Raw genomic sequence first — 144,179 nt, forward strand, 5'->3', positions numbered from 1 at the left:
AATAAAGTTATACATACATACATACAATTTGGCAGCACTGTATTCATGAGAGTGGATTCTAGATGTCCGCTAACTTGCATGTTATTTAGACAACTTAGGGAGCGGCTGTAGACACAGACAACAGGGCCCTGAACTTACCACCAGCTCCATGGCACTCTGTCACCCATTAGTGTGCTTGCATTTCTGCCCAGGGTAATAGTAATGTATGTGTGATATGGTATGGGAAATAGTTAAAATGAATAAACCTTTCCCTGCTATTTCTTACAATAAGCAATATCTTCCAACATAACCAAAAATTCATTTTTAGCTTAAATGGGTTTCAAAGTAATAACTGAGAAAGGCTCAGGTTTTCTGCAGAAGAATAATACCACCCCCGCCCCATATAACTCCCAGCAATATGAAATCCTGGCTCCTACTGCTTGTGGAAAAAATAAAGAAATAAGATTAGTTTGTAACTGTTGTATGCTTAATATTAATGCCACATCTTATCTTGTTAAAGGAAGAAATACATTAGATTTGAGATTTTGGGTGTCTCATAACAAAGTCTGTGGGGTTAAAAATGTCACGTGATCCTACAGACAAGTATACTATTAAATGGTTAATGACCTAAGAATTCTTTAATACTTTACTAATGATATCCTTATTTTGTTCTCTGTAACTTATAACATGCCTGGATCCATGGCTGTCTGTTCTGCACAGGGACCCCATATGATTTGATCTTACTGGTCTGAAGAGCAAATGTTTTAATTCATTGCCCCGTTCATTACCCATTTGGTGGACGAAATGCTAATTTGGCAACCTAGGCAAACAAAAAAGACTTTGACTTTATATGTAAAAAAAAGTATTTCTATTGAAGGGCAAATTGTGAAAATAGTCAAACATTTAAGGGGTTAAAAAAAACCTTTGCACTATTTTTTTTTTTTTTTTTTTAAAAAGCAGCTTTTTTTAACTGAAATCATCTTTCATTTTCATTTAAAGGAACAGTAACACCAAAAAATGAAATTGTATAAAAATAATTAATATATTATGTACTATTGCCCTGCACTGGTAAAAGTTGTGTCTTTGCTTCATAAACATTACTACAGTTTATATAAATACCCTGCTGTGTAGCCATGGGGGCAGCCATTTAAATTGAAAAAAGGAGAAAAGGCACAGGTTACTAAACAGATAACAGATAAGCAGCAGATTCCCATTGTATTCTACACAATTTATCTGTTATCTTCTTATGTAACCTGTGCCTTTTCTCCTTTTTTCAATTTAAATGGCTGCCCCCATGGCTACACAACAACTATTTCTATTAACTACAGTAGTGTTTCTGAAGCAAACACACAACTTTTACCAATGCAGGGCAACAGTACATTATATTTTAATTATTTTAAAACATTTTTATTTTTTAGTGTTACTGTTCCTTTAACTTAAGAAAGGGCTTTAAGAATTCCTTATAGCCTATTTGATGCTACTCAGTTAATAGGGCACTCATTAATAAGAAATCCAAATCTGGCTTGGGAATCCTTGAATTACATGGGAGTAGGAAAGCAGTTCTAATGTGTAGCGCTGGCTCCTTCTGAAAGCTCAGGCACAATGCACTGAGATGGTGCCTACACACCAATATTACAGCTAAAAAGATACTTTTGGTGGCTTAAGAATACATTTTTATATGGTAGAGTTAATTATTTTCTATGTTAACAGTGTAATTTAGTAATAAAATGAACTTCATAAAAATCATGACAGAATCCCATTAACCTTCCCTGCTATCAAGTCTGCTGGATAAACACCGCCAGGGGCTTTATTTGTGGACACATTTCCTACTGGACTTTAATCTCTGATGTCACAGATATAAGCCCATCCCATTTTAGGGAGGGCTAAGTTGAACACTTAAGATTTAAGAAAACCTAAAATATAGGAAATCATAAAATATTGCATTCATTCCAATACAGTTAAACATGATAATAACATATAAAATAAGGAGAAAGCATAAATAAATATTCGGTGGTTTCAAAAATCCAGCGCAACTTTGAAAATGGTAGCCAAAAGCTGCATGGTATGTGCTAGCCCAAACACTTGCAGTTGCAATGATATAAATACACCTGGAGCAATTGTGTCAGACCCAACTCCCCGTGTGGCCGCCCTTATGCTGGAATTATGGGGGAAATGCTGCATTAAGAGCAAAAAACATAGTGATTTGATTCCAAAATCACCCTTATGTTGTTGCCCAAGGCACCCACAGCCCTTTAGCAGGGAAGATGCCAGTGTGCATATCCTAGTACTAAGCACACTTCTGCTGGAAATCTGACAATGGTGGTTTAAGGCATGACATCAACAACCTAATATCTGAGTCATAAGAATATTGGTCTCAGTAGAGAAAGCAATTGGGACATGCTGCCTCCTTAATATTTGCTATTATTTGACATTGAAAGTTGTTTAAAAAAAAAGGTGGCAAAGTCTTGGTGGCCAGGGGCAGTTCTGGACTGAGACCCTTCTGTATTAAAGGAAAAGGAAAGGTGGAATCACTAGGGGGGTTCCAAAATGTAAGGAACCCCCAAGTGATTAAGATCGCTTACCTGATACCCCAGGCTGGTGCTCCAATTAACAGAAAATCACACTGGCCCCAGGTACATGCAGGCAAGTGATCCTCCTCCTTTTTTCTCCCTTTGCTGCGATCCCGGGGCCCATGTATTTGCAGTAGATTCAAAAAGAGTATCAGGTAAGTGAATGCAATCATTGCGGGGTGCCTAATATTTTGGCACCCCCCCAGCGATTCCACGTTTCCTTCTTCTTTAAAGTGCATTGTACAAAGTGCAGGTTTTGGATACAATCTTTTCCCCCTCCAATTCATCAGAGGAGTCTGGGTGGGTGCACTGATGCTCAGCACAACTATAGGGAGGAGCAAGGGGTGTGTCTGCATGCAGGTACTATTTTTTTTTAATTCACATGTGAATTTGTGTCCATTCTTGTGCACCGCACTTGCTATTGTTATCATAATTGATCTAATGTTATGATTTACTTACTGTCAAGAATGCACGAATCCACTATTTTGGGATTCGACCGAATTGGCTGAATGTCGAACCGAATCCTAATTTGCATATGCAAATAAATGTACTGAGGGGTTCAACTTCCGTATTCATGTGCCAAAAAGTCACATGATTTATAAGGATTCGGCCACTATTCGGATTTGGCCAAATCCATGCCTCTGGCCAAACCAAATCCGAATCTGAACTGAATCCTGATTCGGTGCATCCCTACTTACTGTAGTGTGCAAGTTGCAAACATGTCCCTTTTGGCTGACTTATAGCTAAGTTTTAGTTTGAATGTACTAAAAATACAGCAGCTGTTATTTATTCACCGTACCCTCCCCTCGCCTCCTTTGATCACTGCTTGGTCATGCTGTGCATTGGGTTAGATGAAACTTTCCTGGCGTGCATCATGATTAATAATATCTGGATGAGGATTTGTAATAAGGTCTTGTGTGGGCTCAGCTGCTCTGTGTCTTGGGTGCTCCATATCTCGGCAACAACAGGAACTTTTTTATGAGTGTTTAATTTAATGTTCTCTTATTGTACATTGTTACAGTCCCTATTTGTCACTGTCACATAGTAGTTGCTTTTGGCTGGGATTTTCTCATTTTGGTTTGGCTTTAGCTTTAGCTGTCCTTTGGAGCATCTCTCTAGTTTATTTGATCATTTCTCTTTCAAGTCTTTTTTTGCTTTTCTCTACCACTGTTCAAGCTCTAGACATATTTTTTCTTTATTTTACTCCATATCCTTAGTGTCATCCTCAGTTGCAAATTCTTTTACAGAACCTTCATTGGGATTTACACCAAATGTTTTCTTTAGCATTTCCAGCTGGGTTTCCTGTACTCATCAGCTGTAACAAAGGTGAGTGTAACAGAATATACAGATATTGTGTGTACCATAGCTCCAGCTCCGATGTATGTTTTCTGTGTGTGGCTGCTACTTGCCCTTTACCACTGTACCACTGTTAGTTAGACCAATTGCCTTGGGATTAGAAAGTGTGTGAAGCATGTGAAAGAAATGAGTTAGGTGCATGCCAGTGCCATTGAACTGATGGCAGCACAAGGAAATGGCTCCTATTGACCCATATGTATCCAATGCACAACTCAATATTATCCTTGAATGCAGGAATAATAGGTTTTGGCCAATCATTACCGAATTGGACACTGGTGTTCATCTTTGTTGTAGATACAAGGTGTACATTTCCAGCATGTATACCCTGGGACAGAGCATGCACAATACAGGAGTTCTTGTCCCAAAACATTATTTATTTTGGCATAATGAAATTGAACAGTTCTGTTTGTACCAGTAATATTCTGTCTTTTGGAAAACAATCTGATTAGGTGTGCCATAATATTGGCTGTATAACAAATATACAAATGGGAGTCATTGGTGACAATCCATTGAGTGTTGTGTTTTAAGAGAAAAATAGTGGGTAATAAACATCTATTAGAATAGTAACACAATAGGATTGCTATGGAAGGTGATAGAAAAGGTTGTGGCCAGAGAGCTAGTGAGCAATGTAAGCATGCTATAGTCTGAAACTGCCAGTATGGACTGAACTAACAATACATTCACATTGTAATATTTCCAGCAAGTAAGTACAAAGCTGAAGGCTGAGGCATAAATGTCACTGAGCATCATCACAAAATCTGTGTCTTTGTTGTTACTACCATAAGAACAGGTACTGTGGTCCTTTAAATAAAAGAGCAAATGAAAGATATGCTTTGTGTCAGGATTAATTGTGAATTTTTTCTTGCTTACTAATTTGGAACTACTAAGTTGTACTGAAGGGTTAGCTGCTCTACAGGTATCCATGTTCAGCTGAATGTCTGTCTAATGTGTTTAGTATGACAGGACATGGAAACCAGGAGACCACTCAGTTCTTCAGCCTCCTCTGAAGCACTTGATTTATGGAACCATAGCTCTGAATACAACTATTTTATCTACGAAGGAGAGGGACCAGAAACAGGTGGAAAAGTGCTTTTCATGGCCAGGCTCTTCATTGGCGTGACCCTGGCATGTGTAATGCTCATCTGTGGGTTTGGAAATCTTATCTTCATCCTGACCTTGGCCATGAAGAAGAAGCTACGCAGCGTCACTAACATTCTCATTGCCAATCTGGCCGTGTCTGACCTGCTCGTGGCTGTAGTTTGCTGCCCTTTTGAAATGGATTATTATGTGGTACGTGAACAGTCATGGACTTTTGGCCATGTGATTTGCTCGTCTGTCAGCTATTTGAGGATGGTGTCTCTCTATGTCTCCACCAATGCCCTCTTGGCTATCGCTGTAGATAGGTAGGTGAAAGCTAGGGGTTATGAACACAATAAATATGATATGAATTGGACTGCTTTACTGAATACTGCATGCCTTTTTGTAAATGATAAGTATATTTTAACTTGGCCTACTGTTATGTGACTATGTATTAGAAATCATAGGAATTCTCTGACCACAAATAAAGTGACTTACCCACGCAAAATAAAAAAGATTGTTCTCCACATTGCATGACCATTGATATCCCCATAGCATCCCATTCTCTCTGTTACTAATATTCCCACCCTCAATCTATTTAGCCTCAAGTCTCCTACTGCCCATCATTCTCCCACCCTCAGTCTCTCTTTCTCAGTCATGTCTCTGTGTCCTTCTACACACCAGTGTCTTACTCCCACTGTTTTTTTCTTAGTTCCCTTCTTTTTACCAAAGTTACAGTCTTTCAGTTGCCAATAGTGGGACATTATATCAGCCTCTCTCATTCCCATTACCCAACATTCCCCTACAGTTCCTAAAGGCTCCCCCCCACCCATGCCATTTCCCATTACTCTTTGTCTCTGCCAAACTCTGGTCATGTGAAACTGCTCACAAGGCTCCATACTAATAGTAGACACAACCCCAGTTTCCTGTTGGCTTCAATTCCTAAACCTGTTTAGCTCCACTTCATGGCCACAGCACAGTGGCTGACGGTGCAGAGATCATTGGGTGAACATATTACAGGCTGTGGTGATTATGGGTCCTTGTAATTCCTCTGCGTACCACCCTTACACCTGGGGCTGCACTGAAAGTGTAATTATACACCATTAAGAGCCCACAAGCTGAGAAACAACAGGGGGTGCAAGGTGCTCGGACCCCTGTCAAGAGCAGCCTTGTAGGTAAATGGGTTGAAATATGCACATAAAAAAACTGATTTGTAACTGCTGTGGGGTAATCCCAGCCTTGCCCAAAAATAATGTCCATTAGACATATTTAGCCACAGAAAACCCAGTCAGCCTTCTGTGAGATATGCCAGTAGTATTCCCCTTCAGATCTAAAGTAGATATCGAGCATTGTATAAAAACTCTTGGTTATGTCAAAATATGACTGAATGTAGACTAATGGTCATTTATGCAGCTGTGTCTCTGCAACTTTTCCTGTACCGATACTGCTAGAGCTGCAGTTCCCAAATGTCTAGGCACAGGTTAAAATCCTGCAAAAATCCTGACTTTTAAGTGTAAGGCTGATGCCACACCAGGCGTAGGGCTGATTTTTTCGGCAAGCGGAAAAACGCTTGCCGAAAATTCAGCCCTACGCCTGCTACTTGTGCCTGCACCGGAATGAATGGGATACGCTCGGGTGCAGGCACATGTAGCCGATATACGCATGAAAACGCGAGACTTTGCATTCTCTCGCGTTTTCATGCGTATATCGGCTACATGTGCCTGCACCCGAGAGTATTCCATTCATTCGGGTGCAGGCACAAGTAGCAGGCGTTTTTCCGCTTGCCGAAAATATCAGCCCTACGCCTGGTGCGGCATCAGCCTAAATGCTGCTCCTTCACCTCTGGGAATATGCATTGCAAGAACTAAACAAGTCATTTACATGCTTATGCATATTAAACCCGGGTGAAAATGAACCAATAAGATACCATCCAAAAGACCAAACAGCTCCTATGGATTTATTACGTTTATGTTCCAGCTTTTTACACTATAATAATTATCATTATCATTACTCCCAATACATTGGTCCTTGTGGTTTGTTCACTCTCCTGCAGAGGAAGACAGCAGATCTGGATCAGAACACTGAAGTCAGTACCATAATAACTTGGTAGCTGAGGGCCCCTCCCCTGACACAAACACTAGCTGTAAACTGGTTAGGAACTGGGATTGTGGGACACAAGCATTGGAACCCGTGCAGATAACTAACATCCCCCTCTCTGAGGATGTGTGGAAAGAGGGGTCTGCTTCACTTATATTATAATATATTATATCTACTAAATTTGCAGAGAAACTGTGATGTGTGCCATAGGCTGAAAGGTGGCCATGCACTGGTTATCCAATAGTGTATTCTGTCAGATCAATATGTATTGGTCCATACATTCAGGACAGCCACCCAAGCAATCAGAACAGAAGTGAAAAGTAGAGCACTGCGACTTCTCTTCACTTCCCAAGATCACAGGATCTAAAATGGATGGACTCCATTTTAATGAATTAATGTAAATTTTTAAAAATGATTTCCTTTTTCTCCATAATATTAAATCATTACCTTGTACTTTATCCTTCCTAAGATTAATGCTTATTGGAGGCAATACAATCCTTTTATTTAATGTTTACATTTTAGACATAAGTTATGGAGATCCAATTTACAGAAAGACCCCTTTATCCGGAAATACCCAGGTCCCAAGCCTTCTGGATAACAGGTCCCATACCTGTACAACCATTGTTACTACTAATGTTAATGGATTTTACTTCCCAAATGTAGAAAAGTTAAAGGAGAAGGAAAGCCTAAGTCACTTGGGGGTGCCAAAATGTTAGGCACCCCCAAGTGACTTTAATCGCCTACCTTGTACCCCGGGCTGGTTACATAGTTACATAGTTACATAGGGTTGAAAAAAGACCAGTGTCCATCAAGTTCAACCCATCCAAGTAAACCCAGCACACCTAACCCACACCTACCAATCTATACACTCACATACATAAACTATAAATACAACCACTAGTACTAACTGTAGATATTAGTATCACAATAGCCTTGGATATTCTGATTGATCAAGAACTCATCCAGGCCCCTCTTAAAGGCATTAACAGAATCTGCCATTACCACATCACTAGGAAGGGCATTCCACAACCTCACTGCCCTCACCGTGAAAAATGGAAGCTCTGTTCCTCTAATCTAAAGGGGTGACCTCTGGTGCGTTGATTGTTTTTATGGGAAAAAAGAACATCCCCCAACTGCCTATAATCCCCTCTAATGTACTTGTACAGAGTAATCATGTCCCCTCGCAAGCGCCTCTTTTCCAGAGAAAACAACCCCAACCTCGACAGTCTAACCTCATAGTTTAAATCTTCCCTCCCCTTTACCAGTTTAGTTGCACGTCTCTGCACTCTCTCCAGCTCATTAATATCCTTCTTAAGGACTGGAGCCCAAAACTGCACTGCATACTCAAGGTGAGGCCTTACCAGGGACCTATAAAGGGGCAAAATTATGTTCTCATCCCTTGAGTCAATGCCCTTTTTTATACAAGACAGCACTTTATTTGCTTTAGTAGCCACAGAATGACACTGCCTGGCATTACACAACTTGTTATCAACAAAAACCCCTAGATCCTTCTCCATTAAGGATACCCCCAACACACTACCATTCAGTAGATAGTTTGCGTTTATATTATTTCTACCAAAGTGCATAACTTTGCACTTATCAACATTGAACCTCATTCTCCAGTTTGCTGCCCAGTTTTCCAATTTTGTCAAATCGCTCTGCAAAGCGGCAGCATCCTGCATGGAACTTATAGTTTTGCACAATTTTGTGTCATCAGCAAAAATAGAAACAGTACTCTCTATGCCCACCTCCAGGTCATTAATAAACAAGTTAAAAAGCAAAGGACCAAGGACTGACCCCTGCGGTACTCCACTAACCACACTGGTCCAATTAGAAAATGTTCCATTTACAACCACTCTTTGTACTCTATCCTTCAGCCAGTTCTCTATCCAATTACAAATATTATGTTCTAGGCCAATATTCCTTAATTTGATCATTAACCTTCTGTGAGGTACTGTATCAAACGCTTTAGCAAAGTCCAAGTAGATGACATCAACTGCCATTCCAGCATCAAGGTTCCTACTCACCTCCTCATAAAAGGCGACTAAATTAGTCTGGCAAGATCTGTTACGCATAAAACCATGCTGGCACAAACTAATAGTATTGTGAACTGCAATGTATTCAAGTACCCTATCCCTTATTACCCCTTCCAAAAGTTTTCCTACTACTGATGTCAGACTAACAGGCCTATAGTTTTCAGGCTGAGAACGGGAACCCTTTTTTAATAACGGCACCACATTAGCAATCCGCCAGTCTCTCGGCACCATGCCAGACCTCAATGAATCCTGAAAAATTAAGTGAAGAGGTTTGGCAATCACAGCGCTCAGCTCATTTAATACCCTGGGATGAATCCCATCCGGCCCTGGACCTTTGTTTACCTTTACATGTTCAAGTCTCTTTTGAATTTCCTCCCGAGTGACCCACGCGTCAGTAGCTAAATTACTAGAACTGGGCATATTACAAGGGAAGCCTTCATTATCTGGCTCCTCAGATGTATAGACAGATGAAAAATAAGAGTTCAAAATTTCAGCTTTTTCCCCGTTCTCATCAACCAACGTTCCCCCCGTGATAATAAAGTTCCCACCCCTTCTTGCTTCATTTTTTTACTATTCACATAATTAAAAAATAATTTTGGATTCTTTTTACTCCTAGCTGCAATATCCCTTTCCATTTCTATTTTAGCTTGCCTGATAGCTTTTTTGCATGCTTTATTTGCTTCCTTGTACCTGATGAAAGTTTCTGCTGTCCCAGCTAACTTGAATGCTTTAAAAGCACGTTTTTTCTTACCAACCTCGACCCTAACACTTTTATTCAGCCATAAAGGTTTTGCTTTGCGATGCCTCTCCTTGCTTACAAGGGGGATATACTGTTGTGTATACCTACAAAGCAATGTTTTAAAGATGTTCCATTTTCCTTCTGTGTCTAACCCCATGAAAAGCCTTTCCCAGTTGACACATTGCAGAGATGCCCTTATACTGGCAAAGTCTGCACGTCTAAAATTGAGCGTTTTAGTTACTCCCTTATAGCGCTGTCTCTGCAGCATTATCTCAAAGGAGACCATGTTGTGATCACTGTTCCCCAAATGCTCACCCACACAAATGTTAGAGATGAGTTCATTATTATTAGATATCACCAGGTCCAAAATAGAGTCATTCCTAGTAGGTTCTTGAACCACCTGAAATAAAAAGTTGTCATTTGGCATATTTACAAACCTACTAGCTTTTTCTGACTTAGCCACCCCATTACTCCAGTCAATGTCCGGATAATTAAAGTCCCCCATAATAACAACTTGACCTAGTTTTGAAGCCTCCTCCATTTGCAACAATAGCTGGGCCTCATCCCCCTCATCTATACGGGGTGGTTTATAGCATACACCAATGATCATTTTCTTTGTGACCTTCAGCCCTACTGAAATTTCTACCCAAAGAGATTCGACGTTTTCATTGGTAATGTCTTTATTACATGGCTTTAAATCTGACTTTACGTAAAGACAAACCCCTCCACCCTTTTTAATCTCTCTGTCCCTCCTAAAAAGTGTATAACCATTTAAATTCGCAGCCCAGTCGCATTTATCATCCCACCAGGTCTCAGTGATACCTATTGAATCATAATTTTCAATACATGCAATAGCTTGCAGCTCCCCTAATTTACCCGACAAGCTACACGCATTAGCCAGCATGCAGCGGAGATTATTACTTCTCCCTCTGATGTTTACATTAGCTAAGGGAGAATTAGAGCTAAGGCAATTATGAGACTGCTTTCTTTGTAACGGAAGCTCCTTATCTGATAAACTATATGCCCCCCTCACTCCTCCCCCACAACCCTTTGCTAGTCCCCCTACCCTGTCTACACTAATTTTCCCATAGTATTCTAGCTCACCCACCCCCCCCCCCCTTGTCTAGTTTAAACACTCCTCCAACCTCTTAACCATTCTCTCCCCTAGCACAGCAGACCCCCTTCCATTGAGGTGCAATCCGTCAGGGCTGTATAGATTGTACCCCAAGGAAAAGTCAGCCCAGTGCTCTAGGAACCCAAACCCTTCCTTCCTACACCAAGACTTTAGCCACGCATTTAGCTCCCTAAGCTCCCGCTGTCTCCCTAAACTTGCACGTGGCACCGGCAAAATTTCCGAAAAAATGACATTGGAGGACCTTTGCCTAATCTTAGAGCCTAGATCCCTGAACTCACTCTTTAAAGTCCCCCACCTACCGTTCATTTTGTCGTTAGTACCGATATGTACCAAGACAGTCGGGTCATGCCCAGCCCCTCCTAATAATGTGTCAACCCGATCAACCACATGCCGAACCCTGGCACCAGGAAGACAGCAAACTGTCCGGTTGAAGCGATCCGCTTGACAGATTACCCTGTCCACTTTCCTAATGATCGAATCCCCTATAACCACCATCTGTTTAGGCCTAGCTCTGCTCTCCTCCCCACCACTACTAGTGAAACTGGTCTCCCGGCTGTTAGAGAGATCAGCCTCACCTAGAACCGCCAATCCAGAGTTCACACTCCCATCTTCTTCACACAATCTGGCAAATCTGTTGGGATGCGCAAACCCTGGAGCAGCCTCCCTTTTCCTTTTCCCCACACTAGATTTTCTAACTGTCACCCAGCTTACTGCCCTATCATCCTTTCCTTGCTCCCCTCCCCCCATACTATCTGACCCCACTAGTTCTTGTTCAGTTAGCAAGAGACCCCTCTCAAGATTGTTGATTGAACGCAGTGTTGCAACGTGTTCCTCTAGGGCTCTAACGCGAGCCTCTAAAGTGGCAATTCGCTCACATCCACAATAGAGGTATGCACTTTGGAACTGTTGTTCCACAACTGCATACATGTGGCAGGCTGTGCACTGTGTCAGACCTTCAATGTTGCTACAACTCATTCTCCCAGTTACAAGAACAGTTAAACAAAAATAGGTGTAAGGACTTGTAGTAAATACCTTGTTTTACCTTGTTTTTAACTCCCTTAGTGTTTAACTCCCTGAGTTTATAACTCCACTTACAGAGCCCCCACTAACTCCTGAGTTTATAACTCCACTTACAGAGCCCCCACTAACTCCTGAGTTTATAACTCCACTTACAGAGCCCCCACTTAAAGAGCAATCATTTACAGAGCACCTACCACCAGAGCAAGCTCCACTGCAGTGCCTGTGGTTCTATTTATGCAGTCTGTAAAGGTGAACTAATCAAACCCCACCCTCCTCAAGCTGAGGGTAATTACAAGGGAATGTAACCTGCTGTAAGCCTATGGATCCCACAAACTTTGTAAATTAGCTCCAAAAACAACAATTACTTATGAAAAAAAAATAAAACCCAACAGTTAAAGGAACAGTAACACCAAAAAATGTATATATTTTAAAGAAATTAAACTATAATGTACTGCTGCCCTGCACTGGTAAAAATTGTGTGTTTGCTTCAGAAACATTACTAGAGTTTATATAAACCCTGGTGTGTAGCCATGGGGGCAGCCATTCAAAAGAAGAAAAGGCACTGGTTATATAGCAGCTAACAGATAAACCCTGTAGCATACAATGGTTTCTTATCTGTTATCTGCTATGTAACCTGTGCCTTTTCTCCTTTTTTCCAGCTTGAATGGCTGCCCCTATGGCTACTCAGCAGCTTATTTATATAAATTATAGTAGTGTTCCTGAAGCAAACACACAAGTTTTACCAGTGCAGGGCAACAGTACATTATATTTCAATTACTTTAAAACACTTTCATTTTTTGGTGTTACTGTTCCTTTAAAAAAACACAATGGTTTTGATAAAGTTAGTAAAGAATACTTATCCCTTTTTAGTTGAAATGAAAGCAAGTTGATTCAACCAGCCACCAGCCTGTTAGTAAGCCTGTTGGTGCCCCTGTTAGGAGAAAACAGCACCAGCCCGGGGTAGCTGTAGCAAGCGTTTCCACCTTCCTTGTTGGCGCGCTTGCGCAGTAGAACGAAAAGCTGGACTTTAACAAGAAAGTCAGCTTTTCACTCTACTGCGCATGTGCTGGCCCAGGGATTTCACCGGCAGAAGAAAGAGAAAGGAGGAAGCGCTCGCTACAGGTACCCCGGGCTGGTGCTGTTTTCTCCTAACAGGGGCACCAGCCCGGGGTACAAGGTAAGCAATTAAAGTCACTGGGGGTGCCTAACATTTTGGCACCCCCAAGTGACTTAGACTTTGCTTGTCCTTTAAGGGCAAAAGGAAAGAGTGCCCCATAGTTAGATCCATCCAAGGCCATAAATATTGCCCCACGGGTATCTCTCCTAGGAAACATTTTCCGTTGCATCATTTTTACTATTTCAATACAAAATAAGAAACAAGCATACATATTTGTTTTTCTCTTTGGATTTTCCAGGTACCTTGTTATTATACACCCCCTGCAGCCTCGTGTAACGTTGCGGACAGCTTGCGGAGTTCTTCTCACCATTTGGCTCACCTCTATCTTTGTTGCAGCTCCCACAGCTTACTTTGCCACAGAAACAGATTTTGATGCTCCACGTGAGCCTGGCGGGAAGGTCTTCTGTGGTCAAATCTGGCCAGCTGATAGGGCGCTGCTCTATAAGTCATACTCCCTCTTTCTGCTGGCTGTCGAGTTCTTAGCTCCAGTGATAATCATGAGTCTGTGCTACATTCGGATATGCCACGAGCTTTGGTTCAAAAACCTACCTGGCGTCCAAACAAAGCAGCTGCGAGAGCGCCTGCAGTCACGGAGAAAGACTGTGTTGGTGCTTGTGGCTGTGCTTTTGGCCTATGTTTTCTGTTGGTCGCCATTTTATGGCTATGCCATTGTTAGGGATTTTTACCCAGGTCTGTTGTTGAAGGAAAGGCATGCTATTGCGCTCTACTACATAGTGGAATGCATTGCCATCAGCAACAGTATTATTAACACTCTTTTCTTTGTCACAGTAAAAAATTGGCCCTGGTTTTGTTTAAAAGGAAAATGTGAAAGATATATTATATTCCAGGGATGTACAACAGCTGTCCAACCTACCGCTGTGTAACAGTCAGCCATTAATATATGTTTATGGCATAAGCCAAAGGCCTGTTCTATACAGTAAATTGCCTGTGTACCCATAATGTAACCCAGGTTCCGCCACCAAATCCTTTCATCTTTAGTTCTTGCTTTGTGCAGGGCACTATTGTAAATTAAAGGTGTGGTTGACATTTAACACAGGTTTAAAAAAAATAAGGATATTTACATGATATTTGCAATTTGGTTAAATTAAAAAAAAAAAAATTTATAATTTTTTTAAAAATATCTACCTGCAAAGGTAGTTCTAAATAGATAGGTCTTTCCTCTCTACCCAGGCCAGCAGGATCACAGCACCCTGGCTTACTAAAATCCTGTCTATATCATTCTGATGTTCCCAGCAGCCTGGAGGAAGCACATCCATGATCTGATTGGCTGACGTGATTCAGCCAATCGGATCAATAAAGGGGCGTTCACAGTAACAATCGTTGCCTGTGCCTCCCTAAAATGTGAGTCCCCTGGCTTGCACAGCCACTTCATGCAGAGCTACAAGTGAATATATAAAAACTTTTTTTTCTAGTTAAAGTAGCCTTTATCCTAATGTAGTGCATTGTGTGAAAGTTATGATTATTAGATTGTAAGCTCTACAGGGCAGGGACCTCCATCCTCTTTTCTCTTAGCTCTGTAGAATCTTTAGTTTAATTGTACTTTTTATTTATTTGTATTGACTATTGTACTCTGTCTTTATCTATTATTGGAATGCACCTTTACTTGTTTATTGCTCTGCTGTACAGCAAAGTGTACATTAGCAGTGCCATATAAATAAAAATGTACATACAAGTCGTGTTGGCAATAAAAAGCAACACAGCGACTGAAATGCATTGTTTCTAATTTATTCCCATTGCAGAAACTGGATTTTTGCCATTACAAAATAGCAGTAAAAAACAAAAAAATGAAGGCGGAGTGGCCCCTCACTATGCCTCTTTGGTGTTGGAGCAGGACATGGAGGAGCCGCATCACTAGTACCGAGAGAATTAAAAAAAAAAAGACAAATGAATTTCTTAAATTATCAGAGGCTTTTTTTGCTGCCCCTGGCTGCTCACTGCCGGCTGAAGCAAAGTTAACTCTTTTGAACTACTTATAATCTCATGTATGTGCTGGTCAGGTGATCCACCATAAAGTTATTTAGTTGGCACAGTTCTGCTATTTCTAGTAGCCCCTGCTTTCTTAAAAAAGAAGGAAAGGCTAATAAAGAGTTAATCCCAAGCTGCAGGCATACCTTCAGTTGTCTCAATAGTGCCCTTAAGTCTCCCCATACTTCACCCGTTCAGAAGATCAGAAGCCAAACAGAAAAAAAACCGCTGAGCTGGGTAAAGAAGATTCCCATAATGCATCGCTCCTTCAAGACTTGGCGACTTGTTACTGCAGGCGGCGCATGTGCACAGGGCAGGAGCATCTGGTTGCCATGGCGACGCAGCGTCGCCGAACTCTGTGACAAGCAGGTGGGGGAAGCGGGGGGGCAGGTACTGCGAGCGGCGGAGGGTTTGTGGCAGGAGCGGGGGGGGTTTGTGGCAGGAGTGGGGGGGTTTGTGGCAGGAGTGGGGGGGTTTGTGGAGCTTGGGGGGGTTTGTGGCAGGAGCAGGGAGCTGCAGAATCTTTGTGACAGGAGCGGGGAGCTGACTTGTGCTTTTCAGCCCATACAGACATGCTGGACAAGATGGCGGCGCCATTCACTGAAACAAGTATGTAGGTTCTAGTATGTGTATCTCTGTAAATCTTTCATTAGGCAAGCCAGGAATATAGTGTTTTTACACAGCAATAGTAGTACTATTTAAAAGTGTGCTTAATAGATTTTGACTTTCCTTCTCCTTTAAGCTTGGCTGTGAACCCAGATGCCCTCTTGGATAAGATCCCTAATCTGGCAGCTCTGGCCTAATTTTCAAGCCCATAATGGGGCGGGGCTTACCCAAATATGTATCTGGCTTCAGAGAAACCAGGGCAGTGTCTGGGTGTAAATTGACACAGGGAGGGGCAAGATGTGTCCTAAATCATCTTTAATTTTCATTTTGAAATCCTGGGAAATAAGACCACATGGCCTGCAGTGAGGTGGCAAAAATTATTGTCCAAAAATGATGTCCAAATTTAGATTTTTATTTGCCTGCTGTCTTCAGCAGAACTGCATATCATCTCAGTGTGCCCTGCAATAAAATAAACATGTTCTCTGAAGAGAATTGGCCGTGTGTGGTTACTGGCAGAATTGTGTATCTGTATCGAATTATACATAATTAGGTTTCAAAATGTGTTCTCTGTGTCTGCTTATAAAAAATCCAGTTATTCGCCCATTTCTCTTATTTTGTTCTGGTTTTGTTACAGAGCCAGGCCAACACAATATGGCACCCAAGACAAACCTCTGCAATCATTTCCCTGCTCCCTTAAGGCTGCAACTCTAGGCACAGGCGCTTAGATGCCTATATATTAATACAGCCCTGGTCCTGAGTGTTCTGGATAAAAGATCCTATATCTACTGTAAATTGGTAGAGAAAATATTCTAAAAAAAATCCACATTCCCACTGCTCTTTTGTTAACGTTTTTATTTATTATATGTACATTTGCATTAGAATTAACAGGAATGAATGTGGAACCAATATATGTATGCAAACTTTTAAAGTTATCTTAATTTAAAGCAGTTTTCAAGAAATCATTTATATTATTATGACAATTAAATCAATATTCCGAACCTATTTTATTAAATATAAAAATTCTTACAACAGAAACAAAACTGATCACAATGTATTGTTCAATAAGGCAGTACCAGTTATCCTATTATAGTTCCAGGAAGTGCACAAATGTGTGTTCAGTCTGAACAATACAAATTCACTGTACTAAGAGCACAGTTTGGGAACCAATGATCAAAGATCATTGATAGAAATTTAATATAAAGTTGTAGTCAATTTTTAAATCAAGATCAGCTCTTTCTTTGTGAATGTAAAACATCACAGCTGAATTTCAGATTTTAGCAAGACGATCATCGTAACGTAATAAAAAAATCTTAGGTCTGCCCACATCTAGTAACCCATAGCAATCGATCGTCAGCTGACTAGCAAATACTAACTGCTGAATGGTTGCTATGGGTTACTGTGGGTTAAAAACTTAAGACCAATTATTTTACTAACCCAAAATCTTATCTGAATTGTTCAAAATATTTATATAGAATGACAAAAGAAACAAAATTAGGAAATTGACTCCACTGAGCACTGTCAGAAAATTCTCTTTGGCCATGAGTGTTGAGTTAAATTGCCTGCGATTGAATCTGCTCTACTGTGGGTGTCAAGTCTCCAGAAAATGCTCATGAATGCTTATGAAGCAATGCATATGATTTCCTAAAGGCGATTAAAATTATTGCTGGTGGGAAAGCATTTTTAGGAGATTGGTTGTCAGCGGTTGCACATCTATAATCACAGGCGTCAATTTCCCCCGTGTGTACCATCACCCACACAGGAATTTTTTCCTGGAGGAAAGTCACTGAGACCAATGTCCATAGCAACAGTCCATGTACAACAGTAAAATACAACCCTTTTGCAAATTCAAATGAATAGCAACAAGTCTGTTTCACAAAAAGCCTTGTGTGCCATTCTTTAAGTAATATAAAAAGGCAATGAAAGACCTAAACATTCTAGGTTTAATATATAATTAGCTGTAGATCGGACTGGTGTACCTGGGCTGATATACAGATTTCCAAGGACAGCAGTCCTAATAAGTAGTACTGCTTCCCTCTGATGTGTCCCCACCTTTTTTTTTTACCTGTGAGCCACTTTCAAATGTATAAAGAATTGGGGAGCATAACAAGCAAAGAAAAGTTCCTGGGGGAGTCAAATAAGGGCTGTGATTGGATATTTGGTAGTCCCTATATGAACTGGCAGCATACAGGAGGTTCTGTTTGTCATTACATCTTATTGTTATGCAACCAAAACTTGCCTTCAAGTCAGGAATTCAAAAATAAGCACCTGCTTTGAGGCCACGGGGAGCAACATCCAAGGAGTTGATGAGCAACATATGTTGCTTGCAAGTCACTGGTTGGGGATCACTGCTCTAAACATTGGATCAACATGGTCCCTTCTCCTGAAAAAATCATGCCTAAAATGGTACAACAAGCACACTGGTGCAACTGTAGCGTGTGCAACTGTAGCGTGTGCATGTGTTTTGCACTGGGAAAAAGCAGGAAAAGAAGGTGCTAGAACCCAGAAGATGAGTTTTGGGAGTTTAGAGAGCCATTATTTATTTGCATAGGGTTATATAAGGAAATACAGCAACCTTGTGCCTTACCAACTCCATTTACATATTACCTATAGTGTGTCAGGGTTTCATTTGGCCTTTTATTCCAACATTATGTTGCTGAACAGATTTCCTTGTAGGTAAGGTAGCACTGAAGGTGATCAAAGGTTAGCAGGGGGGCTTTGCAGCTGGGTGCTGCGCCCTGGCCCCGCTATAGGGTAATTTCTTTCCTCCCATATAGTTATTCCATCACAGGTACACAGTTGCTTGTCATTTTCAAAAAGACCAGCAGAGCGGGCAATGATACCACTGGCTAATCTGGAAAGGAAAGAGAGCAAATAAGAAGGTATAAAACAAAGACAAGAATTACTTCAAAAGGCTACAGTATAATTTATCATCAGTCTATGTACAGACATTGTACTGATCTTGCAAGCAAAATAAGAGCAGACCACTGCAAATGTGAACTTACTTAGTGCTTTAAGGACTTAATTCAGGCGCTCAAATAAAAAAAATATTTATAAATCAGCCTTGTACTTCCTTCCTCACCAACCCAGAGTGCAGCAACTGACTAATGTTGCTGATCTTTATATCAGTCAATTCTATATAAAAGCAAATTAATACACAAAATTTTCATTTACCAGTGTTACCAGCACAATCAGCTCCTAATACTCCTCAGAAGAAGATTAAAATCAAAGTTCTTAATAATTTAATTTAGTAATTTCAATGAGATAAACTGGGAGTCCTGAGTAATATAAAAGTACTAAGACTATTAAATATATTCATGCACACACAGAAACAATGCAAACAAAACAAACTTAATAATGAGCCATTAACAGCAATACAAGATGAAGTTGGGATGCACCAAAGCCAGGATTTGGTTTGGGATTCGGCAATAATTTCAGCAGGATTTGGCTGAAACCAAGTGTTTGGCCGAACCAAATCCGAATCCTTAAAATCACACGACTTTTGGTTACATGAACACGGAAGTAAAGGAATTTTTAATCAAGAGCGTCTTTTTAACCCTTTCTGCAGCCTGATTTCCATATGCAAATTAGGATTCCGATTCGGTTCAGTATTTGGTTGAATCTTTCACAAAGGATTCAGGGTTCAGCCAAACCCAAAATGGATTCAGTGCATCCCAAATATGAAGCACTAAGATGAAAAAGTGAGTCTAAGGGTAGGAACTGACGGAGCGACTTAGTCGCCCACGATAGATCCTGCAGTTTCCTCCTGCAGCCAAATTTGTGTTACTTCGGAAAACAAAGTGATGCAAAGGGCTTTCCACTGGCGACTTCTATCCTTGCAGGCGGAAAGCCTTTTCAGAGCAGTTAGTCGCCCATGATAGCAGAGATCTATCACGGGTAACTAACTCGCTCCGTGGGCACATACCCTTTAGAACAGAGATGAGCAAATAAAAAAGAAACAAATCTGGATTAGATTAAATTGAATTCATTATTCAATATTTACGTTACCTCCTGCCTGAGTTGCCAGTTATCTTAGAAAGTGGGTGGCACCCATGGCCAAGGTCGTCTTCTCCTTCATCAACCACTAAGGAGCGACCAATGATATCATACACCTGCACAGTGATGAAGTTTGTTCATTAGCTTAGGTCACAGCTGAAGCTGTCTGAGCCAAAGAGACACAGTCACAGGGTCATATTTACCAAAACATGAAACCAGAGCTCGCCACATTTAACCAATTTTGCAGTTCTTTAATCACTTGTATTAGATTTTTAGAAACATAATTATCAAAGGGTTACAACAGAAAACTCTCTTTTCATCCTCTGATAAATTAGCCCATGAAAATGTTATTAACCTGAAAACAAAACTGAGAAATTCAGTCTTATATTTGGCCCAAACTGACAGAAACAGGGCACAAAAATAAGCATGTATGTTATTTAAATACAGAGAAGAAATGAGGACAGTGCCCCTGGCTTGTGTGAGAGCGCAGCACCTCTTATAGAACATAGTGCTTAAAATGGCAGTTTTTCAATTTGAGATTATCTAAAAATTAGTAGAAAGGAATGTTTTTTTATGAAAAGCTATTATTTATATGAAACTGTTTTACATATGAGGGACCTGTAATGTTTAGGGGTATAGTTTTCCTTTAAGTAATCCTTCCTGGAAACACCTTTCACTTGCTTACAGCATTTCTATATTTAAACCTATTCTCTGACTGGGTCATCAATTTTAGTTGTCATGTTGTTCCAATATATCTTGCTATTTATTTCCCCCCTATCTTGAACAAAGCCCCAGTCACAAGCCATATCACAATAGTTGGGGGGGGGGGGTACACCTAGGGCAGACGCATGTGCAGTAGTGAAAAACATGAGGTTTTTTTGTTAACAGAGAAGGAGAGGTAAAAACTAAGTAAGCTTTATCAGAAAGATCTATGTAAATACAGCCATAAGCACTCACAGAAACGCTGCACTCTATCAAAAGAAACAAAGAATTTCTTGTCTCCTTTTTTGTAAACATCGTCAGACTTATTGCTCTCAGAAAAATCCTTCAGGGCATGGGCACGAGTCTGCACAACTCTCTCCTCTCTCTTTGTCCCTCTCCCATCAGAATTTGCTCCCCCTCCTATCAGAATTTGCTCCCCCTCCTATCAGAATTCTTTGCTCCCCCTCCTATCAGAATTCTTCGCTTCCCCTCCTATCAGAATTCTTCGCTCCCACTCCTATCAGAATTCTTCGCTCCCACTCCTATCAGAATTCTTCGCTCCCACTCCTATCAGAATTCTTCGCTCCCACTCCTATCAGAATTCTTCGCTCCCACTCCTATCAGAATTCTTCGCTCCCACTCCTATCAGAAGTCGCTCCCACTCCCACTTCGCTGCAGCACAGAAGCTGCTGAGACCAAGCTAAAATGATAGCTGCTATCTTAAACAAAGAGGGAGCTTCTAGGGCTGTTTACTCGGGCATGGTAAAGCTTTCTGCAGAATAAATATTAGCTTACACTAATGTAGGTAATCTCTTGGCAGTAAAATGCCAAAATGCCTTTCCTTCTCCTTTAAAATTCTGCTTTTCATTCTACTACGTATGCGTACTCGTGCAAAAAAAAAAATGAAAACCAGAAAGAGGATCACTCTGTGGTGCTTGCTGAAAGAACCCCCGGGCCAGTGTAGGTTACTGCTAACAGGAGCCCCAGGTATCAAGTAGGTTAAAACAATCACTGGGTGATACCTAACATTTGGCGCCCCCCTTACATTAAGTTAGTTGTAGACCAATGTACATTATGTACAGAGAAGAGCATTTCTTCACTGCCTGTCTTATTGCATTGAGGTTCATGTGCTTGAGGTCTGTTCTATCACAAATGTGTTGGGGAAATGGGGGCCCACCAATGAAACGTTGCCTAGGCCTGCTGGTACCATAAAGCGGCCCTGGTCACATAACCTAGCAACCAGATAGCTGTTTAAACAGTATAATAAAATGGATTGGGGAGTGCATCAATAGTAAGATAAGCATTATTTAATCACTGAGAGGGTGGCAATTTGTTAGGCACCCTCCAGTGTATGAACACTAACCCTATGCCGTATGCTTGGGCACCTCTGATACAAAAAATGCACTGGGCTGGGATACCTGGATGTGGGGCCCTAGTAATTCTGTAAAACCTAGTGTTCTGCAAAAGTTACTGGGAATCAAAAAATATGATGGTAGAGTTTTTAAAAACTGGTGGTGCCTAAAAAAATAAATAGTTTCCCCAAGTGATTTTAGGTTTCCTTTAAAAAATGCAAATTCAGCTCTAGTTTTAACCTGTAGTTAACCAGAAAAGGATTTTAAAGTTGAATCTGGGGAGAGTGCTGCATTCTATTTCATGAAATAAAGGCCTATCACCACAGCTACAGTGGTTTGGGGCTGAGTGCAAGCAAAATTCTGCAAAATATTAATATGGTACCTTTAAACGTTCATCCATCAGCCTAAAGGAAGCACGTCCATTATCTGCTGCAAATATATTTCCCAGATCTCCAACATGCTATTAAATAAAAATTGAAAAGATGAGCATGCTTGTTTCAAACGCTTTCTCAGAATTTACAATATATATTGAAGGTGTCAATTTAATGTTAAGCATAGGGGTAGCCTGAGTGGAGAATGGTCTTACTGCCTTTTGTATTAACACCAATGAGAAACCAGTGAAATAGACTTCCCTTTGAAGGAAACCCAGGTTAGGTGAATGGCTCAAAAGGAAGTTAAAATAGTATAGATCAATTGAATGTAAACATTCCGGCAGGTCCAGACTGGGATTCAACATAGACCCTGGCATTTCGAGTACACAGAGGCCTAATCAACCCCCACCAGCCCAATAAGTAATAGCTACCTATTGCATCTTACAGCAGCCCCTGTGACATTTTCCAGAATCTGCAAATTGAAGGTCTGTGTGATGGTAATAATTGAATTATAATAAATTTCCAGACAACAGTGGTTCTTTGCTATCTATTTTGTACCAAGAGAAGGGTGAATCACTAATATAATACAATTCAAAAAGTCATACTGCTCTCGGACAAGAAGCTACAGGCCTGAGATAGAAAAGCTTCCAGAAAGCATATTACAAGATAAAATATGGGAATCTATGTTAAACTTATGCACAACACATTAGGGCACATGGTCTGCAAGTGCACTAAGCAAAGTGCAATTTTGAGCGCAATCGTCAAGTTTCTTTTTTCTTTGGTTGCAATACTCTTGACGAAACTGTGTTGCACCTACCGCATTTGCACAACTGGCGTCATTTTTTGTGTTCAGTGTGCAAGTGACCTGTGCACCCTATTCTTTTGGTGCAACTGAACTGCAGAGATTGACGCAGTGTGCTGAAGGGACCCTAGAACTACTGTTTACTCCAGAGGTGATGGTAGCCCCAGGGTTCCCCTGCGTCAATATTCGCTTGCAGCACTAAATTCGAAATGGAAGGAAGGACTGGGCGGTGATAAGCCCATCTTCAGATAAGTGCAAAGAGAGCATTTTGACATAGAAGAACCTTTATGAAAGTTGTGCAACTGAGTGTGGGGAAAGTTTGGGGACCATAACTGCGCTTGCAGATGTACATAATCCCTTTTGAGTATGCATCCCTTAGGGCTCATGCACAAACCATTTCTAGGGACAATATAATAGAAGCCAAACAAGCTTCCTTAGTAATATGTAGTGTATTCTGGAGGCAATATACAAAAGATCAGGTACGTATTGCAGTAGTTAGGTTCCCTAATTAAGATAATATTGAAGCACTTACTCTGTCGTCTTCTCCTGGCCCCCCGTGTGAATTCCTATGTGGATTATAATGCTCACCACAGCTGTACAGAAAATGGAAACATGAAAAACATTCATCTTTGTGTAAACCTATCACCTTAACTTTTGGTATGATGTAGACAGCTATATTACAATCGGCAGTAATTATTCATGGTTTTTGAATTTCTTTTGTATTTTCGTTCTGTCTAGCATTTATGCGGTTGCTAGGGTTTATCTTTCAGAATGGAAGATCAGTAATAAAGGACCAGAAAAAGAAAACAAGCAACTGAAACCCTTTAAGTTGATTCATTTATGGATGCCAGGAACAGTGACCCTGGCAACCAGATAGCATTTTCAGAAAATAAATAGGAATACCAATGGTTCAAAACCTTGACAAAAAATAATAAAAAACAGTTTACAAGTTGCTTATCATAGGCCCATCTAACTATAGTGGATATTACAAGATAATATAAAGGTAAGCATGCCTTATAAGTTCATACAATTCTATTTTAAATATCCTTAACTGTCACTTTTCTACTGGTATAAAATATTACATGAATTACTTAGGTCCAGACTTGGCATTTCAAGTACACAGAGACTCAAACAACCCCCACAGGCCCAATAACTGTCTATGACATCTTATAACATCCGCTCTATCATTTGCCAGAATCTACAAATTGAGTCTGGACTGAAAGTACTACCTATCATTTTTAAAAATGCTAGACCAATCGCTGACTGAACCTAAAAGTAAATAAAGCTTTTATTGACAACCCCAGACTTTCGCATTCCTGCAATTAAACTGCATCCTTCTGCTTTAGACTTAGCAATGAGGTCTTATGAGGAAAAGAAAAAAGAGAAAAAAATATATATATAGTGTAATTCTGTTATTACTTCACAATGTGCACTCTCATGTGCTTTTTAACACCAGTGATGACTTTTACTTATATCACCCTTTTGTGCCCAGTTGTGATATCCCTTTCCGATTGCCAATCTACTTACAGACCCCCTTGGGTTTATATGGCATCCAATTGGTTCGCTTGTAGCTCACGACTCTCTGCTTTCCCACCTCTTAATTTCAGGCAGTATTAGGAACCACTTTACATAGGTAAATTTCCAACTTTAGCAACTTTAGGTTAATTCCACGACTTTTCCGTTTCCCTTTCCCTTCTGTGCACTTACTGTGGGATAAATGCATACGCCAAGCAATAACAGTATTACACTATATTTTTTTTCCCCTTTTTTCTTTTCTTTTCCTCATAAGACCTCATCGCTAAGTCTTGCATCGTCTTGAGTAACGTGTTCTACTTGCGACGATCCAAAGGTTAGACAAGGGGAGATTTGTCATATGCAGTTGTGGAGATTAACAGTGATAGACAAGTACCCTAAGGGCCGTGACAGACAGGGAGATTAGTAGCCCACAACAAATCTCCCTTGTCGGCGACTAATCTCCCCGAAATTCCATCGCACCGGCGAAAATGTAAATCGCCGGTACCGTGATCGCCAAAGTTGCCTCGCGAGGCAACGTCGCCGATTTCAGGAAATTGCCCGCGCAGCGTATGTCATCCCACCGGCGATTTACATTTTCGCTGGTGGGATGGCATTTCGGGGAGATCTCCCAGTCTGTCACATCTGCCCGTCTGTCACGGCCCTAAGCCTCAAAGCAGATAACAAATCTAGATAGCAAAACCAATGTGAGGGGTCAGAGGAACAATTTTATTAGTATTTTATGCCCAAAGCAACTGCTTTCTGTGACATTTTTTTCTCACAAATTTATTTTAAAAATTACCTTTCGCAGCCATTAGAGATGTCACCAAATTCATGAACATGAATTCCATGGAGCCCTGGACTCAGCCCATCTAATGTTCCTTCAATGATACATGTGTTCTCAGATGTTTGGATAAATCGAACAACTCCTTGTATTGAACCTTCCCCTGACATCATGGCTACAGCAGCCCCTAGGTTTTCTGAAATGATTTATAAGACATTGTAAATGAATGCAAAATGTTATACATACATAGATCTGCATGTAAAATGTTTTTATAGGATATTCCAAACCACATTTAGATGACTGTATATTTCTTATGGTGGAAGCATTTTATGATGTAAGTATCCAGTGCCAGTGGCACAATTAAAAGTTACGGGGCCCCACAGAAAAATAGTTTTACACCCCATCCCTTTAGGAGTAACATATTTTTTAAAAACGTGCAAAGAAACTGTGTATACCAGTCAATGCCCCAGTGGGCCCCAGCATTCTCAGGGTCACTGCTCACTTAATAGTATCCACAACAAATTCTGTATTGATACAGAAGCTTGGAACCTTTGGGAAGACCTGATGCGCAAAGCTAACCCACTGTATAAATAGACATATATATATATATATATATATAGATAAACGGAGAGGAACGGCACTCACAGGGAATTTTCACACCAAGGACATCAACAAGTTTGTAGAAAAGTGAGGTTCTTTATTAGTCCGACGTTTCAGTTCCTGCAGGAACTGAAACGTCGGACTAATAAAGAACCTCACTTTTCTACAAACTTGTTGATGTCCTTGGTGTGAAAATTCCCTGTGAGTGCCGTTCCTCTCCGTTTATCTACAGATTACTACACTGTCCTGGCACCCAGGTAGCGTCTCTCACTTTTGGTGTGCAGCTTATGAACTGTTTATATATATATATATATATATATATATATATATATATATATATATATATATATATATATATATATATATATATATATATATATATATATATATATATATATATTATGTCTGGTCTAACCCCAAACCACAAAGTCTATATGGGACAAACTTACTTTATAGACATAACAACATACTGCTGGATACAGCCACCATCAGGAATTACTGGGCCTATACAACTAAGTTAGAGCCCCACTGCCAAGCAGGCCCTAAATATGTACCAACTGATCAGCTGGGCCTCTGGGTGGAGATCTCTGCCAACAAGCAGAATGCAGCCTTAAATGAAAAAAATACCATGTATGTATGGCCACATTGCCCTGCCCCTGATCCACTCCAGCCATGTCCATTATACCAATACCCCGCCCATGATCTGCTTAAACCAATTCCACCCCAATTGCAACCTACAAATCATGCTTTTACATCTCTTGGGAAGCTCTCTGTACTGTACCCCACCCCAGATGCTGGCTCCACTGCTGGATACTTACTGGATTGAACAGTTCCCATTCCCATAAGCACTGCCTTTCGCCCTGTGGTCTCCAATAATTTGTGCACTTCCTCTGCCAACAGGGTAGTCTCCACCAAAACTGATTTTGACTCCATATTGATGCTGAATTCCTTCACACCTAAAGGCAGGAAATCTGATTAGCAATAGTAAGCATATTGCTTAGTCCAACATCTGTATATCATATCTACTCATGCTTTTATTTAAGCATTATTTTAACTACCATAATAAAAAAGAAACACTAATATTCTTTATGATAGGATATAATTTTTTTTTAGCTATGTTAACCATCTCACTTATGCAAGTTTATGCAAAATTAAAATACTAAACATCTTTTATAAGAATCTAAGGAAAAAAAGGGAAAAAAATGTCAGTGACAACCTCCTCCCACCTCTAGCTAATTGTATCCTCAAGGAGAGCTGTATACAAAAGTAACAAATTGTGAATAGAATCAACCGTTCAACGTCTAATTGGAATAAAACACACACAAATGTATATTTGTTTGTGGCAAAAGCACGCAATCTAGGATTCTCAGTTTGTTTTTAATTGATTGTGCAAGAATCAGGCCTGATTTATTTCTTCAAAAACACTACTAGCCCCGCCCATCTGTCCCACTTCCTGCTGGCTGCTTTCCCAGGTTGTACAACAGCCATTCTCAACCTGTGGGTCACGACCCCTTTGGGGGTTGAATAACCCTTTCAAAGGGGTCACCTGAAAAAGTTTCCGATGGTCTTAGGAATAATTTTATGGTTGGGGGTCATCACAACATGAGGAACTGTATTAAAGGGTCAAGGCATTAGGAAGGTTGAGAACCACTGTTGTACAGGGAGGCCAGAGGTACTAAGCACACTGCACTGTAGGATAGGTGGATCTGACAGGTAACTAAAGCCTGTCTTTTACCCTCTTATTGTGCTTCTAGCAGAGACTGTTAGAACACACCCCTCATCTAAAACAGGGACAGGGGCCTCAGCAGATCTACAGGAAGCTCCAATAATAGGGCCAATTTTAAAGATTATGATAATTTCTGTAGCCCAGAGTGAAGCCAGTACCATCTATAATTTATTTTTGCCTACAAAAATGGAGGCGGGGATTACAGTTATGCTGTATGTCTCCTTTAATGAATAGAAATCTGGCTCTTCACTATCCAAGTATGATCAACAACACAGGTTTGTGGAAATATTTTGTTATGCCTCGAACAAAGGTGATTTCTGATGACCTCCAAAAAACAGCTTTGATGCCCACCATGCTGAAATTGTTACAAAACTATTTTTAAAGGGTTTGGACTCCACCATTCCTCTGTTAGGCAGATTGTGTACAAATGGAGAAAACACCATGTAAAAAACTCTAAAACAGTTTTAATATTATGATATAACCATGCCCCTTTAACTTTAAAAAAAAAAACACATTGCCAATACACTTAAAACTCGAAGGATGAATCTATAACCTCCCACCAAAAGGACATCATTTAGTATTGCTTTACAGTAAACACAAATAACCTGTGGTATGTCTATGATACCACTATTAGGGGGCATTTTATCCAGCTTTCATCCAGAATCAGGAAAGAAAAAAAAATATAAAAAAAAAAATAAAATAAATAAGCATCAAACCATCAAATCTATCACACATAAATAAATGAAGTCCTAAACTTACTATAAACTATCCCTACATAAAACAGAACACAATCTAAGTAAACAAACACTCCTAACTAAGGCCTTCCCTGCCTCTATGTGAGTGGAATCACTTACGGTTTCCATTCTGCATTTCCCAAGCATCACTGACAATGACAGTTTGTGTGTCTAAGGCCCCATTTTAATCTCCCAGATCTTTTTACTAAAGCAGATGAAATCCTTTTTATGTATTCGGCTTTGTATGGTTTCCCCATGTGTGTATGAGATTCCTCTGGGGGGGGGGGGGTTCAGTTTCTACCACAATCCAAAAACACAGATTAATCAGCTCTTGATAAAATTGACCCTACTACCCACTCAATTTGGCATTACTAAAGAAGCCTTTAGCATAAATATTAAGCCTAAAAATAGGTCAGAATGATCTTTTTGTAAATAATGTGATACCAATATGGAATCTCAAGCAAGCCTTTCAAGACCTGCAAACCATTCTACATCAATACATATATATGCTACATATAATACATAAATAGGAATTTTAATTGGTCCTCACCTTTAACATCTTGTAATGCTTTCTTTAAAGCACGAACACAACTTTCGCAGGTTATCTGCACTGCAAACTCAAACTATAACAGAAGAAAGTATGGTTACTATTTACAGTAATTACAAAAAGAAATGTAATCGTGTTCAATCAAATTCAGGATTGGGTTTGGGATTCACATGAATGCCAGGACTTTTTTACTAAAAAAACCCTCTAGTTTATTTTTTAAAAATGTGAACTTGAATACTGATAAAGGCCTCACAAAGCTTTGTATGGCTAACCCAGGAAATGATTTACTCATAGATGATGCAATTTTTGGTTTATTTGAATGCGCAAAAAACAAATGTGTATGGACAGCACAATGGGAAAAAAATCCAGTTCTGACTTATGGGAAGGCAATGTACCACAGACTCCATTATATGCAAATAATTCACTCTACCATTTAAAATGTTATTCTTAAACCAACAAATGTATTTTTTTAGTTGTAGTATTGGCGTGTAGGTGCCATCTCAGTGCATTGTGCCTGACTCTGAGCTTTCAGAAGGACTACACATTAGAACTGCTTTCAGATAACGTATTGTTTCTCCTACTCCCATGTAACTGGAGGAGTCCCAAGCCAGACATGGATTTCTTACTATTGAGTGCTATTCTAAAGCTGGGCATACACGCACTGATAATATCGTACGAAACGAGGTATTTGGTGCGTGTATAGCAGGAGGCTGCTGATATCGGTCGACTCGACGATCCGCCAGGTTAAAAGATTTTGATCGGGCGCCATAGAAGGCGCCTGATCAAAATCTGCCGTCAGGACTGAATCGGCAGAAGGAGGTAGAAATCTTATTGTTTCTACCTCCTTATCTGTCGTTTCAGCCCTGAAGGTTAGTGGCGGATTTACCGATAATTAGTGCTGGGCGGTATACCGGTAAAAACCGATCACCGGTTTTTTTTTTGAAACCGATATGAATTTTCTACATACCCCCATTCCGGTGTGCGTGAATACTTCCGGGTGCGCGCGTGACGTCAGCGCGCACGTGACGTCAGCGCGCACACTCTACAAAAGCGCCATCGCTAGGACGCATTCAGAGTCGGATACCAATGTGAGCTGTCGGGGGGTGCCTGGCAAGTAATTATATTTTATGTGAAGGGGATGGGGGGGTGTTATTTATGTGAAGGGGATGGGGGGGTGGGTGGGTTATACTTATGTGAAGGGGATGGGGTTGTGTTTGGGGTGTTATACTTATGTGAAGGGGATGGGGTTGTGTTTGGGGGGTTATATTTATGTGAAGGGGATGGGGGGGTGTTTGGGGTGGGGGGGGGTGTTTGGGGTGGGGTGGGGGGGGTGTGTGTGCGGATGGGGGTGTGTGTGCGGATGGGGGGTGTTTGGGGTGGGGGTGTGTGTGCGGATGGGGGGGTGTTTGGGGTGGGGGTGGGTGCGTGCGGATGGGGGGTGGGGGGGTGCGTGCGGATGGGGGGGTGTTTGGGGTGGGGTGGGATGGGGTGGGGTGGGGGGGTGCGTGCGGATGGGGGGGTGGGGGGTCTGCGTGCGGATGGGGGGGTGTTTGGGGTGGCGGGGGGGTGCGGGTGGCGGGTGTTTGGGGTGGTCACCTAATCATGCATGGGGAAAAAAAAATACCGTCAAATACCGTGATACCGATATAATTTTGAAAAATACCGTGATATAAATTTTTGGTCATACCGCCCAGCACTACCGATAATCGCACGAAAGATCGCAAATTGCCACGTGTGTGGCCACCTTAATATCTACTGGGAGCTGTTATCTTGCTACCTTCCCATTGTTTTGTTGATTGGCTGCTGGGGGGGGAAAGGGAGGGGGGTGATATCACTCCAACTTGCAGCACAGCGGTAAAGTGTGACTGAAGTTTATCAGAGCACAAATGACATGGCTGTGGCACACTCGGAAATGAAGACCATGGCTAGCCCCATGTGAAATTTCTAAATTAAATATAAAAAAAACCTGTTTACGTTTTTGAAAACTGGATTTCAATACAGGATTCTGCTGGAGAAGCTCTATTAACTGATGGGTTTTGAAAAAAAACATGTTTTTCCATGATTGTACCATACCTGCTCCACAAAAAAATTCCTATGTACCTATACTACATAGAAATAGCTAACTGTAGATACTTGTGAAGATATAGCATATCATGTAGGATGAAAGCTATGCAGGACAGTAAGCTATAGCTGTCTTAAATACAGTCATAATTTAGCTAACTAGTCTTTGGGCAGGGCTTGCAGGTAACTGGCTTATAGGAACAGTAACACCAAAATATAATGTGCTGCTGCCCTGCACTGGTAAAAGTTGTGTGTTTACTTCAGAAAGTCTACTATAATTTATATAAATAAGCTGCTATGTAGCCATTCAAAGGAGAAAAGGCACAGGCACATAGCAGATAACAGATAAAACACTATTGTCTTCCACAGAGCTTGTCTGTTATCTGCTATGTAACCTGTGCCTTTTCTCCTTTTTTCCAGCTTGAATGGCTGCCCCCATGACTACACAGCAGCTTATTATATAAATTATAGTAGTGTTACTGTAGCAAACACACCATTTTTACCAGTGCAGGGCAACAGTGCATTATATTTTTATTACGTTAAAGCTCTTTCATTTTTTAGTGTTACTGTTCCTTTAATGTGTGAACTAAAATTTGTGATAAAACAGAAATCAATTGTTAGGGCTCTGGCACACGGGAGATTAGTCGCCCGCGGCAAAACTCCCTGTTCGCGGGCGACTAATCTCCCCGAGTTGCCTACCCCTGCCATCCCACCGGCGAACATGTAAGTCGCCGGCGGGATGGCAGACGCGGCGGCGCGATTTCGCGCAAATCGTCGAGAAAGACTCGCGAGTCTTTTTCGGCGATTTCCTGAAATCGCCCCGCCGCGTGTGCCATCCCGCCTCTCCCCGTGTGCCAGAGCCCTAACAGTCTTTTTAGAACATGATCAAGTCACAGCATGTCCTAATTACTAAGTATCATAGTGACAAAATAGAGTTAATGTAAGAGTCTGTTTATAACATAGTCAAGTCCCAGCAAGCCCTGATTACTAGGTATGGTAATGACAAAATTGCACTGATTTGGCTTTACAGGGTAGATTTTATTTTCCTTTGATTTATGAGATCTACACATCATGCTTTGTACAAAGCTATGCAGACTACAGTTAAACCTTAGTTTTGCATACCCTGATTTTAATCTTCCCCTCATTTTACACTGTTTTTTGTGGTCCCAGCTATATATAATGTATAATTCAACTGTAATTAATTCCATCCAGGATGTGGCACCCTTGCAACAGGATCTGGACAAACTGGCACTCTAGGCAGCTAAGTGGCAGATGAGATAAGATTCAATGATGATAAGCAAAAGGATACATTTTTTATTTGGAATACAAAAATATGCAAGCCACTTATAACCTTAATAGTATATGCTTTATGGAGAAGAACCTGAGGGTATATTTAGTTAAAAAACTTGGGTAATGAGCACAAACTGTTATACTGGTTCTCTTTCCCACCTTTCGTTTTTCCCCTTCCCTGTCCCATTCTCCTTCCTTCCATCTCTCCTTTTTTGTTATATATAATAACTTTGAATAATCACAAGAATATTAAGCCTGATCATGTGCCTAATATACAAAATGTTATGCATGTAAAATTTGAAAACAAATGTAATAATGAAACATGTAAAAAATCAATAAAAACAAAAGTTTACAAAAAAAAACTTGGATAAGCAGAATATTGTCCTGCATTAAAAAAGGAAATAGATTTACTGGAGAAGGGGGTAATTGTCCCTCCTAACAAAGCACTATTAAAGCCCCATCAAGAATATGCCATACGTTTTGGTTTCCAATCCTTAAAAAAAAGACATAATTTAAATAAAAAAGGCCAGTAAGCTGATAACGAGGGGATATAATAACTATAAATAAACAAAGGGACCAAACAATAAACTCACCGGTGCAGCACCAGACTGGGGTGTGTGGGGCCCAATGGGGCTGCCACCCCAGGGGTCCCTGACTACGGCCCGCCCAACCCCCTTCCCGAGCACGCAACCTAATACTTAACTTTGCAGTGATCAGGAGAGGGAAGTCTGTGAGGGGCGCCAATGCTTTGGCCATCCCAGTCCGACCCTGCTCTGATGCTTTATTCACCACTAGATCTTTCCAGTGGACATCAAATTAAAATACAGGAGGTTTCATCTTAAAGGATTACAGTTAACAGAGCTTCTCCAGCAGAATCCTGCATTGAAATCCATTTTTAAAAAATGCAAAAGATTTTTTTAAATTGTACTTGAAAATTTCACAGGAAGCTAGCCATATTCTTAATTTCCTATGGTGCCACAATCATGTGATAAACTTCAGTCACACTTTACTGCTGTGCTGCAAGTTGTAGTGATATCGCCCCCCAGAAGCTGATCAGCAAAACAATGGGAAGGCAGAAAGATAGCGGCTCCCAGTAGATATTAGAATTGCACTCAATAGTAAGAAATCCAAGTCCGGCTTGGGACTCCTCTAGTTACATGGGAGTAGGAGAAACAATAGGTTACCTGAAAGCAGTTCTAATGTGTAGCGCTGGCTCCTTCTGAAAGCTCAGAATTAGGCACAGTCCACTGAGATGGCGCCTACACAACAATATTACAACTGAAAAATGCATTTGGTGTACTGGCGGTACACTTCCTCAGGAGCACAATTGACATTTGATTTACTGTCACTTGTGCTCCTGAGGAAGTGTACCGCCAGTACACGAAACGCGTTGGGCTATTTAAGAACCTGTATTTCTTCTACATCCTGTAAGTTATATTGTTTTTAGCAGTTTCCTATAATAAATAATATTGCACCATTTGTTGCTCTTTTTCCTTTGTGCCTTATTGAAGATACAGCTGCAATCTGCATCAGGATACATTTTATTCATTTGGTTACTATCTGCACTTGGATACATCTCATTCATCTGGCCTGGTAACCTTGCCATCTGGATGCAGTTGCAATCTGCACCAGGATACTTTTTATTCATTTGGCCATAATCTGCACTTGGATAAATCTCATTCATTTGGCCTGCTAACACTGCCATCTGGTAAACAGTTTACACTACTGCACTTGGGTGTTTATATACATTTGCTGAGTACATGTTTATCTATATTGGGAGAAGGTCTCACTTCATGTAAACGTTTTTGCACTATTATATATTTTTTGTTTTCCACATATGCGCTCCGGCTATCTATATCTGTGAACGTCTTGGGACCCAGTCAAAGGGGTTGATCAAAGGTGGAGCTGCAAGCTTAAATGCACACGTGTTGTTATACTGACTGCACACTGTATGAAATCTCACCATATCTAGAGCGCTGAGGATTTGGTATTGTATATACCCCACTACAGATTAATTCCTTGAAAAATGCATTTGTTGGCTCAAGAATAAAATTTTAATTGAAATATATTAAAGTTAATTATTTACTATGTAAACAGTGCAATTTAGAAATAAAACGTATACCATAAAAATCTTAAAAAGTATCACTTTAAGATGCAGAGATAATACAAAGTGCTAAAATTAACACTTAGTACAAAGTTTTTTTCTTTGCTCTGTGTCATCCAGCAGTTAGGCATGTTTCATAATAGAAACACTACATGGAAAATTACATTTAGTTTGATTAAAAAACACAACTACAAAAACAGCTAACTAGGTGAGTGGAAATAGGCTGGTTCATCTTCCAAAAACCTTTTTTTTATTTTGCCATCCTCCAGTTAAATAGATCCCTTAGTTTTTCCTTTGGCTGGTGCTGCTGTTAGCTGAAAACTGCACAGTGGCGTTTGGCATTCACGCATGCGCAGTAAAGTAAATATACTCTACTGCATATGTGAGAATAGAAATTGTGCAAGGGATGCCTGGAACGCCAGCAGAAAGGTAAGCAAAAAAGGGTTTATTTTAGATTTCTTTTACTTATTGTAAAATTAAGGATCCCAGACCTGTTCATAGTTACAGTAATCGGAGTATTTTTCAGGTAGTTTGCACTGCCAGACATGAAAAATATATAGTAATATAGTGAGTTAGGTTGACACTCGTCCATCAAGTTCAACCATTTCCACCTATATAAAACCAGCCTAGCTGCTAGTTGATCCAGAGGAAAAGCAAAAGAAACACTTCTGAAGCCTCTCTAATTTGCTGCAGAGGGGGAAAATAATCCTTCCTGACTCCAAGATGGCAATTGGACCAGTACCTTGATCAATTTGTACTGAAAGCTATCTCCTATAACCCAGTATTTCTTCCATTTGCTAAAAAGCCATCCAACCCTTTCTTAATGCTATCTAATGTATCAGCCAGTAAGATTCAGGTAGAAAATTCTCAGCTCACTGTAAAAAATATTTAGATCAGTGTTCCCCAACCAGTGGCTCGTGAGCAACATGTTGCCCCCCAACCCCTTGGATATTGCTCCCCGTGGCCTCAAAACAGGTGCTTAATTTTGAAGGCTGCCAGTCCACATAGGGGCTATTAAGAACCCAATTATAGCTCTTATTGGCACCTCCAGGAACCTTTTTCATGCTTGTGTTGCTCCCCAACACTCTTTCATTTAATTGTTGCTCACAGGTATAAAAGATTGGGGATCCCTGATTTAGATGGAACCTCCTTTCTTCTAATCGGAATGGGTGCCCTCGTATCTGCTGGAAGGAACTACTGGTAAATAAAGCATTAGAGAGTTTATTATCCCCTTATATATTTTTACATAGTTATCATATCCCCTATTAAGCATAAATAACCCCAACTTGGCCAGTCTTTCTTCATAACTGAGGCTTTCCATACCTTTTACCAGCTTAGTTGCTCTTTTCTGGACCCTTTCTAATTCAATAATATCCTTTTGAGCACTGGAGACCAAAACTGAACAGCATATTCTAGATGGGGCCTTACCAGCGCTCTGTAAAGGGGTAGAATAATCCCCTCCAACTGCGAATCTATGCCCCTTTTAATATGGCTCAAAACCTTGTTTATGCTTTCAGTAGCTGCCTGGCATTGCCTGCTACAAGCCAAGTTTATTATCTACAAGGACTCCAAGGTCCTTCTCCATTATGGATTTGCCTAGTGCAGTCCCATTAAGGGTATAAGTGGCTTGCATGTTTTTACATCCTAGCTGCATGAACTTACATTTATCCAAATGAATTCTCATCTGCCCAAATTACCAGTTTGCCGAGATTCTACTGCAAGGATGCCACATCCTTGATGGAATTAATTGGGCTGCAGTTTTGTGTGATCTGCAAACATTAATACATTACTAACCATACCTTCCCATAACTCATTAATGAACAAGTTAAATAAAGTGGACCCAATACCCTGTGGGACCATGCTAAGAAACTTACTCAAAGTAGAGAATGTACCATTAACAACTACCCTCTGTACCCGATCCTGTAGCCAGTTTTCAAACCATTTGCAGAAGTGTTTCTTGCCCGAGGCGGCTCCCCTGATGCCGCCCCATACCTTTACAGCGCCTGGGGGGGGGGGTACATCACTAGTGTAGAGAGCACATGGCGCTCTCTGAACTAGCGGAGCTGAATTTCCATTTTAAAGAATGGAAATTTAGCTCTTAAAGTTACCAGGAGCGACTATTTGCCGCCCCTGGTAACATTGGGGGCGCTGCTGCCTGAGGCAAGTTTCTCAACTCACCTCATGGTAGCAGCGCCCCCGTCTATGTGCAAACGACTCATATAGCCTCAAGCTTCCAAAGAGAGCCCATTGCCACATAAGTTTCTTGGCTGGGCTTGGCACTTAGGGCATACATCCAGATGGTAAGGAACTGGGGAATATGTCTGTTGCTCCAAAGAGACAACAATGGGGTCCAGATCTCCAGTGGGTCCTGGTTTGAGAGCTTTCTGAAAAGCCAAGAACGACACCTTAAAAGGAGCTACCTACAACCCAAGGCCCCCTCCAAAATCCTCCCTCCCCTCACCTCCCATTAGACTCACAACTGGTCCTTACTGTGTAATGGGCAATTTGGGAGTGGGTGTGAGTTTGAGTTTTCAAAGCAAAATGAAGCAAGTAACAGATTTCCAAAGAGGCCAAATTGTCAAGCTCATCAGTCTCCAATCTGAAGACTATTTAACATTCCAATTGTAAGAAAAATCACAACAACAAATGCTAATCACAACAAGAAGCACTGGCAAACAAATGTAGTCAAAAGTCAAAGCTTACTAATAAGAACAGACAGACATATAATATGACACTACCCAAATGTTGCTGGACAACAAATCTCAACACACTACAACCTACTATTTATTGTCCTGTAAGTTTTGTCACCAATGCTAAATCTGCTCCAGTCTGGGTGACAATACATCCTAATACACTTTATTCGTTGGCATTATCGTTATGAATTGCTGGTGTTAAAACATCTCTATTGCGTAACTGATGAAAATACGCCATACGTTTTGCCACCAGCAATTCACTCTGACACCAATAAAAAGGCATCTTTAGTTGTTTTGTCACCCATACTGGAGGAGATACAAGTGTAATATCTGTAAGACTGGCTACTCTATGATGTATGATATTTCAGTGAGTGCACTGTTCAGTGTGGGTGAAGGGAAATTAACTAATTTTGCCATGAAATATTGTTTGCAAACCAAATAATTTTTGTCTTTTTCTAGTTGCATTATATTACAAACTGTACCATCTTTAGATTGTACATTAGTTTTTTTAAGTTTATGGTAAAGTCAAAAACCATGCAAAAATCAAAGTGAATACTACTAGAACATGCCGATTTGAGCATAGCGGACATAGACGTTTCTGCGTGAGGAAAATGCTACCTTCACCTACTCATGAGAGTAATATTAGTAAGTGTACACACACATTTATGTAAGACGATATAATAAACAGCAAACCCACTTATCTACAGTGAACTGATCACCTTGCTAAGGGCTCTCCTACTTCCCGGTTCCTCCATGCTGCCGATCGCTTATCTTTGGAGCCTGGGTAAACTTCTGCCTGTCTGCCGCCCGTTTCCGGCACTTCTCCATTAATTTTTATTTAACAGTAAAGCGATTGTATCGCATCGCGCAAAGGACATTGGGATTTGTAGTTTCATATATATCAGTCCGGTCATTGCTCAAATGATTTACAGAAACACTATACCACCCCCGAACCCAAATGCACCTACAACTTCGCGATCTAAAAACAACCAGGAACAACTGTTTGAATGGCAATGGCTGTGGGTTGGACACATTGTGCATCTAAAAGCTGTGTAAACACTGCATCATGCACTAGAATTCTCTATCCAGTTCCATAATGTATGTAGGGTACGAAACATCTACTTTTTGCCCGCAGCAGAAATGGCGCTAATTGGTTATTACGGGCGCCATTTTACAGGACGCCTTTCTTTAGCGTTTATGGAGACGCTAACTTCCTGTTCGGTTTATTCTTGATGACGTTTCTGTTGACAACTCTGTAGTCCAATAGCCACGCAGATATTTTTGCTCTTCGTCCAATCAGGTTGATCGGTGCAGTTCGGAGGCTTGTGCGTCGCAAATGGCAAGCTTCCATTTTGTCGGCTTTTTGAGGCTGGAGAGTTGGGTGTGCCGGACTGGCTGACTGGCGACTGTCTGTGGCTAAGGGTGGCCCAGCCGAAGAACCGTCCTTTGAGAAACAACAGGTTAAATCACCGTGATAAGTATATTAATGTAGTAGTGATCTCCTATTGTGCATTGCAGAACCGCTGTCTTCTAGGAATCATTTTCCTGAAGACAGCGTCCTTCCCTTTTTCTGTTTTATTTTTTAATGTAACTGCATGAAGTAGAAATGCACAGCTTTTAGCAGCTCCCTGCAGTTGATTGAACAATAGACCTTTGGGTTCTATTCTTACGTTTTTGAAGGGTTGTAGATAAAATGAAAGCCATATGTAAAAATGTATTGAGGACTTTTTATCACTGTATGCCTTGCCATTTCACCAAATATTATATAAGCCCTTTTAGGGTAGTGGCACACGGTACGGGAGATTAGTCTCCCCGCGACAAATCTTTGTTACTGCAGGCGGCTAATCTCCCCACAATGCCATCCTACTGGTAAAATATAAATCGCAGGTTGGATGGCATACATGTTGCTCCGTTTTCCTGAAGTTGCCTCTCAAAGAGGGGGGAGGGGGCATTGGAGGCGGGCTGTGATGATGTGGGCGGGAAGTCCTGGATGGTTTTCCTACATTGGGAAACCGGGCAGGAGGTTTTGACCTAGACAGCCCTTCCAAAAACTAGGCTATATTGGGTCAAAATCAGACCGGTGGCAAGAGCTACTTGTCTGTACTACTAAAATAGAATGTGCTGATCATTTACTGATAAATGTCTATGTTTTAGCAGAGGAAATTCTTACTATTGTCTATGGCAGTGTATTTTGTTTCATTTAGTAGCCATGACAAGTAGCTCCGTGTGTCTTCACCCTTAAGCTATCTGTTGTAATTTAGATGAATTCATCTATAGCTATCATAAGCCAATAGGCCATCCTGACAGCTGCTAGAGAGCAGATAGATACGCCCAATTTACTTGACTAACAAGAGAGCAGATTATTGGACAATTTGGTTAAACATTAGTGGCCCTTTTGGGTAACTGAGTTGCCTAAACCAATGCTGTCCAACTGGCGACCCCCCTCTGTGTGGCCCCCCACCTGTCTGGCTGCTTTGATGGTTTACTCTTGTGTAAACTTTAAATGGTATCAGTACTGTGATTAACTGCCCCCCCCCCCCCTGCATGGTTCTCACCTCAGATTCAGGCTGTAATCAGGCTGTATTGTTTAAATATGTAATCCCCTGTGTTGTTCACACCTTTTAATCTCTGCATTGTTCACCCCCTGCAGTGTTCACACCTCAGGCTGTTATCACCCCCATTGTTCCACTGTTCACACCTCTGGAGCAGTAGAAACCCACAAATAATCCCTGCATACCACAAAAAGAACATATACTGAGGTGGTACTGCAATTAAAAAGTTTTTTAATATATAGTTATTGTGCAGACTGTAGGAGCAGTGCCAGCATTGTGTCACTGTAGGCTGCCTGTGTGTTCCATACAGGCAGCATAGGGCAAGCAGAGTATGGCACACACAGGCAGGGTAGGGAAGGCAGAGTATGGCACACACAGGCAGTGTAGGGCAGGCAGAGTATGGCACACACAGGCCAAGTTTGGCACAAACCAGCCAAGAATGGCACACACAGTGAAAGTATGGCACACGCAGGCAGGGTAGGGAAGGCAGAGTATGGCACACACAGGCAGAGTAGGGCAAGCAGAGTATGGCATACACAGGCCAAGTTTGGCACAAACCAGCCAAGAATGGCACAGACAGTGAAAGTATGGCACACACAGGCAGGGTAGGGAAGGCAGAGTATGGCACACACAGGCAGGGTATGGCAGGCAGAGTATGGCACACATAGGCCAAGTATGGCACAAACCAGCCAAGAATGGCACACACAGTGAAAGTATGGCACACAGGCAGGGTAGGGCAGGCAGAGTATGGCACACACAGGCAGGGTAGGGAAGGCAGAGTATGGCACACACAAAGGCAGGGTAGGACAGGCAGAGTATGGCACACAGGCAGGGTAGGGCAGGAAGAGTATGGCAGGTTTTTGCTGTACTACAACCATTAATATGGGTATGGTCATGTGATAACATGGGTGTGGTTTCAAGTGGGTGCAGTTTCAAAAAGGGGAGTGGTCAAACTGTCTTCCATTATTGGCCCTCCACCACGTAGGTCGGAAAAATTCTGGCCCTCGGTACAACAGAAGTTGGACAGCACTGGCCTAAACCATCACATAAAGACAAGTCGTTATCTACCTGGCCAAATAAACCCATCAACATGTTTAAAATGTTTTTTTGTAAACATTATTGCAATTGAAAACTATATATTTGTTTTAATCCCTTTCTGCTGTCATATTCTATCTTTCAAAAGAGTGCAGGAGGATTCATTTTTTCTTAACTTTTGGTTATCACATAGCGTCCTCTACATAAAGGGTCAAAACCAGCAGTGCAAAGAATAGAAGGAGACAGACACACTTGGCTTTCGGATGCAAATCCATTAAGATATAACTTTATAGAACCACTAATATATCTGAAAAAATGTATATGGGAAATTAGTCTTTTAAATGTAAGTCTAAGCAAAGAGATATTTTACGTGGACATCTGCTTTAAATGAAAACTGTCACTAAAACATTCCTCTATGGGTAAGAAGGCTTTTTCTAAATATAATGAATTAAATATAATTAGTGTTGTAATAAGATTAGTTGCTATGGGTTACTGCACTTTGGCAATTTGGCAAGAGTTGCAAAATGAGCCCCTGTGAGAATTATTTGTTGCTTTGATGACATCTGAAATCTGTTTTATTTATTTTCAGATTGTGAAGTTATGGTCAAGTTATTTGTTGGCAATCTGCCTCCTGAGGCCACGCAGTCAGAGCTGAAGTCATTGTTTGAGCAATTTGGCCGTGTGACAGAGTGTGATATCATTAAGAATTATGGCTTTGTCCATATGGAGGACAGAAAGGCAGCAGATGAAGCTGTGCATAATTTAAACCATTACAAGCTACATAGCGTTCCTATCAATGTGGAACACAGTAGAGGCAAGCCTAAGGCCTCGACTAAGCTACATGTAAGCAACCTCAGCACCAGTTGCACCAGTGAGGAGCTGCGTGCCAAATTTGAAGAGTATGGTGCTGTGCTGGAGTGTGATATTGTTAAGGATTATGCCTTTGTCCACATGGAGAGGTCGGCTGAAGCACTGGATGCCATAAAGAACCTAGACAACACTGAATTCAAAGGTGAAACCCACCACAGTTTTGGAAAGAGGACTAGAATGTTCATAGAGCAGGATGTGTAAAATTGTTTAAAATATCCCTTTCTGTGAGAACAATGTTTTTCAGTTTTAGAAAGCGATAAAGTATAGAAAACAGAAAAAACTTCCTTCTGTAAAGGTAAACTAATCCTTTTAATTTGCAGATGACATACAGATATAAGTATGTGTCACACACTGTTTGAGCATTTTGATTACTTAAAAATGCCAAGTCTTCTGCTACAAGCTCCAGTTCAAGTTTGTAAAATCATTAGTACTGTTTTTTTCATTCATACAGAAGAAGGGGGTAGTAGCACAATGGCTAGTTATTGTAATAGAGTGCCCTTTTCTCTGGCACACAGCAAGTACAACTGTGACCCCTTACTGCTGTAGCTGGGATCCTTTGAAGATGACAATTTTAATTACTAGCTCTGATAGTTCAGTGGGTAGGGTACACAGACAGCTGGCTTTACACAGCAATTTTTTATTTTTTTTAGAAATTAAATTAATTGAAAGAATAGTGATTAAAAAACAGATAATGAAAGGTGATGCCTGGTAAAAAGGTAAGTGCTGACCCTAATGTACATTTCATCCAATTTATTTGTTTATTGGGTTTTTAATGAATTAAGATCCCAACATATGGCAAGCTTTGGGTTTTTTTGTTTTTTTTTTGGGCCTGGTTTTACCTGCCAATACTGGCTGTTATAATATGTTATAATATGCAGACGAGGCGGAGTAAGCCCTTGGTGAGAGGACAGTGTCACACAGCATGATGATGTCCTCAAACATGTATTGCTATAAATGCCGAAAATACGCTGGTGTTAAATTTTCTGGGTTGACCTAGAGAGCTTTTGGTATCAAGTGAAATGGCCTATGTGACTGCACTTCTGCCTTGCCAGTGAAATGTAGATAAGAAGTTAATTATACAGTGGAGCAAGTTTCATGCCATACACTGACTTAAATGTCAGGCTGCGGAACCAAGTGTCAAATGAAAACAATCTCTACCTCTTTTGCTCTATTCAGTATAAGTAAACTTTTTACTCAAGCATGTGAAATAGAGTATATTTTCTAAATCTTCTCGATTTATTATGCTGATATTAAATGCTAGTTTCAAGTACCCTGTAAACATCTGTAGTGCTGAAAACATGTTTGCATTTTTTTTTTTTTAATTGCTAAAAAAGCTTTAGCATTATCGACAATTATGAGTCCTATGGTTGCTATGATTTAAAATTCTAGAAGTAATGAATGTTGCCATCTACAGTGTTTATTTCCTATGCTGCAGCTTGACATCTGCAACCTCTGTCTGTTAATGGGATGGTACATATTCTTTTAATTTACAGTGAATAGCTAAGTCTTAGATATTTTATAGTGAGAAAGGGGCAAAGTGCCCTTAAATCTCACCACCAACCTTTGTCGCGTGTGCTTTCTTGAAGGCAAACGGATGCATGTGCAGCTCTCAACAAGCCGTCTGCGAGTCACCCCGGGGATGGGAGAGAGGACTCGATGCTATCGTTGCGGAAAAGAGGGCCACTGGTCCAAAGAGTGCCCCCTAGACCAAATGACCAAGGAGCTGGAACAGGCGCCGGGCTACCCCCCTGAATCATTTCCAGATCCTTATGGCCCCATGCGCAGCGCAGCTGCTGCGTACAGAACGGCCTATGCTCACCGTGTTTTCTATGATGAGCGAGAACGGTTTAGCATCGTTGACTACTACCAACGCTACCGTGTGCGGCCCTCCTCCTATGATGCCTTAATTGAAAGACGGCTGACTGCTCTTCCTTCTGCAGCCACCACAGTATCATACCGGGAACGGATTGAATCTTTCCCATATGAGAGGCATTTACTACCCCCTCCACCCGAACTCCCCAGCTCCTATTACCCGCGTGAGCGTAGCCCTTTACGTCGCTCCTCCTCTGCTTCCTCCAGCATGGAGATATACCGAACCGAGCGCCGACTCTCCCCCATTATGCGAAGTCCCTTCGTTGATGACCCTCGATGCAGCAGAGAGTCCTACTATGAGCGGGTGCAATATTTGTAATCTGTGAAGGTGAGCAGTTTCCTGTTGTAGAGGTTTTTGGCTTCTATAATTATTAGCACTTCCTTTTCACATGCTTTTATGGTTTTTCGGATTCTAGGCCTTTTCCCCTCCCCTAGTATTCTTGCGTCTTCCATGATGCCCACAATGCTTATGCTGTGAGTAGATGCAGTTTGGATTCTTCAGACATTCCAGACATTTAAAAATCTTCTTTCTTTTTTTTTTTTAATTTCTACCCCCGTTTTCCATTTCAGTAACAGCGCAATGCATCTCCCTAGAACATATTAGGGAAAATAAAAGCAAGACAAAAGACTAAGCTACAAATGAGCTATAGTACTTTTTATAGGGCTGTCTGCCAACCGAGTTGACCCTTACATTTTTATTATTTCCTACTGACCATTGGCATTGCACATGATCAGCATAGTCTGGTCTGCTGTAAGTGATTAACAGCACTCTCTTTTCATGAAGAGGTGGTGATGCAATTCTCCTTATGGATTCAAAGCTTCGTGGAACACGTTTCAAGGTATATCTTTACTCTGAGTACCCTTCACCTCCGGGTGTTCACTTGCCTTTAAATCTTTTATGTTGCAGAAGCCTTTAAGTTTGAATAAAGGTTTTCTTGTTGGAGGAGCCTGATATGTTGCACTGTAAACAAAGTACAGTTTTACTACTGGGGTGCACAATAAAGCATTATTACCCTGTGTGGTATATATTTGCGTTTTTTAGAATGGTTTCTTAACATAATCTTAATTTTACAAAGGCATGACTTCTTTTACAATACTATACAAGGTAATTAGAAGGTTTATATTAGTGATTAAAGGTAAGTGATGTTTCTAATGACTGAATTATGGGAAGGAAAGATTTGAAGCTTTAAATCAAGCATTTAACATACGGATGGTGGGAGGAAATTTAAAGAAGGTTCTTTTTCTGCAGTTCACAGGTTCACTAGGCTAATAGGGCACATACAGCTTGAGGTGAGCTCTAAATTAATAAGCTTTGGGCTTTTTGCCAACGTTTTCTCCTAGTTTCTTTTTCACTGTGTGCAAAAAGAGTGTAGTAACACAAAATTCTTTGTGTACCCCATAGTTTGTTGTGTGTGCTGGCCTTAAAATTTGTGTGCACATTGTTTCTGGCTATGGGAAGTGACCCAGCATTCCCATAGCTTAAATATCACACTGCAAAAATATTTGGCATTCAGTGAGACTTTGGGGCTGATTTATTATTCGAATTCAGAGTTAAAACTCTCAAATTATAGTTCCTACATTTAAATGTTCGGAAGCGCAAAAATTGTAACTATTCTAATGTAAAACTTCAGCATCCAAAAGTTTGTAAGTTCATGTAGAAGTCAATGCGAGTTGTCCAAAATGTAAGCAATATTTTTCAGTTTGAGATTTTGTAATAAATACAATGTGAAATTGTTGCATTTGTCGGATGGGTGAGATTGATGTTTTTAAAGGGATTCTGTCATGATTTTTGGGTGTACATTTTTTTTTTTTTTTTTAAATTACACTGTTTACATAGCAAATAATTCACTGTACCATTTAACATTCTATTCTTGAACCAACACTCTACTATATAAAAATTTGTTTTTTAGTTGTAATATTGGTGTCTAGGCGCCATCTCAGTGCATGTATTGTACAGCGATACGGAATATGTTGGCACTTTATAAATAAATGTCAATAACGATAATTGTGCCTGAGTCTGAGCTTTCAGAAGGAGCCAGCGCTCCACATTAGAATTTCTTTCAGATAACCTATTGTTTTTCCTACTCTCATGTAACTGGAGGAGTCCCAAGCTGGACTTGGATTTCTTACTATTGAGTGCTATTCTGATATCTACTGGGAGCTGCTATATTGTTCCCTTCCCATTGTTCTGCTGATTGGCTGCTGGGGGGCGGTTTGACTGAAGTTTATCAGAGCACAGGTCACATGGTTGTGGCAGCGTAATATATATATAATAGCCGTATTGTTTCTAAGATCTTCCAACTTGTCCTTATTATTTCTACCGGCTTTTGGGTCTGTGGTTTTATAAGATATTTAGCCTTCTTATCTCAGTAATAGGGAAAAGAAAGTGTTGAGGCTGCAGCCCTTGGATGTCTATCTTTTCCCGCTCGGGTATCCCTTGGGTCGGGATAGCAATAAGTTTGAATTCAAGGGCACAATTTGGAAATATTTAAGGCAATGGTCACTTTTTTTTCTTAAATCAATAATTTTGAATACTTGATTTGATAATTTATAGCACTTGCACTTTACTAGAAAACCACTATGACAGGCGTATCTATTTCCTTAATCCTTAAGCAAAAAATTATTCACTCCAATGTGACTTTCAAGCTTGGCTTTCAGGTGTATCTTGGAGATGAAATGACTACTCCCCCAAATTCTTACCCTGACTGGCCTGCAGGCTGAGCCCTTTGGCACTGTGCTAAGCCCCCGCTACTTGGGAAACACTGTTCTAACTTGACCCAGCATAAGTTAGTAATTCGCAATACACCGCTGGCACGCCAATCAACATGGCTGTGCTCTTTGCAGGAATCACAATAACAAATTATTTATATTGGACATTATTTAGACAGAAATAACACTTGTTTTAGTAAAAGTATATTGTAAAAAAAAAACATTTGTATGTTTTCTGAAAACCCATATGGAAGTTAGAAGTTAGTATCGTGTTTCCCGCTTTGTATGTGTAGTGCTTTCTAAGGCTACTGGCGCACAGAGCATTTTGATCACCGTCGTCTTCTCAGAGAGAATCAGAAAAGCAGTTAGTGACTGTCCACTAGTTTGTCTGACCAGTGACTGCCAGCAGGAAAGGGCTGCAGCAGTCAAAATGCCCCGTGTGCCATGCGCCCATATTTGAATGTACATGTGTAGCTATTGGTTATATCTTGCTGATGTTCTCTTTTGTGTTCCAGGTAAGATATTTTCGGGCTCCGACGCGGTCTGCAGTTCGTTGCGTTTGCATTAAATTCTTACCTCGGTTCTTCGAAATTTGCCAACCCTCAACTAATGTTTCGCTTTTTATTTTTTTTTTTAAGGTAGAATATGAGCTGTGGGTTTTTTTTTTTAGTTTTTCTTTCCGCAACCCAGTTTTTTAACATTTATTTAGCCGGCTGTCTTTCAATTCTAGAAGGGTAGTAGGTAAAGGCTAAAGTTCATTTTGACTGAAAACTAATGGCAGTGCTGTCCATTTCTCCATAGAGGGGCGTAAAGTGTCTTTTAACTTTCTTTTTTTTTTTTTATCGATAAAATGAGTTTAACTTAAGCTGCAGTGTACTTTAAAACATTGCTGAGCCAAATATTAGAATTTTGTGTAGTAATATTTAAGTTGACAAAAGGATTTCACTGCAATTTACTTAAGTAGACAATTTACCTCTTTATTTACTTTGCAGCAGAAAAGTGGTTGTGATATTTTCCCCTTATATAATGATATATAATGATAACACGCATCCAAAAATTGCAGTTGCGTTGTTCCTCTTTGTATTGTCTAACTTTGTGGAGCATATGTTAACGTTGAACATCTATTTCCATGAATAAAGCATTGCTCTAAAAAGACTGAAGTGGGTTTTTTTTTGTTTTTTATACAAGAATTCCAGCCTTTTGAGTTTACAAGGTCTGCAGATGCCCGGACCCTTTAGATGCAGAAGAACCAATGCACAATAATGGTAGCTTTATAGAGTTGAAGCATATATTAGTAAAGGAGATCTATTGTGAAAATGAAAATTTAATATAAGGTTCATCATATTGAAATAAAAAAAATTTAGAAGGTGGAGTTGGATTTTGATTGTAATTAGGTTTAATAAATCCTTTGGGGTTTGCATATTTTGCTTAGAAGATGCATCAGAGTTCACTCTTTCAAAATAACCAGCTCTGATGGAAATCCTGTTTCTCTACATGCAGCATGTGTGCCGGAGTCAATTATCTTGTTTGTGCTTGAGTCGTATATTTGTATTAGCTGTAATACATCTGTTAGAAAGGGAGCATCCCATAAAAGGATGTGTTAGACCTAAATGTCAATCAAAACCTGATCCTGACTTCTGCATGAAGAGAGAATGAAGTGAGACAGGTTGCTGAGATGGAGATAGTGACAAATAACTTGATTATTTCAGAAACAACAGCATTTTTATTTGATTATATTTAATACATTTAATATTTCCATGAGATTAAGCTTATATTACAATTTAATTTTCGTCATTGTTCCCCTTTAAAGGGACAGCATATACCTATATCAGGGATCCCCAACCTTTCCTACTTGTGAGCTGCAATCAAATCTAAAAAGACTTGGAGAGCAACACAAGCATCATAAAAGTTTATGGAGGTGCCAAATAAGGGATGTGACTACTAGGTAGCCTGTATGCACACTATTAGCTTACAGGGGCTTTATTTGGTAGTAAATCTTGTTTTTATTCAACCAAAACTTGCCCCCAAGTCAGGAATTCAAAAATAATTACCTGGTTTGGGGGCACTGGGAGCAGCATCCAAGGGGTTGGTTAGCAACATGTTGTCCCCGAGCCACTGGTTGGGGATCACTGTCCTATATAAACCTTTTTTCAATGAGCAAAAAAAATCAGAACAAATTCTATCCTTTTAAGTAGAAGAGTTTACAAAAAAGGGATAAATGTCTTAGAAGAAATGCAGCAGCCTAGCCCTTAAAGGGGATATAAACATATTTAAAATGTTAAACTTTCTCAGATTGCTTTTCTAAGTGTATTTGAAGGGCCAAAGACTACTATTTAGAGCTGTATCTCACTGGGCCACAGCATCTATACCACAGTACTACTGAGCTGAAAGCATATGGGGTTTTTTTTTCACTAATATAGTACCCACATTCTGCAGTGCTTTACAAGATTACACATGATTGGCTTACAATCTACAGATGCCCATACATGAGCAGATCTGAGCTGCCGATTTGGGTCCTGAAGACCAACTCGGCAGCTTATCTGTCCATGCATGGGGCCCTCAGACAGGCCTCCTCAACTGATATCTGACCAAAATATGGCCAGATGTCGAGGGACAGGCTTGACTTTTCATTGGATCGGGGGCCATATCAGCTCATTGATGCGATCCTCACTGCGACTTTCCCAAGGGCCAAACACATTAGCATATCAGAGTAAAGATTTGCTCGTTTGTAGATGTAGTTAAGAAAAATTAAATTGTATTGGCCTACCAGTAAATCCTTCCAGCAGACATAAGGGCATCCATTCCAAGTAGAAAAAAAGAAGGCTCCATCTAAATATTTGCAAAGGGGTTTTTTACAGTGAAAAAGTTATGGAATTCCCTTCCTGAATCAGTCATGCTGGCTGTTGCATTAGATAGCTTCAAAAAGGGGTTGGATGGCTTTTTAACAAGTGAGAAAAAACAGCTCTTTCCATCTTAAGTCAGGAAGTGGTTTTTCCTCCTCTAAAGCTGATTGGAGAACAGTTTATTTTGCCTTCCTCTGAATCAAATAGCAGTTAGGCAGGTGTCCTATTGACATAAAAGGTTGAACTTAATGGATGTGTGTTTGTTTAAAAACTTAAAACATTTATTTGAATTAAATGGCCTTTTGAGTAGGATGCTGCTATCCATAATAAATACATTTGAGTGCCTCATCTGGTCAAGGGGCCTTCCTTCAGCTGGACAGCCATCATCTTAAACTAACATTCTGGGCTTTGCTCTGTAAAACAGCTAAACACAAACAAGCTTAGTAAACACATTGCAAATAAAGAAAAACTTTTGCTTCTAAGATATATAAATATGTACAGCACAGAACAGTAATTTAAGACAAATTATTGTTATTGGTGTTGCTGGTCTTATGTGCTTTTTCACTTTTGGGGCTTTACCTGGGGGAACATGGTTTAGGTATTTAGTCATATACTAAAGGGAAAAAATAAAAATGCATATAGAAAAATATACTGGAAACATTTTATTATATGAGCAAAACTGCTTTGGAAAGGCCCATGCCTCCCAATCAGGCTAATACTAAATAGGTAAAGTCTGAACGTTTGAGACTTGTATAAATCAAACAATTCAATACAGTACAGTACTGATGTTTAAAGTTAAATAAAACTAAAAGTCAAAATAGTGTATACAAACTTTTATCACTGACTCGCTTATTGCAAAGAAGACGACTTGTCGACACACTGGGCAATGACACAGGACGTTTTGTCGGCCATGATAAAGCTTGGCTACCGCAGGCTACAAAAAGTCCCTTGTTTCCTTCCCACTGGCTAAAATGCACACCGTGTATGTTTTTGTAAGCATGGAACAGAGATTAGCTGCCTGCAGTAGATTCACAAATCTCCTGTTTGTGTCATTGCCCGTTAGGTGTGGTAAGAGACCCTAACTGTAAGTTGACCTCCAACAACCAAATATTTTTGGTAAGTACGCATTCTGATTAAAGGGGTTAATTACGTATTTCTATCCAAGATACAAAGCTTAAATGTGCTTAAGGTGGACCTGTCATCCAGGCATAAAAAGCTGTATAATAATAGCCCATTTCAAATTAAATATGAACCCCAAACACATTTTTTTATTAACACATCCATACCCATTATAAAAGAATTTGAAAATCCCAACTGTCAATCACATATTGCCTGCCCTGCCTCTATGCCTTAGGCCAGCAGTTACTTTCACTTTCAATTCAGAACTTCATAGATGTTGCTGCATTCCTCACATTCCCCTTCCCTTCTCACAATCTAATTTTGTAACCAGTGCATGGCCATGGGCATCAGGTCCCCCCATACTGGCACAGAAATAAGATTTTGACAGGATACACAGCTTGCCTTAATAACAGTGTCCACAAAATGGTGCCTGCCTGCTTGCTGCAACTGTGAATTCCAAGGCGGAAGAAAATAAGATTAAACTAATTTATATGGTGCAAGTAAAGTTTATTTTGCTTGACAAACACAATTGAAAACAATCTGGAATTATTGCTTAGGGTGATAGGTCCCCTTTAAATGCAAGGATTAAACAAATATCTTAACTATCAAAATATGTGGCAGGTAGAGACAAAATGAGAAAAGAAAATATTTTGCTTTCTATCTTTATACTTTAAGCCAGTGTAATGATGGATTAAGACCTACAGCTGTAAACTATTGCATTTTCAGCATACTTTATATTGCAAAGCAAAATACGTTGTGTAGGTTAGTTAGCAATGGAGCAAATCCTACAGAATTTCTAAAGTATAAAAAAATCTGAATCTTAAAGAAATGCAAATCTGGACTGTTAATAGCTTATGTTCCAGCTTTGGAGCTAAGGAGCAGTGCTGGAAAGAAAGGAAAGGGCACACATCACAATAAATCCCCATGCTTGCTAGTGCCAGGCCTAAGGTTGCGGGTACCTAAAGCAAGCCCTTGCCACAAACTCCACCCCCCACCAACTTGTCTCATTGGCTGGACTTGGAACACCCCCCTTCCTGTGTTTGACTCACACACCAGAGCCCCCAGACTTAAAGGCAGGCCAAAACTAGGGGAAGGCAGGCAGTAGTGGTATGTGCTAGTGCCCTCCCATCATTGCACCTTAAGCATGTGAAGTTACAGAAGGGTCGGAATTAGGGGTAGGTAGCCAGAGGAAGTATGTGCCTAGTATCTTCTCACTGGTGTGCACTAGGCATGTACCTCCTCTGCATATCTCTAATTCTAGCTCTGGAACCATGGATGGCTTAGATTCCATTTCTGGAGCTAGTCCTGTAAATGGCTTATGTTCCAGAACTGATCAGTGTTGTCCATGCTCTAGAACAGGATTCCCCAAGAGCCACACGCAGATGTAAAATGTGTTGGTGAGCCACACAAGCATGAACAAGTTCCCTGAGGATGTAAAATAAGGGCTGTAATTGGCTATTTAATAGCCCCATGTGGACTGCTAGCCTGCAGGAAGCCATACTGTGTCTCTCAGCTTCCAAAACTTGTTGCAACATGTTGCTTACCAGGCACAGGTTGGGCATCACTGCTCTAAAGTTTACAAAAGAATATCATAATGATGCAAAGCTTGAGTGCAGATGGGGCTTGAAATTTATTCTTAGTTGTAGAGCTGCTCTTCTTTCTGCTACAATGACATTTTCTCATTTTTTTAACTTACAGTTAACATTTAGGGGCACATTTACTAATCCACGAACGTCCGAAAAGCGTCCGATGTGATTTTTTCGTAAATTGTCGCAACTTTTCGTAGCCGTTATGACTTTTTCGTAAATTGTCGCGACTTTTTCGTAGCCATTACGACTTGCGCGAATTGTCGCGACTTTTTCGTAGCCGTTGCGCCGAGTACTAAAAGTTTCGGATTCATTCAAGCTTCAGTATCGTGACTTTCCTTGGGCCAGGTTGGAGCTGCAGAGTGCCATTGAGTCCTATGGGAGGCTTCCAAAATCATGCAAAATCTGAAAGGTTTGCCCGCCGTTTACGAGCGCTCAATACGAAAAAGTCGTGACAATATACGAGCAAGTTGTAGCGGCTACGAAAAAGTCGCGACAATTCGTGCAAGTCATAACGGCTACGAAAAAGTCGCAACAATTTCCGAAAAAGTCGTGACGGCGACGAAAAAAATCGCAAAAAATACGAAAAAGTCGCAAAATGTTCGTTTCCAATCCGATTTTTTTCCCATTCGTGATTCGGATTTGTGGATTAGTAAATGTGTCCCTTAGTATGATAGAGAGTAATATTCTGGGACAATTTGCAAAAGGTCTTCATTTTTATCTGTATTTTTTAGTTATTTAATTTTTTGTTTAGCAGCTCTTTAGTTTGGAGTTTCAGCGGCTATTTGGTTGCTAGGGTCCAAATTACCTTAGTAACCAGGGAGTGGCTGGTATATGAATAGTAGAGGGCCTGACTAAAAAAAACAAGTTATTAAAAGTAACAATAACAATAAAGCTATAACTTTACAGAGCAATAGCTCTGTAAAGTTAAAGACCAAATGAAAAGTTGCTTATAATTGGCCATTCTATAACATACTAAGAAGTTTATTTAAAATTGAACCACCCCTTCAACTTAAAATAAATGCTTACACACAAAAAACTATTGTATTCATAATAAAAGAAAATGTATTTCTAAGTTACTTCCCAGTATACATTAAACATGTTAGTTATTTGTAAATGTAATTCTTACTGAAAGCTGTATTTATCCATTCCTTTCTCTCTTCATTTCTGTTATTCATCTGGCTTCTACATTGTAGTGGAACTGCAGAGACTATGAAAACATTTCAGTTGCTCAGAATTATGTTATTTTAGAGAGGTTTCTAGTTTTAGTTTAAAATTGATATCTAAGAAAAAAATAGTTCCAGAACCTGTGTAACGTACCTGTGGAGTTGAGATTCCTTAATACAACAGCTAAACTGCGAATCAGTTAAACGTCTGTATACAGGGTTGCCACCTGCAGAAAAGTTGCAAAACTGCAACTTTTTCAAATTGTCACACCAAAACCTTTACTTTTTCGAATTGTTGTACAAAAAACAGCATTAAAAACCTCTAAAGTTTCGAAGCTAAAGAAGGATCCTCCAGATAAGGGACATCTGCCATTGACTTCTCCATGATCTCAACAGGTTTTAGCTGGTGAGTTGTCGGATTCTTATTTTTAGCTGTTTTGTCACATAGTAAATCTCTAAAAAGTTGTGCTTTTTTTCTGCTTCTACACAATCTCGACAAGTTTCAGTCAGCAAATTGTTGGATTCGGTGTTTTGTCACACAGTAAATCTTAAAAAAGTTGCAACTTTTTTTCTGGCTACATGGTGAATTGCAGGTGAATTGTTGGATTTGGATTTATAGCCGTTTTGTCACATGGTAACTCTCAAAAATGTTGCGACTTTTTTGGGGGACTTTTAGAGCTAGAGGTGCTCCGACTGGATTTTTCTTCTTGTGGATTCTCCAATCGGAGCACAGCTTTCTTGACAGACAGTAAAATTAACCAATCAAAGAACAGATGCGCACACGGATCGGGAGATTTTGCAAATTGAAGGCAGTGCAGAAATGAAAACTGAAAAGAAGAATCTGCAGCTGTAACTTTACCTGAGAACCAACTCTCAAATTTTGCTGCAGATTTCATCCCACTCCCACAGGCACTACACACAGGCACTGTACACAGGTATTATACAGTTCTAAAGGCTGAATCACTAGTTGAAATTAAATTGTTTTTTGCCTGCCCTGACATTTATAATATCCCCATTCCCTACCCTAACAGATGGATGGTAAGTTAACTCTTTCCCCCTGAAAAAGCTCATTGTGCTTTTATATATTTGTTGTTTTTTGCACTTACTATTTTGTTTTTTACTTTTGTCATTGTTTTGTTCATTTCTAGTTAGTTACAGTGGAGCCAATGTTGTGTATCTGTGCCAGTGTTATAGTGCCAGGGCCTGAATATCTGCCAATCAGTACCCACTGCGTCTCACTGCATATAATGTGCTTGTTTTGTAAATACAGACTGCGTCTCACTGTATATAATGTGCCTGGGATATCAGTACCCACTGCCTCTCTCTCTATAAAACTAACTAAAACACATCTAAAGGGGAGGTTCACTTTTAAGTTAATGTTTAGTATGTTATAGAATGTCCTATTTCTAGCAACTTTGCAATTGGTCTTCCTAATTAATTTTTTTATAGTTCTTAAATAATTTGCCTTTCTCTTCTGCCTCTTTCCAGCTTTCAAATGGCGGTCACTAACCCCGGCAGCCAAAAAGTATTGCTCTGCGAGGCTACATTTTTATTATTATTGTTATTTTTTATTACTTATTTTTCCATGCATACCCCTTATCTATTCATATTCCCATCTCCTGGTTGCTAGGATAAATTAGACCCTAGCAACCACATAGCTGCTGAAATACCAAATGGAGAGCTGCTGAACAAAAAGCTAAATAACTGTAAAACTATTAAAAATAAAAGAGGACCAACTGCAAATTATCTCAGAATATCAATGTCTACATTATATTAAAAATTAATATAAAGGTGAACTACCCCTTTAAGCTAACTGATCCAATGTATGAAACCCACTTATTGTACAGCGCTGCGGAATATGTTGGCGCTTTATAAATAAATGTTAATAATAATAATCCCAAATACAAGTGGATGGAGAACCCCTCATAGAAGTGCACGTATGAATACTTTTACCTCCTAAGCATTTTAGGGTAAAAAAAAGCCCTCCCACCCAGTCAGTGGGAACGGCAAGAGGTAGTTGGGAGGTTCATTTTTTACACCAGCAGTGAATCCACTAAGTCTCACATTAGCTGTAGGTCAGTCTGTGTATGGCCCATATGTAGCCTCCCCAAACAAAAAAGTCACCCTCCGCCTATGATTCAGTCCATCAAGTTCAACCCTTCCAAGTAAACCCAGCACACACAAACCAATACTTACCAATCTATACACTCACATACATAAACTATAAATACAACCACTAATACTAACTGTAGATATTAGTATCACAATAGCCTTGGATATTCTGATTGTTCAAGAACTCATCCAGGCCCCTCTTAAAGGCATTAACAGAATCTGCCATTACCACATCACTAGGAAGGGCATTCCCCAACCTCACTGCCCTCACCGTGAAAAACCACCTACGCTGCTTCAAATGGAAGCTCCGTTCCTCTAATCTAAAGGGGTGGCCTCTGGTGCGAACAGTCCCCTTAGTGATGGGACAAAACATTGTACCATGTATTCAGCATCCTTGCACTTATTACCCCCTTAGTGATGGGACAAAACATTGTTCCACCATCCTTGCACTCATTACCATAGAAACTGCCTAAATCCCGGCAGATGGAACCATCCCGTGTATATCCTGGATGCCTACTCTTTGCCCACCACATTTTTAAATGAATTTGGATTTAATATCTCACTGCTTTATTTAATGTAATCATATGAAGTGCTTCTAAATGGTGAAGTAATTGGACATTTTAACAAACGCATTATTTCATTAGAATAAGTCAACAGAGAGAATACAGATAGACCCAAGCCTTCTTTTCAAATCCCTACACATCACGTGGTTTGGTGCCGCTCAGTGACGTCATATTCCTCCTCTCGCGGTCTTAGCGCTAAAAGAACCGGAAGAGAAAGTAGAAACGAGGTTATCGCTCGGGGGTTGCGCAGATTAATAAAGACTCTGGTTTACACATACGTTTGGGTGTGTGTAATTTGGAGATCTTTGCTCGGGTTATTTTTTTTTCTCCTGAGGTTCCATCTCTGACCAATTTAATACCAACCTAGTATTTTTTCCCCTTTCTTAATTGTTTCCAAAGTATTTTTAAAAGTCGGTATTGTAGGAGACAATTGGTCTTTGTTTCCGTAGTTTTTCCACCTAACCTGGTTTTGCGGCGAGCCTTAGTTTTGCGGTCTCTTAACTAGCTATCGGGAATTATTACATTAGCAATGCCGAACTACGACGAGAGAATGAAGATATTTGTCGGTAATGTGGATGACAGCACAACGCAGGAGGAGATCACGGAGCTGTTCGAGCGCTACGGCACTGTAGTGAACTGCGCCGTCATGAAGCAATACGCCTTTGTCCACATGCGCGGCTCGGAGGAGGCGACCAAGGCCGTCGAGGATCTGAATGGCCGAGAGCTTAATGGCAAAAAAATGTTAGTCGAGCTGTCTAAGCCTCGGCCTCAAAACACTTGGAAAATATTCGTGGGGAACGTTAGTTCCTCCTGCGAAGTGTCCGAAATCCGCAAAATGTTCGAGGAACACGGGAGGGTGGTGGAATGTGACATAGTGAAAGGTAAATGGGCCTGTGTAGTGGCGGGTGGGCTGTGCAGGGGGCATGGCAAACAATGCGCTGCTTACTCAGGTAAAATGGCGGAATGGGTGTCTGGGTGCCGGCGGGAACAGGGTTGGAAGGCGGCAGGGCATTGCCAGACATGGGGGAGAGTCTGCGGCCCATGGTGGAATTACAGTACGGGAGCTTCATTGTGGCAGCATGGCTGCAGTAGTTATACGTGTGTGCTTTATGTATATAGTATCACTGGGGTGTGTGCAGACTGGTGTACTGAGCAACACAACAGGCAGGGATCAGTGCCATAGTACAATGTAGATTAAAATTAATGCAAAACTTAAAGCTAAACTATACCCCCATAATGGATACCAACAGTTTATATTATGTTTAGTGACCTATTAAATAGGGATTCACCAAATCAGGGGTTCTGCCTTGTTCTTTTAAAATCACGTGATAGATTGTCACAAACACAACTGAAAAATCTTGCAGCACTAGCAGTTATCTTTAACCCTTCTGTATTCTAACTTGCATATGCAAAACCCGAAAATAGTGGATCCGGTGGATCTCTAATTAAACAATATGTATCAGTAAATATTGCCCTTCTACAACCTTTGCCCTTAGAGATCACCTGACAGGAAATAATGCAGCTCTAGCTGTAACAGGAAGTAATGTGCTAACAAAAGGCAGAATTCTGTCCATTTATTGTCTGATGAGGCCTAGCATGTATCTGTGCCTTGGCTTGTTTGTGTGTGAATCCTATGATCCTATCCCATTAGTTTTTAAAATGGCAATTTTCTATTTGGAAGAAGCAGAGTTTTAAATGAGCTTGTTTGTGTCATTTTTATAGAGGCCTACTTTCTTTTGGGGGATATAAGGAACGCCCTGCCCCAAAGAGCTTACACTCCATGTAATTTAATAAGAACTTGTAACTGACATTCTGAATCAGAAGACTGAAGGGACCTCAAGCCCCTCAAAATGCAGAGCTATGCTGTTATTGTTGTCTCTGCATTTTGAGTGGTCCCTTTCACCCTTTTGATTTTGATGTGTTTGATCTCTATTGTGTGGAAGCCGAGTCTGTTTTGAGAGAAAACCATAGTGTGCTGAAGAGCCTCTGTACTGTATGATGGAGAAAACACTGTGTCTTGTAGCATCACTGATCCACATTACACAGCGCTATGTCCTGTCTTGTATTTCTCTAAAGAACTGCAACTATTGATGCTGACAACTTTGCTTTTTCGGTGTGAATACATGGTACATACATTTCTATCTCTACTTTAAATTAGCCTAAATAAGTTCAAAATATAGCTTTTAAGGGTGTTTTAAGAATACAGAGGAAGGTATATATGTCCATATAAGCAGGTTTCTTACTTGGGAATGTAAAGCATTGTGTAAATGGGTAATCGGGGCATTCCTGTTGGCACTGAAAGTTGTTTTACTACAGGGAAATTGCTATTAGGGCTATATTATACAATGCTTTCTCCATCGACAGAACCAATTTACCTTGCTTGTATGAAGTGCAGGCAGTGCATATATGGAAATTTGGATTTTTGGCCTTTGTGTAGTGTGGCGGTGTTTTGTCTGCAAGCATTCTACTGGTGTAGAAAACACCATGTGTGTCAACCGTCCTTAGAAATTTTGTATTCTTTCGGATACTTGTATATTGTGCACGTTAGGACTATATTGTACAATGTTTTCTCCGTCGGCAGAACCAAATTGAATAAGGTTCAAAAAGGAATACATGATTTGACAGTTTTTTTCCTCCAATGGAAAGATTTACTTTCCTTTTCTAGGTATACATATGCGTCAAGGCAAAGCATCGTCTAACATATATTTTATTAGTATCTCAGTTTGCGACAGATTTAAGACGTTAATAACATTTTAGGTTCTGTTCTATGACATTGGATCTGCTTCATCTTTGTATTTGGTCGGGTGCACAATTCATTAGGTTAGCTGCTAATCTATTAATTTTTAAAAACATTTTCTTATTTGTAACAATTTTTTTTTCTTTTCCCCCGTATGGCCCTTTATCAGATTATGCGTTTGTTCATATGACGAGAGAAAGTGAATCTAGGGCTGCTATTGAGGCTTTGAATGGAAAGGAAGTTAAAGGAAAGAGAATCAATGTGGAAATGTCTCATAAAGTCAGACCAGTGGCTGCTAATGGTAGTTCCCATAGTAGACGCCGACCAGATGATCGGGAAGCACCACAGAGTCGCGAATCATACAACCACAGAAGAGCCACTGAAGCAGCATATGCCTCTTATGCCCTTAAGTCCAATTATGAAAGATATGCACCAGAATCCTCTCGCTATGACCTTTACGAAAGTAGACCTCGTCCAACATCGCCAATGTATTATGCAAGGGACAGGAGTCCCATGCGTCGACCAGACTATGCTTTATCACAGACTGCTGCTCTAGCATCAAAGTACCGGTCTGAGGCAGCAGGTTTTGGGAACTTGGCTTCTGGTTATTCAGGCCAGGCTTCTGCTCTGGCCTCTTCTTACAGTAATCAGGCTTCTGCATTGGCTTCTTCCTACAACAATCAAAGAGCTTACACCAGTTCAGCTTCTGGATATGGCACAGATCAAATTGCTGCTTACAGCACCCAACCTTCTGCCTACGCTAATCAAGGTTCCTCCATCTATGGTACACAGGCTGCTTCCCTGGCTTCGTCCTATGGCAGCCAGCCTTCACATTTGTCTGCTTCCCCTTATGCGTCATCTGTAGTGCCCAGCGCTTATCGGCAGCAGCAGGGCTCTGCCTATGAGACCACTCAACTTGCCTCTCTTGGTCAACAGACTATGCCTTCAACCAATCCGATGTATGAACGCACGCGTCTTTCCCCGCCACGGGCTGCTATATCTGACAGCTACAAAAAGGCAGCTGACATTCAAAGGTATGTTGATTAATAGGAGGGTTAGAGTTTGTTTTTTTTTTTTTTTAGTTTGGTTTTTTTTTTTTGGGATAACTTTGCATCGTTGTTGACTGAAAAGTAGGCAAATACGCATTTGCAAACTAGGTCAACATTTGGACTGGTAGCCCATACACATCCAATCTCCTTCCCTCCAAAGGGTCACCAATCAGTTAGACATTCTAGCCAGAATCTTAAGATATGATTATTAGAGTGCCTACCGCAAGACTGAAAAACATAACGTTTAAAGGGAACACATGTATTGCGTATACATGATATTGTTCTTTTCCATATTTAACATTGATGGCGAAGCACCCAAAACCAGCCATGCAGGCAGTTGTTTTTTGTTATGGAAGCATGTCGCCAGTGCTGGAAAATAAAACTGCCAGAGAATATGCCACCTGTGCTCCTAACGGTATATTAAGGGCATATCCGTGATGAAAGTGCTATAATTCCTAGATAGTAGCTGCGCTCTCTAGACAAAACTGAAGTTTTAATTAGTAAGTGATTGCTTTTATACCGCGTTTTTAAGCAGATTTGCAAGTCAGGTTCTGTGGCTTCATGATAGACTGGCATTTCTTTTTTTGTTTAAATTTTTTACTTTCTACTGGGAAGATTTCAAGTATGCAGTCTTTCTACCTGGTTTTGGGGGGGGGGGGGGATGTATTTTATAATTGAAACGTCCTGAGGACCTGAGGTCACAGTAAGACCAAAGCGCACAACAAAATGGCGTGTTCCATTTAGAGAAAAGAGCATAGTTGTCAAGGAGGTGCTGGTAACCCCTGTGAACTGGTACTAAAACTGGTACAAAAAAGCCAGATAAAGCAACATGAACTATGACTTGTGAGGCTACACCTTATCTCCTTTCATTAATTTTTCCAGTCTGCCATTCAAACTGTACATAGTTTTTAGGGTAACTAGAATCTATTCAGTCAGATAGCTCTTCCACACTAGAAAGCTACCCAACAAAAAAAATTAGAATAACTCAAGAGCTGTTATTGTAGAAAATGATGATTTATACATTAAGTATTGCTTCCTACTTATGATAAAAGTTTAATGTCAAATACAAGAGGGGTATGTACCTTAAATTAATTTAAATAAAATAGTGTGCAGTTTTTGTTCCAGGGCCCCTGGTCCCCTAGTTACGCCACTGTATTTAAGGTTTGTACCATTTTGACAATACAATAATTGAGTGGTTGAAATGGTACATATCTTATGTAAAATCATAAAACTAAAAATAGGTACAATGTTATCAATGTAAACTTTATAAATTAAGTTTTTTTTTTTTGTTTAATGCCAAATTGGCTAGATAAGTCTCTCTGCTATAAAATGTGATACATTCAATTCCAGTAATAATACTAACCCCTATAAGATCCCTTTTTGGTCCATGACTTTTCACCTTCTTAAATGGTCTATATTGTCTGAATCTTTCCTTAAACTTTTTTAGCTTGGCCAACATATTTAACTTCCCCCACTTCCCCCATATTACAGTAGATAATAGACATAACAGGACATATGTTGTCAACTTTAATCAACCCCTCATCTATAAAATGTATATGCTTTGTCTCTTTCTTGTAGCTTAATTATACTGCATAATATTCAGGAATACTGCTGTCAGGTTTTCAGTGTACAAATGTTTTAATTGAACTTCCCTTTCTTAGTTTCAGTTAAGAGGTAAAGATATCATCATTCCTCCCCCAGCTTCTTTGAAAGTGTTATTGGCTTAGTTTGCTATTCCAGCTTAGAAGCTGCTACTGTCTGTGAACATGCAATCAACTCAGGTTGCTGAAAAAAGGGCCAATAAAAGCTGAAGGCAGACCTGGGTATGCCTCTTATCTGCCTGTGTATGGGGGCCTTCCAATGGGGCTGCCTGACCAATACCTTGTCGAAAGTTGTCCAGATGTCAGTTGGGCAGGTTTGAAAATCCTGTTGGATCAAGGACTGCATCATTCGTTGATGCGGCCCTCACCCCAACGGCCTCTTTGTCAGTCATTGTGGTTCAGTTGTTTGGCTCTCTGAGCATATCAGGGCCTGCCAGACCATGCTTCCTTCTAGACCAAAGCCCAGTATAAGGTGGCCGTACACTGAAATATCCACTCATTTGCCATAGTTTTTATTTTTGTACTTTAAACACCTATCACTATATCCCCCAGCTGATATTTAGGACTATTTATTCTTTAGCATTTATTCATTTTCTTTAATATTAAATGCACAACACACTCCTTACAGAGGCCTACTTGTTTTTAAACAAGCCTTGTTGTGGGGATTGTAAGTCAACATTGGTCTGTGGATTTCTGTAGTATGCGACCTTTACAAATCTGCATCTAGTTCATCTTGAAGACTTCGAGTTATTAGTTCTTAGCCATTGCTCTTCGTATGTTCAGAGAACAATTTGATCTTTTTCTTTATTTGCGTCTTGTGTGGCAAACTTACGCCTGTTTACCGCTGGTGTTTTCAAAGCCTTTTGTTTAATAATTCATCACATTTATAATTTCCCCTTGTATCTCGACCGCAGGTATGCTACAGACCGCCGTTTTACCGACTTATCCGATTACCGCCGTTTATCCGAGTTGTCTGCTGCCTACCGCCAATCTCCGCCCAGGTCTACACTGGAATATCGCCGCCCAGAAACTCAGTCTGATTACGCATTAAGTGAATACTTCCGTGCAGCTCAGCTTCATGCTGGCTACCCCCGCCGTTTATAATATGCGCTCAGTGCTAGCTGTACGTTTAGGTTGTGTACAAATTGAATATCAAAGCAATCATATAGTATCTTTAGTGTGTTTTAGTTTATCCAAGCTTCAGTGTTTATACAATTTTTATAAGCCATGTTATCTTGCTGAATACATTTATAACCATTGACTTTATACATAGGTACCTGGTTATTTTTTTTTTTCATCAATGTTTGATTTTCAGTCTCTATGAGAACCTTCAGTTTTAGTGTGCACCATTCATCCACAGGTTACAGGTACATTTCTACCCTACATTGTGCTTATATAGACAAGTCAAATTGCATTATCATTCATTTCCTATACAAGTAGCGTGCTGTAACATTCATCACAAGTTATGTTCAAGCTTCTTTTTGTAGTCCCCTAAGTGAAGGATGCTACTTCCTGACCGATATTTTACAAAAATAGTATCAACATTCTTTACCTAATAAACCATGTAAGGTGTCTTGAAGGGGAAGTTAACCTTTAGGTTGACTTTTGCATATAGGTCCCATTACTGACATTTGCTGTTTCTAACATTGCTGGTTTGCTTAAGTTAAAATAAGTTACACAGGCTTTAAAAATGCATGCTGTTATGTTTTAAACAATCCAAATAAAGTACTCAACTGCCTTATGCCATGACATAAGAGAATCTTTCACTGACAAATTGTACAAGTACTCATTTTATTTTCAGGCTAGAAAAATTGTTTAATGTCCACCATTATTAATTTCTTGAAGTCTGTTTGGACCATTTTTTTTTTTTTTTTTTTTTGAGATGTTAGCTTTATAATATGCTCTAGTATGTCTGCTATACTTGTATATGCAGTATATTTATGCAGTATACTGCTGCTTTTTGTTGTGGTAAGGCCTGGGTGGGTTTTTTTTTTGGGTTTTTTTGTGTCTTTTTAACTACTTAATAAAGTGGTTGAAATGAATCCTGGTTTTGATGTAACTGGTTAGAAAACGTAAAATAATTTTGGAGCTAAAGTGGTTGTGTGCTTAGTCAATATGATTAGCTGAATTTCCCTTTGGAGACAGCTGCTATTGAACGTAGCTCAGCCTACTGTATGTGGAGGTTACCTTATTCGTAAGTTGCGAAAGCATGGTGCTACTCAAGATAGTGTTGATCTTCAATCAAACTGCACAATAGAGCATTTGATTTAGTAAATGAAACTTCTTGTGTTGCAGTTCAGCATAGTCTTTAGTCATAGCAGTCTGAGAGTGTTTAGATGCAAGTGTTTTTTAATGGTTTTGAGCCATTTATCTACTTTAATATATTCTAAAAGCACTTCAGAAGTCTTCTTGCCTTCCCCCTGCCATCCCACCGGCGAACATGTAAGTCGCCGGCGGGATGGCAGACACGGCGGGGCGATTTCGCCCCGCAAGTCTTTTTCTGCCATCCCGCCGGCGACTTACATGTTCGCTGGTGGGATGGCAGGGGGAAGGCAACTCGGGGAGATTAGTCGCCCGCGAGCAGGGAGTTTTGCCGCGGGCGACTAATCTCCCCGTGTACCAGAGCCCTCAGAGGAAGATACACTGTAGAGCTAGTGATGCGTTACACCATAATGTAATGCAGTGTTTCTGCTTTGTGTACACTAGGGCTGTTCTCCTTAGAAGGGTAGTTCACCTTTGACTTTTAGAATGTTATAGAATGGCACATTCTTAGCAACCTTTCTATTGGTTTGTTTTTATATTTTTGATTTAGATTATCTTCTGCCATATTTATCTTTCAAACTGGTCCAAAACAAAAAACCTTTGCTATGTAAGGTTATAATTTTAATATTCCCTTTTTGACCCTCTCATATTCATCTTTCACTCTCTCAAACCACTGCCTTGTCCCTAGGGTAATTTGGATCCCGGCATTCAGCTGCTGAACAAAAATAAATAAAAAAACAAAAAACTGCAAATTGTTTTAGGATATCAAACTAAATCATTTGAAAAGTTAATTTACAAATAAACTTCATATTAAATCCACTATGTAAAAAGTTGTAGTTTACTGTTGTGGACAGGTGTGCTTGTGTGTAATTGCGCTTGTCAGTGCCCAGGTCTTGCTGCCCCCCATTGCACAGGGATGCAGGGGAACCCTGGAGGTGCCTCCACAACCTGGCCAGGTGTTAGCTCCAAGGTCCCCTTAAGAATTGTGTCACTATGGTTCCCATCACCAGAAATGGCATCAACTGGACTAGAAAAACTATAACCACAATTGCATCTAATTTATGTCAAGTGGGAGCACAACTGCAGTAGTTTTAATTCATTGGGCGCAAGCACTGCATTATAAGGAAAATAAACCTGCCAATTGAATTGTGCTCACAATTGTGCTTTGCTTGTAGTTGTGGACATAAATGAGCGGTTTCCTCTGCAGTGACCCCAGCAATAATAGAAGATTTAATTACAATACTAGATTTTTTTTAAAGATATAATTTCATTTACAACAAACTTCTATGATTATATGATTAGTAAAGAGTTAGCAATCAGCACACTTCTTATAGGGGAAGTTATGAACCTGTTATATATTTTTTTCCTCCCACCAAATACAACTTTGTACTTAAAAAAATATTTAAATGTATTCTGCCTATTTATAAATATATTATAAAATGCTAACCTATTGTTTTGTTTATATGCTTCCCCCCCCCCCTGTACCTGTAATCATATTTTTTATATAGCGATAATGAAGTCTATATAAATAACCCCCTATCTAAAACCACTTTTTGCTGTGAGTTTGGCTTATAGAAGGGCCAAATGGACAGATCCTGTGTGGGGGTCCATACATTTATGTGGCCACTTATGTGTAAGCTCATCGTCAATCCTGTCATCTGATTGGTTGCCAAGCTTTTCCCCATGATCATCAAGGGTTTGCATAGGCCCATCTGTATAACTTTTTTCTAGACCAGGGGTAGGGAACCTATGGCTCGGGAGCCAGATGTGGCTCTTTTGATGGCTGCTTCTGGCTCCCTGCCAAATCTTTAATTTAAAAAAAAAAAACCCATAGGGGGCGTGGCCTGCGCACGGTGGATAGAAGACATGTTCTAAGCCTTAGAACACGCCTTCTATCCGCTGAGCGCAGGCCACACCCTCCTCCGCATCCGGCATCCTTGGCACCCACCCTACCTTGCCCCTGTGCTCAGCGGATAGAAGACGTGGTCTAAGCCTTAGAACACGTCTTCTATCCGCCGAGCGCAGGCCTACTCCACATTGCATCCGCATCCGGCATCCTTGGCACCCACCCTACCTTGCCCCTGTGCTCGGCGGATAGAAGACGTGGTCTAAGCCTTAGAACACGTCTTCTATCCGCCGAGCGCAGGCCACACCCTCCTCCGCATCGCATCCGGCATCCTTGGCACCCACCCTACCTTGCCCCTGTGCTCGGCGGATAGAAGACGTGGTCTAAGCCTTAGAACACGTCTTCTATCCGCCGAGCGCAGGCCTACTCCGCATTGCATCCGCATCCAGCATCCTTGGGACCCCCTCCACCTTGCCCCGCAGCATCCGTGGCCAAACATATTGTATGGCTCTCATGGAATTACATTTTAAAATATGTGGTGTTTATGGCTCTCTCAGCCAAAAAGGTTCCCGACCCCTGCTCTAGACCTAGATTGTAACCTTTTAAAGTAAAAGGAAAGGGTTAAAAGTGCAACCCAAAACTCGAAAAGCCTTATGTCCCTGTAGCTGTTCGCTACCTTTTTTTTTTTACCTTGATAGCCTGTATATCGCCTGCACTTTCCAACTTTCATAAACGCTATATTTCGCCTATTGTGGCCGCCATGTTGGATATTTAAATTAGTCCAACATGGCGCCGCATAAGGAAATTCACATGTGCGAATCTTCTCCCTCCCCGCAAGCGCAACCTACTCTACCTGAGCCGCTCCTGCTTGTGTAATTCAAAGCATGCTCACAGCATAATTTAAATGCGCATGCGCTTATTGAGTAGCTGGTCTTGGTCTTAGTGCAGAAGCGAGGCATTATGGGAATCTTCTTTACACGGCACAGCATTTTTTTCTTCCTGTTTGGCTTCTGATCATTTGAACAGGCGAAATATGGGGAGACTTAAGGGCACTGTTGAGAGAACTGAAGGTATGCCTGCAGCTTGAGATTAACTCTTTACTAGCCTTTCCTTCTCCTTTAAAGGAACAGTAACACCAAAAAAATTAAGTTTTTTAAAGTAATTAAAATATAATGTACTGTTGCCCTGCACTGGTAAAAGTTGTGTGTTTGCTACAGTAACTCTACTATAGTTTATATAAATAAGCTGCTCTGTAGCCATGGGGGCAGCCATTAAAGCCAGAAAAAAGGAGAAAAGGCACAGGTTACATAGCAGATAACAGATGACCTCTCTAGAATACAATAGTGTTTATCTGTTATCTCCTGTGTGCCTGTGCCTTTTCTCGTTTGAATGGCTGCCCCCGTGGCTAAACAGCAGCTTTGTTTATATAAATTTCTGAGGCAAACACACCAGTTGTACCAGTGCAGGGCAGCAGTATATTTTACTCTTATTACTTCTATACACTTTCATTTTTTGGTGTTACTGTTCCTTTAAGAACTGCCATTAATGCTGTGCATCCAACATTTGCCTTTCTTTTAAAACCAATCAGATTTTTGCATAGTTGGCAAGGAGGTTTCTGAATTACAGTGAAGCAACCTTATTGCTTAGCAAGTGAGTGATGAATATTAATGTTACCAGTGTAAAATTTGAACCCAAGATGAAATAAAGATTAGCATAGGCTACAAATCTAATGCATACACACTAGACCCAGCTGAATATGGATACGACAACCCCACTATGTAGTTTAATGACTATTAATAGGTGGAAGATGGGTCAGCTGAGGCCATGCTTGTTGGAGTCATTCTTTTGCTTTATAAGATTCAGCGATTTATGTTTCTGTACAGTGTAGCAAAGTATTTGTTTTTTAAATGAAAATTGGGTGCTATGAAAGTTAAGCAGCACATACAGAAAGTAAGGGTAATACATGTCTGAAATACATGTATTTGCCTCTAGAGAGATCTGCATTTATGGTAGTACACAGTGAGGGAAAGGAGAGATTCAGGAACAGAAACATCATCAGATCTTTAAACCTTGTGTACCAAGGTACCAAAAAAGTAGTGGTAGTGATCAGCTTGACATTTTGGGGCTATTTTCTACAGGTAGCCAACATACAACTAGGAATCAAAAATTTGTCCTTGATTCTCGAGAAGTATCCAAAGTTGACTGTAAAGGACAAAATATCACAGTAATGCGCTAGAGTCTGCCAAGTAAATACAAAGGGGCACATTCACTAAAGTATGAATCCGAATTGCGAACTCTGATAATTTCTGATGATTGCAAAAGTCACTAAAATTCCGTTTGTTTGAATACGAAGATTTTGTATTTACGATACAAAATTTTCATATTGAAACGATCGTTTGCGAATGGCGATCCGTTAGTCACAAAGTTTTCGTATCCGAACGATTGTAAACAGCGGGAAAACCTTCAGTGCATGATTTTGGAAGCCTCCCATAGGACTCAATAGAACTCTGCAGCTCCAACCTGGCCCAAGGAAAGTCTCCCATAGGGCTCAATGGCACTCTGCAGCTCCAACCTGGCCCAAGGAAAGTCTCCCATAGGGCTCAATGGCACTCTGCAGCTCCAACCTGGCCCAAGGAAAGTCTCCCATAGGGCTCAATGGCACTCTGCAACTCCAACCTGGCCCAAGGAAAGTCTCCCATAGGGCTCAATGGCACTCTGCAGCTCCAACCTGGCCCAAGGAAAGTCTCCCATAGGGCTCAATGGCACTCTGCAGCTCCATCCTGGCCCAAAGAAAGTCACAATACCGAAGCATGAATGAACCCGTAACTTTCGTACTCGTTGCAACAAATACAATTTTGTCGCGCAAATTAACGAAAATATCGCAGAAAATACGCAAACATTGGAAAAAATACAAATTTTTGGTAATCGGACCAGTCTAACTCTAATGAATGTGCCCCAAAGTGTTAGTGTAAAGTTGAATGTGCTCATTTTCTGTTCAAACCCTTCAATGGAAAATTATATGGATCAACTGTTTTACAGGAGGCATGAGAATTAATATCTGTTTTGATATTTTTAATGATGAGCGAAGGTCACAAATAGAGTGTTAAGGAATCCCTGAATTCTGGAAAAGGAGTGTTGCATCTGCATGCTATATAATAACCTTATGAAACCCGAATGAATGGAATACGCTCGGGTGCAGGCACATGAAGCCGAAATCCGCATAAAGCAAGCAAAGTAAATTCATACACTCACTGTTCCTTGTAAACTCAGTCCGTTATTCACTGGTGCAGATCCTCCTGATGCACCTGGCCAGGTGCCTATAGTAATTTTCTTGTGCTCGATATCCGCATAAAGACGCGAGAGAATGCAAAGTCTTGCGTTTTTACGCGGATGTCGGCTACATGTGCCTGCACCCGAGCGTATCTCATTCATCCGGTTGAAGGCAAACGCAGGAGGCTGATGGCGATATTTTAGGCTTGCCGAAAATATACACCAGACGCCTTGTCTGACATTAGCCTAAATGTACCTCTCTCTCTGGTGTTAAACCAGGTGCAGACTCTGAACTGGTACAATTTGCTACATCATTAGGTAGATATTTCAGCAGGAACAGTGTTAGCAATTATTGTATCAGTTATGAGAGATAGAGAACTATTCGCACACTCAGTTGTGAAAAAACTCATTTTGAGTCCAAACAGTAAAACAGTTTGTACTCGAAATGTTGGAAGTTTTTTTCAATAAACTTTTTTCTTTTGCACCAAGTCCCTGAGTGTGCGGTTCTCTCTCTACATCCATGTTGCGATCCGCACTCCGAATTTCAAGTCCGTCTTTACTAGGTAACGCCCGGGCGCAGCTTGGGAAATATTGCAAATTTTCAAAAATGTCATGAGCGCACTCCAAGGACTTTTCAGAAAAATTCAGTCTTATGGGATCGTTTCCTATGTGTTTGTATTACATTTAGGGACTTCACTCTAGTACCAACAAGCGGAAAAACACTTTCCATAATTCCACTTGCATGAGATGAATTTAAATATGACTAGGATATTATTAATACATAGACATAACACAGATACATTTTAATACAGAAACAAATAGTGTTTTATTTTTGATACTGTATGTTATTTAGATCAGTGGTCCCCCACCTTTTTTGCACCAAGGACCGGTTTCAAGCAAGAGAATTTTTCCAAGGACTGGGGATGGGGGGGGGGTGGCGCAACTAGTGCATAGTATATCATTTAATTATTATATATATAATGTAAATGAAATTATTATGCACTTTATTATTAGTATTATTATTACATACAGCTTATTAAAGTACTTTGGTCCTTGTGATCAGTTGAAATCTTTCTGGGCTTTGCATAGCTGTTGTCATGGCTGTGTAACACATCAAGGAGTTGGAATCACAGGTAATTGGGAACAGATGTTGTCCGGTTCAGCACAGCCCACGGCCTGGCACTGGTCCCCGGACCGGTGGTTGGGGACCCCTGATTTAGATCACTGAGAAAGATGTGGCCAAGAAATAGTTAAAATGACTAATGGGGTGGCCACTAGATGGCACTATACATTATACTATTTTTATTGCTTAGTTGGAGGATGAACTAAAACCTAAAATATTGTTTCTGTGCATTTTCCTAATTGTATAAAAAGACATTATACTGAGAATTATGGCATTCTGTAGTTACTGCAGAGAAAAAAAGGATTTAGCAGATATGGTCTGTCTCCTGCTCATGCACCAAAGAAAAGAAATTCTTCAGCACACCACTTACATACTCCAAGGATGCATGCACTTCCCCGGCTGCTTCCAAGCCAAACAACATGCAGTCATACCTTGTATTGGGAGAAGCACACCTCTGTACCCTGGCAAATGACTTTGTGATTTATGTCAGCAGAAATGCAGTGTGCATCTCCCAATACAAGGTATGACTGGATCCTGCTTATGCTCGGCATTGTATTTGAACATGGTGCTTGTGGGGGGAACCAAATCTTTGGAAAAAATGGCCATGTAAATTACAACCCTCACTTGTATAAAAATAACACAGAAAAATTACCCAATTAGGTGCCATAACAATGGAAAAGTAAATTTTCCGAATTCTTTCTTAATAGACCAAACATATTACGGAAACCTGCCATGGCCTTTAGTTCCCTTTTAAAAAGCATTTACCCCCTACTCAATAGGCTACAGCAGTGCTGTCCAACTTCTATGGTGCCGAGGGCCGGAATTTCTCTAGCATACATAGTGGAGGGCCGCTAATGGAAGCCAGTTTTGGCCACTCCCCTTTTTGAAACCACACCCACTTCAAACCACACCTATTTTATCACAATGGTGGTAGCACAGCAAAATCCCAAATGCTTGGTCCTTACTGTGGGGATATCAACCATCATTCATATGTGAAAGAATGATGTCATATTAAGATATACCCTTAAATTCCATATGCCTCCTCCTCCCCTGTGGATAGCAGAGCAACCCCCAGTACATAATTACACACCTTTGGGACCATTTAATGGCTATTTCCAACTGCTAACAAACTCCCACAACAAACCCCTGCCAGGTTCACCTCCCACAAGCAGCATAGGGCAGGCAGAGTATGGCCATACTCTGCCTGTCCTACCCTGACTGTGTGTGCCATACTCTGCGTGCCCTACCCTTCCTGTGTGTGCCATACCCTCCCTGCCCTATGCTGGCTGTATGTGCCATACTCTGCCTACAGTACCTATTTCTGAGGTGTGAAGAAGTGAACAATGGGAGTGATTACTGTCTGAGCCTGAGGTGTGAACACTGCAGGGGGTGAACAATGCAGGTATTAAAAGGTGTGAACAACATAGGGGATTACATGTTTAAACAATACAGAGGGATTACAGCCTGAATCTGAGGTGAGAACCATGCAGGGGGCAGTTAATCTCAGTACTGATACCATTTAATGCTTACTCAAAGGTAAGCCATCAAAGCAGCCAGACAGGTGGGGGGCCACACAGAGGGGGGTCGCGGGCCGCCAGTTGGACAGCACTGGGCTACAGAATAAGGGGTCATTACTAACCCCCATCAATTATCTTAGTGCCACCTCCATATATATCAGAAAAGGCTGAATAGGGGCATAAAAAGAATGAAACCATCAACTCTACAGTATAGGTTGTATATCTGCATTTCAATAAATAGCATGTCCTTTTCTTATGACATCAACAGAAAGCCACTTGGCCCATGAGGCTCTAAATAAATTAGGAATTTTCTTAAATCCTTATTTAACATTTACTCTTCTATGTTTTTAGCATTAAAGGGGTTTAACTTAATGGAGGGTTCTTTGACTGGGATGCTTTGGCTGTTGCAGGTAAGTGCTAGTTTTTAGGCAAGATTTTTTTTTTTTAAGGAAAAAAACAACACTCAGCGATTATACAATACTGTTTCCAATAAACTGCATCAGTTCTTAATTTTAGCCTACTTTATAGAATCTGCTTTGCTGGATACTCTGTAGGCTTCACAGAAATAAAGTCTTTCTTTGCATCTTCCTACAGTTAAGTTGGATCACTGCTAGTAATGTGTTTTACTTCCAGTGATCCAAGGCTTTCAAAGGGAGAAGGCATTTTTAGGATTTTTTTTGCCTGTAATAGTGCATATCTACTGCAGGCAGCAAGGTTTGTGTGCCAATGCCCAAAAAATCATTTATTCTGCATGCAGGATATACTTTAGGATAAACAAATAATTTGCTCTTTATTCAGTCATCCTGACTAAGAAACATCATGATAATCGATCTGATCACATCTGATTCTCATATTAAAGTGATTATGATTGTTCATCTCAATAAAACCTTCCATAATCTCTCCTTATTTACCTTAAGGAGAGACCTTATTTAGCGAGTATATATATGTTTTTATTGTTATACTTTGTAGAACTCCAGATCTAGGCATTCTCCCACATACCCATATAGGTATTGGCATATGAGGGAGGAAATTACTTCTAAAATAATGTGTTAAAATATTACATTAACACATGAAATAATCTAACTTTGATTAGTGGACAGTTCCTTTAAAGAATAAGTAAACCTTTTTATTCTATCAGTAAAATTACTACAGCCTCCAGAATTACCTACCTTTGTCCCAGCATTCTCTCTGACCTGGTTCCTCAGTCAGAAGGTGATCATTTTCTTTGCTTCCTTGTGCAGAGTGAAGCCCCGCCCCCACTTCCTGTTCAGTTCTCTCTTCAATTTGACTACCTATAGTCGACCTTGAGAGCCTGGGCATGCCTGGAGGCAGCAGGAGCCAGTCTGTGCATTAGCAGGGTTTTTTTTTTATGAGAGACCTGAAGAGGAAGTGGTGGCGGTTGTTGTTTTAAGGATGTTTTGCAAATAAATATTTAGAGTTTAGTTTTACTATGGACCTGAGTGTTTTCTTGAATATATCCATTTATCAAATAATTTTCTCTGCTCTTTCTGCTTATTAAAGTATTTGCTGTAGGTATTAATGGAGAAGGAAAGGTACAAACTAAGTGAGCTTTATCAGAAAGGTCTATGTAAATACAGCCATAAGCACTCACAGAGTCCTCTATCAAAAGAAACACAGGATTTCTTGCTTCCTTTTTTGTAAAAATGTTCTTAGGGTATCTGACTTCCTTTCTCAGAAAAATCCTTCATTCCAGGGGCAAGAGTCTGGGCAGTTCTCTCCTCTTTCTCTCCTCCCATAAGAATTCATAAAGCTCACTTGCCCCACCCTAAGAATGTGTAATCTGAGCTACCAGCCTCCAAAGCTGCAGCAGGAAGCTAGGAAGACCAAGCTAAAATGGCAGCTGCTGTCTTAAACAAAAGGAGAAAGCTTCTATGGCTCTTTACTCTAGTATAATAAAGCTTTCTGCTGAATAAATATAGTGTTCTAGGTGGCTCTATTGTGGCAAATCTATTAGCAGTAAAATGCCAAAATGACTTCTCTGCTTTAAGGTTTGCTTTAAGAAAAAATCTTGTATCCCAATAGGGCCTTTGCAGATCTATGATACAGAGCCTACCACATTTATAGTGCTATTCTGTGAGTAACATGCTGTGACTCGCAGAATGGACCCCTCACTTCAGTTGAGGTCAGTAGATGGGATTCCAATTTTATTTGTAAGAAATCTTTACAACAGATCCTGCATAGAAAATTCATTTGTTTTGGAGAATGTATGTCCTAATTCTAAAAAGAACTAAACGCGAAAAAGCAGCACACAAACTACTTTGCTCTCATGCTAGCAGGTACATTTTGTAATAAAGATGCAGAGACCAAACATCCTAAATATAAATGACAGCGGTCTTTAGAACAGTTTGATGTGCAATATGCATAGGATTACCTAAAAATGTGGCATGTAGATCCCCACGATCCCCAAATCAAAATTGCATACAAATTGTCATGGCAGTCACTTCAACTCCTGCAAAAGCAACTCACTTTTACACGTACTACTGCTCTAAAACACCAAACTGCAAATCTTTGCTAAATAAACCTTTTTAATGACATTTCTGAAAAAATTTAGTTTTTTTTAACTTCTTCTATCATACATGTTTTTACAGACAATGATACACCCTAAATATGAAAGCCCGTGTCTTCTGAACTCTTTGATACTGAATATGTCCCTCAGGCAACAACATACCCATCATTTATCGATAACATTGCTTGAATGCTTGCAATTTACAGCATATTATCTGCGGAATGTCATTAGGTACCAAGATAATATGAATGAACCAATGAACAATTTGATACCCAAGGTGCCCTTAAAGCAACAGCATACCCAGTGTTTAACCCTTTCACTGCCAGCCGTTTTGGTCAAAGCGGAACTTGTATTACCAGACAGTTTTTGAACATTTTGCACTGTTTCACTTTAGGGGCCTTTCCTCTGGGGTACTTTTAGTTTACCCAGGAAAACAATATATTGTTTTTTTCAGGACAAACTAAGCTTTCAAAATATGGTAGAATTTTGGTGTAATTCCAATTCTGTAACAAGATATAGGCTTCTAAATGTCTAAATTTTTTTAAAAAATCATATTTTCCATAATATAAACACATATACCAGAAACAAAAATTATTTTATGCACAAAAATACAACTGATTTGGAATGTCCCATGTCTCCTGAACGTGCCAATACCAAATATATATAGTTTTATGGAGATTTCTCACTTGTATAGGTCAAAAACTCCCAGCAGTACACTACCAAATTTCCAAAGCACTGCTTCACATAGCTGCATACTTTAGATTTCAAGGCCAAAACTTCCACTCACAGAAGGTTTATCCCAGAAAATTACATATTTCTGGAAAGAACAGATTCTGGGGAATCCAGAATAGGCACAATTGTCTGTCTACTCCAAACTATCAAGTCACAATGCTTTCCTAAAGTTATAGGTTTTTATCAAAATTTTTGAAGTTTTTAAAAAATCGCTTCAAAGCTTCGAGTCTATAGTATCTTATCTCCTACAGGTCATAAAGTAACCAAATAAAACACCCTAAATATGAACGCCAGGGGTCCACTGAACAGTTTGATGCCCAATATATATAGGTTGACATAAGTATGTGGCATGTAGGGGCCCCAATGTGAACATACCCCCATATGATCTATCATTTCTGTCATTTCAGCTCCTGCAAAATCAACACATTTACATCATTATATGTGGGATAAAGCTAGTAAAAAGTACGCTCACCCCAGAAAGTCATATATTTTTGGAAAGTACACATTCCCCCGAATCTAAAATGGGTACCCGTGTCTTTCTACTCCAAAGTACCAAGCCGCAAAGCATTTCTAAAGTTTGCAATTTTGATGAAATTTCCAAAAATCCCTTCAAAGCTTCCAGTTTCCAGCACCTTATCTCCCACATAGCATTAGGTACCAAGATAAAACACCCTAAATTTGAATGCCAGGGGTCCACTGAACAGTTTGATGCCAAATATGTATAGGTTGACATAAGTATGTGGCATGTAGGGGCCCCAATGTGAACATACCCCCATATGATCTATCATTTCTGTCATTTCAGCTCCTGCAAAATCAACACATTTACATCATTATATGTGGGATGAAGCTAGTAAAAAGTACGCTCACCCCAGAAAGTCATATATTTTTGGAAAGTACACATTCCCCCGAATCTAAAATGGGTACCCGTGTCTTTCTACTCCAAAGTACCAAGCTGCAAAGCATTTCTAAATTTTGATGAAATTTCCAAAAATCCCTTCAAAGCTTCCAGTTTCCAGCACCTTATCTCCCACATAGCATTAGGTACCAAGATAAAACACCCTAAATTTGAATGCCAGGGGTCCACTGAACAGTTTGATGCCAAATATGTATAGGCTGACATAAGTATGTGGCATGTAGGGGCCCCAATGTGAACATACCCCCATATGATCTATCATTTCTGTCATTTCAGCTCCTGCAAAATCAACACATTTACATCATTATATGTGGGATGAAGCTAGTAAAAAGTACGCTCACCCCAGAAAGTCATATATTTTTGGAAAGTACACATTCCCCCGAATCTAAAATGGGTACCCGTGTCTTTCTACTCCAAAGTACCAAGCCGCAAAGCATTTCTAAAGTTTGCAATTTTGATGAAATTTCCAAAAATCCCTTCAAAGCTTCCAGTTTCCAGCACCTTATCTCCCACATAGCATTAGGTACCAAGATAAAACACCCTAAATTTGAATGCCAGGGGTCCACTGAACAGTTTGATGCCAAATATGTATAGGCTGACATAAGTATGTGGCATGTAGGGGCCCCAATGTGAACATACCCCCATATGATCTATAATTTCTGTCATTTCAGCTCCTGCAAAATCAACACATTTACATCATTATATGTGGGATGAAGCTAGTAAAAAGTACGCTCACCCCAGAAAGTCATATATTTTTGGAAAGTACACATTCCCCCGAATCTAAAATGGGTACCCGTGTCTTTCTACTCCAAAGTACCAAGCCGCAAAGCATTTCTAAAGTTTGCAATTTTGATGAAATTTCCAAAAATCCCTTCAAAGCTTCCAGTTTCCAGCACCTTATCTCCCACATAGCATTAGGTACCAAGATAAAACACCCTAAATTTGAATGCCAGGGGTCCACTGAACAGTTTGATGCCAAATATGTATAGGCTGACATAAGTATGTGGCATGTAGGGGCCCCAATGTGAACATACCCCCATATGATCTATCATTTCTGTCATTTCAGCTCCTGCAAAATCAACACATTTACATCATTATATGTGGGATGAAGCTAGTAAAAAGTACGCTCACCCCAGAAAGTCATATATTTTTGGAAAGTACACATTCCCCCGAATCTAAAATGAGTACCCGTGTCTTTCTACTCCAAAGTACCAAGCCGCACAGCTTTTCTAAAGTTAGCAATTTTGATGACATTTCCAAAAATCCCTTCAAAGCTTCCAGTTTCCAGCACCTTATCTCCCACATAGCATTAGGTACCAAGATAAAACACCCTAAATTTGAACTCCAGGGGTCCACTGAACAGTTTGATGCCCAATATGTATAGGTTTACCTAAGTATGTGGCATGTAGGGGCCCCAATGTGAACATACCCCATAATGATCTATCATTTCTGTCATTTCAGCTCCTGCAAAATCAACACATTTACATACTTTATGTGGGATAATGCTACAAAAAAGTACGCTCACCCCAGAAAGCCATATGTTTTTGGAAAGTACACATTCCCCCGAATCTAAAATGGGTACCCATGTCTTTCCACTCCGAAGTACCAAACCGCAAAGCATTTCTAAAGTTAGCAATTTTGATGACATTTCCAAAAATCCGCTCAAAGCTTCCACTTTGCAGCATCTTATCTCCCACATAGCATTAGGTACCAAGATAAAACACCCTGATTTTGAATGCCAGTGGTCCACTGAACAGTTTGATGCCCAGTTTGTATAGGTTTACCTAAGTATGTGGCATGTAGGGGCCCCAATGGGAACATACCCCCATATGATGCGTCATTTCAGAAAATCAACACATTTACATCCTTTATGTGGGATAATGCTACAAAAAAGTACACTCACCCCAGAAAGCCATATATTTTTGTAAAGTACACATTCCCTCGAATCTATAATGGGTACCCATGTCTTTCTACTCCAAAGTACCAAGCCGCAAAGGTTTCCTAAGTTTGCTGATTTTTGTGATATTTCAGAAAATCGCCTAAAAATGTTGCAGTTTGCCGCATTTATCTCACACAATATCTTGCGTACAATGGCAAATCACCCCCAATAGGAACACCAGAGGTCTACTGAACAGTTTGATGCCCAATATGCATAGATATACCAAAGTCTGTGGTATGTACTGACCCCAAAATGAAAATAGAGTATATGGATTTCTCGCCTGCCAGCTCAGCTTTTGCACACAGAGCCCCCTGTCAGTGTATTATGTGCAGTAACACCCCCAAACTATACAGAAAAACCCAGAAAACCATATATTTTTGGAAATTACACATTCTGATAAATCCAACATGGGTAAAGAGTCCTTTCTACACCAAAGTACCAAGCCGCAAAGCTTTTCTAAAGTTAGTGGTTTTTATGATATTTCAGAAAATCGCCTAAAAATGTTGCAGTTTGCCGCATTTATCTCACACAATATCTTGCGTACAATGGCAAATCACCCCCAATAGGAACACCAGAGGTCTACTGAACAGTTTGATGCCCAATATGCATAGATATACCAAAGTCTGTGGTAAGTACTGACCCCAAAATGAAAATAGAGTATATGGATTTCTCGCCTGCCAACCCAGCTTTTGCACACAGAGCCCCCTGTCAGTGTATTATGTGCAGTAACACCCCCAAACTATACAGAAAAACCCAGAAAACCATATATTTTTGGAAATTACACATTCTGATAAATCCAACATGGGTAAAGAGTCCTTTCTACACCAAAGTACCAAGCCGCAAAGCTTTTCTAAAGTTAGTGGTTTTTATGATATTTCAGAAAATCGCCTAAAAATGTTGCAGTTTGCCGCATTTATCTCACACAATATCTTGCGTACAATGGCAAATCACCCCCAATAGGAACACCAGAGGTCTACTGAACAGTTTGATGCCCAATATGCATAGATATACCAAAGTCTGTGGTATGTACTGACCCCAAAATGAAAATAGAGTATATGGATTTCTCGCCTGCCAGCTCAGCTTTTGCACACAGAGCCCCCTGTCAGTGTATTATGTGCAGTAACACCCCCAAACTATACAGAAAAACCCAGAAAACCATATATTTTTGGAAATTACACATTCTGACAAATCCAACATGGGTAAAGAGTCCTTTCTACACCAAAGTACCAAGCCGCAAAGCTTTTCTAAAGTTAGTGGTTTTTATGATATTTCAGAAAATCGCCTAAAAATGTTGCAGTTTGCCGCATTTATCTCACACAATATCTTGCGTACAATGGCAAATCACCCCCAATAGGAACATCAGAGGTCTACTGAACAGTTTGATGCCCAATATGCATAGATATACCAAAGTCTGTGGTATGTACTGACCCAAAAATGAAAATAGCGTATATGGATTTCTCGCCTGCCAACCCAGCTTTTGCACACAGAGCCCCCTGTCAGTGTATTATCTGCTGTAACACCCCCAAACTATACAGAGACCCCCAGGAAACCATATAGTTTTGGAAAGTACACATTCTGATATATCCAACATGGGTAAAGAGTCCTTTCTACACCAAAGTACCAATCTGCAAAGCTTTCCTACACTTATTGGTTTTTATGACATTTCAGAAAATCGCCTAAAAATGTTGCAGTTTGCCGCATTTATCTCACACAATTTTTTGCGTACAAAGGCAAGTCACCCCAAATAGGAACACCAGTGGTCTACTGAACAGTTTGATGCCCAATATGCATAGATATACCAAAGTCTGTGGTATTCACTGACCCCAAAATGAAAATAGCGCATATGGATTTCTCGCCTGCCAACTCAGCTTTTGCACACAGAGCCCCCTGTCAGCGTATTATGTGTCGTAAAACCCCCAAACTATACAGAGACCCCCAGGAAACCATATATTTTTGGAAAGTACACATTCTGAGGAATTCAAAATAGGTAAAGTTATTTTTCTACACCAAAGTTACACCTGGCAAAGCTACGCTAAAAACAGATCAGGAATACTAATACAGGGATAAAAATGCAATAAAACCACAAAAATTGTGCAAATTAGTGAAACAACAAAATAAGTCACACAACAGTGTAATTAGTGGTCAGAATATCTGATCCAATAGTCACGCTGTCATAATAAACAGTTTTTAAGAAAAAGAAACTAAAAACAAAGTGGTAAAAAAAAAATAAAAAAAATAAATAAATAAATAAAAAATATTTGTGTATACATGTGTGTACATGTGTAAAAGTTGTGTGACAGTGTGTAAGTGTGTATATTAGTGTGTATAGGTGTATAAAAGTCTATATAGGTGTATATGTGTGCAAAACAAAAACAAAAAACAAAAAAAAAAATAAATGCAAAATTGTGTGCTGTATGTGTGTGTAAATGTATGTAAGTGTGTATAAGTGTGTATAAATGTGTATAAATGCAAAGAATAATCACCCTTACCTGTCCTGAAGCTTGTCTGGTCCTGGTGCTGCAGTCCTGTTCTCCATCTCGCGTGAACACGCGTGGGCGTGAGAGGAAGCAGGAAGCAGGAAGCAGAAGGGAGCCGGCAGGTAAGAGCAGCAGACGCGATGCGTCTGCTGCTTGGGGGGGGGGCCCTGCGACGATCGCGTTGCAGGGCCGGCCTGACAGCCCCCCTGGCTCGTTGCCCAGGGGGCTGTCATGCTTAAAAGCTCTCTGCCGAAGCGGCACATGCCGCTTCTGCAGAGAGAATGCTTATCTGCCAAACAACGTACGGCGCACGTTGTTGGCAGATAAGCTCTTTCCCTGCAACAACGTACGCCGTACGTTGTTGGCAGGGAAAGGGTTAATAATGACATTTAAAAAAAAAAAAAACATTTGCAACTTACAGTACATCATCTCCAAAAACAAAGTAAATATGAATGCCAGCTGTCTTCTGAAGAGTGATTCATAGAATATTATAGAACTATGTTGCATGTAAAATGCCTAAAATGTACCTGGTGCATGCAGATTTAATGGCTTATATTCCTACTGCAGCAAAATAAGCATCTTGCATGTGCTTTATGTCTCATAAAAACTCCCTAAGAGTAAGCACACCCCAGGGAATTATACACTTTTGAAATGCACACATTCCACTGAATCCACAAGTGTTCTTTCTACCGCAAACTGCAAAGCATTTGTAAAGTTAGGGCTGTGACAGACAGGGAGATTAGTCCCCACGTGACAAATCTCCCTTGTCGCAGGCGACTAATCTCCCCGAAATGCCATCCCACCGGCTAGAATGTAAATTGCCGGTGGGATGGCATATGCGGCGCGGCGATTTGAAGAAATCGCCGAAGTTTCCTCTCAAGGCAACTTCAGTGTTTTCGGCAAATTCCTGTGCCACGTATGCCATCCCACCGGCGATTTACATTCTAGCCATTGGGTTGACATTTTGAGGAAATTAGCCGCCCGCGACAAGGGAGATTTGTCACGCGGCCACTAATCTCCCCGTCTGTCACAGCCCTTAGATTCATTTTACAGGATCTTACATTATTCTTGTAATGCCTAATATGAATAGGATTATCAAAGCACATGCCATGCAGAAACCCTACAATTTTACTAATAATACATACACATTTTTGTGAATGGAATTCGGCTGCGGCAGTATAAGTACAGTGCATGTTTTTAAGAGTAAGTGGACCTCCCTAAAGCCTATATGAGAGCCTATATGTCTGAAAATCACCTTATAGCTTGCATTTTACAGCATCTTATGTGCCACATAGCTTTACATACAATGCTAAAACATTCTAAATATGAGTGCCAGGGGTCTTCTGAACAGTTTGATACACAATTTGGCCAGCGGGCACCAGCAGATGCCAACGGAATGTTTAATGAAAAGATTTATTTCCACTACTGTGGTTGTGTCAGGCTTTATAGGAAGATTGATGTAAAAATTACAAATTTATCTTCTTTGAGTTTTATGTTTTTTACTCTTTATTTCCAGGGCAATTTGCTGCTTCATAGATACCTCAACCTTACAAATGGATGAGAACTGTCGGCAGAATTAACTGAGCAACCAGTCGTGTGCCTTGTCAATTTCAGAATTGTTTGAAGATGCATCTGAATTTCAGTTGTACTTCCCCTTTAGGATTTCTCTGTGGCGCTTCTGTGGTGGACTGGACTGTGAGGTACAAAGACAGCTGCCAGGCAGGATCTATATTTAAATCCCCCAGTGTAAAGAAGGGAGGAGATGTAAACTGCATGTCACAAGTCTGTGGTAGCTAACAGACAGAACCTGGAAGTAAATGCAGCTAACAGTGTAGGGTGACAGCTTTGAAGGTTTTTAAAGGGCAGACAGCAATGTAAAGACATGGGAGGTGCCCTCAGCAGGTCATTAGAAATAATTATTAACCCCAAGTAATTAATATTGGTGCCACATTGCAATCGGGCATATTTAATTTGCCCTGTTTAGGAACTGTAACTAACTTTGACCAGCATACACAAAACTGTTAACTGATAAACAAACAGCATCAGTATGTGGGGGATTACTAGAAATGGATCATGTAATTATGGCAGATGGCACACATGAGATTTGTCATCTGCAGTAAATCCAAGCTACCGCAGGCAACAGATCTCCTGGAAATGCCTTCACCTTCAGATTGCCCCACTTTACTCACACCGGTCCAGCTTAATCACAGGAAATTGCCTTCTTTTGCCAGCAATAAAGCTGGATCACCTCAAGTAATGTCTTTTACTTGCTGCGATCTGAAGGTAAGTAAAAGGGAAGTCATTTATGGAAGCTTTGTCGCCCGCGATAGTGCAGATTTACCACAGACGGCAAATCTCCACCTGTGCCCTAAAAGTCCAATTAAGATATTAGCTTTTTTGTTTTTTTTTACAGGCATGGAAATCATAGTGCAAGGGTGTGGTGAAATTAGAAGATCCAAGCTGGAAGATATTTAAAGCAGACATATCCTATAAAAATTAAGAATGTACCAGTGAATTATACTCCTCTAGATATAGAAGGAATGTGCTTGAAAAAGTTGTGTTTCAGACTGATTTATTCAGAAATTCCACCAAAACCCCACTAGTCCCGCCCATCAGTTCCACTTCCTGCTGGCTGAATTCTCTGGATGAGCTGGGGAGCCGGCGGCCCTCCATACACTGCACTATAAGATAGGAACCAATCAGCAGCTAGGCTGACCTGATAGGGAACTGAAGCCTGTCTTTGCTTGTGGAAGTGCAGGGCTGTGATTGGCTCTCCCCCTCCTACTGTGCTTCTGGCAGGGACCGTTAGGACACGCCCACCCCTCATTTGAAACCCAGACAGGGACCTGAGAGGATCTATAGGGAGCTCCAATAAAGGGGCCATTGTTACAGATAGGATTAATTTTTAGCACAAAGTGAAACCAGCGCCGTATATTATTCATAATTGCCTACAAAATTAGGGTTTTCCCATTTATCCTATATGTCCCCTTTAAGGGGCAATCGGTGGCATAATTGTACATGGGGCTACTGTACCTCCATTTAGGATATGTGAAACAGGAACTTGCAGGCTGGGCGGCACCATGCTGAAGCTTGCCATAGGCACAGAGGAGAAGAATGTAGTCAATGTGATTTGAATTGATTAACTTAATTAGGCTAATGGCAGACAGATCATTTGTAATATATACACCAGTGGAGAAAGGCCTGACTGCTACCTTTCACCCACTATACTGTATCTTTGTGCGTTGACAGGCATGTAATCAGCCTGCAACCACACAAAAAGACTATTTCATAGTGAAAATGCTACCATTCAGCTTTTTTCTACTGGTATATACACCCTTGCTGAGAAAACGACCCATCTGCCATTAGCTTTTGATTGTAAATTCTGTCACAAGGACTGACGTGAATGATGTTGCAAAATATATTCATGCTTTGTAAAGAATAATCATTAACCCCATCCGCAAGTACACTTAAGGATTAAGGGTTTTTAAAAAGGAAGTACTTTAATTTACTGTTTCGCTCTGTTTAAAGTAAGTATCAGTTAATATGCTATGAAACGTTATTTCTTAATGAAAACAAGCAAAAATTAAGTCATAAACACAGGATATATTGCCCCTTTAGTTATTGTTTTACTTTATAAACACACATACATATGGCAGTTACCAATTACATTTCCTGTGTGATACCCTATATCGGATGCTTATAGTAGGCCAAGGAGGACCTCCTAGTTCACAAAGGGTCTATTTTTTCCTTATTATATAATGCCAGTATTTGTACACAGCATTGCAAATTCCCATGCACTTAACCCTTTGTGAAGCACACCTGAATTATAGACCTTTTTATGTATTTCTTGATACCAAAGTTACAGGGAACATATTTCTGGAAGTGATTGGTGCCCTGGCCCAAGGTGCATCTAAATGGAGGGGTATTTGTGCTAGAATTAACTATTCTTCACCCCTTTTTCCTGTGGCAGCAATTTGACTGAAACCAGGCAACTGTTGTTGAAGCTTAAGGTAAGACCCTGCTTTATAGAGGTCTTTAAAGGCTTGAGATAGCGCTGGAGGCCAAAATGTTGTCTGTTCTGTTCGCACAATAAACACCCTTTTCACTTTATTAGGAGTGCTGCAGCGTGTTGTATTGCAAAACGTTGCTTTATAGAAGCCACAAACAAAACATGGAAATTACCACTACATATAGTACCACAAATGCAACAAACTTATGAGCTGTATATTGGTGCTAAACAGGCATAAGCTTCATAACTGAAAAGAGATGTAAGGGAATGGTAAGTTCAGGTTTATGATAACATATTACAATACAGTACTCAACTGATGGGACTTTCAGCCTAAGGGAAGGACCTCCTAAACCTTCAATTGCTGATAAGCTGGTCATACATGGTAAATGGCGTATATAGGTGTCGTTGGTTCAGGAACTGCATCAATAAGCCAATGCGGTCCATAATCTGTTGAGAAAAACAAACCAGCCCAATCGAGATCTGGACGATTTCAGGCCAGTTGTCAGTTGGGAGGCATGTCGTTTGTGCCCATACATGGGCAGATAAGTTGCCGAATCTGTCTAAAGGACCGATACCAGCTGCTAGAATCAGCCTGTGTATGGCCACCTTAAGGGTATAAATAAGCTTATTTTTAACCTTTGGTTGTGCACATTACATGTGGTGCTTTAATTCTGCCCATAAGATAAAAAATATTTTATTGCTAGTGCCACACAAGGCTGAGAATAAACCCCTATGCTGGCCCCAGCCTGCTACCTTGCTTGCTCCGCCCAGGTCCAGACACATGCGGTGGATACTGACTGTGAAATTAGAATTCTTGCATTTCTTTGCTGATATCCTCTGAGTTTGCCTGCACCCAGACGGAGTCAGTGCTTTCGGGAGCAAGCAAGGTAGCAGGCTGGTGCCAGCGTAGGGGTTGGTTCTTGGCCTGTGTTTTCCACAAGCCAAGAATCAGCCCTGTGTGGCACTAGCCTAAGGGGCACATTTATCAAAGTACGATTGCTTCCAAATACAAAAATTTTTATTTTTTCTAATTTTTAGAACTGCGTATTTTCTTCGTTTTTTTCGTTAATTTTTTGTACTTCGCGACAAATTTTATGCGACAAAATCGTATTTGTCGCAACGAGTACGAAAGTTTTGGATTCATTAAAGCTTCGTTATCGTGACTTTTCTTTGGCCAGGTTGGAGCTGCAGAGTGCCATTGAGTCCTATGGGAGGCCAAAAATATGCACAGAAGGATCAAAATCAGAAAGGTTTTCCTGCCGTTTACGATCATTCGGATACGAAAATTTTGTGACTTTCAGATCGCCAATCCGATATTATCGTGACTATTACGATTTTTTCATGAGCATTTTCGTGACATTTCCGATCATCAGAAATTATCATATCTAATCCGAATTTTACCCATGTCAGGATTCAAACTCGTACTTTGATGAATCTGCCCCTAAGTGTCCTGATGTAGTGACTGAGGGAGAAGCACCGCTGACATATATATACTGTAGCCATTTCTGGGAGTAGGATTGTGGTCTCATAGCGCTTGTGCACTGCACCCCCAAATCTGAGGTAAAATCAACCCTATCCTCTTGCCGGGCAAAAAGCTTGGCCAAAAATGATTTTTCAATTTCTTTTGTGGGGTGATATTTTATTGCCTATGTTGACAAATATAACAATATATTTCACTGTTTGAAGTTGTTATGTTTTATCTATACCTTGTTTATAATGGATATGTTAAACAGAGAAGGTGATTTGAAGTACAGTATAAATAATATAAATGAAAAGTAGTGGCAGGAGAAAGGGCCCTTGAAGATGAGTGTTTCTGCCCGTGTTACGTACAGGGTATCTGATTTTACTAATTGTGGTCATGGCTGCACTGGCCTGGGGTATTTCTGCAGAAGTTCTTCAGGACAATCTTTCTTCCTCTTGTCTCTTCTTTTAGCCAGGCACGGGCATGGTAAATAAAAAAAAAGCTGCAGAAGGACTGAGTTGGCAGCCTATCTGCCCATGTATGGGGCCCTTTCGAAAGACCTACGCAACAGATATCTGGTAGAAAATTAGCCAGACGTCAATCAATCAGGTTTGTTTTTCCCATCAGAACAAGGACTGGATCTGGGCATTGATGCAGCTCTCAATCTGATAGCCTGCATAGCCGCAACTATGATTGGATTGTTTGGCCTGTCTGATATCTATCGTGTTGCCATTATTTTAGAGTTTATTAACGGCAGATCACGTCAAACAAATTTAATTACAAAGTGATGAGTGGCAAGTTGAACAATTGTATTGCAGGAATTGTGGTCCACTTATTGTAGTTCTGTCAAGGATTTTGACATTTCCACACTAAAGTTTTGTAAAGGGCTTTGTAATCTATAGTGTAATGCTGACTGTACATTGGAATAAATAGGCAAAGCTGAAGGATTTGGTAGAATAGATCAATGGTACATCCACCAACTGAACTGAACTACGGTCCTAAGTGGTATTTTATAAAGCAGTATAGTTTAAGATTAGCTATTTTAAACTTCTACTTTACCAAAATGCCTAATCCCTGCTAAAGAAAAGCAGCCCAACGGAATGAGAGCACCTTCATTATACTACACTGCAGGTATGATTCATAGCAAGCGCTTCTGCTTTACATTGATCTGTACTTAAGTTTGTCAGAAAACCAATAACTCAAAAAGAACCATGTGAACGTATGCCTGGACCTAACCAGTAAAGCATGAGAGTGACCTAGATGCAATGTTGGAAAAAGGCTCTGTGGTCATATAAAACCAAGGAAGAGCTTTTTGGCTAATGTTCAAAGCAATTTCAGGGGCACAAATCTGATACTGCTGTGGGTCTATTTATCTATTTATCTTCAGGGACTAAGTATATTGTTGAAATAAAAGGAAAGTTTAAAAAACAGGAAAAGTTTCACTGGAATTGCTAAAAAAAAGTTTACTAACTCACGCCATGGCACTTGCATATAAAGCACAGGAAACTAATTATAGAATACTGTCACACTGGTATAAATGCCCTTCTGTACCTAATAAACAATTCCCCTATATACATGCTGGTAATGTAACCCCCACAAAGGTATTATGCTACACATATGGTGGCAATGTCTGTTAGCATAGGTCCACAGGATCTCAGTTATACATCATAAGGCTCATTGGTGATGCCCCTCACAAAAAGGCCCACTGTGTGGCATTGTGCAAATACCCACAGGCCTCTGTGCTTTGCTTTGGGGCTCAATGACCTGTGGACTGCAGGTAGCACTCGATACAAATGAGACAGATGAAGGGAAGGCACGTAGGAGTTCCACTATGTGCTGATTTGTACCCACTGCTTATGTGCCCGATGCATTATGACACAGTTGCATTTTTTACAAAGCACAGTAGGAATAGGTGTCCTTTTCAGCACGTAGCATTAAAAAAACCATTAACACCTGATTTTTTTTTAAGTCTGCTGCACCTATTGCTGCAACCTACTGGGGAACCATTGAGCTACCTCCTTCCTGAAAGCCTTGCATAAAGAACCTAATAAAAGGAGCGCTTTGAGCTTTTGTACTTTTAATGAAAAGTGCAATAAGCTCAGACATTTTGTCCATTTTAGTGCCAGCACATTTGTGACTGGGTTCAAGGCACTATTGCCTATTTCAGGAGGTGTTTGTGCTTATTATTAAACTATAAGAGGTGTGTTTTCTAGTCTTCTGTGTTCAAGCGTGGCTTCAGTTTACTGTTCCACCACAGAGATACCCTGTGTTATTGTTACTGTTCAAAGGAAAACTTACCCAACAGTTAGTTTATATCATATTGTTTGGCCTATTAAAGAATCTTACCAAACTGGAATATATATCAGTAAATATTGCCCTTTTACATCTTTTTTCTTAAGCTGCCACAGATCACCTGACAGGAAGTAACACAGCTCTAAAGCTGGACATGTTAAGATCTTAAAAAGATCTTTTAGTTATCATAGGACCAAGCTTATCCTGAAACAGTTGTTCTGTCCATCAGCGAAAACGACCATAGTTGAATCTAGGAAAACTACCTACTTGGTCCTACAAACAATTGGACAATGGGCAAATTTCTTTGCTAACGGCAAAAAATTTCAAATCCACCCCATCAAATTTCTGACTGGCGTCAGATGCAAAATAAGTAGATGTGCGATCGTTCCGTGCCCAATAAACACAATAATTTGATGGATTTGTCGGATTACACTGCAATTAGTCACTAAGAAGAGAAAAGTCTTAACGTGTATGCCCACCTTAACTATAGAAGAAAGAAGTGTGGGAGTAAAAGATCTTTGTCCAGTAATTGGCTGATGTGACCTAAAATGTATGAGTGCCCCTGGAACATTTTTTTGCACCATGAATCATATGATCCCAGGGGACGGCCCATTGTACTTAACATGGCAGTTTTCTATTTAGGAGTACACAATGGCACATACTACTAAATGTATAGATGTTTGAATGTTCAGATGAAACAGGGTTTTACATGTGAGTTGTTTTATGCAATATATTTTTATAGACACCAACATTGTTCAGAGGTACAGTTTTCCTTTAATTATCCATATACCTATGGCCATGGCTTGTTACAATCATTTACCGTTTGTCCCATTTGACTTTGACCAAGCCAACGATATCTTTGCCGGTTGATTGCCTATCACCCTTCTCCATCTGACCTTTTTCTTTCCAAAAAGCTGCTTGTCTACCCAAGTTAGGGATCCCCAACCTTGAGCCACATTCAAATGGAAAAAGTGTTGGGGAGCAACAAAAGCATGGAAAAAGTTCCTGGGGGTGCAAATAAGAGCTGTATTTGGCTATTTGGTTGCCCCCTATGTAGACTGGCAGCCTATAGAATGCTCCTGTTTGGCTTTACACTGGGGTTTTATGCAACCAAAACTTGCCTCCAAGCCAGAAATTCAAAAATAAGCACCTACTTTGAGGCCCCTGGGAGCAACATTCAAGGGGTTGGAGATCACTGACCCAAGGAATACTCAGAAAGGTTTGTCCAGATCTGTGTTACTATGGAATCATCTGTTTGCTGTGCATCCTAGAAAATGGTTCCATCTATGGCTAATGCATCATTTGTCCTGGTTCTCCCACCTGTCCATGCATTGTGCTGCAGGGGGCCCACTTAGCACCTCCCTGTACTGTATTGCTTATTCTTTCACTGGCAGTAAGGGCTGAAAAACGGTTTTAATATTAATATTATCTGAGGAGTCTCCTCAAGTTGCAAGCTGACAGTATCAGACCTAAATTGTCTTTTTTTATTCACTTGGGCATAATTTATTCCTGAGATTTTTCACCACACTATAATTTTAAAAAGAAAAGAACACAGCATAACTGACCTCCTAAAATAGACATGTCACATGTTCCCTGAAAACAGTACAAAAAATGTATTTTCATGCATACAGATTTCTGTATTTCATCTTTAAATTGTCTTTTAGTATAAGGTAGCCAGTCATATGTTGTGGTTTCTGTAAAGTGCTAGGGAAATATTTTAGCTCTATAAAAACAGATACTAATTCATTTTGTCATCATGACGAAACTCAATCGCAATTAACCCCTTGAAGAGATCCTGAAACCACTGAATATTAATAAATGGACCTCTAAACGTCCCAAGGTCTAACATGCAAAATATGAATCTCATATTCCTGTTTGTCTGCAACTCCCAGCACCCTTGTGCATATAATGAGAAAAGGCACCCCATCCTAGCTGATACATAATACATTGCAAATGCAAAATATGAAGCTATCCCTGTCTATTCACAACTCCCAGCACCCTACACATGGTGAGAAAAGTAACTTTAACAGCAAATAACTCGCACATACACTACTATGCCCAAGATGTAAAATACAAAGTATGAACCTAATATCCCTCTGTCCACAATGCCTACCCAACTCCCAGCATCATTCTATACATAAGGAAATCATACCAAATAATTCCAAAACGGAGTACAGGGATGCTGACTCTCTTTTTTAATAATTCAATTTTCTGTGTAATGGCCCAATAGGTCTAGATTTGATTCCATATTAGGGTTAGGCCAAATAAACCAGTCAGTCTATAACCCCATATTATAGCTGGGAGCAAATCCTGCTAAAAGGCATTTATTGCATAGTTACATATATGGCTCTGTCTTTTTCTTTTTTTTTATGGTCAGAGGGATGATAGGAGTTGTAGCTACGCAATTATGGGTGCAAGGTTCATATTTTAGATCTTAGTTGTGTGTATATTAGTATCATTATATATGGGTTAGTTTCTTTTTTTCCTGTGTGCAGAAGGGTGCTGGGAGTTGGCAGATAGAGTGTCAGTAAATACCCCTGCTATTTTGCCATAGCTTTTCTATGTGAAACCTGCAGAGAAATGGGTGCCCCCTGACTGTCTGTAATGCAGAGTCAAAGCTACACAGACTATTTGAAGAAGGTATTTGTTTTACTGCTAAGGCTATTCTTGGACATTGAAAGTGCTTGCAATTTAAGTGTGTGTGAGGGGTAGGAAAGAGCAGGGGACAGAAAGCTATTTTGGAAAATGTGACATCATGATGAATATAAGATACAGTCGCCAGCCTTAAGGACAAAAATGTGCTTGATATTAACGCAGGTGACTCAGCTGGCAAGATTGGCATTATCAGTGTGTTAGGGTGCACAAAAGCCACATAAAGTAGTCTTAACAACTTTTGTCAAATTAACATGGAGAGCAAAGTCAGGCAGCAGATTGGCCGGGAGGAGCAAAGCCAGACCACCCACTCGCCATTTATGGATGGCTATCTGGACACATGGTACCCAGCTGATGGTACATATGGGGTTTAGATCACGTGTTTCACTTTTGACCAGGGGCAGCAGGCTGGAAGAAGGAAGCAAGGAGCTGAAGGAGGGGATTCCTGGTTAGATCTCCCAGCTATAAAACACTTAGGGCAATTGCAGTTTAAGAAATTGATACCTGCTGGCCGGGGGCTGCAGGAGGCATAGAAGGTGTGAAACTCAGAACCTGGCATATTTGTAGAAAGAGACAGATAAGGTGAATAAATATAGGGGGGAAAGATGACGACCATTGAAACACATATACAATACTCCAACTCCTATAACATGACGGAAGAAGACTATATGGTACAGGAGGAAGACTGGGATAGAGACCTACTCCTGGATCCTGCTTGGGAGAAGCAACAGAGAAAGGTAAGGTCTTTAGGGCTGCAAATGCACACGGATATATTCTTGCCTAAAGGCAGTGATTATGAAGTTGTGCTGGATATAAAATGACATCAGTGGTGATAAATACAATGCAATTGTGATTAATATGAGAAAGCAGTGACTATATTCAATGCTGCACTGTATGAGAAAGCTGAAATACTGTAAATGTTACATGTTCAGCCCAAGACAAGTGGCTGTGAAACTTTCCCGTCTACTCACATAGTAGCATCAGCTGGCAACTCAACAGGTGCCACCAGCTCTCCCATTCATGCCCCTCCCCTATCCTCAGCCTGGGTTAAGATGTCCAGCTGATGCTTTTTTTGGAAGGAGTGGGTTCAGCAAGAGCGATGGATTGTTTTTCATTCCACCCCCTTCTTTTTGGTTAGAAGGCTGCAAGGCGATCCTTGTAAGGGTGGGGGCACAAGGCGGAGAGCGAGAGGAGGGCTGCATCTGTGCTTAGGAAACAGCTGCTCCCCTCTAATAACTCAGGGAGGGATGATGCCTTATAGGTTGCTGACATTTTAGGATGAAGGTGTCATCATGAGGAGGAATGTATGAAGAGATAGATCAGGTGGCATAGCTAAGAAGAAGACTTTATAGTGGGCTATGACTTCAGAATACATATATAGAGGCAAGGATGGTTTCCAAATCTCTGGTGACATTCAGTCATTTTATCTGTTGCCATTAATATTAAGAACAAATAATGCCATGTGGCTATGTAATTAGTATATTCTCACAGTAACTAACTCATTTCTTGGCTATTACCTATAGGGGATGCTTTTCTAATATGAAATGCTTCCGTGACTGCAGACACTTGGCTCGGCTGGGATTTTTTTCCTACTGCAGAATATGTGTCTTGCTGCAGATTTTTAGGGTATATACAAGATGGTCAATATTAAAATAATACAGGGTGAAAGATTCTGGGTTCTTGTGTTCCATCTGAGAAATTTACTGCAAAAAAACTCACTTTGCTTCACTCCTGACTGCAGTATAAAGGAGCCCCTCAAATTCCCTGCAATATGGTGTGCAGGTTAATTTCATTGCATCTTTACTGTGCTGTACTCTGGGTTCCCTTGAAATAAACAGTATAAATATAGTGTCGCTCCTGTGCTTTTTTTCTATCTGTACCGCAACTAATCTGTCACAGTCACTGCCTCTATTCTAGACAGTAAATGCCTATAGTACTTAACATTGCATGCTTCCTGCGTAATACTGTATTTAATACTGGTAAGAAATGGATTCATCTGTTAAAGGGGTGGTTCACCTTCAGGTTAACTTTTAGTATGTTATAGAATTAACTATTCTTAACAACTTTCCAATTGCTCTTTATTTTTTGAATTACTTGCCTTTCTTTTCTGCCTCTTTCCAGCTTTCAAATGGGAGTCACTGACCCCAGCAGTCAAAAAGCTATGTTACTTTTTATTACTTATCTTTCTGTTTCGGCCCTCTTCTATTCATCGTCCAGTCTCTTTTCAGACCACTGCCTGATTGCTAGGTTAAATTGGAGGTGAACATCCCCTTTAATAACCTAAATCAGTTGTTTGCACCCATTTCCAGCAGCCAGGCCGATTGTTATCCCACCAGTCTGCTTGCTTGTTAGTACTCCCTAGAGACAGGAAGCATTTGGCCTGGAAATATCTGGAATAATTCACACAAGGGTTGTTCATCCTGTGGTCACCCAGTTGTTGCTCAACTGCAACTCCCAGAATCTTACAGTCAGCATCTGTTTATAACAAAGCATGTGTTTGCAGGCATATTGGATTATATTACTTGTGTTGCTGCATGTGTATCAGGGCTGGTTACACCCCTATGGTAATGTTTGAATAGGTGTGTATAGTTATATCAGTACAGCTGTGTATATGTGGTTAACTGTATTGCATGTACCTGTGTCTGCACATAACCAAATAATTGACAAATCATTTTGACAGTATATTGTTCTTCCTATTAACTTTACAAGTAGATGTAGAGTATGCATTGCCCAGGCAATATGTCAATATGCCAAAGGGCAATACAGGTATAGGACCCGTATCCAGAATGCTTGGGACCAAGGTATTCCGGATAAGGGGTCTTTTCGTAATTTCAATCTCCATACCTTAAGTCTACTAAAAAATCAATAATACATTAATTAAACCCAATAGGATTGTTTTGCATCCAATAAGGATTATTTATATCTAAGTTGGGATTAATTACAAGGTACTATTTTATTACTACAGAGAAAAAGGAAATAAAAATTCTGAATTATTTGATTAAAATGGAGTCTATGGGAGACAGGCTTTCCATAATTCGGAGCTTTCTGGATAATGGGTTTCCGGATAAGGGATCCCATACCTGTACTGTTTTTTTTTTTTTTTTTACATATGTTCTTAATACAGTGGCCCCGTCAAAAAAAGGGGGGGGGGAATAAGGAAAATGACAGACGTGATATAAAGGGATACTTTTATTGGCTAACATGATAATATCAAAATAGTTTCTTTCTCAAGCTGATGATCCCCAAAAAAACATGGCAAACGACATAGAATGTTCTGAAACCTGTATTGTTATCCAGTAAGGCCCTTGCCTTCACATCACTTAGTTAAATGGCTTCTGTTTCCCCCACTGATGATGCAGGATAATAGAGCTTGCACTCCAGTTGGGGGAAACAGTACTATTTGGGCTAGAAAATGCTCCTTGCAAGGGTCATGCCACTATGTTTGGTCTCTAAACATGTAAGAAACAAGGAGTGTCCCAGTGTGACATCAGTCATTAGTCTGCCCACACTAGGAACTTATACAACTTTTTCATGACAGCAAGAGTAATTTCTATACAGCCCATTGTGTCAGAAAGCATTCATGTTATTATCACATTACCATTCTTTCTATATTTCTTTATTTTATTATTTCTTTATTTTTTAACGTCTTCATTTTATTTTAAAGGAGAACTAAGCCCCATTTTTTGAAATTCTATGCAGAACAGTGTACCCTGGTTATCTGTGCTTCTTAATTGTATAGTGTTTCATTAAGGCAGGTCTTAAGATGGCCGTACACAGTAAAGTCCATGGTTGCCAAAAAGCAAATCTCAACCTGATTTGGCCACCCACGTACTATTAAATTGTGGCTTGGGGGCCAACGATAGCATCATACAGCAGGCCTATATAGACCCCAGGAGGAACACATCTAAACACCAATGTGGTGTGGATTTTCAAAACAGCTAGATATTATTTAGGCAGGCCCATACATTATTATTATTATTATCATTAACATTTTTAAAGCACCAACATATTCCGAAGTGCTGTACAATAAGTGGGTTTCATACATTGGACATACAAAGTAACATATAAAGCAATCAATAAGCGATACAAGAGGTGAAGAGAGCCCTGCCCAAAAGAGCTTACAATCATACATGTGCCAATAAGCTACCAACTCTGGAGGGATAAAGCTGACCACTTTTAGTGGCCTGTGTACAGCTAGCTTTACATGGAATAAGTAATTGCTTTGGCCTAATAACCATAAAGCAGATCTTTGCACTATTTGGCCAATCAGTGGTTGAGTCAAATGAATCTGACAGCATGGGATGTTGCACTGGGCCTTTGGTCTTTGTTGAATTGAATTTTTTTTTTTTTTTGCTAGTCCAGCTAATATCTGAGTCCCAATGAGAAAGACAATAAATTCAGTCCAAGTTATTGTGTCACAGTTTTTGGCAAATTTCAAATGGTCCAACCATCACTATTTCTATGGACCCATATAGAGGCAGTCTTCTCAATGAATTTAAGTTAATATGCCTGGACAGAAAATATAAATTCAAATGTGGCAGGCTTTTGTTTAACCAAAAGGTGACCTGACAAAGAGAATGTGTTCAGGAAATCAGACACAATTAGTTTCCACTTCACATGCTCCTGTTTAGTGATAATTGCTAGGAATGTGGTCAAATATGGCAGTTCTGGAGGGGACAGGGCCAGAAAGAATACTTAAATATTAGTTGGGGGGAGTTGTTTTCCTTACGTTTGGTAGGCCTCAACATATTTATGTTCCTGTGCATAAAAATTGTTACCTGCATTGATTCATATATTTACTCCACATCATTACCTAGTCAGCTGCAAATAGGGATACCTTGCTTTTCAGCACTGGCACTAATAAAATGCTATGAATGTTGCTTCTTTTAGCGCCAAGTGCTGCGGATGGCCACAGGTGGCTTTCCGCTGACAGAAATGGGATGCAACTTTAGTTCAGCCTGATCAAACCAATGATTGATCTTAGTAAGCTGATGACCAATTAAAGTATCACCATATGGGGGTCATCAGTCACCCTGGAACTTCACTTATCTTGACTTGTGCGTACTGCTCCAATTAGTACATTCCTGTATGTGGCCAAACCTCATGAGTCAGCTATTTGTATGGCTAGCTGGAGGTATACCGAAATATTTCCGGTCAGCTAATGTGAAGGAACAGAACATGAGAAACCAGTGCCAAGCAACTTTAGGTTTTACATTTCCATATTTGTTAAACATCTCTCTTTTAAGCTAATTCAGTATTATTGACTTCTGGCTACTCCCCACTTTTGGTCAGCCTTTCCTCATAACTATTAGCTAAGACTTCTAATTAACCCCACATCTTGACATTGATTTCAGATTGCCCATCCTATTTGATTACCATTGACCGTACCAGGGTGGAACATGAACTAATTCTCTTCAACATGAGAACGGCTTCATATCTCTGAGACCATTTTAAGGTGAAGGACACCTTTAGTCCCAGCAGTCTTCCTGACTTACACCTCAGCCGGTCTGGGTGGAAATTATAGTGAAACTTATGTAGTTGAAACCAGTATTTTTTCTCCAGACATAGTGCCCTGCTGTAAGCTGCCAAACCTTGATATTCATACACAACAAACAAATTCATATCTGCACTTATCTCGTATGCGTGGGCCTTGATTTTGCATTAGTATAGGAAGATATTACAAGCACTGCCACTATGATTTCCCACATCCAGCAAGCAGGCTGATCAATTCACAGCTCCAGTGAGGGCAATAACAGTAGAACACCTCTTTTTATCTGTTATTAAAACCTGTATTTTTTCTGTTGCGGTTTGTTCAGATTTTATCTCTTACTTTATCTCATAACTTTGGCACAACTGATCAATTTTACCATACAAAGGATACATCTATAGACACAGTCAGTAGCAGACTATATGGTGTCCTGGTAGTATAATAATAAGTCTAAATTATGGGGCAGTTTTATCAACATTCGGTTGTGGTTTTATAGAGGGTTTAGAACCCACGCATAAACTCAATTTTTTCTAAAACAACCAATGCCAAGTAATTTGTTAAAACAGTGATTTTTTAGTCAAAACCCCTGAGAACCTCTAAAACCATCCAGCTTCATTTATTGCCATTTATTGGTATTTTATTGTACAGATTTAAGTATAAACCACAGTGCCACACATGTTCATTAAATGATCTACTGCTGCATCCATGCCTTTAAAACCCTGGTGTCCCACATGTAGCTGAACCCTGCGGATTCACCTGGACACATTTCACTTGATAATACTCAAAACAGGCCAGTACATGTTTGATTGACTGATACTGATGCTGTGATTTATTAAAGTGATGTGAAAGCAAATGGATGGAAGAAGCACCAAAAGTGAAGGCGCTTGCAAAGTGAAGTGTAGATTGCCATATGGGCACAACAGTGAGAACCTTGGCTTCGGTGGCACTTTACCTGGGGTGGCAAAAAGCAAGCAGATTGGGGGAAAGGGAAGGGAATGACTCAATAGAGAAATATAGTAATGGTAATGGCTAGCTATATCATATGCTTTTAGATAAAAAGGAAGTAAAGTACTTTCTCCTTCATTATTTACTCTTAAGCCCCTAGTAGGCTGGGTCAGATAAAAGTGATTTATAGTGTCATTAGATTTTGTAGTTTAGTACAGCAAATAAAACTAGGCATTAAATCAGCACAATATGCAGAATGCATTTCCAACACAAGCTGTCTTTATTTAGTGCATGATGAACACAGGTGTATATTGTCCTTTTATCTGGAAATGCATGTGGGAAGATTAATTATGAGGCACCTCTAACTGCACCATCGGTATGGTATGAATAGCACGTCAAACACATTATCTGAATACTTTCCTTGGCACACGAGGACACAAATAAACTGCTCGTTACACACAAAGGCTTTATATGTTCACAGGTCCTTAAATGATGTCAGCTATATGGGCTCAGTACCTTTCCAGATTACGTTACGTTTAAGTCAACTCTTTTATGTGATTAGTAGTCCATAATGCAGTTGTCATTCTAAGTAGCAGCGACCTTGAGACTGTGGTCAAGATTAGGATTAGAAAGGAGACCGACTTTATCAATAGAAACTGTATGTGATTTGTACTATGGTACCCCCACACAGCAGAGATTTTAACTTGGCCTTGCTGAGGTTGTGTTGCACATCCTACTTTCTCCAGCTGCTACACAATACTACGGAGGTCATAAGCAAAACTACATAGTGCATCCTGGGTGCTATTTATTGCGGCTGCATACAAAATGAGTGCCATGATCTGAGCTAAAGTGAAGGCATTTTGAATGGCCTGGGGTTCTTCTAGGGAGAACCTCGGAACAATCCTCTTTCTGCTTCTTCTTTCTCCATAGGGGTGCACATTTGCAGTAAAGCAAAATGCAGAACTTTACACAAAAAAACATCTTTTTCACTCTACTGTGCATGTGTAGGCCCTGGGATTGTGCAGAAATAAGAAGTGGAAGAACAGGATAGCTCCCTGGTGTTTGCTATGTAGAACCTTGGGCCAGAGCAGTTTTCTGCTAACAGCAGCGCTGGCCCAAGGTATCAGCTATGTGAATACAATCACTGGGGGGCAGAGCCGGGGGCCCTAGGCCACCTGACCGGCCTTCTCACGCAGCCCCTCCCCCCCGGGTGTGCACATGTGCAAATGAATGCATGAGGCGTGCACACAGGGGGATGGCAAATTTGCCATATTTGAGAACATGCTTTAAAGCCAAAATGGGACTGTCAGACCGTAATGATGTAAAAGCATGTGCGTGAGCTTTAGGAAAGACACTTTTTATTTTTTTACACAAAATTATTACACAAGGTAGAGTTAAAGGGGAACCACTGTAAAAATGAAAATGTTTCATTTAATATATTTATATTTAATATATTTATAAGCTTCATAATTCTGAAATAGGAAACTTTTTTAAATATAATCACATAAAAATTCTGTACAGTTTCTGAAGTTATTATTCACTATTCTCCTCTCAGCAACCTGTATCTCCCTTCATTCTCTCTTCATGCAGGAGTCAGATTTTGATATTTTGACATTTAGCCAACAGTAGATGCCCCATTTTACGTAGTTTAGTTTAGGGGACCAGAAAAGAATGGTGCAAAATCTGGGACAATGTAAAATCAGGGAAATGCATTATATATTGGTGGGATCCCCAATAGCAATGTAAAACAAGGGAAAATGTAAAATCTGGGATGTAAAATTGAGGTTTCATGGTATATCTTTTAGGCGGAGGCCTCCGTTCCTAGTAGGTACATTAGAACTCACAGCAATAACTGGCACAAAAACAAATCTAACATAATTAATTTTGAAAGAAATCCTGCATGTAGAAAGACAGATTTTGTGTCAGAATTGGTTATTTAGAGAGAATGAGCTGAAGGACCCCCAGAAAGCTGTATTAGACTGCCAATCAAAATAATACTCCCAACTCCTGTATAAGAGACAATGAAAAGAGACAGATGCTGACGGGGGGCACAAAAGAGTAACTTGATTATTTCAGAAACAGCAACAACATTTTATTTGATTATCTTTAGAAAGTTTCTTATTTCAATATGCTGAAGCTTGTATTTCATTTTTGCAATAGTTCCCCTCTAAGGTGGTTTGCCTGACTTTTTTTCTGGTGTGGAGAGATGACCAATACGTGGAGTTCTGTCGTGGAGACTGTCGAGGGAAGCTTTGCATCAAAAATGCCCTTCCTCACCTGTCACAGCTTTCAAATAATCATTCAAAACAATAGGAAATGCTCCCATGCCAATCAGTGCCGCCTCTCCCCATATGCATTTGCCATAGGCAAAGAGTTCCCCATTCTTTTTAATGGAAAGTTGTGGCAGATGACAAAAGGCATTTTGCTTTGGTTGTCCTTTAAAAGGATCATGGTGGGCATAACACCAAGGGGCTGATTTACTAACCCACGAATCCGACCCGAATTGGAAAAGTTCCGACTTGAAAACGAATATTTTGCGACTTTTTCGTATGTTTTGCGATTTTTTCGGATTCTGTACGAATTTTTCGGATCCAATACGATTTTTGCGTAAAAACGCGAGTTTTTCGTATCCATTACGTAAGTTGCGTAAAAAGTTGCGCATTTTGCGTAGCGTTAAAACTTACGCGAAAAGTTGCGCATTTTTCGTAGCGTTAAAACTTAACGCTACGAAAAATGCGCAACTTTTCGCGTAAGTTTTAACGCTACGCAAATTGCGCAACTTTTTACGCAACTTTCGTAATGGATAGGAAAACTCGCGTTTTTACGCAAAAATCGTATTGGATCCGAAAAATTCGTAAAGAATCCGAAAAAATCGCAAAACATACGAAAAAATCGCAAAGTACCGATCATTACGAAAAAAACGCAATCGGACTCCATTCGACCCGTTCGTGGGTAAGTAAATCAGCCCCCAAGTATGACAAATCCCCAAGGTTTCTACATTCAAACTCTTCCACATTCTGATTTTTTACTTCAATGGAACCCAGCCTGCCCGGTCCCCAATATTTAAGTACCTGTACAAGCATTTTAAAAATGTTTTTCCCTTGCAAATAGCTTGACTCTAGTATTAAAGGGGTATTTCACCTTCAAGTTAACTTTTATTATGTTATAGAATCACCAGTTCCTAGCAACTTTCCAATTGGTCTTCATTTTTTGTTTTTCTATAGTTTTTTTATTATTTGCCTATTCTGACTCTTTCAGACAACCAAAACAAAACTATTGCTCTGTGAGGCTACAATTTTACTATTGTCATTTTTTTATTACTTATCTTTCTATTGAAACCCTCTTTTCTCATTGAAACCACTGCCTGGTTGCTGGGGTACTTTGGGCCATAGCAACCAAATAGCTGCTGAACAAAAACTTTAATAACTGAAAAACCACAAATAATAAAAAATGAAGCCCAAATACTTATTGTCTCAGAATAGCACCTTCTACATCATACTAAAAGCTAATTCAAAGGAACAACCCATTTAATGAAGTAAAAGAAAACGATTTATATTTCTATATGTGCGGCCATAAGATTTATCAAAAACCAAATTGTAATTACCTTGTCTGTCTTTCCAACACAAGCGCATATGAATCCATACAGTTCTATGTTACAGTAGCCATGTGTAGGGAAATAACTGTTCCATAGGCTTTGTCTCTGACAGCATAGGGTCTATTCTCTATAGTTACATTGATTCTTTCCCTTCTGTGGTGCAAAGGCCAACGCGAGAGGGCTCAGGCCATCCCTGTCTTTGCCTTACCTTACTCTGTTACTAAACCCATTGCGCCTGCATCCTAAAGTGCTTAAAGGGAAAGCTCAGCTTAACAAGACAACTGATCTTGGCCTAATTCCCTTGTGTTTTTTTTTAAATATAACTATTTTTGGTTTTTATTCTTGCAACAAAATCACACTTTATTTCATACTAGGTTTTAGGTGACAGAAGCTTAGCATACAGGACATTTTCGCTCCCACAACTGGGATTTCATTTTTTGTACATAGTGAGCCTTGTTTGTAAATCTGAACCTGCCTCTAATGATGATATCCTTGGTGCCTGGCAAGCATTGCAGACATTTCAACTAGTTATTTGACTTGCACTATGGCCTAAAAGGCTTAAAGTTTATATCTTGCTGAAAAAGTGGATGCATCTGAATTACTACCAGAGGCAAAACAAAGTAAATAGCCAGCAGAGAGGCATACGTGTCATTTTGTTTTTCTGAAGTCCCACAGATTTGCCTAGAGGAGAAAAAATTGTGAGACTTTAGGTCAGACAGGGAAAAAACCCGGTGGTCCTGGGCCCTAGTGGACCCCGCCGGCCCAGACGCGATCCCTGTTGCCGCTTTCCCAGCCGCCGATGTCCTCCCCTGACGCGTTTCACTTAAGCACGCTCAGGGGAGGACCTTGGGTAGGTGGCGGGGGCCCCTGCAGGGGTTAAGGGGGAAGTGGCAGGCACCCCCCAGTCCGACCCTGTTCGTAGAGATTAGTCACTTCTGGGGTAGAAAGTTTATTGTGGGCCATTAATCTCTCCTGTGGGGCATTAGCCTAAGGGAGATAATGATCCAGTCCTGGTTTTTTAAGCCTGAATTCCTTTTCACACTAAATGATAAAAAGAAATAAGGTCTACAAATCCTGGAATGGATCATTATCTTGCTCATGATGTGGAGTTGGTTGACAGCTCTGTAACGTTATGGCCATGTCTGTATAGCCGATATGTTGTTTTGACAGGAAAAAACATTTTCTATTGGTTTATAGATATCCTGCCTCAATTACACATGTTTTTGGGCAAATAAAAACACAACAGTATACATTTAACAGTTATGTATTATGAACTGGTTGTGAATTAACATTTTTTTTTACCAGATCAATGTTTATATTATTTCAATGTATTTTAATAAAATACATTTTTAAGTTAGCATCTGTGTGTGTTTATTTTATGCATGTTTATTTCATATAGATGCCCCCATAATAGGTGTTTTACAATATAGGCTCAGGGATTCATAGCAGGTCGGAGAGAGCTGGGCCGCTGCAGGCAGGCTGATTGAGATAGTTGCTATGTTTTCCCTGCAGAACAACTTCAGCTAATGATTCCTATTTGGCCACCAACATGCAGGGCTAAATTGGGTTGCTATGATTGTTGGCCCTGTGACCAAATATTTGTATTATACACTGAATCCTGTGGATTAGGATTGTTTTAACCTACTTATCCACCCCTTGTTTGACAAGATTGCCTAATTAATATCTGGCATATAATGGTCAGAGCAGTCCCAAGGTGGGCTTCATACATGGGTCAATAAGCTGCTGACTCGATCCCGTGGGCAGCTTTTATGAGTCCATGTATGACACCTTCAGTATCAGTAAGTCTGCAGGAGAGGTTGATAATGGGATTACTGCTAGCACTCAGCACTTACAAGTCAAGGCAGTTCCAGTTCTATAAACTAAACTTTTATTAGTTACACATAATTAATCACTATCTCATATAGGGCCAGATTCAATTTGATGAGAAAAGCATATCTCCTAATTTAATTCCAAATTGTCCCATAAAGTCAGATGTAATTCAGTGAGGAAAAACATATATCAGTGTTCATTGAAGTCTATGGGAAAAAACTAGAACTGAATTAGGAGAAAAGTTTTTCCCCCTTAAAGGAACAGTAACACCAAAAAATTAAAGTGTTTCAAAGTAATTGAAATATAATGTGCTGTTGCCCTGCACTGGTAAAACTGGGGTGTTTGCTTCAGGAACACTACTATAGTTTATATAAATAAGCTGCTGTGTAGCCATGGGGGCAGCCATTCAAGCTGGAAAAAAGGAGAAAAGGCACAGGTTACACAGCAGATAACAGATAAGACACCATTGTATTCTACAGGGTTTATCTGTTAGCTGCTATATAACCAGTGCCTTTTCTTCTTTTGAATGGCTGCCCCCATGGCTTACATACCAGGGTTTATATAAGCTCTAGTAATGTTTCTGAAGCAAACACAAAACTTTTACCAGCGCAGGGCAGCAGTACATTATAGTTTAATTTCTTTGAAATATATACATTTTTTGGTGTTATTGTTCCTTTAAATTAAATCTCTCCCAAACGTTTTTATGTGATAAACCATAAAATAATGTTTTCTCATAGAATTAAATCTGGTCTATCATCCATACAGCAGAGGTGTTTCAGTGCTCCATATCCAGGCCCCGATTTGTGGCGAGGCCCCATAGGCCCGGGCCTAGGGCGGCACAAACACAGGGACGGCATTCCGCCCCGCTGCAGGCAAGTTCTAAAATTTTGGTCTCATACGGAGCAATGGGGACATCTCCCCACTGCTCTGTATGGGAGTTCTAAGTTTGGCGCTTGCACATGCACATTAGCGTTCACGCGCGCGGGGGGCCGCCCAATGGGGGCGGCCTTGGGAGCAGTTCTGTCGCCTCCTGCTGCACTGAATGTCAGCCCAGCACAGACCTGTGGTCATTTGTTTAGGGAAGAAAGCAGGGTGCAAAGTGCAAAAATAAAATTACCCATAAATGTGCCCTATTGTTTTATTATAGAAAAAAGATAGTTAAAAAGAATTGAATTGTTTAAATAAGTAACTAGCATTTCTGAATTTTAGAGTTTTCTGGATAATAAATCCCATGTAGAATTGCCAATAGCCTTAAATCTTCATTTATTTATTATTGTATATTTATACAGTGCCAACAGAATGTTGCAGTGCTTTTTAGCAATTGTTCAACAGCCCAACCCCAGTGGAGCTTAAAAACACAGATTTCAGTGCAGAAATGGATACTCACAAGTTTTAATGCTGAAATATGATTTGTGGGTCTGCACACAGGCTGACCCAGGGTCTCTGGTACAAACACACCATACAGCAAATCAAAGTGGAGGGGCAGTATCTTGGTACATAGTTACATAGGGTTGAAAAAAGACCAGAGTCCATCAAGTTCAACCCATCCAAGTAAACCCAGCACACACAACCCTATACTTACCAATCTATACACTCACATACATACACCCTATATACCAACATCAATACTAACTGTAGATATTACTATCACAATAGCCTTGGATACTATAAGGTTGATTCACTAAAGTGCTATAATGCTTATCGCATGCTTGTTTGCATTAAAACTGACACGAAAAAAGCGTGATTCGCTAAAGTATTATCGCATGTGTTAAGTCGCATATCGCATGTGTTAAATAGCGCGCAACCGAATGCATTAATTTAGCGCGTGTTGCATCTTCGTGACTTAAATAACACAAACAGCATTGTGTCTAAATTAACACAAATATCCTTTTAGTGAATCACGCGTTAAGACTCGAAAAATATTGATAAAATTTTTAACGCATGCTATAAATAGCGCTCGTTTTAACGCACCTTAGTGAATCAGCCCTTATGCTTGTTCAAGAACTCAACCTGCCATCACCTTAAAAAACCACCTACACTGCTTAAAAATTCAGTTCCCCTCATTTAAGGTGATCTGGGAAAAAAGAACATCCCCCCTCTATAAGCCTCTAATGTACTTGTACAGAGTAATCATGTCCCCTCGCAAGCGCCTCTTTTCCAGAGAAAACAACCCCAACCTCGACAGTCTAACCTCATATTTTAAATCTTCCATCCCCTTTACCAGTTTAGTTGCAGTCTCTGCACTTTCTCCAGCTCATTAATATCCTTCTTAAGGACTGGAGCCCAAAACTGCACTGCATACTTAAAGGAGAAGGAAAATCACTGGGGGGGTTCCAAATGTTAGGCACCCCCCCACCAGTGATTGTATTCACTTACCCCAGCCTGGTGTTCCTGTTAGCCCTACTGGGTATCAGGTAAGTGAATACAATCACAGGGGGAGGGGGGGCTAACATTTTTGCGCTCCCCAGAAAAGTTACCTTTCCTTCTCTTTTAAGATGAGGCCTTACCAGAGACTGATAAAGAGGCAAAATTATGTTTTCATTCCTTGAGTCAATGTCCTTTTTATACAAGACAGCACTTTATTTGCTTTAGTAGCCACAGAATGACACTGCCTGGAATTAGACAACTTGTTATCTACAAATACAAAATCCTTCTGAATTAGAGTTAACCCCAACACACTACCATTTAGTGTCTGACTCACATTAATATTATTTCTATAACAGGGCATAACTTTGCACTTTTTAACACTGAACCTCATTTTCCAGTTTGCTGCCCAGTTTTCCAGTTTTGTCAAATCGCTCTGCAAAGCGGCAGCATCCTGCATGGAACTTTTGCACAATTTAGTGTCATCAGCAAAAATAGAAACAGTACTGTCTATGCCCACCTCCAGGTCATTAATAAACAAGTTAAAAAGCAAAGGACCAAGGACAGACAGGCCCAGATTTGTGGCAAGACCACAAAAGCCCAGGTCTAGACCAGCACAAATTTAGAGGCGGCATGCTGCCCAAGCCACGCTGAAACTTTGCTCACTTATGGACCAAGGGGGCAGGATGCACAGAAAACTGCAGAGCGTCCTGTCCCTAGTGCTCCATATGTGAGCTAAATGGACGTGCATTCCATCCTGACGGGGGGGCTGTGATTACGAAGCTGGTATTGAGGACAGAGGGCGGTACTCCACTAGTAACACTGGCCCAATTAGAAAATGTTCCATTAATCACCACTCTTTGTAATCTTTCCTTTAGCCAATTTTCTATCCAAGTACAAATATTATGTTCTAGGCCAATATTCCTCAATTTTATCATTTATGAGGTACTGTATAAAACGCTTTAGCAAAATCTAAGTAGATGACATCAACTGCCATTCAAGCATTGAGGTTCCTGCTCACCTCCTTTATAAAAGGCAACTAAATTAGTCTGACAAGATCTGTTAGATACAGGGAGGACAAACTAAGTTCTTGCAGGTTGGGCCAAGGTCAGAATGAAATGCAGGACCCCAGCACTACAAATTAGCAGTGCTAATCACCAAGCTGCCATGCTGATCTACATCAGTTTACAGAGCAGTAGATTAAGATGGGATTAAGTTGGGATAAATGTGAAGGTGGTAATCATCAACGCCTTTCTATGAATGTTCAGCATAAAAAGTTTAAGTCCTTATTAAGGAGAGACTGAAAAGCATTATGAGGAAATATACTGCAATAACATGTACATTTGTAGGGAAATGTAAGGTATGAACAGAAGGCATCCTGGGAAACATGGATAACATATCTTCATATTTATATATACCTTTTGTAGTAAACTTAATATCTGTATTTTATTGCTGTATTTTATTGAAAACAGAAATATATTGTCTGCAGAATAATGGAATGCTATTGGTCTGAGTATTGGAAAGCAGGAATTCACTGAAAAGCTTTGTAAGGTAACTAACAGAATTGCTCAGGGCAAGCCAGTGTTCTAACTAAATGAAAACAGTATTTTATTGTATGGTTGTCTCATTTATCAAAAAAAAATTGCCATAAAAATGTTTTTTTTCCATTGCAGACTTTCTATTTAGGATCAGTGATTTCATTGTACAAATACCTTAAATATTATGCAAGATTATATCTTAAACCCACAATGTCCCTAAACCATGGGTATGAGGATTTAGTCATGTAAAGACTCTGTGCTGGTCTATAATGGTTTGCATGTGTAAGGGGAGTAGCGTGAGGAATTTAGCATCATATAACAGATGCTATTCTGGACTGTGGAACCTTTAAAGGCAATGTCTAAATTAGCTCAAGTCCTCCTCTATAGGGGGGAGGCAGATATGGGGGAAGCCAGGGTGTGAGGTCACTTGAATATTTCAGAACACTAAGAAGGCTTTATTTAGGGTATGGTCTAGAATATAAGGAAGGTGAAAGGGGCATTTGAAAAAGAGAACTTTTTCACCAATAAGACAGACACTGTAGGTGGGATAGTTTAAATGGGCTTTGTCAGCTTGAATAATATAGATATTAAAAGCAAAATTTCTCAAGTTAGCCACACATGGAGTGGCCTTTGGGCGATGCAGTGTTGATCTGATTGGATAAAACAAGGAGTAGTGACTATGTCACTTCCATATTGGCTGATGATTTCCCATGCATGCCAGTGGGACGAACTGGCATTCCTGATTTCCAGCCTTGACATACTGACTGGGAACTATTAGAATTGCATGAAAAACCTTCAAATCTGTGGCTCAGAGGCCCCATGTATGGTGTAATGGTCAGGGTTTAATTGATAGCCTCACAAGTTCTGTGGCTAAGAGGCCCCATGTATGGTGTAATGGTCAGTGCAATACAGGGCGACCATATCACTAGAAAATTCAGAGTCTAAAAAATACATGTTGCAGGGCAATACTGATTGAAAATGAAATGAACTGCAAGTTTAGCCCTGCTAACTGGATTTTCAAGACATGTCCCTGAATTTCCAAGTGATCTGGTAACCCTAATGCAATAGTAATGTGTACACAGACATATGAACAGTAAAATAAAAAAATAGCTTTAAATAAATATACTTTATTCATATAATTTGTGTCAAACACTTGTACGCTTCTCTACACCAGTATATTGAATTACATTTGCATGAAGGTGTATGGCGGGGACAGAAGAGAATGAGACAACAGAAGGCAACTGGGTCCTTATTAGGTGATGGAAACGATATGACCTGGCCCATACAGTAGCTGGAAGTACGATAGGGCATACTCAAGCCTGGACTGGCAGTCTGTGGGTGCTGGAAAATGCCAGAGGGGCTGCTGTAAGATGCCATAGACAGTCACTATTTAGTGGCACCTGTGAAGGGCCGTTTGGGCCTCTGTGTAGTTGAAATGCTAGGGCCTATTTTGCACTCACTGTAGCTGGAAGTAATATATTCTTGCACTCACTGTAGCTGGAAGTAATACTGAAAATTCTTGCACTCACTGTAGCTGGAAGTAATACTGTATATTCTTGCGCTCACTGTAGCTGGAAGTAATATATTCTTGCACTCACTGTAGCTGGAAGTAATATATTCTTGCACTCACTGTAGCTGGAAGTAATACTGTATATTCTTGCACTCACTGTAGCTGGAAGTAATATATTCTTGCACTCACTGTAGCTGGAAGTAATACTGTATATTCTTGCACTTACTGTAGCTGGAAGTAATATATTCTTGCACTCACTGTAGCTGGAAGTAATACTGTATATTCTTGCACTCACTGTAGCTGGAAGTAATATATTCTTGCACTCACTGTAGCTGGAAGTAGTACTGTATATTCTTGCACTCACTGTAGCTGGAAGTAATACTGTATATTCTTGCACTCACTGTAGCTGGAAGTAATATATTCTTGCACTCACTGTAGCTGGAAGTAGTACTGTATATTCTTGCACTCACTGTAGCTGGAAGTAATACTGTATATTCTTGCGCTTACTGTAGCTGGAAGTAATATATTCTTGCACTCACTGTAGCTGGAAGTAATATATTCTTGCACTCACTGTAGCTGGAAGTAATACTGTATATTCTTGCACTCACTGTAGCTGACATCATATGTTTCTGCATGTATTGTGTCTATTCACTCTCTAGCTTGAAATGATTTGTTCCATCCTACTTAAACTGTAGCAGGGAGTGATTTGTTTGTGCACATACTGTAGGCAGAAGGGTCATATTTCTGCATATACTGTATCTGGAAGTGATATATTCTGGCACACACTGTGAAAGGGTGTGATACATTGGTGCACATAGTGTAGCTTAAAGTGAGGTTTCCTTTATGTACAGTGGCTGGAAAGGAGATATTTCATACAATACTGTAGCTAAAAGTTATATTTTCATGCACACATTGTAGCTGTGGTAATATATTCTTTCACATACTGCTAGGATAGCTAGGATATATTCACACTTGCAAAATTGCATTGTGCATAAATTTTACATGAGATCATGAAAAAAATACATTTGTTTTGTTTTCTCTGCATCAATTAAAATGTTATTTCACATTTTATAATCTTCTTTTTATGGAACTTATATGCAGGGTCCCCATTTTAGGTGGAGTGAAAAAATGCAAAAGTAAGAATTATTTAACCCTTTTTTAATGCTAAATAATGTATTTTTCCAATAAAAATATTTATTAATAGGGAGGCATTATTAGTTGATGGTACTTAAAGGGATACTGCCAAGATTTTCATGGGGTACTTTTTATTTCTAAATTACTCTGTTTACATAGCAAATAATTGAATCTACTATATACAATTTTATTCTTGAACCAACAAATGTATTTGTTTATAGTTGTAATATTGGTGTGTAGGCACCATCTCAGTGCATTGAGTCTGAGCTTTCAGAAGGAGCCAGTGCTACACATTAGAACTGCTTTCAGGTAACCTATTGTTTTTCCTACTCCCATGTAACTGAAAGAGTCCCAAGCTGGACTTGGATTTCTTACTACTGAGTGCTATTCTGATATCTACTGTGAGCTGCTATCTTGCTCCCTTCCCATTGTTCTGCTGATCGGCTGCTGGGGGGTGGGTGATATCACTCCAACTTGCAGCTCAGCAGTAAAGTGTGACTGAAGTTTATCAGAGCACAGGTCACATGGCTGTGGCACCCTGGGAAATTACGTTTCTGCACCAATTTGTTCTCATGGCTAATATAAGTGAATACAACACTCTTTCATCTCTCCCAGTGGCCAAATCAATCAGTTCTGTGAAGTCATTCTCTTTAGCCGTCTGTTAGAAACAGTTGTTAGCAGAATGCTATATTCCCCCCACCCTGTGCTTATTTATATATAAATACAGAAATAGTTTAACCCAGACAAAAACACAAATGCCCACGGTTTCACCACCTGTGACCTTCCGCAAGGACAACACAAAAAGCAAAAAAGCACATAAAAGGACACAATTAACACTCTGCTGGAAATCTTGTCACCCATTATAAAACAGGTTTAATTATCAGGACAGTCAGGAAAGTGTTGTAATGAATTGACACATAAATATGGAACATGTATAATTTATGTATTGGAACGTTAATGGTCATAATTACTCCTTTCTACACTTTGTTCTGTTACTGACCTGTTTACACTATGCCAGGTGCATTGGGTGTTCTGCTTCTGCTCAAACCTCTGACAGACTTAAAGTATCTTAGAGTATTTTACCTTTAAATTAACTGTTAGTATGATGTAGATGAATGTGATATTCTGAGACAATTGGCAGTTGGTCTTTATTTTTTATGATTTTCCAGTTCTTTAACTTTTGTGCCTCAGTAGCTACTTGGTTGCTAGGGTGTTATTTACCCTAGCAACCAGGCAGTGTTTTGAATGAGAAACTGGACTATTAAAGGAGAAGGAAAGGCTAAGTCACTTGGGAGAACAGCACCCGGGGTAACAGCAAGCGATTCCTTCTTCCATGCTTGCGCATGTGCAGTAGAGTGAAAAGCTGAACTTTAACAACAAAGTCGGCTTTTCACTCTAATGCGCATGCGCCGGCCCAGGGATTTTGCCGGCAGAAGAAACGCAGAAGAAGGAATCGCTCGCTGCAGGTACCCCAGGCTGGTGCTGTTTTTCTCTTAACAGGGGTAAAAGGTAAGCGATTAAAGTCACTTGGGGGTGCCTAACATTTTGGCACCCCCAAGTGACTTAGCCTTTCCTTCTCCTTTAATAGCAGAGGTATTAAATTGAAAGATAAGTAATAAAACAATAAAAACAAAATAAAATTGTAGCCTCGTGGAGCAATAGTTTTTTGGCAGCTGGGGTCAGTGACCTCCATTTTAAATCTGGAAAAAAGAAGATTCGCGAAACGGCGAAAATTTCGCGCGTAAAAAAATTTGTCACCCGCGACTATTCTTTTGCCGCGCAACAATTTATTTTAACGCTGAGACTATTCTTTTGACGCTGGCGACTATTTTTTTGACGCCACAACTATTTATTTTGGTGCTCGCGACTAATATTTTGACACTGTGACTATCCTTTTGACACCCGCGACTATTTATTTTGACACTCGACTATTCTTTTGATGCCGCAACAATTTTTGGTCGCCGCGAATCCATGCTTTGCGAAACATTTCGCCCATCACTAACAAAAAATAAATAATAGAAACAAAAATAGAAAACAGAAATAGGACATATTAAAAAGTTGTCAGAAATAGGACATACTAAAAGTTCACTAAAAGTTAAAAAGTTATCTATTGTGAAGTGATGGATTCTGGAAGAGAGAGGGACTTTAATTAAGGTCACAGAATCCATCATTTCACAATGGAACAAGTTAAGGGAGGGGGTAACATTACACTGTAAGCCAAGGGGAAAAAACCCTGTTGGCCCTCCCCCGACGTGCTGCAGGTAAGTTGAATTTAGGCGCACTCAGTGGTGGGGGTCGGGTGGGTGTTGGGGGTTTGTGTGTGAAGGCTGCGGGGCCATCATTGGAGGGTGCAGGGCCCCTGAGGCAGAAGCCCTGGTGGGGGCCTGCAACCCCCTGTCCGACCCTCTATATATATATATATTTACACACAAAAAATTCAGTGAATGCTCTTCCATTCTATTTTAGGTACTTCTGGTATAGCCAGATGGTCACTAGAGGGCAGTAGGGAGGCAGACAGAGCCATCTTACTTATTATGTTGTGATGCTGTAAGAGAAAACTAGAAGAGCAGCGTTCTAGTTATTATGTTCTTGTTATTATGCATGTATGTGGCATTAAGTTTCCATTTTGAAAAACAAAAGCATGTCTGACTTGTCAGATGAAGATGCTACATTTGCTCCCTACAGCAGAGCTGCAATGCATCAGTATGCACTGAGAAAACCTCTTGTATGGTTCAGCCCTAAATCTCCAAGAAAGTCACCCACCCGTGATGCTGAACTCTCCCACGAATTGGATTGGGCCAGGGGCAGGATTGCTTCTGCTCTTTATGTTGCCACAGGTAGATATGAATCTGCCTATCCCTACACACATGGGTAAGATGGAGCCATGAATTCCTGTGTGCACTTTTGGGCTGAAAACCACCAAATTTAGAGACAAATTCGTACCTAGAAAAATAAGCACAGGACACAGGTTTCATTTCCTGCAGGTATCTTTTTGCAAGCAGTGCCATCTAGGGCCCATGTATAAGCACAACACCCTATTCTTTTCAGTGAAAACAAGTGTAAAAACATGGGACCAGGTGTCAAAATAGTCGTAATGGGATCCTGACAAGGTCTGCTATTCTCTGTGAGTGACATATTCCTGGCTAAATCAGGATAATAAAAATATACATATTGTAATTAGTGCTAAGCAAGTGCAGTCTGGTCTGCTAAAGCAGCAGGAATGTTTGGGTGTTTAATGTTACAATTAGAGCGTCACTGCCATAAAAAATGCAGGAAGAAGTTACCAACACATTGCAGATAGTAACAGGATCCTCCACCTGTCCTTCCATTTGGTACGGATAGCCAGGCATCTCATTCCAAGATGATGTACAGTGTATATCCCATAAATCCTCCTTGGGGACTCTCCAGGATAATATTACCCTATAAATAACTATCCTGGAAGTGGACAGATATCTGCCAAGGGTCAGAATTAGCTGGAGGTTTAATTCAGAATCAATCATTTATACAATATATCATTGTGATCGTCTCACAAGAAAGGGGTGTATGTAAAACTTCTTGTAAACTTAGGAGGCTTGGTAAAGTGAGGAAAATTAGGGCAGAGTGGTCTGAATTAACCAATACAAAAAGTGATGAGGGATAATGCCGTGCATTACTTTATATTTGTTTTTATTTGGCACAAGTAATACAGTTAAATGCATTCATCAACACACCGAAAAAGTAAATATATATCGTAGCACAGTACTGTGTTCACTGAGGCTGGAAAACCTAGTACAGAGGTTGGGATGTGAGCGAGGTCAGTGAGATCTGAGACGAAAAGCCAAAAGATTGTGAGTTAAGTTTCTGTCATTTTTTCTGGATGAATCTGTCCTAATAGGGGCTCAGACACTACCCAAGAGCAGGTTTCCTATATATACAGGTATGGGACCTGTTATCCAAAATGCTCTGGACCTGGGGTTTTCCGGATAAGGGATCTTTCCATAATATCCATAATTTGGATCTCCATAACTTGTCTGCTAAAAATCAATTAAATAGTAAATAAACCTAATGGGCTTTTTTTTGCCTCCAATAAGGATTCATTATACCTTAGTTAGGATCAAGTACAAGGTACTGTTTTATTATTACAAAAAGGAAAACATTTTTAAAAAATTTAATTATTTGCTTATAATAGAGTCTATGGCAGATGGCTTTTCCGTAATTCAAAACTTTCTGGATAACGGGTTTCCGGATAAGGAATCCCATACCTGTACAGGCTGCCAGTGGAGCAACCTGTTCTGGTTTCAGAGGAATAAACTTTAGTTCATTGTTGCATATGCTGTATTGAAATGGATCTTGTTTTGTGGAAAGCCCTGCTGTAAATAAAACACAGACAATTATCAGTTAGATGTTACCCTTGGTGTCAGTGTCTCTTACTTTAAAGAAAAGGTAATACCACTTTTACCAACTAAGTAAATTCCCTACTTATATATATAGAGAGAGAGAAAGAGCTTGAGGTCGCCTGGCAGAGCCTCACAGAGGTATGTAGAAAGGAGAGAGAGAGAGAGAGTCTCCAAGAAGATATGTGGAATATAAGCAGATGAGAAAGAAATCAGACTTGAATGCAGGAAGCAGAGGATTCAGAAGACAGAATGTTGCTGACTGAGGGTGGGCCAGCAGAGTTAGTTGTACAAAAAATAAGGCAAGAAGCTATTAGAGCTGATCATAGTTCAAAGCAACTGAATGGGGAGTCAGAAAATACTAAATAAATAAATATTTGTTAATGTTAGAATTAACTTCTTAAGGCTATGTCACGCCAGGTGGTTTTGCTGCTGGCCAGGCTAATTATCTGCACAGACATGCATGGGGTGGAACACCCTTATTTATGAAATAGGCTGTCCAACAGCTTTATTCCATGTATTCATTTAATGCAGTTATTGGATATATATTCCAGATGTGGTGTTACTTGTAGAGATAAATGGTCTTGTTTTGCACAACAAATAAAGCATTTGTATGAAGGTATGTGTTTATCACCCCACAAGTAAGTTTCACAAAGTAATTTTTTCCTCATCAATTCATTTTCAGACCTTCACAGCCTGGTGTAACTCTCACCTCCGGAAAGCTGGCACACAGATTGAAAACATTGAGGAGGACTTCAGAAATGGACTGAAATTGATGCTTCTGCTTGAGGTCATTTCTGGTAGGTGATATTCCAGGCTGGTTGAGCATGTGTTACTATTAATAGAAATCGAAAATCTGTCACTCAAGTAATAAATATGATCTGTACCTATCGTATGTGAGAGATTATGAGAAATTAATATAAGGTATAATGCAAAGATGGATCTAAGTCTACAGCTTACAGAGCATGAAAATACATTCCCTCTCCTATATCGCTCAGGGGGATTATGCGCAAGTGAAAGACTAAGTCCTCTAAAATGGGGACAGCATGCAAATATACTATGCATTATACTTTTATTTTGTAAAGACCAAGAACTGTGGGTCAGCAGTATAATTTGTATTAAGTCATAGTACTTGGAGATAAGCCCATAGTCTCTTGTACTTGTATCCAGGTTAAATATGAAACATGCTTTGTAAGGAAGGTTGCTTTGGACTAATGCCACTTGCTGGTCTTTTCAGGTGAGAGATTGCCCAAACCCGACAAAGGAAAAATGCGTTTCCATAAGATTGCTAATGTGAACAAGGCTCTGGACTTTATTGCAAGCAAAGGGGTGAAACTTGTGTCTATTGGTGCTGAGGGTGAGTAGATTGGAGTAGGACGCTTTGTATTGTTGCAGAGAGTGTGAAATATTCTTTATTGGTGTGTATGAGCCACACACAGAAAGGGGCTACTGTATGCATAGTCATGAGAGAGATTTTTTACCAGATTTCACCACAAAAAGACACCCATGGATTTCAATGGCTGCAAAAAAAGTTGCGTGGTAAAAAAAAAGTCACACAGTATGGGTAAAGTAGCCATAACTTTGCAGATTTTTTGTGAAGCGAAACAGGACTGATTCTTTCATCACTAGTGCCATGTACCTCATATTACATTTTATAGGCCACGTTCCAATTTACATTTATTACAAATTTGCTATGGTTTGAGGTTCAAGGTAATTACTACTGAAGCAGTATTTGCCACTTGCTATTCTCTACATTCTGCTATATCACTGGTTCTGGAGCTGGAAGCAATTGGTTAACAGACTTATATTTATGTATGCAAGGCACTGTGGGAAATGGGTTCATAAGGAGTACAACTGACTTCTAACAGCATTCAGGTAGGGTTAGAAAACTGCAATTCCATTTACAATAACTTTCAAACCACTTCTAATGTTAAATTAATGTATATGGAAATGTATTCACTAGACAAAATGTTATTTTTGGTTAAGTCCCCAAAAATGCTTATCTTGATAAACATCTGCAGAAATCATGCACTCAATACATACTTTATTTTATTTTTTTTGCATAGAATAATTTTCTTTCAAATTTCTACAGAAATTGTTGATGGCAACCTGAAAATGACCTTGGGTATGATTTGGACTATCATTCTACGTTTTGCAATTCAAGATATTTCTGTAGAAGGTAAGATTTTTGGGATGATTATTATTAAATGCTGAATTCTGGACTGAGTGAGGGTTATACAATTGAATACAAACAAGGGCATAGAGATAATTTGAGGTACCCTAGAGTCCAAATCCGAACTGTTGCCAGATAGAGAGCATTGAATTGTCAAGATTGCCACTGTGTGCTGTAGGTTTAAGGTTGCCAAAGGACACTTGGTCCAAACCATATCAAGCAACCCGAGACCATTACTTTTCCACCAAATGTTTCTATCAACGCTACACATTCAGACACATAGGGGCACATTTACTAATCCACGAACGTCCGAAAAGCGTTCGAATGCGCTTTTTTCGTAATGATCGGTATTTTGCGACTTTTTCGAGCGCTCAATATGAAAAAGTCACGACAATTCCCGAAAGTCGTAATGGCTATGCATAAGTCGCGACAATTCACGAAAGTCATAATGGCTATGCAAAAGTCGCGACAATTCCCGAAAGTCATAATGGCTATGAAAAAGTCTAATCCACGAAAGTCCGAAAAGCGTCCGAATGCGCTTTTTTCGTAATGATTGGTATTTTGCGACTTTTTCGAGCACTCAATACGAAAAAGTCAGGACAATTCCCGAAAGTCGTAATGGCTATGCAAAAGTCGCGACAATTCACGAAAGTCATAATGGCTATGCAAAAGTCACGACAATTCACGAAAGTCATAATGGCTATGAAAAATTTGCGACAATTTGCGCAAGTCGTAACGGCTACGAAAAAGTCACGACGGTGACGAAAAAAATTGCAAAAAATACGAAAAAGTTGAAAAATGTTCGTTTCCAATCCGATTTTTTCCCATTCAGGATTCAGATTCGTGGATTAGTAAATCAGCCCCATAGTCTTCTCCTGGCATCTACACACACAAAAATACTATACTATAGGGGTACAAAAAATTATTCTCTGTTCTAGCTTTGGGTGTACTTTTACTACTTTGGTATTAAAGACATTATACCATATTTTGAAGCAGGGTTGGGCTCGACTTAATAAATATTTAATAAAATGTAATGACATAGCTGCATAGCTAGCAGGTTGGTTGTGCCCCTAATGCTTGTTGTTATGGTCTATAGAATTATTTTCTGTAGCAATCGGCCCTTTATCTTTGTGTTAGTGTTTGTATTGTTGTATTGCCACACGGCCCTGTTTGTTTAGCCTTTACTCATAGCCATGTTCTGCTTGCATAGAAACCTCTGCAAAGGAAGGTCTGCTGCTCTGGTGTCAAAGAAAAACAGCTCCTTACAGAAATGTCAATGTACAGAATTTCCACATTAGGTAAGACATGAGGAATTATTAAAAAATGGCTGATAATATGTTTCCATTTCTTGCATGTTTATTACTATGTACATCAATGAAGTGCGGCTTTATATTAGTTTTACTGGTCCAAAAGCCAGTTACATACTTATTTCATTTTATCAATCAGCAGAGAATAAAACTGTTTTCTAGCTGCTAGAGATTAAATTCCAAGACCGAGAGCTACATAGCATAAAAGGCAAATAAATAAAAAATCACAAAATAATATACTATAATAGTTTATGAACCCTTAAAAATGTATTACATTTTTATATGTGACCTAAAACATCATCTGATTTTCAGACAAGTCCTAAAAGTAGATGAAGAAAACAAATGAAACAAAAATGATTATAATTGGTCATCTATTTATTGAAAAAAATATTCCAATAACATATCCGCGTGGTTGACCATCAAAAATAACTCCAACTGCAAGACATGTAATAGGCCAAATGGTTACAAAGGAACACAGGGTAATGTCTAAGCACCTGATGGCCTGTCTCACATTGGCGAATGTTGATGTTCATGAGTCCACCATCAGGAGAACACTGAACAGCAATGGTGTGTATGGCAGGGTAGCAAGGAGAAAGCCACTGATCTCCCCCAAATATATTGCTGACCATCTACAGTTTGCTAAAGATCATGTGAAGAAACCAGAAGGATACTGGAAGAATTGTTTGGTGAATGAATAAAGCCAAAATATAACTTTTTGGCTTAAATGAGGAGGGTTACATTTGGAGAACGAAAATCTGCATTCCAACATAAGAACCTTATCCCATCTGTGAAACATGATGGTGGGTGTGTTCTGGTTTGAGCCTGTGTTGCTGCATCTGGGCCTGGATGGCTGGCCATCATTGATGGAACAATGAATTCTGAATTATACCAGAGAATTCTAAAGGAAAATGTCAAGACATCTGTCCATGAACTGAATCTCAAGAGACAGTGGGTCACACAAGTCATTCTACCAAAGAATAATGTGAATGTTTTGGAATGGCCAAGTCCTGACCTTAATCTAACTGAAATGTTGTGCAAAGAACTAAAGTGAGTGGTTCATGTGAGGAAACCCACCAACATCCAAGAGCTGAAGCTGTTCTCTATGGAGGAACGGGCTAAAATTCATCCGAGTCGTTGTGAGAGACTGATCAGTCCCGCAAATGTTTAGTTGCAGTTACTGCTGCACAAGGGGGTCACACCAAATACTGAGAGCATGATTCACTTAGTTATGCAACACACATCATATTTTATTGGATCATTTTTTTAATAAATACATGACTGAATGTAATTATTTTTGTTTCATTAGGTTTTCTTCATCTACTTTTAGGGCTTGTTTGAAAATCAGATATATAGAAAATTTTAAAGGGTTCACAACCTTCAAAGCATCATTGTATACTAGTATTGGTATATAGTATATGTACTAAGGGTTTGTTTAAAGCAATAAACCCCTTTTAATCGTGTCTTTTTGTAATTTTGCATGACTGGGGTGGATTTTGGGTATGACACAAATTGTCCCAATTTTCTGTTTGGGACTGACAAAAGGTATGTTCTTTTCCAAGTGGGGAACATTAAACCATATATCATATCATATAGGGTATTAGGGAAAGACTTTTCACTCAGGAAATGTTCATATTCTTTATTACTATCTTTCCTTTACCCCCTTTCCTCTCGCTGATGTCTGAAGCTGGAAGGATGGACTTGCACTGTGTGCACTCATCCACAGACACAGACCTGACCTGATTGACTACTCCAAACTCAGAAAGGTTTCCTTGTTTCTTTTTCTCATTAACACATGCTTTTGATATCTCTTTGCCCTTGATTGCATGCCTCTCTGCTATATACCCCTGTATTACTATCACATTCATATGACTAAAGCTGCTGGTTTAGTTCAGCCTGTATACAAATGAACTAAATGCCCTTGTTGTGTGGTTTTAAAGGGGATATAAAATATATTTTTTATAAATATTTATGTTTAATTTCCAGTATCTGGCAGGGGCCTATAGGCTGCTTTTATAAACAGTAGGTTTCTCTAGGAAAAATCCCTGCTGCAGTTCTCTGTATGGTCCTCCTCTGCCTAGCCTGGTGCTGGAGGGACTGAATTGCAGCCCTCCAGCTGACGATATATATGCATGTCCCCCACTACAGTATTGGGTCATGTTGGTGATTTAACCATTTGTGGACTGCTCCTTCTAGAACCTACCAGAGAACCCAACATTAAGGTAGTATAGGAGGCTTTATTTTATCACTATACCAGGGTGAACTCGAATTTAACCTTTGATACGTGTGCCCCTTTGTCTGTATGTACAGTGATTGAATGTGACAGTATTTGCAGTTAATATGTATGGAATATTATTAACCAGACTATTTGTATGTTTTTTAGGATGATCCCATTGGTAATCTCAACACTGCCTTTGATGTTGCAGAAAAATATTTGGATATCCCCAAAATGTTGGATGCAGAGGGTAATGATTACATTGAGTTTAAACACAACCTCATATTAGTATCTGGGCTTACTTGGTTATGGGGGGGGAGGGGTCGTTTAATTGCCCAGATCCCCAAGCAAAAAAAATTCTGGTCTCCCTTTGTTCTTTCCACTGCTGGGTTATTCAACCATTGTATTATCTGAGATCTGTATCACATCAAGGTTTTCTTATGCTTGAATTGCAGTTCTTTTTTGTAGAAAATACCAAAGATGTTTCCCAGTGGGCATGCCATCAATCACACTTTGATGGACTTTTTTGTTTGGCTGCTTGGACAGACCAAGCACAGGCAGGCACTGTATATGGTGAGAGTTACTACTGGGCTGCTCATACACCTGCCTGCTGGGCATGGCCCTGAAACATTGTGTGTTGGCTAAATAAATCATTGGGTTGTCCTCCATTATTGAACCCTGTTGCCAGTATTCTTGGATTTAGTAAAGGGAGTTGCCGATCCAAGCTGAGTGCCTGAGGGAACCGGAAGTCATTTGTGGAAATGTACTGAGCTGAACTGTGGTCCATATTCAATTTGATGAAAGCAAAGTCTCCTAAATCAATTTCAGATTGTCCCATAGAGCCAAATGCAATTCCATGAGAAAAACTTATCTTATGTTTATCACTTAAAAACTCTATTGAAATCTATTGGAAAAAACTGAAACTAAATTAGGAAAAAGCCTTTTCACTTCAAATCAAATATTATCCACATGTTTTCATAATGAATTTGAATCTGACCCATTATTTCCTATTTCAGCCAGAGCAGTAGATTGAAACAGGTTCAATAAGGATAGGTTATGTTCAAAGCCTGACAATCATTTTAATGTTATATTGATGCCCTTTTCTCTAGATATTGTGAATACTCCAAAGCCAGATGAGAAGGCAATTATGACATATGTGTCCTGCTTCTACCATGCGTTTGCTGGAGCTGAGCAGGTAAATAAGGGGGGTATTTTTCAATAGTGAATTTTATGGGGTACAGGTTCTAATTTACTTGTGGAAAGTTATTGCCTAAAATATATATCAGAATAACAAACGTAATATCATTATATGCAAACAATGCACTCGAAATTGGGTTCATTTAGGAAATAATGTACCCCCTATTATAAAATTAAAGGATATCAGAAGTTACTGAGGAGTTCCATGACCATAAAAAGCACAAGGCTTTTATAAAGGGCATGGAACTATAAAGTGTAATATCCTTATATTTTATAACAGGCAGTACATATTTTTTTTATGTATCAGATAACCTCACTAAGAACTGTTACAATATAATGAGTTTTGCATTAGTTGTACTGTGCTTCCATCCACAGGCTGAGACTGCAGCCAACAGAATCTGTAAAGTTCTAGCTGTAAACCAGGAGAATGAGAAGCTGATGGAGGAATATGAGAAGTTAGCAAGTGAGGTAACCAATTCCAATTATTATTATTAACTCATATGTATAAAGCGCCACAATGTTGTACAATAAATGAGTGTATACAATGAACATACATATTACATCTGTAAAACAACATTATATACAAGTCTCTTTTCCTTTTTACCATATTTTACCTAAATAGATTTTGTACATGTACATGTTTAACATAAGATTAAAACAGACTCACTATATATGTACTCTAATAATGTAGATCGTGTGACACATTGGTGTAACTTTGGTTCTTTAACCCACCTAGAAAACATTTTAGCCTCCCCATTTCCTTGACTGCCCGTCTGCACCCAAAGCCAGCGCAGGCAAGATGAGAGGGTAGAAGGGGAATTCAGGTCCTTACCTTATCCCTCTACATCTTGACTGGCTTCCCAAGTTTGCCACATTTGTAAGTTCAGTAGACTTTAACCAGACTACCACACTATATGACAACAATATATCTCAATGCAAACATCAGTTTGCAAGTCAAAACATAGACTGTGTTTAATATACTAGTTGAGGTTAAAAAATAAAGGTCTATTAAGTTCAACCTTTTAAGTTTAGCTGCTATTTGATGCAATATATTTCTTTCCCCTAAGCTCCTGGAATGGATCCGCCGCACCATCCCCTGGCTGGAGAACAGAACCCCCGAGAAGAACATGGGTGCCATGCAGAAGAAACTGGAAGACTTCAGAGACTACAGAAGGGTTCACAAACCTCCTCGTGTGCAAGAGAAATGCCAGCTGGAGATCAACTTCAACACCCTGCAGACCAAGCTGAGACTTAGCAATCGTCCAGCATTCATGCCCTCTGAAGGCAAGATGGTGTCTGTAAGTTAAAAAGCTGTGTGTAGCTGCTGCTTTTAGCTCTATAGTTAGAGATTTAGAGCTGAAATTGGAGATTGTTTTTACACATATTTCATTAAACATAGCTTATTTGTCTTTAATATCCATTTGCAGATAACAATGGCTTATAATTAGCTGCTTTTCAATAACTGATTCTATAAGGAACCATTTATTTATAGCTGTACGCTATTTTGTTAGGACATCGCCAATGCCTGGAAAGGACTGGAGCAGGTAGAGAAGGGATATGAAGAGTGGCTGCTGCTGGAAATCAGGAGACTGGAAAGGTTGGAGCATTTGGCTGAGAAGTTTAAACAGAAAGCTTCTCTACATGAGTCTTGGACTAGAGGTAAAGGAAAATGTCCCTGTATAAAGTCTTTCCATATTTAAGGGTAAACAAACATCAACATGTGCTATACCGGTTATATTCTGAAATGGTATACTTATGTAGTATAGTTACTATAATTATATAATAGTGGTTCTTCTGATCCTTCTGTTTTAAGCTCCGTTACCTTTACTTTTACTCTACTCATACTACCTCCTCCTCCATCTTCTTCTAATAAATATGGTTCTGTATAAACAAACCCCCTCCCCCTTTCCCACAGCTGCCACCTACCTGTGTTTCAGATCACAGATAAGGAGAAGCTCTTTATATTGGGGGGTTTATTAGCAGATTTGTAATTTGGTTAACTTCCTCTATCATCTAATATGTAACGCACTACTCCTTGATTCACCCAACCATTATCTCAACCTTCATGTAATGCAGGAAAGGAAGAACTGCTGACCCAGAGAGATTATGAATCTGCCTCCCTTATGGAGATCCGAGCTCTTGTGCGGAAACATGAAGCATTTGAGAGCGATCTGGCAGCCCACCAGGACCGAGTTGAACAGATTGCTGCCATTGCTCAAGAGCTAAAGTGAGTTTGCTTAGATTTAAAGATAGGATCTTATTAAAAAATAAATAATGAGATTATGCAATAGGATGAAATTAGATCACTGATGTTTAGAACTTTGGGTAACTGGTACTTATCTTTATAGTGAGCTAGACTACCATGATGCGGCTTCAGTTAACAGCCGATGCCAGGCCATCTGTGACCAGTGGGATAATTTGGGCACCCTCACACAGAAGAGGAGAGATGCTCTGGAGGTAATCGAAGAGACATTTGGCCAAAATCAGCAAATATTAACATAAATAATACGTTGATACCATCATGGTAACATGAAATTAAAAATTCAAAATAGAAATAATACTAAAATCTTCATTATGCTAATATAATAGTTTTCCATGAAAGAATATAACTTTAGTGTTTATATTGGTTTGTTTTCTGGATTGATATAAATGAACTACATTCACTTTTTTCATTATAAGCCTTTATGTCATGAAATAAATGTAAAATTAATAGAACATGAAGCAAGTAAAAAGAAATGCAATATACACTACAGAATTAGTATTATGATGATGTGTAAGAATAGCAGAAATATTAAAAGGTGATGTATTTTTCTTTTCTTCATAGCGTGTAGAGAAGCTTCTGGAAACCATTGACCAGCTGTACTTGGAGTTTGCCAAGAGAGCAGCTCCTTTCAATAACTGGATGGATGGAGCCGTAGAAGATCTGCAAGATATGTTCATCGTACACAGCATTGAGGAAATCCAGGTACAAAAAGTCAACAGGGAGGAGATGAGAAGAACTAACCAAAGAAATAAGTTTCATATTCTTAGGCCAACCATGAAGCAAAATGTCATTGTAATTCTGCAATAGTTTATAAAGATATTCAACGCAATTCTAACATTTAGGTCTGTCCTTTATACAGGTCCATACTGAATTGCGTTCTGTTATCTGGAAACCCGTTATCTAGAAAGTTCTAAATTACAGAAAGGCCATCTCCCATAGACTCCATTATAAGCAAATAATTCTAATTTTCAAAAATGACTTCCTTTTTCTGTGTAATAATAAAACAGTTCCTTGTACTTGATGGTAACTAAGATATAATTAATCCTTATTGGAGGCAAAACATTCCTACTGGGTTTAATTAATGTTTAGATGAATAAGGGATAGAGATCAAATTACGAAAAGATCCCTTATCCAGAAAACCCCAGGTCCGGAGCATTCTGGATAAAAGGTCTCATACCTGTATTTCAATAATTAAACTTTGATTTGTGTAACTATATTCACCATAATGTTTGTTTTTCCTTTAGAGTCTCATTACAGCCCATGAGCAATTCAAAGCAACACTGCCAGAGGCAGATAAAGAGAAGATGTCAATTTTGGGCATCCAGGCTGAGATCCAGAAAATTGCCCAAACCTATGGAATCAAACTGTCTGGAATTAACCCATACACTAACCTCACCCACCTGGATATTTCCAATAAATGGGAGACAGTAAGTGGAGTCACAATGGTGTCATGTTCAGCAAAGAGTCTGCACTTACTTCTACATACATGCAAAGCTTCTAATATTTAGACATGACAAAAAATGCAGTTGTTAGGGGAGGGGGAAGTGGTTAACAAGCTGGATTGTATCAGCCTTTCCCAACTTGGGTTCCGTTATTTTAACTCCGCTTTTGTTATTTTCTGTGCCAGAACAAACTTGTTGTGAACTAAGTTTTGCCACGGTTTGTTTAATCCACTAACCCCTGTCAAATCCCTGGTGCTATTGCATTGTTAAGGGATGATCAATCTATTTCTGGCATGTCTGTGCTCATTTTTCATCCTTACTGCCATCATGTATAGTGTTGTTTCCTTGCTGATTTCTACCCAAAGATGCTACAGGCACATATTGATATTGTAATGTAGCATGAAAAAAGGTCAGTTGCCCCAGTTGCAGTGGCATTGCTAACAGGGAGCAGAGCCCACAACTGCATGGAGCCTGGGAGGAGAGTGGGCCTGTCAAGCACCTCCAGAGGGTTGGGTGGACCCAGAAAATCTGTGGGCTAATTGCTAGGAATTTATGCCTCTATTGGAGTAAAAGGACACACTATTTTTATTAGGGCATTAGAGTAGACTGGGGGCCCCCAACCTTTTTTATGCGTGTGCCACATTCAAATGTAAAAAAGAGTTGGGGAGAACCACAAGCATGGAAAAAGTTCTAGGGGCTGTAATGCCTACAGAGCTGTAATGCCTACAGAAAGCAATCAAAACTTGCTGTCAACCAGGAATTTAAACATAAGCACCTGCTTTGAGGCCACTGGTTAGTGAGTGACATGTTGCTCATAGGCCACTGGTTAGGTGTCAACTGTAGTAGACAATGGATTGCAATAAGGAAAGTTGTGCCCAGATATCCTGAGAAACTGTGATGATGTAGACGAGACTAAAAGTGCAAGCTGAATCGATCACCATCATAAAAGCAAAGGAAACAGAATTATATATTCAATCATTAATATTTTTATTATAAAAAGATTAAGCTATACAGGCCTGTAAAGTTAGACACAAATCATTAGTATGAGAGTACACACAGTTAGAGGCTGATGCACACATATTAGCTTAAATGTTCATATTTACAAATAAGGAATACATGGTATAAAATTGCACATAGCCACCATCTAGAATTGTGGACATCATAAATGTATCTAGCTTGCCATTTTATATTGTCTTCTATTTTCCTTATTGCGTAGGTGAAACAACTGGTTCCTCACAGAGACCAAACTCTGCAAGAGGAGCTTGCCCGTCAGCAGGCTAATGAGCGCCTTCGTCGCCAGTTTGCAGCACAAGCCAATGTGATTGGGCCTTGGATCCAGTCCAAGATGGAGGTCAGTCTAAAAAGATACTAAACAATGATATAAAGATATATAAAATAGGAAATTATATTCACAGTTAAAATTAGGTAATTTCTTATGTTACAGTGGGAGCTTCTGTTTGCTAGATTAATATTTATATTCTGCATGTTGACCCCTCCTATTCTCTCTCCCTCACACTCGAATTGAAATTTCCTATGGTTCTAGCCACTGACAACATTAATTGCCCTAGAAAGTTTCACTTTGATTTTTACAGCAGCAAAAGTCGCTATGTGTTTAACTTTTTTATTTATCATTCAAATATTTCTTTGAGTTTTCTCTAGCTCCTTGATCACTGAGTTTGTGAGTTGATGGGGTTAAAACCATCCTTTATGCTGAGAACATAAGAAGTTCTCCCTTTCTGCTCTGGGTACACAGGGTCAGTATAGCAAGATGAGAAAACATAAAATCCCAAAAACCACCCCCAGAAAAGATACAGAAATTGCAAACAGGGCGACTGCAAGCATCGCTTTGGGAAATTTCATTTGCCATTTTAGCTGAATGTGTGCCCATGTGGTGTATCCAGGTCACATGACCAGTCTGAGCCCCTGGAAAACCACCAATGCTGTTGATTTTAAGGTTTAAATCTACTATCTTTGCAGATTAATGTAATTTACAGTACCTGGCTCTAACCCTTACTTCCTAATACGTACAGGAGATTGGCCGTATCTCTGTGGACATCAGCGCTTCTTTGGAAGACCAGATGAACCATCTTAAACAGTATGAACAGAACATCATCTCCTATAAATCCAACATTGATAAGCTAGAAGGTGACCACCAACTCATCCAAGAATCTCTCATTTTTGATAACAAGCACACAAACTACAGCATGGAGGTGAGACTAGAAATATATAAAAAGCATTTGCAACACAGTTTTAGCATCATTTTTAAGTATTTGTGCAGTCAAGTTCTATATTTTACATTTCAGTGTAATGCCCATCATGATCTCTAGTATGAGAAATAATCTCTACCCTAAGCACCAATGAACACAGGCTTTTATGCTGTTCACTGTCCTTCTGCTTACCTTTATTTGGCACGGTAGGCTACAAACATAGGCATATACCATCCAGATCTCTTCTCTTTAGTCATTGTTTTGCAGCCGCATATCAGCAGCTTATTGGCCCATGCATAGGGCTCATACAACAGACTACCTTACTGATATCTAATTAGGGCAGACTAAAAATTCCTACAGGGGAAGGACCACATTGATGGAGTAATTCTCAGACAAACCTGCACAGGCCTACCTATGTAATCTGCTGTCTTGGGGACCAAATTATCAGACCACCCCAGTTTTACTAAAGAGTGAATTTTCCTTAAAAGTCTGTTATCAATGCGTTTAATGAATCCTGCAATATTAGCACTGTGGCAAACATCATAATAAACCAAAATCAATGACAAGTTATTACAATGCTATACCTGGCATAAAAAGGAGTCTGTCTTGACAATTATAAATTAGAAACTCTATTGGCTGAAATGTTATTCATTTTAAAGTTTAGGGGCATATTTATAAAAGAGTGAAATCAGAGTTTAGGGAAATCTCACCGGTTTCGCTTTACTTGTAGAGATTTATTGGAGGCATATCTATCAGTGAGCTCTATCTACATTCAGGTTACAAAAATGTAAAATATATTGACCAGGAGATAAAAAATATGTTGTAGCTTTCTATTCCCTAACTTCTGGGTCTCAAGGCAACGACCATCCAGTTATTGTTAAAATGGCAATGAACAGTATCTTCAGTAAACCTGCCCATAGATACCTAGATTTGATTAGGTAGTTTGGCTAATTTCAATTATACTTCTCAACCCTCTGGGCATGTATGGCTAGTCATGTGACCATTAGAACAATAATTCTGCAATCTTGGTGGGTGAAAACGTATCCGTCAGCCAAAAGAAAGTGATAAGAGCTGTGTGGCTCCTCTTCACATCCTGCTGTTATTGTTCAGACCCAAATGAACTGAAAAATACAAAAATGTGGCTCCTTGTATGGTATCAGTATGTGTTGCCCCCAGGTGATGAGTCTGAGTACTGTACGGTTCAGCCTTGTATGGCCACTTTAAAGGAGAAGGAAAAGGTAAATGTTAGGCACCCCCAGTGATTGTAATTGCTTACCTTTTACCCCAGGCCGGTGCTCCTATTGGGAAAAAAACGCACCAGCCCGGGGTAGCTGTGAGCCAGCAATCGTCTTCCTTCAATGTTATATAATTAAGTTATGCTGAAGAGTCCATCCAGTTCATCCTTTATCGCTTAGCATCACTGATCCACATGAGGCCAGTGCTTAAAAAGTGAAACCCTAGTTTCTTGAAGCATATACCGTACATAATGAGAATTTCAAAATGGAACCACCTTACATTTATCTTTTTTAGCATATTCGCGTAGGATGGGAGCAGCTTCTAACAACAATTGCCAGGACCATTAATGAGGTTGAAAACCAGATCCTGACACGTGATGCCAAGGGTATTAGCCAAGAACAAATGAATGAGTTCAGAGCATCCTTCAACCACTTTGACCGAGTGAGTATCTTGCTCTGACTTGAATGTGAATCCAGTACAAGTATCCAATTATGTGTGAGGCAATTCTGTGTGAGGCAAGTTGGTCTAACTCTTAAAACAATGTAAAACATGGGAACCATTTTGCATCCAAAGGGGGCATGTCCAAAAATATACCATTAAATATATCAAAATGTACCATTACCGAGTACCAAGACAGAGTATGAGTTTGTTTCAGAAGCTTTAATTAAAGTTATACAAATAAGGCTAGAAGCTTATACAGTGTTTTGACTCCATTCCTTAAACTGCCTCACCTCATTTTAGCATATTGACATTATGTTTCAAGGAAAACAAATAATACTCCGTAAGCAAAAGTTATTAATTTCACATTATGAACATATAAAGTGTTAAACATATATAAATGATATTCTCCCCCAGCTGCTATATGATGTTCCTGCTGGGCAGGAGCACTCAGTATGGATAGAGCAGACCAGGGAGACTGTATGATAGGCTGCATATGTGGCATATGATCATTATTTCACTAGTCATTTAACCAATTTCTTCACCTAAACCAGTCATCTCATGTGATCTTTTTTTTATCTGCAGAAGAGGAATGGCATGATGGACCCAGATGATTTCCGTGCATGTCTAATTTCCATGGGATATGATCTGGTAAGCAGTTTCTGGAAACCTATGCTGTGGGGTATCACCATCTGCTCTCAAATGAAATCTATGCTGAATGCTTATATAACTATCCCAGTATATATGTGGGATAGACTTATAATTGTAGCCAAAAGGTATCCCCTGATCTAACTATTAATGGAGCCGTAGCAAGATAAAGGAAATTATCTTTTTATGTTTGCAACTTTTTTATGATGCAAAGTGGGTCAAGATCATAGTGCTCTATTGCTGAAAGGCTAATGGCACACACTGACATGGTTAATAGTATAGTACTTAGTATGATGTAGAGCAAAGTCAGCTATAATCCTAGAACAGCTCCTTTTAGGGACACAAATTGGGTTATGCGCAAACACAGTGATGAGCTTTACCAAGTTAGCCTGTATATGGACCCAAAGCAATCTCCTCACTGATCAATATCTAATCACTGCTGTCAGCCAGTGGCCACTGGGTGATCGCACCATTGAACGAACAAACCAATCAGATCATCCAAATTAGAATCACTATTACAGTGGGTAGAGTTCCACTATGTTGGCAACCTGTCCATATTAGCGGATCTATGTATGGCCGACCTGAGCTCAATAATCAGCTTTTTAGCTTTTACTGGCCTAATATACTAAATAGAAGCAAAATATCATCCTGGTTGCCATTTGTCACATTCCTATGGTAAATTTTGTTTTGGCAATGATTTCAGGGACCCCTTCAGAAAAGGACTTTGGGGCAACCTATGTCATACTGAGCCATATTAAATATTGGTTTTCATAGACCTAATAATGATGGGGCCCCCATCTCTGGAGCCTTCTGTACTTCTGTTATGGGCGCCATGCTTGAATGACTCCCCAGTAGCTATAAACATCCTGTCTAGCTAGGGGGTATATATTATGTCTTCCTTGATCAAAACATGATATATATATAGCACCTTACTCACGTAGCTGATATAGTTACTTTTAATGGGGCATTTGCAGTTTACACAGTTATTTCCAGCATTCTGATCCCATTTACTTTTCTAAATGTCAGAATCTCATTTTACATATCTGTTATTAGGAAACGTATTCCATAGTTGCAGCATTATTACATGCAGCATAATCAGTGAAAATAAAATATGCTATATAGCATTACTTTCTCACCGTGGATGAGGACAGAATCCTGTATGGGAACATTTCCATCCAGTCATCATCAAACATTTTGTTTTTTCTTTTTTTTTATACTTTAGGGTGAAGTGGAGTTTGCTCGAATTATGACTTTGGTTGATCCCAACAATACAGGAGTTGTAACCTTCCAGGCTTTCATTGACTTCATGACAAGAGAGACAGCAGAAACAGACACTGCTGAACAAGTTATGGCCTCATTCAAGATTCTGGCTTCTGACAAGGTTTGTAGCAAATATGCAGAATTATAATAACATTATTTTGCAAATTTTGATTAGAACATTACATGTGCACATACAAGTGCACTGAAAAACCTTTTAACCCTTATTCATTTGTAGACCCTGTACAATTCCAATGAGTTAAATATCATCTATTAAATGTTAGATCAACATCATAGGACTTATAATTCTTTATTATAAAATAAAGCATAATAAATCTTACAAAAAAATATATTGAGAAGAGCTTAGCATAAAAAGAATATGGGGGTTACAAAGTAAAAGTTTGCCCAGGAGCAGTAACCCATAGCAACCAACCAGCAGGGACCATTTACTGGCCACCTGTTTCACATATTTTACCCTCTGGAATGAATGGGGTGTCTTCTGCACCGTATGTTGAAACCCGTCTGAAACCTACATTAACTACAATCACATTAAGTGCATTCATACGGGGAATTGTATTTGTTGGGTTAATCTGCTATTCATTTGTATTGCAGAGTTATATTACTATTGAGGAACTGCGCAGAGAACTGCCACCTGAACAAGCAGAATATTGCATCACTCGCATGACAAAGTACACCGGCGCAGATGCAATCTCAGGAGCTCTGGATTATATGTCATTCTCCAGTGCTCTGTATGGAGAGAGTGATCTATAAAAGGAAAATCTTGCTTCCCATGACCATCCCATGCTCAGCCATTTCGCCATGTATTGATGCCTGACCTTTCAGCTAAAGTCAAATACCTTTTTAAAATGTAGCCTTAATTGCACAACAAAATATATATATATACACTTTGTTGATTAAACCAATATTGAAATGAAGCAGCAGTCATGTGTTTGTGGCACCACTGACACAATGAACTCTCAATCAGGCCCAATGTCATACAAACCAAATTGCTTATGTCCTGTCAAAGTTTTAGCACTAGCAATGAATATGATGTTAGAAGAAAGCAGAAAGCATGTCAATGGGCAGATCATTTTGGCTCACATTTGCTTGGAAGGTAACTCCCATACAATAAAAGCACCATTACTTTTATCAAGGGTCATTTCAGCAGAGACACAGTACAATGATCCCTGGCCTGCACAGATGTTTCAATGTTTGTATTTCATTCTGTATGACCCCTAAGTGTATATATATATATGTTTGTGAATATTATTGCTGTATTTTAATAAAGTTAGACTGTGCATTTTAATTTTCACATCTGAATAAGTCACAAGCATCTCTTTAAACCAGTAGTTTCTTCCAAAATCTCTTTTTCCTATATCTAAAAATATATCCAATGGCAAAGAAGTGTGTCGCTAAATATGTAAAAAACAATCAGTACAAATATAGCCATTAAAATGCAGATTTTAGGGGCATCTATTTGCATTCATTTGGGTGAAGGTACAATATTTTCCAGTCTTGAGAAAATTCTAATAAAGAGGGAATATCAATTGTAAATGATGTTAATATTTAAGAGTTTCATTGATGACATAATCAGTTCACCTCTATATTCATATCTAGGAAACCAAATCTTAAATCTCTACTTTACAAAATGACGTCACTGCTGGTTGAATGACATATTCATATTAACATATTAATTACATTCATAAAGACAGAATTTGTCCATAGAAACAGTTGTAATGCATGGAGAAGTGGTGTTAAGGATTTTAATGTGAAAAGAATGACATGGGTAATATGCAGAAGTTTGAAACTGGTGAAATACTTTATGCAAAAATATTAGTAAAAAAATGTTCACACTTGTATTTTCTATCAAAAAATGTCAAATATAAGATGAAGACTTTCCCTAAAATCTAAAAATTAAACTTTCAGCATTAGCAATTTTTTTTTTAAATCCCAGTCCAGTAGCCCATTTATGCACAAGTTCTAATAATCACGAATGCCATAGGCACGCTGGCTTTAGAAGAAATTTTATACAGCAGAGCTACATACATCTTTAAGTACCAGTTGCCAGGAATTCAAACATAATGGCTGGTCATGTGGCTTCTATTACACTGATGAAATTCCTCCAGACACAGGAGAAGAAAGAACAATAAAATATACATTACAAACAAAAATTCTTCATATACTTGTTTCTGTTTTACCTTAAAATTGCATGGAGAGAAAAGGTGGGATATCAAGAGTTTGAATAGCTTGCCTTTGCTTTTGATTATTTGAATTTTATTCCCCACTACTGCTTAAATTATTGATGGTCTTTTGCATTAAAGCTATTCAAACTCTTATTGGCAACCCTTTGCCTGGGTAATAATTTTTTCCAGCAAATAGTACCATCTGCTATCCAATATGGATTTCATTATTGCCTATTGGATTTTTTTTTATGCAGAGCATATATACCATTGATATTGACTATTTCTATGAAATAGTATGTTTTGACATAGTATACTGTAATCCTATTAGATAGCTGTTGGCCTATTCAAACAGATAATAGTATCTGCCAAGACATATTTGGGTGGCTTATGCCGAAGAAGTGACATTTACATAACCATTTGGACTTTAAAAATACACATATAAACTGTAAACAGCTGCCCCCTTTTGTGTAAGGGTTTTGGGCTCACCTACTTAGTTTATGCATAGTTGGTGGTATTGAACACTTCATAAAGGGCTAGAGAGCTACTGAGAAACTGTTGTGGGATTTACCCAAATAAAAGGGTAACAGTGACAAGTACTGCCTTGGCTCTGCTTTTCACTTTTATTTTCAAACCTTCATTATTCTCCACTAATGGCCAAATTTACATTAGAAGTCTGGGGAAAACACTGCTTTGTGGAAGTGAATTTTACTCATTTTCTAGACCTACTGGGCACTAAATATCCAAAGGCAACGGGCATGGCCTGACTGCTCATGGAGTAAGACGTGCTTTGGGAGAGCTCCATGTACCCTTCAATAATCCTGGCTAAATACTGTGCTGGAGGAAATCGGGACTGGCTGCTGAAAGGGTAGTAAACCCCCTACTAACTATGAAAGGTAAATCCAAAATAAAAAACGCCTACAGCAGAAAGAGATCCCCTACTCCATCTGGGTGCAAACCACCACCGGCGTCAAGTTCTTTGAATCCCCAACGGATGCCTGCAACTGGCTGGACTCATTAGGATGGTAATGTATAAGCGCACCTACCCCACCACTCTCAATTTCACAGCAAATATGACTGGACATAGGGACTTACCACAGCCTGCTCGACACATCTCACCTACAAACACCTCGGCTCAGATCTGAGACAAGGGAGAAACCTACATGGCGTATTGTAACATTACCGGCCTGGATATTGGCATCGAGATGGGCGCCAGCCACCAACATATGTGAAGGCCGTAGACTGCCCCCATTTTGAAATGGCATGGGGAGGGAAGGGAAAATGGGTTTACTATAAGTTTTGACAAGTTTTATTCATATCTATGCTTACGGGTATATGGTGATGGTACACAAGAGAAAATGATAAGGGCAACGCACATAAAACTAAGGGAAAGAACGGGTAGGGAAAGGGACTATGCTCGGCCTTCACCCCTCTTTAACAATGGCAGGTAACTTATACCTAAACTTATATCCTGGAATGCAAGGGGACTCAATGACCCCATCAAGAGACGCACTGCTTTAACCTATGCCAAAAGGCAAAACCCCTCTTTATCCAGGAAACACACCTTACTGGGTCCGCATTACTGGCTCTTAAAATGCCTTGGGTGGGATGGAGCTATGTTACGTTACTAAACTTAAAAACAGACCATAAGGGCAGATATGTCTTTATTCATTGTAAAAAATTTTCTAGAGAATGTATATTGGCTAATGTATACATCCCCCCACCATTTTCGGAAGAGGTGCTGATCGAACTAGTTAAATTCATTTTCCAATACCCTAACGCCACCATTCTAACAGCAGGAGACTTTAATACTACACCTAACCCCATCAAAGATAGATGGAAACACGATGGTACAAGCGGAACGGGAGATAACCCTAAATTCAACAACTGGCTCCAATCCTTAGACCTCATAGATACATGGAGAATATTCCACTCCTCCGCTCAACAATATTCCTGCTATTCCAAATCCCATTTGAGTCTATCTCGAATAGACTTGATCCTTACCTCCAAAACACTACTGCCAACAATCCAGAGCATAGAATTCCTGCCTAGAGGCATCTCTGATCATGCACTCTTAGATATGGTGTGGGGATGTGCGCCAAGCATGAGAGGCTGGCGCCTTAATCCGACTTGGATAACTGTAGTGGGAAAGAAGGATGACATAGAATCCACACTACAGGAATACTTTGTAACTAATGCCTCACCCGAAGAGGCACCTCTTAGCTGGGATGCCTTTAAAGCGTATTTGAGGGGTGTATATATATCCGAAATTAACATAGTTAAATCCAAAACTAAAACTAAAAATGCACCTTAAAGCACAAATTACTCAAGCTGGAACAACCGAGTGCTTAATGAATTTACCCACATAGAGGCAGAGCGGATATGGAACAACAAAGGGGTACAATTACTACAACATCTGGTGCAAAACAACTCCCTTAAACCCTTTGATAGACTCCAAAGTGAATACGAAATCCCCGGTACACAATGGTTAACGTACAGGCAGGTACAACATGCCTACCAGTCAGACCCCTTTAAGGTTGGAAAATGACCCTTTTGCAGAATACTCGAGGTACAAACAAACCAGCACCTGATATCCACTCTATATAGTACACTAAGATTCTGCAAATGTGAAAAGACCAATGCTGGCCTCTTCAGGGCATGGCAAACTGATACCCCCACACTAACTGATGAAGAATGGTTGGACGCCTTGGAAGCACCCGGGTTTGTTTCCCCCAATGCTAACCACACAATGATTCAGAAGCTTATCCTTCACAGGGCATAATTTACCCCACTAAGGCTGCACAGTATGAACACCCAAATATCTTCCAACTGTACTAGATGCGGCCTAGCCCCAGGTACCTTTATACACATGATGTGGGAATGCAATAAGCTGCAATTATATTGGAGAAAGGTATTTGCTACAATAGCAGAAACAACAAACACGCAACTCCAGCCCTCTCCGGAACTAGCTATATTAGGAGCATGCGATGACTCTCTGGGTAACAAATGCCAGCTAACGGTTATATGACAGGGCCTCTTCCAAGCCCATAGATGCATAACACACCTCTGGAAAGATGTGAACCCTGCAACCCACCAAACATGGGTAGACTAAATGCAGAAATATATTGACTGTATGCAATATCTGAGTCAGTCTGCTCATGTATGGGGCACTCTGATGGGCGTACCCGGCCGGTTTAAAAATCCCCTCTGGCAGCCTATATCCCTGCCATTGTGATATGATTGTTTGGGGACATTTGCTTTTGACAATACTTGTTAGGTGACAGCTGCCAGGATATGTTTCAGTACACTGCAGGCAATTGCTTGATTAAATGTGTTTAGAAACTTTTTCCTTGTTCCTGTGGCCTTCATGGACTTACCTTGTGGATTTTCTAGTACTAGTCTCTGCTTGTTTTTAGGACCATGTTTACTCTCTGCAGTAGCCCTTCCCACTGGACAGTTAATCTACTTACCCTTGCTTTAGCCTTTTCTGATCCCTGGTTTGCTTCATTATGAGTTTCAGTATTTTAATATTTAAATGTTAGTTCCAAAACATATCTAAGTGTTGTGGTGCAAAACTGACCTTGAATTAAGTGATGAGGTCGCAAGGTTTCCTTCTGATGATTCTTTCATGTAAATCATGTTGGGCACAGTGGACTGGTGCACCATTACACTTCCATGCCAGTTAAACCTTCCTTCCTGACCCACCTACAAGCATTTCTTCCCAATTTTCTCTTTTGAATTCAACAATTCAGATTAATTTTCATAATTTAATGACAATGATGTTATTTAGTGACATTTTCAAACAGACAGCGTTTCCACATCTTTTGATAGCCCCCCCCCCCGCTCTGTCACTTAATATATTCTCATTAGCTGCCTAGAGGTGCCCATAGCTGTTGAGTATAAGCATAGCACCCTAAGAGACTGAAAGGATTAGAGAAAGTATTAAACTGTGCCACTGATTTATACAGACTTGGATTAAGGCAATAAAACAAATAACATTAGTCAATCAGCAGCACATTCCATGCAAAGACAGCATCAAACCCACCTGAGATTGGTCAGTGATTTTCTCAAGTCAATAAAATATGTAAACAAGCAGGGATGTTACCCTGGCAAATACATTAAAATGGGACCTATTAAAGTACGAAGATGAAGCACATAATTCTGGAGCCGACACCCATTATACAAAACAGATTTTTCTTGACATAATACAATAGATTGTGGAACATTCAAGATGCCACAACCTTGGTATTCTTAGTATTAAAGGGGTGGTTCACCTTCAGGTATGTTATAGAATGGCCTTATATAGTTCTTAAAGGAGACATATCATATAAAAATTAAGAATGTACCAGTGAATTATACTCCTCTAAATACAGAAGCATTGTGCTTAAAAAAGTTGTGTTTATTGAGAAATTGGATAACGCCATACAGACATAGATAAATAAACAGACCCAAATCCAGGTGGGTCTTTGGATAAATATCAAACTCCCCAATATACAACTTACGAATAGCTGCACTATGATCACTCCACAAAACATTCCCATTCCCTATTCAACCCTTTCGGTAAGATAGTATCCAAGGGAAATATCCAGAAAGCCTTCCTCCGTAACAGAGAAGCTTCCCTATCTTTTTGCTGTCACCGGGAAAGTCACACAAAGGGCTGGATTCAATTCAGTAAGAAAAAGGTTTATCAAGGGAAAACAGGTGGATGAGATTCAATTTAAGATACAATTTAAGTCATAGGGTTATTACGATTGGCCAGAACCCCCCTATCATATGCAACCTTAATATCGCTACAATTACAATCCCGCTGTATAAATCAATCCCAAACAGACATGGCATGTGTCCAACATGGTGCAGATCCTGCGCAGCCACAGGAACTCATAGAAAAAGTCTTTAAAGTGACACTAACTGAAACAAGCAACTAAGCAACACTCAGCAAATCAGTCCAGTGAGCAACACTTACCGACCAGGTCCACTGAGCAACACTCAGCAAATCAGTCCAGTGAGCAACACTTACCGACCAGGTCCACTGAGCAACACTCAGTAAATCAGTCCAGTGACAACACTTACCGACCAGGTCCGCTGAGCAACACTCAGTAAATCAGTCCGGTGACCAACACTTACCGACCAGGTCCGCTGAGCAACACTCAGTAAATCAGTCCAGTGACCAACACTTACCGACCAGGTCCACTGAGCAACACTCAGTAAATCAGTCCAGTGAGCAACACTTACCGACCAGGTCCGCTGAGCAACACTCAGTAAATAAGTCCAGTGAGCAACACTTACCGACCAAGTCCGCTGAGCAACACTCAGTAAATCAGTCCAGTGAGCAACACTTACCGACCTAGTCTGCTGAGCAACACTCAGTAAATCAGTCCAGTGAGCAACACTTACCGACCAGGTCCACTGAGCAACACTCAGTAAATCAGTCCAGTGACCAACACTTACCGACCAGGTCCGCTGAGCAACACTCAGTAAATCAGTCAAGTGAGCAACACTTACCGACCAAGTCCGATGAGCAACACTCAGTAAATCAGTATGCTGTGAGACACACAATAAACCAGTCCAGTGAGTGACACTCAATTAACCTATCTACTGAGCAACACTCACTGAATAAGGACCATGAAGCTACACCTGCTGACCCAGACCTTTGAGCTAATAATATTGAGCTACTCTATATAACCCAGAAATCAGAACTGCATTTGCCGAACCAGACCACTGAGCTACAAATACGTAACAAAACCATTCATCTATACTCCATCGAAGAAATGACTGAGTTATACTCACTAATTTAGACCATTAAGCTACACAGACTAAACCATATCACTGAGCTACATTAACTGAAAAAGATCACTGAGCTACACTCACTGGACCAGTTAACTCAGTTACACTCACTGAAAAAGATCACTTAGCTACACTCACTGAACCAGAACACTGAGCTACACTCACTGAACCAGATCACTGAGCTACACTCACTGAACCAGATCACTGAGCTACACTCACTGAACCAGACCACTGAGTTACACTCACTGAACCAGAACACTGAGCTACACTCACTGAACCAGATCATTGAGCTACACTCAATGAATCAGAACACTGCAATACACTCACTGAACCAGAACACTGAGCTACACTCACTGAACCAGACGACTGAGCTAAACTCACTAAACCAGATCACTGAGTTACACTCACTGAGCCAGATCATTGAGCTACACTCAATGAACCAGAACACTGTACTACACTCACTGAACCAGAACACTGAGCTACACTCACGGAACCAGACGACTGAGCTACACTCACTGAACCACACTGAGCTATACTCACTGAACCAGATAACTGAGTTACACTCACTGACCAAAACCACTGAGTTAGACTCACTGACCAAAACCACTGAGCTACACTCACTGAACCAGAACACTAAGTTACACTCACTGAAAGAGATCACTGAGTTACACTCACTGAACAAGACCACTGTTATACTCACTGTACAAGACCACTGATCTACACTCACTGAACCAGATCACTAAGTTACACTCACTGAAAGAGATCACTGAGTTACACTCACTGAACAAGACTACTGAGCTATACTCACTGAACCAGAACACTGAGCTACACTTAATGAACCAGAAAACTGAGCTTCACTCACTAAACAAGAACACTGAGGTTAACTCAATGAACCAGACACTGAGCAACACTCACTAAACCAGAACACTGAGCTACACTCACTGAACCAGAACACTTAACTACACTCACTGAACAAGACCACTGAGTTACACTCACTGAAGAAGACCACTGAGCTACACTTACTGAAAAAGATCACTAAGTTACACTCACTAAAAGAGATCACTGAGTTACACTCACTGAACAAGACCACTGAGTTACACTCACTGAACAAGACCACTATGTTACACTCACTGTACAAGACCACTGAGCTACAGTCACTGAACCAGATCACTGAGCTACACTCAAGGAACAAGAAAACTGAGCTTCATTCACTGAACAAGAACAATGAGGTTAACTCAATGAACCAGAACACTGAGCTACACTAAATAAACCAGAACACTGAGCTACACTCACTAAAAAAGAACACTAAGTTACACTCACTGAACATGACCACTGAGCTATACTCACTGAACCAGAACACTGAGTTACACTCAATGAACAAGACCACTGAGCTACACTTACTGAACAAGACAGCTGAGCTAGACTCACTGAACAGATCACTAAGTTACACTCACTGAAACAGATCACAGAGTTACACTCACTGAAAAAGATCACTGAGTTAAACTCACTGAACCAGACCACTGAGTTAAACTCATTGAACCAGAACACTGAGCTACATTCACTAAACAAGAAAACTAAGCTAAACTCACTGAACCAGAACAATGAGCTACACTCAGCGAACTTGACCATTGAGCTACACTCACTGAACTCGAACACTGAGCTACACTCACTGAACAAGAACACTGAGCTACACTCACTGAACCAGAACAATGAGCTACACTCACTGAACATGACCACTGAGTTACACTCACTGAACCTGATCACTGATTTACACTAAAGGAACAAGACCACGGAGCATCACTCACTGAACAAGAATACTGAGCTACACTCATTGAACAAGATAACTGAGTTACACTCACTGAAAGTGACCACTAAACTACACTCACTAAAAAAGATCACTAAGTTAAACTCACTGAAAGAGATCACTGAGTTACACACACTGAACCAGACAACTGAGTTACACACACTGAACCAGACAACTGAGTTACACTCACTGAACAAGACCACTGAACAACACTCACTGAACAAGAACACTGAGCAAAACTCACTGAACCAGAACTCTGAGCTACACTCACTGAACCGGAACACTGAGATACACTCACTGAACCAGAACACTGAGCTACACTCACTGAACAAGACAACTGAGTTACACTCACTGAACAAGACAACTGAGTTACACTCACTGAACAAGACAACTGAGTTACACTCACTGAACAAGACAACTGAGCTACACTCACTGAACCAGATCACTAAGTTACACTCACTGAAAGAAATCACTGAGTTACACTCACTGAACCAGACCACTGAGCTACACTCACTGAACCAGAACACTGAGCTACACTCAATGAACCAGAAAACTGAGCTTCACTCACTGAACTAAAACACTGAGATTAACTCAATGAACCAGAACAATGAGCTACACTCACTAAATCAGAACACTGAGCTACACTCACTGAACATGACCACTGAGTTATACTCACTGAACATGACCACTGAGCTTCACTCGCTGAACCAGATCACTGAGTTACACTCAATGAAAAAGACCACTGAGCTACACTCACTGAACATGACAACTGAGCTACACTCACTGAACCAGATCACTACATTACACTCACTGAAAGAGATCAAAGAGTTACACTCACTGAAAAAGATCACTGAGTTACACTTAATGAACCAGACCACTGAGTTAAACTCATTGAACCAGAACAATGAGCTACACTCTCTGAACAAGAAAACTGTGCTACACTCACTGAACAAGACCACTGAGTTACACTCACTGAACAAGACCACTGAGTTACACTCACTGAACAAGACAACTGAGTTACACTCACTGAACAAGACAACTGAGTTACACTTACTGAACAAGACAACTGAGCTACACTCACTGAACCAGATCACTAAGTTACACTCACTGAAAGAAATCACTGAGTTACACTCACTGAACCAGACCACTGAGCTACACTCACTGAACCAGAACACTGAGCTACACTCAATGAACCAGAAAACTGAGCTTCACTCACTGAACAAAAACACTGAGATTAACTCAATGAACCAGAACAATGAGCTACACTCACTAAATCAGAACACTGAGCTACACTCACTGAACATGACCACTGAGTTATACTCACTGAACATGACCACTGAGCTTCACTCGCTGAACCAGATCACTGAGTTACACTCAATGAAAAAGACCACTGAGCTACACTCACTGAACATGACAACTGAGCTACACTCACTGAACCAGATCACTACATTACACTCACTGAAAGAGATCAAAGAGTTACACTCACTGAAAAAGATCACTGAGTTACACTTAATGAACCAGACCACTGAGTTAAACTCATTGAACCAGAACAATGAGCTACACTCTCTGAACAAGAAAACTGTGCTACACTCACTAAACAAGACCACTGAGTTACACTCACTGAACAAGACCACTGAGCTACACTCACTGAACCAGATCACTCAGTTACACTCAATGAACAAGACCACAGAGCATCACTCACTGAACAAGACCACTGAGTAACACTCACTGAACCAGATCACAAAGTTACACTCAATGAACCAGAAAACTGAGCTTCACTCACTGAACAAGAACACTGAGCTACACTCAATGAACCAGAACACTGAGCTACACTCACTAAACCAGAAGACTGAGCTACACTCACTGAACAAGAACACTGAGCTACACTCACTGAACAAGTACACTGAGCTACACTCAATGAACCAGAACACTGAGCTACACTCACTAAACCAGAAGACTGAGCTACACTCACTGAACAAGAACACTGAGCTACACTCACTGAACAAGAACACTGAGCTACACTCACTGAACAAGAACACTGAGCTACACTCACTGAACCAGAAAACTGAGCTACACTCACTGAACAAGACCAATGAGTTACACTCACTGAACAAGACCACTGAGCTACACTCACTGAACAAGACAACTGAGCTACATTTACTGACCCAATTTACTAAGTTACATTCACTGAACCAGAACTAAAAGAGATCACTGAGTTACACTCACAGAACAAGACCACTGAGCTACACTCACTGAACCAGAACACTGAGCTACACTCAATGAACCAGAAAACTGAGCTTCACTCACTGAACAAGAACACTGAGCTACACTCAATGAACCAGAAGACTGAGCTACACTCACTAAACAAGAAGACTGAGCTACACTCACTGAACAAGTACACTGAGCTACACTCACTGAACAAGAACACTGAGCTACACTCACTGAACAAGAACACTGAGCTACACTCACTGAACCAGAAAACTGAGCTACACTCACTGAACAAGACCACTGAGTTACACTCACTGAACAAGACCACTGAGCTACACTCACTGAACAAGACCACTGAGCTACATTTACTGACCCAATTTACTAAGTTACATTCACTGAACCAGAACACTGAGCTACACTCACTGAACAAGACCACTGAGTTACACTCACTGAACTAGTTCACAAAGTTACACTCACTGAAAGAGATCACTGAGTTACACTCAATGAACTTGACCACTGAGATACACTCACTGAACAAGACCACTGAGTTACACTCATTGAACAAGAACACTGAGCTACACTCACTGAACCAGAACAATGAGCTACACTCACTGAACTAGAGCACTGAGCTACACTCACTGAACTAGAATACTGAGCTACACTCATTAAACAAGACCACTGAGTTACACTCACTGAACAAGAACAATGAGCTACACTCACTGAACCAGATCACTGAGTTACACTCAGTGAACAAGACCACGGAGCATAACTCACTGAACAAGACCACTGAGTTAAACTCACTGAACAAGACCACTGAGTTATACTCACTGAACCAGATCACAAAGTTACACTCACTGAAAGAGATCACTGAGCTACACTCACTGAACAAGACCACTGAGCTACACTCACTGAACCAGAACAATGAGCTACACTCACTGAACAAGACCAATAAGATCAATAAGATGGCTCAGGGCCTGGCACAGAAGTGGCACAATAATATGCCAAGGGAAACATTATAAGAAATGGCAAAGAAATAGCAGCTTGGCTGCGTTTGTAAACAGCGTGATCCCCCAGCAGCTATAGAAATACCAGGAAATGCATTCTGGGAAATAAAGGCTTTGGCCGCCCCTCTCTCATTGCTGACAGGGAATCATTATTGGGCTGGAATAGGCTAAACTCAAACTATACCTATTTTTCAGTCCCCTTTCATACCTCTTGGCTCACTGTCACCTCAAGGCCTGGCTCCTACTCTAACATCCCATGATCCTCTGTGCATTTATACCTTACAGGGAAAAGCCTTAATAGTAGTAAAGGAAAGCACCCTGTGATCAGAGCTACATACAAGGGGCAAAGTATGGAGGCACAGGGCATGCTGGGGGTTGCAGTACAGTAAAGCACCCCGTGAGCTGAGCTACATACAAGCGGTACAGTATGGAGGCACAGGGCATGCTGGGAGTTGTAGTACAGTAAAGCGCCCTGTGAGCTGACCTACATAGAAGGGGCACGGTATGGAGGCACAGAGCATGCTGGGAGTTGCAGTACAGGAAAGCACCCTTTGAGCTGAGCTACATACAAGGGGCACAGTATGGAGGCACAGGGCATGCTGGGAGTTGTAGCACAGTAAAGCGCCCTGTGAGCTGAGCTACATACAAGGGGCACAGTATGGAGGCATAGGGCATGCTGGGAGTTGTAGTACAGTAAAGCGCCCTGTGAGCTGAGCTACATACAAGGGGCACACAGTATGGAGGCACAGGGCATGCTGGGAGTTGTAGTACAGTAAAGCGCCCTGTGAGCTGAGCTACATACAAGTGGCAAAGTATGGAGGCACAGGGCATGCTGGGAGTTGTAGTACAGTAAAGCGCCCTGTGAGCTGAGCTACATACAAGGGGCACAGTATGGAGGCACAGGGCATGCTGGGAGTTGTAGCACAGTAAAGCGCCCTGTGAGCTGAGCTACATACAAGTGGCAAAGTATGGAGGCACAGGGCATGCTGGGAGTTGTAGTACAGTAAAGCGCCCTGTGAGCTGAGCTACATACAAGGGGCACAGTATGGAGGCACAGAGCATGCTGGGAGTTGTAGTACAATAAATCGCCCTGTGAGCTGAGCTACATACAAGGGGCACACAGTATGGAGGCACAGGGCATGCTGGGAGTTGTAGTACAGTAAAGCGCCCTGTGAGCTGAGCTACATACAAGTGGCAAAGTATGGAGGCACAGGGCATGCTGGGAGTTGTAGTACAGTAAAGCGCCCTGTGAGCTGAGCTACATACAAGGGGCACAGTATGGAGGCACAGGGCATGCTGGGAGTTGCAGTACAGTAAAGCGCCCCGTAAGCTGAGCTACATACAAGGGGCACACAGTATGGAGGCACAGAGCATGCTGGGAGTTGTAGTACAGTAAAGCGCCCTGTGAGCTGAGCTACATACAAGTGGCAAAGTATGGAGGCACAGGGCATGCTGGGGGTTGCAGTACAGTAAAGCGCCTTGTGAGCTGAGCTACAAACAAGGGACACAGTATGGAGGCACAGGGCATGCTGGGAGTTGTAGTACAGTAAAGAGCCCTGTGAACAGAGCTACATACAAGGGGCACAGTATGGTGGCATAGGGCATGCTGGGAGTTGTAGTACAGTATAGAGCCCTGTGAGCTGAGCTACATTCAAGGGGCACAATATGGAGGCACAGGGTATGCTGGGAGTTGTAGTACAGTAACGCGCCCTTTGAGCTGATCTACATACAAGGGGCACAGTATGGAGGCACAGGGCATGCTGAGAGTTGTAGTACAGTAACGCGCCCTTTGAGCTGATCTACATACAAGGGGCACAGTATGGAGGCATAGGGCATGCTGGGAGTTGTAAGTACAGTAAAGCATCCCGTGAACAGAGCTACATACAAGGGGCATGGTATGGAGGCACAGGGCATGCTGGGAATTGTAGTACAGTAAAGCGCCCTGTGAGCTGAGCTACATTCAAGGGGCACAGTATGGAGGCACAGGGCATGCTGGGAGTTGCAGTACAGTAAAGCGCCCTGTGAGCTGAGCTACATTCAAGGGGCACAATATGGAGGCACAGGGCATGCTGTGAGTTGCAGTACAGTAAAGCGCCCTGTGAGCTGAGCTACATTCAAGGGGCACACAGTATGGAGGCACAGGGCATGCTGGGAGTTG

General features: G+C 40.1%; 5 protein-coding genes across 8 annotated transcripts; 4 read left to right on the forward strand and 1 right to left on the reverse strand.

Moving 5' to 3' along the window:
• Positions 1-4,743: 4,743 nt before the first annotated feature.
• prokr1 (prokineticin receptor 1) lies at positions 4,744-14,070 on the forward strand. Its single transcript, XM_018093400.2, has 2 exons — positions 4,744-5,308; positions 13,425-14,070. The coding sequence occupies exons 1-2, from the start codon at positions 4,872-4,874 to the stop codon at positions 14,068-14,070; spliced, it is 1,083 nt and encodes a 360-aa protein (XP_017948889.1). The 5' UTR covers positions 4,744-4,871.
• A 3,769-nt stretch (positions 14,071-17,839) lies between these two features.
• ccs (copper chaperone for superoxide dismutase) lies at positions 17,840-37,878 on the reverse strand. The gene is made up of 8 exons (NM_001011020.2): positions 37,769-37,878; positions 28,905-28,977; positions 26,713-26,850; positions 25,313-25,490; positions 23,531-23,591; positions 22,208-22,285; positions 19,784-19,887; positions 17,840-18,629 (listed from the first exon to the last, which is right to left on the reverse strand). The coding sequence occupies exons 1-8, from the start codon at positions 37,802-37,804 to the stop codon at positions 18,473-18,475; spliced, it is 825 nt and encodes a 274-aa protein (NP_001011020.1). The 5' UTR covers positions 37,805-37,878; the 3' UTR covers positions 17,840-18,472.
• A 498-nt stretch (positions 37,879-38,376) lies between these two features.
• On the forward strand, positions 38,377-47,243 carry rbm4b (RNA binding motif protein 4B). 3 transcript variants are annotated; one of them, XM_012960763.3, is made up of 4 exons: positions 38,377-38,509; positions 41,226-41,648; positions 43,093-43,706; positions 44,163-44,185. In XM_012960763.3, the coding sequence occupies exons 2-3, from the start codon at positions 41,237-41,239 to the stop codon at positions 43,695-43,697; spliced, it is 1,017 nt and encodes a 338-aa protein (XP_012816217.1). In that variant the 5' UTR covers positions 38,377-38,509; positions 41,226-41,236; the 3' UTR covers positions 43,698-43,706; positions 44,163-44,185.
• An 8,430-nt stretch (positions 47,244-55,673) lies between these two features.
• rbm14 (RNA binding motif protein 14) lies at positions 55,674-62,633 on the forward strand. Of its 2 annotated transcripts, NM_203719.1 has the most exons (3): positions 55,715-56,357; positions 58,383-59,247; positions 61,778-62,633. In NM_203719.1, the coding sequence occupies exons 1-3, from the start codon at positions 56,006-56,008 to the stop codon at positions 61,965-61,967; spliced, it is 1,407 nt and encodes a 468-aa protein (NP_989050.1). In that variant the 5' UTR covers positions 55,715-56,005; the 3' UTR covers positions 61,968-62,633. The 2 variants fall into 2 exon arrangements, with proteins under 2 accessions (XP_012816185.1, NP_989050.1); XM_012960731.3 differs by lacking the exon at positions 58,383-59,247 and having other exon boundaries at positions 55,674-56,357.
• Positions 62,634-90,282: 27,649 nt separating this feature from the next.
• Positions 90,283-131,212, forward strand: actn3 (actinin alpha 3 (gene/pseudogene)). Its single transcript, NM_001142041.1, has 21 exons — positions 90,283-90,621; positions 113,347-113,461; positions 113,899-114,018; positions 114,754-114,840; positions 116,045-116,132; positions 117,826-117,904; positions 118,522-118,603; positions 119,463-119,548; positions 119,926-120,018; positions 120,618-120,848; positions 121,062-121,209; positions 121,627-121,777; positions 121,899-122,007; positions 122,375-122,515; positions 123,058-123,240; positions 124,472-124,606; positions 125,286-125,465; positions 126,993-127,139; positions 127,722-127,787; positions 129,007-129,165; positions 129,654-131,212. The coding sequence occupies exons 1-21, from the start codon at positions 90,490-90,492 to the stop codon at positions 129,810-129,812; spliced, it is 2,691 nt and encodes an 896-aa protein (NP_001135513.1). The 5' UTR covers positions 90,283-90,489; the 3' UTR covers positions 129,813-131,212.
• The last annotated feature ends 12,967 nt before the right edge of the window (positions 131,213-144,179 follow it).

The sequence above is a fragment of the Xenopus tropicalis genome, chromosome 4 (assembly GCF_000004195.4).
Source record: "Xenopus tropicalis strain Nigerian chromosome 4, UCB_Xtro_10.0, whole genome shotgun sequence".
NCBI classification, from domain to species: Eukaryota; Metazoa; Chordata; class Amphibia; order Anura; family Pipidae; genus Xenopus; species Xenopus tropicalis.

What these genes read in the sequence shown, in the direction of transcription:
- actn3 (NM_001142041.1), top strand. Translation starts at nt 90,490, where the DNA reads ATGACGACCATTGAAACACATATACAATACTCCAACTCCTATAACATG. An exon ending in ACATGAGTCTTGGACTAGAG is followed by an intron (nt 121,210 to 121,626) that starts GTAAAGGAAAAT and finishes CATGTAATGCAG; the next exon opens with GAAAGGAAGAACTGCTGACC. An exon ending in ACAGCATTGAGGAAATCCAG is followed by an intron (nt 122,516 to 123,057) that starts GTACAAAAAGTC and finishes TTTTTCCTTTAG; the next exon opens with AGTCTCATTACAGCCCATGA.
- rbm14 (NM_203719.1), top strand. Translation starts at nt 56,006, where the DNA reads ATGCCGAACTACGACGAGAGAATGAAGATATTTGTCGGTAATGTGGAT. An exon ending in GGAATGTGACATAGTGAAAG is followed by an intron (nt 56,358 to 58,382) that starts GTAAATGGGCCT and finishes GCCCTTTATCAG; the next exon opens with ATTATGCGTTTGTTCATATG. An exon ending in AAGGCAGCTGACATTCAAAG is followed by an intron (nt 59,248 to 61,777) that starts GTATGTTGATTA and finishes TCTCGACCGCAG; the next exon opens with GTATGCTACAGACCGCCGTT.
- prokr1 (XM_018093400.2), top strand. Translation starts at nt 4,872, where the DNA reads ATGGAAACCAGGAGACCACTCAGTTCTTCAGCCTCCTCTGAAGCACTT. An exon ending in TTGGCTATCGCTGTAGATAG is followed by an intron (nt 5,309 to 13,424) that starts GTAGGTGAAAGC and finishes TGGATTTTCCAG; the next exon opens with GTACCTTGTTATTATACACC.
- rbm4b (XM_012960763.3), top strand. Translation starts at nt 41,237, where the DNA reads ATGGTCAAGTTATTTGTTGGCAATCTGCCTCCTGAGGCCACGCAGTCA. An exon ending in AGACAACACTGAATTCAAAG is followed by an intron (nt 41,649 to 43,092) that starts GTGAAACCCACC and finishes GCTTTCTTGAAG; the next exon opens with GCAAACGGATGCATGTGCAG.
- ccs (NM_001011020.2), bottom strand. Translation starts at nt 37,804, where the DNA reads ATGGAGGAACCGGGAAGTAGGAGAGCCCTTAGCAAG. An exon ending in AGCATTACAAGATGTTAAAG is followed by an intron (nt 26,851 to 28,904) that starts GTGAGGACCAAT and finishes TCCTGCCTTTAG; the next exon opens with GTGTGAAGGAATTCAGCATC. An exon ending in AATGGGAACTGTTCAATCCA is followed by an intron (nt 25,491 to 26,712) that starts GTAAGTATCCAG and finishes AAATCATTTCAG; the next exon opens with AAAACCTAGGGGCTGCTGTA.